The sequence below is a fragment of the Erythrolamprus reginae genome, chromosome 2 (genome assembly GCF_031021105.1).
Source record: "Erythrolamprus reginae isolate rEryReg1 chromosome 2, rEryReg1.hap1, whole genome shotgun sequence".
Classification (NCBI taxonomy): Eukaryota; Metazoa; Chordata; class Lepidosauria; order Squamata; family Dipsadidae; genus Erythrolamprus; species Erythrolamprus reginae.
The window spans coordinates 11,236,195-11,370,490 of record NC_091951.1 but is presented as its reverse complement, the minus strand read 5'-3'; the positions used below and the strand labels follow the sequence as shown (position 1 = coordinate 11,370,490).

The 134,296-nt window shown below is 44.1% G+C and overlaps 5 protein-coding genes and 2 pseudogenes across 6 annotated transcripts; all 7 read right to left on the bottom strand.

The window, feature by feature from the left end:
• Positions 1-2,802: 2,802 nt before the first annotated feature.
• LOC139159704 (zinc finger protein 678-like) lies at positions 2,803-11,526 on the bottom strand. Of its 2 annotated transcripts, none has more exons than XM_070737038.1 (4): positions 10,851-11,526; positions 9,976-10,080; positions 6,751-6,877; positions 2,803-5,301 (listed from the first exon to the last, which is right to left on the bottom strand). In XM_070737038.1, exons 1-4 carry the CDS (start codon positions 11,214-11,216, stop codon positions 3,944-3,946), a joined length of 1,956 nt encoding a protein of 651 aa, XP_070593139.1. In that variant the 5' UTR covers positions 11,217-11,526; the 3' UTR covers positions 2,803-3,943. The 2 variants fall into 2 exon arrangements, with proteins under 2 accessions (XP_070593139.1, XP_070593140.1); XM_070737039.1 differs by having other exon boundaries at positions 2,803-5,298.
• A 4,381-nt stretch (positions 11,527-15,907) lies between these two features.
• LOC139159140 (zinc finger protein 721-like) lies at positions 15,908-43,464 on the bottom strand (annotated as a pseudogene).
• A 5,154-nt stretch (positions 43,465-48,618) lies between these two features.
• On the bottom strand, positions 48,619-54,982 carry LOC139159701 (zinc finger protein 665-like). The gene is made up of 4 exons (XM_070737036.1): positions 54,404-54,982; positions 52,648-52,752; positions 50,957-51,083; positions 48,619-50,390 (listed from the first exon to the last, which is right to left on the bottom strand). Exons 1-4 carry the CDS (start codon positions 54,812-54,814, stop codon positions 48,865-48,867), a joined length of 2,169 nt encoding a protein of 722 aa, XP_070593137.1. The 5' UTR covers positions 54,815-54,982; the 3' UTR covers positions 48,619-48,864.
• Positions 54,983-58,328: 3,346 nt separating this feature from the next.
• LOC139159139 (zinc finger protein 420-like) lies at positions 58,329-104,301 on the bottom strand (annotated as a pseudogene).
• On the bottom strand, positions 74,137-82,274 carry LOC139159703 (zinc finger protein 431-like). Its single transcript, XM_070737037.1, has 4 exons — positions 81,827-82,274; positions 80,002-80,094; positions 76,380-76,506; positions 74,137-75,798 (listed from the first exon to the last, which is right to left on the bottom strand). Exons 1-4 carry the CDS (start codon positions 82,223-82,225, stop codon positions 74,423-74,425), a joined length of 1,995 nt encoding a protein of 664 aa, XP_070593138.1. The 5' UTR covers positions 82,226-82,274; the 3' UTR covers positions 74,137-74,422.
• An 8,448-nt stretch (positions 104,302-112,749) lies between the features above and the next one.
• LOC139159708 (zinc finger protein ZFP2-like) lies at positions 112,750-122,693 on the bottom strand. The gene is made up of 4 exons (XM_070737045.1): positions 121,987-122,693; positions 118,226-118,330; positions 115,824-115,950; positions 112,750-114,826 (listed from the first exon to the last, which is right to left on the bottom strand). Exons 1-4 carry the CDS (start codon positions 122,380-122,382, stop codon positions 113,739-113,741), a joined length of 1,716 nt encoding a protein of 571 aa, XP_070593146.1. The 5' UTR covers positions 122,383-122,693; the 3' UTR covers positions 112,750-113,738.
• A 1,595-nt stretch (positions 122,694-124,288) lies between these two features.
• Positions 124,289-130,893, bottom strand: LOC139159707 (zinc finger protein 436-like). Its single transcript, XM_070737044.1, has 4 exons — positions 130,157-130,893; positions 128,958-129,062; positions 126,448-126,574; positions 124,289-125,788 (listed from the first exon to the last, which is right to left on the bottom strand). Exons 1-4 carry the CDS (start codon positions 130,556-130,558, stop codon positions 124,701-124,703), a joined length of 1,722 nt encoding a protein of 573 aa, XP_070593145.1. The 5' UTR covers positions 130,559-130,893; the 3' UTR covers positions 124,289-124,700.
• Positions 130,894-134,296: the final 3,403 nt, after the last annotated feature.

Sequence of the window (134,296 nt, the reverse complement as noted above, 5' to 3'; positions counted from 1 at the left end):
AATGATTTCTTCCCTCTATGGACTCTTTCATGATTTAGACCACTTTTCTGAGTAAACTCTTTCCCACATTGTATGCTTATATGATCTCTCCCCAGTGTAGATTCTATCATGACAATATCAGTTCCAATGAATGCTTTTTCCACATGGTTTGCATTTACAGTATTGCCTTTCCTTTCTATGCATCCTTTGATGGAAAGTAAGGCACCATTTGCCAGCAAAGCTTTTTCCACACTCCAGGCATTTCTAGGGTCTATCCACTGTTTTCATCCTTTGATGGCAAGTAATATCACTACTCTCAGTGAATTTCCCAACTCCATGCAACATTTTTTCATGTGGATCCTCACTTGGTGAATCAGATTACGCCTTGTACAAAAATCACGTCCACACACTGGGCACTTACCGTATTTTTCAGTGTATAAGACACACCTAGATTTAAAGGAGGAAAACATGGAAAAAAAATATTCTGAACCAAATGGTGTAGCATTATATTGTTTAATAAAATACTAGTGTAGAATACTTTTTACAACCATGTATACTTTTTAAAACCATGTACAATTTTTATAAATTTCAAACTTGACAGCTTCAAGACATGTGGACCTCAACTCCCAGAACTCTTCTACCAGTCATGCTACCTTAGGAATGAGAGTTGAAGTCCACACGTGTTAAACCCTGCACTCCTAACCCCTAACTCAGGGGTCATCAAACTTGAAAGCTTTAAATCAGGGGTAGGGAACGTTGGCTCTTCTATGACTTGTGGACTTCAACTCCCAGAATTCCTGAGCCAATCATGCTAGCTCAGGAATTCTGGGAGTTGAAGTCCACAAGTCACAGAAGAGCCAACGTTCCCTACCCCTGCTTTAAATGTTCAAAACAAGTCCAAAATAAAGCAAACAAAAGGCGGCTCTACAATCAGCCTCTCCACAAGGTAGCCAGAAATTTATTAATTTCCTAAATTACAGGAGGGTGGGAGCCACGTCTTTCTTGGGGAAGGGGGTCATTCCAGAGGCTTATGTTGCACAGAGTAATTTGCCTATGTGAAAAGTTCAGTTGTAGATCTTTCAACAGCATAATATATCCAATCTTGTTTAAAGAAGTTGGATGGAGAGGTAGGATAATCATCAAAATGTTAAATGAATAAGAGCATTGTTTTATTATATTCTAAAGCTGCTCAGCTCTAGAATAACTCTATAATAAACATAGAAATCAAATTCCTGCAGTACAAAACTGACAGATTTTTTGAGAACGTGTTATAGGTTGTTGGTTGATGAAGTATCATTTCTCTCCTAGCATTTGTACATTAGTACAAATGTATTTTCAATCGTTTGTAAAATACAGCATAGAATAAAACTATAAACTCTTCAAGAGAATTGCAGTCTGCTGAAATATAAGCAAAAAGGCTTAAAAGTCAACCTTTGAAGCCAAGACTTCAATTATCGAAAGGTCTCCATCTCCGTTCCTCTATACTGTGAAGCATCTCTTTTAAGATTTGCACAGCTCTAATAAAAATTATTATATGTCCAATAAGGGATTGCAGTGAGAGTTTAAAGTCCATGCCTGTAGTTATCTCTATAAAAACACAAAACTTAAGAAATCTATTGGAACTGAACCTGTTCTTTTAACTAACCCAAGAGTACATTGAATGAACCTTTTCGTTCTTTAAACATAAGTAGAGAAACCAGGAATTCGAATCATCTTAGAAGGGAATCTCACTTCAACCTGTAGTTTACAAATATTCAGAAATGGAGGGGTTTCTTTTTCACACTTGCAATAAACAAGAGTGAGTAAAGTTGCTTTCCTGAATGGGTTCTGCGGCTGGATGAGGACCCTCTCTTCCATTCACAGGGCACAAGTGAAAGGAGAGCTACAAGAACAACGCATTAATTGCTCTGAAGCGCGTCATTAAACCTAAGGAAGGATCGGCAAAAATGGATCTCCAGTTAAGTCTGGCATCCCGAAATCACTGCCCGACATTCTGGAACTAAGCAACCCCCATTTATTCGAGGCAGGCTTGCCCTCTGCAGCATCCCTGGGCTGGCGGCTTCGGCCCTCTAGCCCTCTTTGCGGCTCTGCCCACACAGCCACGGGAAACTTTAGCTGAGTCGGGCGAGAGGCTGTGGCAGGGGCTGGTCAGGTGCTGCCTCTCCCCGGCTGAGACAGCTTCCCCTCAAGCACCGTTCGCGGCTGCCCACACAGCCATGGGAAAGTTTATGTATCAGGGCTGGCGGCGGGGGCACTCCAAAGTCCACGCTGCCATAATTGTGAGGCAGGGGTGGATAGGGGTGGGCAAAGGGAGGCGTCAGCTGCGCCGGCAGAACAGCCCAGGAGGCCCTTCTCTGCTGCAGCGGGCCCTCCAAGACCCTCCCCACAGCGCTTGCACTGCGCACATAAGGAGAATACTCACCCGGCTCAGCTAAGGCAGGGGTAGGCAGGTCCGAGGGTGCTTGGAGCAAAGCCGCCTCAGCCAAGCCGAGCGAGTGGCTGTGGCTTATCTGCCGCCACCTCCTCTTTCGCCCCTGGCCACGCCTGCTGCCGCTGCTCTCTCTTCAGAAGAAACTGAGGTCTTTGCTGCCTGGCTCGGCTGAGGCAGGGGCGAGCACGTCTGAGGGCGCTTGTCAGGTCCGAGCTGCCTCAGCTGAGGGAGCTTTTCTCCGAGCGCCCTTGGACCTGTCCACCCCTGCCTCAGCCAAGCAAGCATTCTCCTTATCTGCGCGGCCCAAGAGCTGTGGGGAAGGTCTTGGAGGGCCCGCTGCAGCAGAGAAGGGCCTCCTGGGCTGTTCTGCAAGCGTGGCTGGTGCCACCTCTTTTGCCCCTGGCTGCAGCTTCTGCCACTGCCCTCCCTCCAGAAAAAAGTCAGGGCTTTGTTGCCTTTGCTCGGTTGAAGCAGGAGTGGTCGGATCCAAGGGCGCTCGGAGCTAAGCCGCCTGAGCCGAGCCAGGCGAGAGGCTGTGGCAGGGGCCGGTCAGGTGCCACCTCTTCCTGGCTGAGACAGCTTCCCACCGAGCGTCCTTCACCGACCGCCGCACCCTCTCAAACATGGCGCCAGTGTGGACAACGGCTCTGCCCCTTCAGGGCTTGTTCACTGACCTCAGATTCAGTGGCAACAGCCTGGGGCGTGGAGGTGACATTCCTGGTGCTGCTGCTCCTTGAAGGGAAGCCGCTGGAGCTGCCTCAGTAGTTTCTGCCACCGACTCCCATCCTGCCTTGGCAGTATTTGATGTATAAGACGCACCCAATTTTTAAAGCACCTTTTTTGCGGTAGAAAGGTGCGTCTTATATACCGAAAAATACGGTATATGGTTTCTACCCTCTATGGATCCTTTCATGATCAGCAAGGCATTCTTTTTGAAAAAAAAAGCACTTTCCCCATTTCATTTCATTGGCTCCCCAATGTGGATCCTTTTATAACCAGTAAGACATTCTTTTTGAGCGAAACTCTCCACACTCCAAGCATTTATAGTATAAGGTCTCTCCCCAGTGTGAATCCTTTCATGATGAACAAAAGCTCCACTTAGAGCTTTTCCCACGCTCCATGCATTTATATGGCCTCTCCCCAACATGAATTCTGTCATGAAAATTAAGTTGTCCCCTCTGAGCAAAGCTCTTTCCACATTCTGTACATTAAAATAGTTTCTCCCCTGTATGGATTCTTTCATGATTTAGACCACATTTCTGAGTAAAGTTTTCCATATTAAATGCATTTATACAATCTTTCCCCAGTGTGGATCCTTTTCAAGACAAATAATATTGGTTCCAATGAAATATTTTTCCACACAGCGTGCATTTATACTGTCTTTTTCCTCTGTACATCCTTTGGTGAAAAGTAGGGCAACATTTGTCAATAAAGCTTTTTCCAAACTCCAGGCGTTTGTATGGTCTATCCATTGTGGTTCATTCTTTCATGGAAAGTAATACCACTACTTTCGGTGAATTTCCAAAAATGCAACTATGTTTTTTCATTTGTGTGGATCCTCTGATGACGAGTCAGATTACGCCTTGCACGGAAATCACATCCACACACTGTACATTTATATGGGCTCTCCCCTGTGTGGATCCTTTCATGATCAGTAAGACGCTCTTTTCGAGCAAAGCTCTTTCCACACTCCATGCATTTATATGGCGTCTCCCCAGTGTGGATCCTTTTATGAGATTTAAGATGAGATGTTTGAGCAAAGCTTTTTCCACACTCTGTGCATTTATATGGTCTCTCCCCCGTGTGGATCCTTTTATGAGAATTAAGATGAGCTGGTTGAGCAAAGCTTTTTTCACACTCCACACACTTGTATGGTTTCTCACCAGTGTGGGTCCTTTCATGATGTACTAAATCTCTGCTACAATTAAACCTTTTCCCACATTCTAAACATTGGTACGGTCTCTCCCCCATGTGGATCCTTTTATGAGAATTAAGATGAGCTGGTTGAGCAAAGCTTTTTTCACACTCCACACACTTGTATGGTTTCTCACCAGTGTGGGTCCTTTCATGATGTACTAAACCTCTGCTACAATTAAACCTTTTCCCACATTCTAAACATTGGTACGGTCTCTCCCCCATGTGGATCCTTTCGTGAGTATTAAGATGTACTGTTTCCCCAAAACTCTTTCCACACTTCAAACATTTATATGGTTTCTCTCCAGTGTGGATCCTTTCATGACGAATAAGATTATAGCGCCAGCAAAAGCTTTTCCCGCACTCCAAACATTTATATGGTCTTTCCCCCGTGTGCATTCTTTGGTGGAAAGTAAGGCGCCAGCTGTCAATAAAGCTCTTTCCACACTCCAGGCATTTATATGGTCTCTCCCCAATGTGGATTTTTTCATGAGAATTAAGTTTTTCTTTCTGACTGAAGCTCTTTCCACACTCCAGGCATTTATATGGTTTGTCCGCTGTGCGGATCCTTTGATGTTGAGTAAGATCACTGCTCTCTAAAAAGCGCTTTCCACTTTCCAGGCAATTATTTTTTCTGTATCCTATGTGGAACTTTTTAGGACAAATCATCTCTGTTTTTTGACAAAAGCTTTTTTCACATTCTGGACGTTTATACAGCCTCTCATCTATGTGGCTCCTCTGATGGCAACGAAGTTTACTCTTGCTACTGAAACTCTTTCCACAGTCCATGCATAATTCCATCTGTTTGCTTAGACTGAAATATTTTACAGACCTTTGCGATTTATGTTCTCTATTCAATATTTTAGGTGTAGTAAAAGAGAAGGAATGGCTCTCTGCAGATACTCTTCTTTGTTGTTCCAACAATTTCAGCTGCTTGTCCTGTTTATTCTCTAGATCATTACAATCACCATCATCTGCTTAGAAAAAAAAAACAAATTCCCATTAGAATTCACGCGGATAAAGTGGGGTGGGTGTCTCCCCAGTGAAAAATATGCATATATATTAGGTTTGGCAGGTGGTGGGTGCAAATTTTTATTCTAATGGTATTGCATTGGCAGTTCTGAGTTAGCAAAAGGATTTAGGGGTAGTGATTTCTGACAGTCTCAAAATGGGTGAACAGTGCAGTCAGGCGGTAGGAAAAGCAAGTAGGATGCTTGGCTGCGTAGCTAGAAGTATAACAAGCAGGAAGAGGGAGATTGTGATCCCCTTATATAGAGCGCTGGTGAAACCACATTTGGAATACTGTGTTCAGTTCTGGAGACCTCACTTACAAAAAGATATTGACAAAATTGAACGGGTCCAAAGACGGGCTACAAGAATGGTGGAAGGTCTTAAGCATAAAACGTATCAGGAAAGACTTAATGAACTCAATCTGTATAGTCTGGAGGACAGAAGGAAAAGGGGGGATATGATCGAAACATTTAAATATGTTAAAGGGTTAAATAAGGTTCAGGAGGGAAGTGTTTTTAATAGGAAAGTGAACACAAGAACAAGGGGACACAATCTGAAGTTAGTTGGGGGAAAGATCAAAAGCAACATGAGAAAATATTATTTTACTGAAAGAGTAGTAGATCCTTGGAACAAACTTCCAGCAGACGTGGTTGGTAAATCCACAGTAACTGAATGTAAACATGCCTGGGATAAACATATATCCATTGTAAGATAAAATACAGGAAATGGTATAAGGGCAGACTAGATGGACCATGAGGTCTTTTTCTGCCGTCAGACTTCTATGTTTCTATCCAAAGGATTTTTTAGCCGTGAATCAGATTAAGGTTTTCTGTTGATGACAAGCTGCCCAGGCATTTCCATGCAGCCTATAAGGCACTCCTGGTGAATTTTGGCACCAACTATCCAAACCGGAATGAATTTGTATGCATGCGCACCAGAGCACAGGAAACTCAAAGACCAGTGGTCTGGAGCATGCATGCACACTGGCCAGCTGTCTTTGAGTTTCTGACACCCTGTGCGCACAAAGACTAGCTGGGCGGCACGCATACGCACACAGGAAATCAGAAGAGCAACTGGGGATAATGCATGTTCCCACAGACATGGCTTTGTGTGCCACCTAGGTTCACCATCATGAATCTAAGACCTTTCACAAAGCTATGGTGAGTATTTCTGCATTACAGTAGTTGTATTCTAAAACAAAGGTCACCAGCCAGTTAAAGAGATAAGGAAATGTGTATGCGGACTATTCGGGACAGTCGCTCAACTGGATATTAGCATGACCATGATTTTCCTGAGGTTAGAAAGGTTTTACACGTGCAATTTACTTATGCAATTTAGTCCAGGTATTTTCCCCATTTACCTCCTATTAAAAACACTTTTCCCAATGAACGCCACAGGAGCAAAGGGGTCCTTACTTAGAGAAGCTATATTCCTAGAAACATCCAGCATGACTTCCCTGCACAAGGTTTTCTGGCCAGAATCCAGCAGTGCCCACTCTTCCTCTGTGAATTCCACAGCCACCTCCTCAAAGGGAACGCAGCTCTAGAAAGGAAACATTGTCTTCATTATTAGATGATCCTCTTACGTTTTCTTTTATACTTCCAAAAAAGAAAACAGAGCTTTACAAGAGATCAAATGGACATTTTCTTAGAGGACAGGCATAGGTCCTGCAGGTCACAATACAGTGTTCCCTCGATTTTCGCGGGGGATGCGTTCTAAGACTGCCCGCGAAAGTCGAATTTCTGCAAAGTAGAGATGCGGAAGTAAATACACTATTTTTGGCTATGAACAGTATCACAAGCTTTCCCTTAACACTTTAAACCCCTAAATTGCAATTTGCCATTCCCTTAGCAGCCATTTATATTATTACTCACCATGTTTATTTATTAAAGTTTATTTAAAAAAATATTTATTAAAGGCAGACTAAAGTTTGGCAATGACATATGACGTTATCGGGTGGGAAAAACCGTGGTATAGGGAAAAAACCCGCAAAGTATTTTTTAATTAGTATTTTTGAAAAACCATGGTATAGACATTTCGCGAAGTTCGAACCCGCATAAAATCGAGGGAACACTGTATTTTAAAGCTGGGAAATCTCCCTCTACCTCCTACATGCTGTTGTGGCTTAGATGTATCCAAATAATAGAATGACACCCTTTGGGAACATAACCCCCAGCTCAAGCCTGGAACAACTCACCAAGGAGGATGGATTGATTGATTGATTGTTTGGACTTCTAGGCCACCCTGGATCCAGCCTCATGTCACCTCCCTACTAGTAGAAACCAGGCAAGATGGACACGGGTCCAATAAGCAGGTGGCAGAGCTCACAGCTCCTGTGGCCTTGTCCACTTCCTCAGGTGTCACCAGGTCAAACTGTGCCCACACGACTAAAATGGGACCCAGTCATCTTGACTGACTCGTTGTCAGTCGACACTGCATTCCAGTCAGAGTCCATCCAGATCGACTTTATCTGCAACTTATTAAAATCCTCAGCATTACCATGCAAGTGTTGATTAACACCCTCCCCCCCATCCATATTAAGTGGGGAGAGAGTCACCCTAAACAGGGTGGCTTGGCGACATTCCACTGATGTAAACAAGGCAGAATGATACCTGTATCTTGCCACCTTGAGCGCCATTAAATAAGTCTTAACATAAGAACTTAATAGTGTTCGGTCAGATCCAGATTTACCAGTCCTCCAACGCCCCTCTAGACATCTCTTCTGGCATTTCATTCCCCTGAGTTCCTCGGTGAACCAAGGAGATCTCCTGGGTCTACTGCCACAGAGAGGCTGCAAAGGCGCAATCCAGTCCACAACCCCTGCTGTGGCCATATTCCAGGCCTTTATTGATTGATTGATTGATTGATTGATTGATTGATTAATTGTATTTATATGCTGTTCACTCCATACAGACTCAGAACGGCTAACATCAGAAATAAGAGCAACTAATAATAAAAGCAACAATACGATAAAATCAGTAATGTCATAGAAAAAAACATATATAGTTGTGGCTTGTGCCACACCTGAAACCCAGCTGAACACATCGCCGAGAGGATCTCCTCCCTCAGGATCCAGCCAAGTCTCAGTAAAGCATGCCAGGTTGGCCTCCTCACTCAAGAGTAAATCCCGGATGAGGGGAGCTTTATTCATCACCAACCTGGTGTTAAGTAGCAGCAGCCTAACCCCAGGGCCTGGATTTCACCTATTACCAGTACCAAAGTTTGAGCTGGGGGGGGGGGGGGGAGAGAGAGGAGGTAGCGAGTCCTTGTTCCCCAACTTTGGACATTTTCAAGAGGAGATTGGACTGCCATTTGGCTGGGGTGCTGTAGGATTTCCTGCTCAGGCAGGGGGTTGAACTTGATGACCTGTAAGGTCCCTTTCAACTCTAATAATAATAATAAGAGCAGTGTACCCCCCCCCCCCATCTGCCTCTCCCAGACACGACCAGTATATTCCAGCCCTCTCCCCCAGAGACAGCTTCCCCTCTCTTCCAGTCGCTCTCATTCTTGGGAGGCTGTGAGCTTCTCATTCATAATCATACACCCCTCAGAAATATCTCATCTAATCTAAAAGCCCTTCCCCCGTTAATAAACAATTGTGTAAAACTTAATCTTACTCAACCACATAATCTATTCGCACACCATATATTCCTTGATTATAAAAAAACCTTTAAAAAGATAAAAAACCCTTATAAAGCTACAAATAGTTAATTAAATACAAGGTCGAAGATATAAAACTTGTCTCTCCTGCCAGGGAGTATTCTCACTCCAATAAAAAGGAGGGCAGCAATGTTTTTAAAAAGTCACCTTGTTGTAAATAGTCCTGCTTGGGGAAAGAATTGTCTTTTCCAAGTGGCTAACTGGTTGGTAGATGGTAAACAATGTTCTGAGTTTGCTATAGTTCATGTACACTCCATTATTATGTTCCTAACAGAGTCTAAATCAACTATATAACCAAGATATAAAGGAGGAGGTCACTAACATGCTAGTAAACTCAAAACGCGACCCTGTTATCAATGATTAAGGTAGGTGGTTTAATTGTTGTGTCCTGTTTTGGGGTGGCTTTTGGGGAAGAGTCTCACCTCCCTGGCTTAGCAAAATAAAAAATTGTTAGAAAACATGGCATACCTACTAAGAATTTTTTGCATGGCATGTTTCAAAATGTAAATGATGCTGGAAATATCAGCTCAGCTTGACCAACAGTCTTACTGTCAGTTTATAGCTTTAGGGATTTTTATCTTAGAAATTTGCTCTTCCCATAATTTATTTTTAAGTGGATATATTGGCCTTTTTGTGGAATTGATACTGTTTTGCTTCACAGCTTCTACTTTTTAACTTTTTCCCCCAAAGTCTTTTGAAAAATATTAAGAAAGATCAAAATCTTTCAATATATTATTTATTTATTAGATTTGTATGCCGCCCCTCTCCGTAGACTCGCATACAAATTATACTTCCTAACACAAGACTCTTGAGAATTGTCCGTCAGTTTCATCCCCAGAACAATCTTGAAAATTAAATGAGACTCACCAGGTCATTCTGTGGGGACACCAGGTTCAAATGCACACAGACTCAGCATTTAGTTTTCAAAGTGGCTCATGAACTAAAGGAATTTGAACTTTTCATAACAAACCTACACTTACCTGGGAAACTGTCCCAGGTTGGATACTCTTGAACAAAAGCTCTACTGAATCACTTGATTGCTCTGCTCCCTGGTTCTCTGCTGAGATTTCTCCCATATATAGCTCCTGCAAATGAAAGAATACCCTGCTTTATGATCAACTTTCAAATGACTGACCATGTTAGCTTGCTTGCATTATTTTTTTCTTCTCCAATTGTATTTTTGCAACCAAGGTCAAAATGGGAGAACTTGCAACCTGCTCTGTGGGTTGCAGTTATTTCTGGAGAATTGCCTGCCATTTTTGTGAAATATTTCATTGCTTCTTTATTTCCTATTTTCCTTTCCCACATGCTATTTACATTACAGTATATACATTCCAACATTGTCTGGATGTCTTTTCTCTGGGATTTGTAAGGAATATATAGTGGGTTTGTTGATTGAATGGATATATCAGTATTTTAATTGGTTTTTTTAGTTTTTAGATTTAACTCTTAACTTTAATTAATTGGATTCTGGTGTATAGTGTCTTTTTATATGTTGTAAGCCACTCTGAGTCCTCGGAGCATATAAATCCAATAATATAAAATAAAATAAACTTCCAGGTAGTCACATTAATAGAATATTTAAATTGTCAAAATATTTTTTCCCATCCTCTTCCTTTATTTGCAGCAAAAATAGGAGGGTTTACAGTATTTATAATTTTCCCCACTCCTCCATCCCCATCAACATGTGGGATTACCTTTGAAATTATGACTGTCCATTCTATGACTTGTTCCCATCCTGCAAAGTTATTCCCACATACTATTTATACTATTCCAACACATTGTCTAGATGTCTTTTATCTGGGATTGTAAGGAAGAGACACAAGGGGCATAGAAGAGGATGCAAGTCCCTCACCTGCCACCCCTTTCCCGGCTCCTGGGCGGCTGCGGGGCCGAGCAGGTAGCCTTCGGCCAGGGCCACCGCCTGGGCGCAGCTCTCCGCCCCGCACTCCCTTAGCCAGCCCGACAGCTCCGGGGGCAGCAGGGTCAGCAGCTGCTCCAGCACCACCAGGTCCAGCATCTCGGCTTTGCTGCTCCGCTCGGGCCGCAGCCACCCTCGGCACAGCCGGTACAGGCGGCTGCAAAGCGCCCGGGGCCCCTCGTCCTCCAGGGAGCCGCAGCTCCTGAAGCACCAGCGCTCAGCCTCAAAGCTGTGGGGGCCCTTGGGGAGGCCGCTGGAACCGCTGCTCCCAAACTGAACGGGAGATCCCCGGGTCTCCATTCGGTCTCCGGCTTCAGCGCAATCTCGATGGGGGAAGCTCCCGCCGAAGCCGCCTTTGGTCACGGAAAACTCTCTGCCACGCACTTGCCCAGCCACTTTCCCGATTTCAGGGGACAGAAGTTCCGCTCCCTCAGAGCTTCTGAGGTGAAGAACAGCAGCTACAAATTCTTCCCGCCAAAACCTCACGGGCTCTTTTGATCTCCTTGACCGTCAGCCAATGAGTGTTGCTTCCTAGAGAGGCAAACCCTTATAAGCGCCCCCCACCCCACTGTCGTTAACTGCTCTTGGCTAAAGCGTCTCATAAGGCAACTGCTGTCTCGAGGGCTGACAAAGATTCTCTGCGCATGCACTGTTCCGTACCGACCGTTAAACGACGCCCTAGTTCGGCTCCTAATGGAACGTTTCGTCGAGAGTGACGGGGCATGGGAGTGTTGAGAAAGGGCTGTAGGGGCCGCGGATGATGGATGTGGTGAAAATTGAGCTGGGCTGAAAGGATAAAACCTGGTTTGATCGCGGTTTCTGGTCACTTGGGATTTCTTTTGCTCTCGCAATCCTCTTCGAAATGTGGATGCGTTGCTGGAACAGGTGGTTAAGAAGGGCAGGGAGACCAAGTGGATGAGGCTTCAAATGTGGGGAAAAGATAGCAGGGAAGCCATACAAGCACATTTATTTTGAAATAAACATGCAACCGATATATGATTTGGGGGTTCCTTCACAGCTGTTTATTTGTCCTTTGAACAACTATCCTTGTGGTGTGACCAGAACAATCTAGAACTGAACGCACAGAAAACCATAGAAATTGTGATAGACTTTAGGAGAAACTCTTCCACCTCTCACAATATTTGTATGCCGCCCTGAATCTTTGGAGAGGGGCGGCATACAAATCTAATAAGTTATTATTATTATTATTATTATTATTAGGGAAGTCACGAGGAGGTTGCCTCGTACAGCACATGACTGAGCGGCAGTTGGGGGATGGCTTAATGAATGTGGGGTTCACGGGTTGGTTATTTTGTATCACATGTCTTGAGAAGTAGAATGTAATAAAAGGAGCCATCCCAATTCGATCGGGATCATCTCACTCCGAAAAAAACTTTCTCCCTTGCCTTTTTTTTTGTCGCAGCAATTATGGCACCCCTGTGCCTTCCTGAGATCGACCCACTGGTAAATGGGCAGATCCCTTTAAAGGCTTCTTGCACAATCCCGGCAGCTGCAGGGGAAAGGGCAGGAGAGACAGCTGCCTCAAGCACACAGGACAGCATTTGCTGGCTGGGTGGTCAGCTACCTCACTGGCTTTTCCTGCCGCTGGGGAAGTGGCAGTGCAAGAACCTTTACCACCAGGGGCAAGGGGGTGGTGGCAGCAAGGACAGGCAGGCCAAGGCTTTCCTCCCTCCCCAAGGGAGATCTGGAGCTGCCCACTCAGCTGGGAGGGAGGGAGGCCCTGGCTCACGCATCCTGGTCAGCAGCTCTATTCCCCTTCCTCTTTCAGGTTGCGGCACACCCCCTCACCCTAACGGCAGAGGTTCTTGCACTATTTATTTATTTATTTATTTATTAGATTTGTATGCCGCCCCTCTCCTTAGACTCGGGGCGGCTAACAACAGTAATAAAAAACATCATGTAAATCCAATACTAAAAACAACTAAAAAAGCCTTATTATAAAACTAAGCATCCATACAAACAAACAAACATACCATAAAGGCCTAGGGGGAAAGAATGTCTCAATTCCCCCATGCCTGATGACAGAGGTGGGTTTTAAGGAGCTTACGGAAAGGCAAGGAGGGTGGGGGCAATTCTAATCTCTGGGGGGAGTTGGTTCCAGAGGGTCAGGGCTGCCACAGAGAAGGCTTTTCCCCTGGGCCCCGCCAAGCAACATTGTTTTGTTGACGGGACCGGACAAGGCTGGGATTCGTGCGGCAGAAGGCGGTCTTGTAGATCAGTGTTTCCCAACCTTTTTTGAGCCGCGGCACATTATTCATATTTTCAAAATCCTGGGGAACATTGAACGGGGGGGGGGGGGGGGCCCTAAAGAAAAGTTTGGACAAAAAAAAAATCTCTCCCTCACTTTCGCTCTATTTCTCCCTCCCTCATTCTCTTTCTTCCCTTCTTTCTCTCTCCATCCCTCTTTCTTTCTCTTTTTTGCTCCCTCTCCCTCCTTCCCTCCCTCTGTCTTTCTCTCTCCCTTGCTCTCTCTCTCTCTCTCTCGCTATCTCTTTCTTGCTTTTTTCTCTCTCATTCTCTTCCTCACTCATCTTTCTTTCTCTTGCCTTCTTCCTCTCTCACTCTCTTCCTTCCTCTCATCTCTCTTTCTTTCTTTCTCTCTTTATCTCTCCCCCTCTTTCTCTATCTCTCCCCCTCTTGCTCTTCTCTCTTTTTCTCACTTTCCCTCGTTTTCTTTCTCTCTCTTGATTTCTCTTTCTCTCTTGTTTTTTCTCTCGTTCTCTCTTGCTATCTCTCCCTCCTTCTCTCACTTTCTCTTGTTTTCTCTCACACTTTCTCTCATTCTCTCTCTCTTGCTATCTCTTTCTCTACCCCCTTTGTCTCTCTCTTTCTCACTTTCTATCTTGCTCTGTCGCTCTCACTCGCTCGTTCTCAGGAGGCTAGCAAAAGTGATTTTTCCAAGGGCGCACCTGAAGCCGCGGCCGCCCCCCTGCGCCTCTAGTCCCCTCGCGCCCCTGGCCACTCGCCGCTGCCTTCGCCGAAAGTGCTTTTGTCCCGGGCTCTCAGCGAGGTGGCTGCATGAGAGGAGGCAAAGGCGATCTCTCTCGTTCTTCGGTGGCTGGCGAAAGTGATCTTCAATGTCGGGGGCACGGGCCGGCATGCGCTCTCCCCCTCCCCCTGCCACATTCAAAGTAAGCTAGTTCAGGCAGGGAGGGAAGCCCTGGCCCACTCATCCTGGCCAACAACTCTGCTTCCCTAGGAATCAACTGCTGGGACTCCCCTGTGCATTTTTGGCACATCACGTCTGTTGCTCTTGCCATTGCTGGTCTTCACATGCACATGGCTGCCAGAAACCAGAAGGCCACATGGCCGATACTGTAGATACAAAAGATAAAAGAAGTTGAACATTTCTAAAACTAAAACATTATAAAATGAAAAACCCCATAAGGAATAAAAGACAGTCACAATCATACACATGCTTTGTGTATATGTTTGATTTTTAATAAGGGTTTTAGTTATTTTAAATATTAGATTTGTCATATGCTGTTTTATTATTGTTGTTAGCCGCCCCGAGTCTACGGAGAGGGGCGGCATACAAACCTAATAAATTAAAATAAAATAAACATGCACACCATTCATAAAATTGGCCATCTAGGGCAGCGTTTCCCAACCTTGGCAACTTGAAGATATCTGGACTTTAACTCCCAGAAGTCCCCAGCCAGCATTCGCTGGCTGGGGACCTCTGGGAATTGAAGTCCAGATATCTTCAAGTTGCCAAGGTTGGGAAACACTGATCTAGCATGTATGGCCATCTTTTCCCTGCCTGCAGGAAACAGGAAGATAATTTTCCTGGCACATTCATGCACACTAGGCAGCTGCTTTTCTGATTTCCGGCGTGCCCATGCATGTGAAAACCAGCTGGCCTTCACACTGGAACCCTTAAGAGCAATGGCCGATGGCTCTGCGTGCCACTTCCAGCACATATGCCGTAGGTTTGCCATCATGGCCCTAGATGGAATGAAATATGAGGCTCGTGGGCCATGAAAAATGTTTAGATGTATCAGGGAATTGTGCAGCAGGTGTCCAAATGAAGTCATAGATACTGACATATACTTATAGTATAAACACATTCCATATCAATATATACAACAAACTACAGTTAGGTAAATTGCCAGGTAAATTGCAGAATATAGGAGATACACAGAAGGGGGAAGAGAAGCTACCCCCTCAACACCCACAGCAACCACTTGAATGTAGATTGCCTCACATAGGAGTCAGCACTCTTCAAATAATACAACCACAACTGTGTGTTCTGACTCACTGCACAACCCCACTGCTCCAGTACTAAATTTCAATAGCTTAATGGTGGAAAAAAGAATAAAGGGAAAGAAACTGCAGGGGAATTACAACTAATAGCTTCCCCCGCAAATTTTTTATCATTTTTATTTTTATTATATGAAATACAAAGAAGAAAAAATAGGAAATTAAGGCGGGGAGCAGTGGGAAAAGTGATATACAGTGTTCCCTCGATTTTCGCGGGTTTGAACTTTGTGAAGTCTATACCAGAGTTTTTCAAAAATATTAATTAAAAAATACTTTGTGGGTTTTGTCCCTATACCACGGTTTTTCCCGCCCCACGACGTCATATGTCATTGCCAAATTTTCGTCTGCCTTTAATAAATATTTTTTTAATAAACTTTAATAAATAAACATGGCGAGTAATAATCTAAATGTTTGCTAAGGGAATGGGAAATTGCAATTTAGGGGTTTAAAGTGTTATGGGATGGCTTGTGATACTGTTCATAGCCAAAAATAGTGTATTTACTTCCGCATCTCTACTTCGCGGAAATTCAACTTTTGCGGGCGGTCTCGGAACGCATCCCCCATGAAAATTGAGGGAACACTGTACAAGGCAAAAGGGAAAAAGAAAAAAAAGGAGGCATTGACTTCCAACTCTTCTTAGCACAATACAAGAAAAACACGTTCCAAGCTCAACTTTTTGATTTTATGCATTAATATATAAGTAGCCATTCCTATAACAAATATTTTTAGTTAAGAAAGTCAAGGTCAAAATTTTATATTTTTTCTTCACATGCACAAATTCCAGAAGTGATATCCAAATAAGAACGTTTTCCCTCTTTGAATAAAATAATCAATTTAACCATTCCTGCTTTATCTTCCTTGCTATGGAAAGAATGTGTATCACTATTTGTCCATAGTAATCTTTGTGAACTGTCACCATTTTTATTTACAAAATTTATTGTATTCTTTCAAAGTCTTTAACCTTACTGAAAAAAAGGGAGGGAGGGAATCTTATTAATAAGTTTCTTAATAAGTTTCCAAGTCTATGAGTTTCCTCCCCAAAATATGTTGGGAAGCTCAAGTGGTGAGAAATAATTGTTTTGTGTACTGCTCAAAAACAGGCTACCTTTCTGACACGAAACTCACTCCTCTAACACAGTGATTTTCAACCTTTTTTGAGCCACAGCACATTTTTTAAATTTACAAAATCCTGGGCACACCACCAACCAAAATGACACAAAATGACACTCTAAGACAATACATATTATACATATTATCTCCCCCTTGTGTGTGTGTGTGTGTGCGTGTGTATACACACTCTTGAACCATTTCCAAAACCAGGTGAGGGCTGGGGGTTTTCCCCTCTTATTCTTTGGGTGCTTTTTATAATATGCTTTAAATCAAGAGTCACTTCTCTCTCTCTTTTGTTTCTCTTTCCTTTCATTCTCTGCCTCAGTCATTTTCTCATTTTTTTCTCCCTTTTCCTCATTTCTCTCTCTCCCTTCCTCTCCTTCTCTCTTTCTTTCTCTCTTGCTTTCTCTCTCCCTCTTTCTCTCTTGCTTCCTCTCCCTCTTGCTTTCTTTCTCTTTATCTCTCACACTCTCTCTCTTGCTTTCTTTCTCTCTCTTTCTCTCTCTCTTGCTTTCTTTCTCTTTCTCTCTCCCCTCTCGCGGCACACCTGACCATGTTCCGCGGCACACTAGTGTGCTGCGGCACACTGGTTGAAAAACACTGCTCTAACAAATAGGTTTAGCTAAACCTTAAGAGGAATGAAAAGAAAATGAGCACTAGATTTTGTAAATTAAAACAATTCTGCAGATTGAGCTTTGCAGCTTTCTGAACTTGAGAACTTTTTATACAATTTGTTTTACACAGAACAGGGTGTCAAACAGCTGTGTCACGTTTCCCCTACACTTCGCTCAACTGGGAAGGGGCAAGGCCAGCACCTGACACATCTGGGCCATGGACGTGACACCCCTGATATAGCGTCTTTAGGTAAATTAAGAGGGAAGTCAAGGAAGCCATTTGTCCTCCAATTGAAAAAGATAGTAAGATGGTGATAGGCAACAGGGAGAAAACTGAAGGGCTTAATTCCTGTTTTGCATCCCTCTTTCCACAGGGAGAAGGAAAATGTAGCTCAAACTAGGAAAGGGAACACTGGCTGTACTTGGGACCAGAAAGCTAACTTGCTTATTTATTTATTTATTTGATTTTTATGTTGCCCTTCTCCTTAGACTCAGGGCGGCTTACAACATGTTAGCAATAGCACTTTTTTAACAGAGCTTGCCCCCACAATCCGGGTCATTTTACCCACCTCGGAAGGATGGAAGGCTGAGTCAACCTTGAGCCGGTGATGAGATTTGAACCTCTGACCTTCAGATCTACAAGTCAACTTCAGCGGCCTGCAGTACAGCACTTTACCTGCTGCGCCACCCCAGCTTTATTCTGAAATGCCTTCCGTGTATTCTTATGGTTTCTTTTATGGGCATTCTTTTGTGACAATTATGGTGTTCTTCCAGAGTAAAACTGTTTCTACATTACTTACATTTACACGATTTCTCCCTTGTGGGTTTATTTATTTATTTATTTGATTTTTATGCCGCCCTTCTCCTTAGACTCAGGGTGGCTTACAACGTTAGCAATAGCACTTTTTAACAGAGCCAGCATATTGTCCCCACAATCCGGGTCCTCATTTCACCCACCTCGGAAGGATGGAAGGCTGAGTCAACCTTGAGCCGGTGATGAGATTTGAACCGCTGACCTACAGATCTACAGTCAGCTTCAGCGGCTTGCAGTACAGCACTCTTCCTGCTGCGCCACCCCGGCTCATCTAATGTTGTGCCAAAAAAGAGTTTCTACTGGAGGCCTTTCCACTTTGTTCATTTAGGCATCCTCCCTGAATGGATCCTTTCATAAGATGCTCTTTCCCAGTAAAATTATTTCCACACCATGGATTCTACGGAGAGGGGCGGCATACAAATCCAATAAATTATTATTATTATTATTTTCATGTGTTCATTCTTTCATGAGTAATGTATTGTTAAAACTGTCTACACACTACACACATTTATATGGTCTCTTCCCCATGTGAATCTTTTTATGAGAATTAAGTGGTCCTCTTTGAGTAAAGCTTTTCCCACATTCTGTACATTTATATGGTCTCTCGCCTGTATGGATTCTCTCGTGATTAATAAGGCCACTTTTCTGAGTAAACTGCTTTCCACACTCCATGCACCTGTATGGTCTCTCCCCAGTGTGGATTCTTTCATGACGAATAAGATCTCTGTTCCAGTTAAAGCTCTTTCCACACTCCAAGCATTTATATGGTCTTTCCCCCGTGTGTGTCCTTTTATGAGAATAAAGGTGTCCTGACCTAGCAAACATCTTTCCACACACTGTGCATTTATATGGTTTCTCCCCTGTGTGCATTCTTTGATGACCAGAGAGACATCCTTTCCGAACAAAAGTCTTACCACATTCTAAGCATTTATATGGTCTCTCCCCTGTGTGGATCCTTTTGTGAGTATTAAGATGCCCTTTCCAAGCAAACCTTTTTCCACACTCCGTGCATTTATATGGTCTCTCCCCAGTGTGGACCCTCTTATGATGAATAAATTCTGCATTCCGACAAAAGCTTTTTCCACACTCTATGCACTTATATGGTCTTTCCCCCGTGTGAATTCTTTGGTGGATAGTCAGGCGCCCCTTGTCAATAAAGCTCTTTCCACACTCCATGCATTTATACGGCTTGTCTGCTGTATGGATCATCTGATGTCGAGTAAGGTCACCGCTGTCAATAAAACTCTTTCCACATTCCAGGCATTTATAAGGTCTCTCCCCTGTGTGAATCCTTTTATGAGCATTAAGATATGCTGTTTGAGCAAAACTTTTTCCACACTCTGTGCATTTATACGGTCTCTCTCCAGTGTGGGTTCTTTCGTGAAGAATTAGACCTCTGCTCCAAGTAAAGCTTTTTCCACACTCCAAGCATTTAAATAGTCTCTCCCCCATGTGGATCCTTTTATGAGCATTAAGTTGTGCTCTTTGAACAAAGCTTTTTCCACACTCTGTGCATTTATATGGTTTCTCACCTGTATGGATTCTTTCATGATATATGAGATGACCTTTCTGTGTAAACTGCTTTGCACAATTCATGCAGTTGTATGGTTTCTCCCCAGTGTGGATCCTTTCATGAACAATAAGATGTCTTTTCTGAATAAAGTACTTTCCACACACTACGCATTTGTATGGTCTCTCCCCAGTGTGGATCTGCTTGTGACGAATAAATTCTGAGTTCCAATGGAAGCTTTTTCCACACTCCATGCATTTATACAATTTTTCCCCTGTGTGTATCCTTTGGTGGAAAGTAAGGTGGGAATTGTCAATAAACCTCTTTCCATACTCCATGAATTTATATGGACTCTCTCCTGTATGGATCTTTTTATGACAAATAATCTCTGTTTTCTGACAAAACCTTTTTCCATATTCTGGACATTTATATGGCCCCTCACATGTGTGGATCCTCCAATGGCAATGATTACTTTTTGTACTGAAGCTCTTTCCACATTGAACGCATAGTGTCTTCTTTTTACTCAGACGGAAACCCCTCTCATATTTTGCAAAAGTATGTGGTTTGTATTTTATATTCAGTATTTTAGATAAAGTAGAAGGAAAGGAATTACTCTTTGCAGACACTGCTCTTTGCAATGTCAGTAACCTCAGGTGTTTTTCTTTCTCACTGACCGGGCCATCACCTGTTTGGAAAAAAATAAAAAATAAAAATTAGGACTTACAATGATGGCAAGGGGGAGGTTGTCTCCCCAAATAAAAAAACTATGTCCATCTGATCATCTGGTTTGGCACCAGCTATGTGTCAAGCTAGGAAATTATTATCCAGGTGACTGTAACGGTATCCAAGGAATTTTACAGCCCTGAGCCAGATTAAGATTTTCCTGTTGAAATCTCAATCTAACAACGGAATTCCATGGTGTTGAGAGACCATGGTATTTTCTGCCAAGGCCTTTCATTCTAGAAGAGTGGCTATGGTGACAACCTGGAACAAAATTGCCCAAGACGTGCCATGGTTGATAAGAGCCAGCATGGGGCAGTGGTTAGAGTGAAGCACTGCAGGCGACTTCAGCTAACTGCTAGCTGTAGTTCATCAGGTCAAATCTCATCACCTGCTCAAGGTTGACTCAGCCTTCCATCCTTCCAAGGTGGGTAAAATGAGGACTTAGACTGTTAGAGGCAATAGGCCGATTCTCTAAACCGCTTAGAGTGGGCTGTAAAAGCACTATGAAGCAGTACAGTGTTCCCTTGATTTTTGTGGGTTCGAACTTTATGGAACGTCTATACCAGTGTTTTTCAACCAGTGTGCCGTGGCACACTAGTGTGCCGCGAGACATGGTCAGGTGTGCCGCGAAGCTCAGAGAAAGCAAACAAGAGAGAGAGAGAGAAAGAAAGAGAGAGGAGAAAGCAAACAAGAGAGAAAGCAAGCAAGAGAGAGAAAGCAAGAGAGAGAGAAAGCAAGAGAGAGTAAGAGAGAGAAAGAAAGAAAGCAAGAGAGAGAGAGAGAGAAAGAGAGGGAGGGAAGGTGGGAGAAAGACATAGAGGGAGGGAGGGAGGGAGAGAGAAAGAGAGCAAAAAAGAGGAAAGAAGGAAGAGAGAAAGAAAGAGGGATGAAGAGAGAGAAAAAAGAGGAAGGGAGAGAAAGAGGGAGAGAGAAATAGAGTGAAAGGGAGGAAGAGAGAGAATTTTTTTGTCCAATATTTTTTTAGCCGCCCCCCCCCCCCCCCAATGTGCCCCATGGTTTTGTAAATGTAAAAAATGTGCCGCGGCTCAAAAAAGGTTGAAAATCACTGGTCTATACCACGGTTTTTCAAAAATATTAATTAAAAAATACTTTGCGGTTTCCCCCCCTATACCATGGTTTTTCCCGCCCGATGACGTCATATGTCATTGCCAAACTTTCGTCTGTCTTTAAAAAACATTTTTAAAAATAAACTTTAATAAATAAACATGGTGAGTAATAATCTAAATGGTTGCTAAGGGAATGGGAAATTGTAATTTAGGGGTTTAAAGTGTTATGGGAAGGCTTGGGATTTATTTATTTGTTAGATTTGTATGCCGTCCCTTTCCGTAGACTCGGGGATACTGTTTATAGCCAAAAAAAAGTGTATTTACTTCCGCATCTCTACTTCGCGGAAATTCGACTTTTGCGGGCGGTCTCGGAATGCACCCCCCCCCGTGAAAATCGAGGGAACACTGTATAGAAGTCTAAATGCTATTGCTGTTTGTGTTACATGGGGGCCCCAGCAGTTGAAGCAGTGGTGAAATCCAAAATTTCTGCTACTAATTCTCCAGAACCTGCTGGATTGAAGGGAATCAAAGATACATGCATGAGGCTCTTTGCGGCCATGGCTCCTCCACTGGATATTAGATACACAGTAAACATTCTGACCCTGGCTTTCCTGAAATTAGGAAACGTTAGAAAGGTGGTGCCAGGTGGAGTTCAGATAGAGTTTTGAGCATCTTAAGTAATTGAATGCAGGTGTCATAGAAACATAGAAACATAGAAGACTGACAGCAGAAAAAGACCTCATGGTCCATCTAGTCTGCCCGTATACTATTTCCTGTATTTTATCTTAGGATGGATATATGTTTATCCCAGGCATGTTTACATTCAGTTACTGTGGATTTACCAATCACATCTGCTGGAAGTTTGTTCCAAGGATCTACTATTCTTTCAGTAAAATAATATTTTCTCACGTTGCTTTTGATCTTTCCCCCAACTAACTTCAGATTGTGTCTCCTTGTTCTTGTATTCACTTTCCTATTAAAAACACTTCCCTCCTGGACCTTATTTAACCCTTTAACATATTTAAATGTTTCGATCATGTCCCCCCTTTTCCTTCTGTCCTCCAGACTATACAGATTGAGTTCATTAAGTCTTTCCTGATATGTTTTGTGCTTAAGACCTTCCACCATTCTTGTAGCCCGGCTTTGGACTCGTTCAATTGTATCAATATCTTTTTGTAGGTGAGGTCTCCAGAACTGAACACAGTATTAAAAATGTGGTCTCACCAGCGCTCTATATAAGGGGATCACAATCTCCCTCTTCCTGCTTGTTATACCTCTAGCTATGCAGCCATAGTGTCTTTGTTTATCTCCCACATAAAACCCCTTCCCCAATGAATGGGACTCAGAATAAAGAGGATCCTTACACAGGGCAGCCATATTCCTGAAAAGCTCCAGCATTACTTCCCTGCATAAGGTCTTCTGGCCAGAATCCAGCATTGCCCACTCTTCTTCTGTAAAGTCCACAGCCACATCCTCGAAGGGATCAGAGTCCTAGAAAGAAAAAGGAAATCTTCTCCAGCAGACAATTCTTTTTTATGCTTTTTTCTTACTTCCAAAAGAGAAAGCAGAACTTTACAAGAGACCAATTGCATATTTCCAGTAGGACAGGCATAGGTTCTGCAGGTCCACAAAGGGCTGGGAAGCCTGTTGTAAAGGCAGAAAACATGCCTTAGTCTTAGATGGATCCAAGTTGTAGTAATTTATGGAATACACATACACACACTGGCCTGGAATAACTCAACAAGAAAGTTTTGGGGAGAGGAATCCCCTGCCCTCACCTCCTTGGCTCAGCAAAATAACATTTCTTAGAAAACAGGACAAACTTACTAGGAATTTCTTACATGGGTAATTTCAAAATGTTGGAAATGAACCTGGAAATCTCAGATCATTTGACCAACAGTCTTATTGTTGCAACCAGTTAGTGTTGACTTAGGGGTATTTACACAGGCAACTATCCTTCATATGAATCTTTTTAAAGTGGATATGCTAGACCAGTGTTTTCCAACCTTGGGAACTTGTAAGATATTTGGACTTCAACTCCCAGAATTCCCCAGCTAGCGAATGCTGGCTGGGGAATTCTGGGAGTTGAAGTCCAAATATCTTCAAGTTCCCAAGGTTGGGAAACACTGTGCTAGACTATTTCTGGAACATTTTTTTTACAATTGTTATTGTTTCACTTAATGGCCTTTATTTTTAAAACTTGTTCAAAGTCTTTTGAAAAATATTCTAACATATCAATTACATCTTCTTTTCTTCTCTATAAATGCTGTATGTATTTATCTATGTTCCGGCATAACTCTCGGATAGAACAAGCAATTTCAACCAAACTTGGTACACAGATAACTTACCATGTGGAAACTAATACTGTAGGGATAAGGCACCTTCATAGGGGTGGGTTCCATTTACCTCACTGATAGTTCGCTCCCTCCCAGACCGCATGGGCGCTTGAGCATGTGCAGTAACAATTCCCCTCAAAAAAAACCCAACCCCAAAGCCAAAAAAAAAGATGGTGACCGCATGTAAAGTGACGAAACTAGCCTTCTGTGCATGCTCAAAAGGCAAAATTATATATATATATATATATATATATATATATATATATATATATATATGGGTTAGGGTTCAAATCCCAGTAAGGGTGTGGCTAGCTGATGAGGCCAGAACAAGGCCGAAATGGTGCCATCCTAGTCTCCCTTAATTTTAAAATTTCAAAAAAAAGATGTGATACATACAGAATATAGTTGTCGGCTATGAATAAATTAACTGCCTTGTAATGACCCTGGGTTGGGCCTAGAGGCAAAAAGGAGCTGTGACGTTCCTTCAATAAACCAGGGTGATCCGACATAAAAAAAAAATATATAATAATAATAATAATAATAATAATAATAATAATAATAATAATTATTATTATTATTAAATTTGTATGCCGCCCCTCTCCGTAGATATATATATATATATATATAAAGATGGTGGCCATAGACCGGCGGGTCGCTACCAGTTCAGTCAAACTGGTCCCAACTGGGAGGAACCACCCCTAGTGATGTGTGTGTATTCCAGCATAACTCTGGAATGCCTCCAGCAATTTCAACCAAACTTGGTACACAGATGACTTACCCTCTGAAAAAAAAATACTGGGGAGGGGGAGCCCCTGGTGTGTGTGTGTGTGTGTATGTTCCAGCATATCTCTGGAATGCCTGGTCTGTTAAGGAGAGCAAGTGTGGCGTCCTAGACAGGAAATTGTTTGTGATGTCAGTTCCTTTGCAGCTGTGATGTTCGCCCTCTAGTGCAGTGTTTTTCAACCGGTGTGCCGCGGCACACTAGTGTGCCGCGAGACATGGTCAGGTGTGCCGCGAGGCGGTTCGCCCCCCCCGCTATTGCCCCCCGCCGCCGCCGCCGCTATTGGCACCCTCCCACGGGAGGCCGGCAAAGGTTGCTTTGAAAGTCGGCCCCCTCGCGCCCATGGCTTCTCGTCGCTTCCCCAAAGCACCGTCGCTTCCCCGAAAGCGCGCTCCTCATCTCCCTGCCAGCGCGCGGGGGGGGGGGGGCAGGGAGGCGCCGGCAGCAGAAGGGAAGGGAGCCGCGGCCGCCCCTGCCTCCCCACGGTGCCTCCGGCCCCCTCGGCCTTTCGGCACTGCCCCCCGCCCGCCCCCTCTCCTCCTCCGCTGTCTCCTGCCTTTCGGCGTGGCTCCTCCCGCACCCGGAACGCAGGAGACAAAAAATGGCCCAACTCTCGTTCTCTCTCCGTTCTCAGCGGAGGCCAGCGAAGGTAATATTCAATGTCGGGAGCGCGCGGGCAGTTGCGTGCGCTCCCTACCCCCCTGCTAGCCGCTCGGAATATTCAAAATAAGAAAAACCTTCGCCGGTGAAGGCTTTTCTTATTTTGAATATTCCGAGCGGCAAGCAGGGGGGTAGGGAGCACGCGCAACCGCCCGCGCGCTCCCGACATTGAATATCACCTTCGCTGGCCTCCGCTGAGAAGAACGGAGAGAGAACGAGAGTGAGTGACAGCAACAGACAGCAAGATAGAGAGAAAGTGAGAAAGAGAGAGAGAGAAAGGGGGGAGAGAAAGAAATAGCAAGAGAGAGAACAAGAGAGAGAAAGAGTGTGAGAAAGAAAACAAGAGAGAGAGAGAAAGCAAGAGAGAGAGAGAAAACAAGAGAGAAAGTGAGAAAGAGAAAGAGGGAGGGAGAGAGAAAGAGAGAGAGAGAAAGAACAAGAGAGAGAGAAAGAAAATAAGAGAGAACAAGAGAGAGAGAGAGAGAAAATAAGAGAAAAAGAGATAGCAAGAGAGAGAGAAAGCAAGAGAGACAGATAGGGAGAGGAAAGGAGAGAGAGAAATGAGAACAAAAAGGGGAGAAAAAAGGAGAAATGATTGAGGCAGAGAATGAGAGGAGAGAGAAACAAAAGAGAGAGAGAGGGGTGATTCTTGAAGCATATGGTAAAAAGCACCCAAATAATAAGAAATGCCCCCCAGCCCACACCTCTTTTTGAAAAGAATAAAAGAGAAAAAACCCCAGCCCTCAACTGGTTTTGGAAATGGTTCCAGTGTGTATACACACACACACATAAGGGGGGGAGAGAGACAGGGATGGAAAAAGAGGAGAAGTGAGAGGGAAAAGGAATGAGGGAAAAAGGGAGGAAGGGAGAGAAATGACAAACATGAGAGAGAAAAGGGGGAAAGACAGGAGAAGTACCCAGAAATGAGATACTGTATAAATTTGAGTAGGGATGATTGATGATTGACTGTATTTATAAGGGGATGTTACATGGGATTGTATATACGAGGGGGTTATGTATGTATGTATGTATGTATGTATGTATGTATGTATGTATGTATGTATGTACAGTGATCTCTCGATTAGCGCGGGGGTTACGTTCCAAGACCTCCCGCGCTAACCGATTTCCGCGTTATACTGGATGCGGAAGTAAAAAACCTTCTGCGCATGTGCGCCATTTTTTTTCATGGCCGCACATGCGCAGATGGTGGAGTTTGCGTGTGGGCGGCGGGGAAGACCAAGGGAAGATTCCTTCAGCCGCCCAACAGCTGATCTGCTCCGCAGCGCGGAAACAGCGAGGAGCCGAAGATGGGGTAAAGGCAAAGGGGAAACCCCATCTTCGGCTCCTCGCTGCTGCCGCGCTGCGGAGCGGATCAGGTGTTGGGCGGCTGAAGGAACCTTCCCTTGGTCTTCCCGCTTGCCGCTTGCCAGTCCACACACGCCCCCCTGGATGAGCCGGCCACAGGGGCGAGGGGTGGGGATGAAGGGGCAGGACTTCCCGGGCGGAAGGCATGCTCGGCTCTGCCGCTCCAGCCCCTTTCGGCCGAGCAGCCAGGGAAGTCGAGCCAGGCGTGGCGGCGGCCTGCGCCGATGTTCCCCGCTGCGACGGAAGGCAGTCGCTTGGCTAGGGAGGCTCGGCCGAAAGCGGCTGGAGCGGCAGAGCCGAGCACGCCTTCCGCCCGGGAAGTCCTGCCCCTTCATCCCCACCCCTCGCCCCTGTGGTCGGCGGGAATGAAAGGGCAGGACTCCCTGGGTGGAAGGCGTGCTCGGCTCTGCCGCTCCAGCCGCTTTCGGCCGAGCCTCCCTAGCCAAGCGACTGCCTTCCGTCGCAGCGGGGAACATCGGCGCAGGAGGCAGGAGAGGACCGGGCGACCGGAGAAGCAGCGCTGCCGCCGCCACGCCTGGCTCGACTTCCCTGGCTGCTTGGCCGGGGAGGCTCGGCCGAAAGCGGCTGGAGCGGCAGAGCCGAGCACGCCTTCCACCCAGCGATTGTTCCGCTGCCGCCAGCATGGCCTGGCTGGCAGCGGAAAATGTAACGGAGCCCACGGGGGATTCGCCTTCCTCCCACCCGCAGCCGAGACTGATTGTGGGCTCCTTCGCAACCTCGGAGAGCTTCCGGGGCATGAAAGCTCACGAAAACCAGGAAGCTCTCCGAGGTTGCGAAGGAGCCCACGATCAGTCGGCTGCCGGCGGGAGGAAAGCGAATGCCACGGGGCTGGGCTCGGCTCCCCCCTCGGCTCCCCCCCTTACCAGCCCCGCCGCGGAAGGCTCCATTCTGTTCCCTGCCGGCCCGATTGAGCGGCCGGCGGTCTCCATTCAGGGAACAGAATAAAAAAAAATTTTTTTTTAAAAAAAAAATTTTTTTTAAATAATATTTTAATATTTTATTTTTTAAATAATATTTTTTGAAAAACCGCGTTGCAGCGTTTCGCGCTAATCGAGAACGCGCAAGTCGAGGGACCACTGTATGTATTTATTTATTTATTTAATTTGTGTCATTTTGGTTGGTGGTGTGCCCCAGGATTTTGTAAATGTAAAAAATGTGCCGCGGCTCAAAAAAGGTTGAAAATCACTGCTCTAGTGGACCAATGAGGAAGCACCTGATAGATTGGGGGGAAATGTCAGGATCATAGACCGATGAAAGAGGAGTGCGTGGGAGGGGGAAGGGAGAGGGCAGAGATGATGGGCATGGGAGTAGGAAGAAGAAAGGCCCCTCCCAATGGCTTCCTGTCAGACAAACGCTCCCAAGTCTATAAATACCCGGGCAACATCAGGTTATCAGCTAGTTTCTTAATACAACATTTCTGAATTGTCCTTCCTATGCATCCACAGAACAGGTCTGAAGGTTGAATCAGTGACTCACTGAATATATGGGGAGACCAGGTTCAAATGCACATGGACTCAGCATTTGGTTTTTGAAGTAACTCATAAACAAAAGTTTAAATTTCTCACAGAAACCTACTTACCTGGCAAGTTGGCCCTACTTGGATCCTTGACAAAACAACCTCTTTAGAAGGACTGGGTGGATCCCTTCTTCCCTGAAGCTCCGCTGAGATCTCACCCACAAATGGCTCCTGCAACTGAAAGAACAGCCTGGTATTTCATCCACTTTCAGTTGATGATAAAGGTGTTAATTTCCTTGCCTTACATTTACCCTGTGTACTTATACTTCCCCAACCTGTCAAAGTTAGAGAACTTGGGAACTCATGTTCTGTGGGTGGCTGTTATTTTTTTATAAATGCCAGTCACTTATATGAAACACTTCATTGCTTCTTTTTTGGTTTTTTTATTCTGATCAGGAACTGAGTCTTAGTTTCAATCGTCTTCATTTGACAGCTGTGTCCTTTTCCTGTTTGTGGATGTACTGTTCTATTTTCTTTTTCAGGAGTATTTTCTTTTAGATTTGGGGATGTTTATTGAGGGATAGGATCCATCTATTAAACTACTGAAGTTTGCAGATGATACAACAGTGATCGGACTCATTCGAGACAATGATGAATCCACATACAGATGGGAAGTTGAACAACTATCCTTGTGGTGTGACCAGAATAATCTAGAACTGAACACACTCAAAACCGTAGAAATGGTGGTAGACTTTAGGAGAAACCCTTCCACCCCTCACAATACTAGACAACACAGTATCAACAGTAGAGACCTTCAAATTTCTAGGTTCTATCATATCTCAAGACCTAAAACGGTCACTAAAATCAAAAACATCATCAAAAAAGCACAACAAAGAATGTTCTTTCTGCGCCAGCTCAGGAAGCTCAAACTACCCAAGGAGCTGCTGATACAGTTCTACAGAGGAATCATTGAGTCTGTCATCTGCACCTCTATAACTGTCTGGTTTGGTGCTGCAACCCAACAGGACCGACACAGACTTCAGAGGATAATCAGAACTGCAGAAAAAGCAATTGCTGCCAACCTGCCTTCCATTGAGGACCTGTATACTGCACGAGTCAAAAAGAGGGCGGGGAAAATATTTACTGACCCCTCACATCCTGGACACAAACTGTTTCAACTCCTACCCTCAAAACGTCGCTACAGAGCACTGCACACCAAGACAACTAGACACAAGAACAGTTTTTTTCCGAACGCCATCACTCTACTAAACAAATAATTCCCTCAACACTGTCAGACTTTCTGCTAAATCTGCACTTCTATTCTACTAGTTTTTCTCATCATTCCTATCACCCATTTCCTCCCATGTTGACTGTATGACTGTAACTTGTTGCTTATATCCTAAGATTTTTATTAATATTGCTTCTTCATTGCTTATTTGACCCCTATGACAATCATTAAGTGTCGTACCACATGATTCTTGACAAATGTACATTTTATTTTATGTACGCTGTGAGCATGTGCACCAAGACAAATTCCTTGTGTGTCCACTTGGCCAATAAAATTCTATTCTATTCTATTCTCTCCTTTCTTTTTATGAAAGCTTCTCTGTACATCTTACAGTGCAGGACCACACCAGTCTGGCAGTTCAGGGAAAGATTTTGAAATGAACATAGGGGTGCTTTTGGGAGTAAAATATACTCCTTGAAAACATTATTGTCATTAAAAGGAAATTTTAGTGCTTCATTCTTTCCCACCTTAAATTCCCAATCAAGTTTAACTTATAGTTACAAATCTTTTAAGATAATTTTGAATATACAGAAAGGAAGAGCTGAACCAGCGACTTTCTATCGAAATGTGAGGGAAGAAAATCTCATCCACTCTTCACACATTCTGCCTTCTGCAAGTCAGAAACACAAATCAGAATAAGCTCTAGTCTAGACCAGTGTTTCCCAACCTTGGCAACTTGAAGATATCTGGACTTCAACTCCCAGAATTCCCCAAAATATCTTCAAGTTGCCAAGGATGGGAAACACTGGTCTAGACAAAGATCAATGGGAAACAACAGATGTAATATTGTGCAACATTCCTCCTAATCTGACCATAATCTGGGATCTCTTTCATCCTGAGATCTGTTTAGTGAAATAAGCAAATGGGATTTTCTTCCAAGATTATCACTCAGTGAAAAAAAAGGTAAAGATTTTAGCAGGATGCCTCAACTGCAGCCATTTCTGTCACGATGCCTAATCAGATATTTGCCCTAATCTCTTCTTCATGTCCTTGATTTCCTACAAAGTCCGCTACATATATCAGCATCCTATGTATTTTTGGCAGGTGGGTGGGTGGGTTAAAATTACCCTACGAAATTTTTACCACTGTGAAACAGAAGCATTTGGCTCAAGATGCAATAAATTGCCAAATATTCGGAATTGCTGAAAAATTTCCTATGACAATTTCTTCATCGCTGAGATTTCTTACAATGTCTGCGAAATACATCGGCTTCCCGTGGTGTTATTTGTCTCACCTGCCGCCCCTTTCCGGGCTGCGAGGCGGCTGAAGGGCCGAGGAGGAAACCTTCGGCCAGGGCCACCGCCTGGGCGCAGCTCTCCGCCCCACACTCCCTCAGCCAGCCCGACAGCTCCGGGGGCAGCAGGGCCAGCAGCTGCTCCAGCACCACCCGGTCCAGCATCTCCGCTTTGCTGCTCCGCTTGGGCCGCAGCCATTCCTGGCACAGTCGGTATAGGCGGCTGCAAAGCGCCCGAGGCCCCTCGGCCTCTCGGGAGCCGCAGCTGCGGAAACGCCAGCGCTCAGCCTCGGAAATGCGGAGCCCCTCGGGAAGGCCGCTTCCCTCGCCGGACTCTCCGTCGCTCCCCGCCTGAAGGGCCGCTGTTGCTCCCTTCCCTGGTGACTCTCGGGCTTCCATTCGGTCTCCGGCTTCAGCACAGGCTGAAACAGGTGAAACTCCCTCCGAGGCCGCGTTCGGTTACGACGGATCCTCCCCCACGCACTAGCCCCGCCCCTTTCCCGTTTTCAGGGGGAGGAAAAGCGCGGGCTCCGCTCCCTCAGGGATTCTGAGGTGGAGAAGACAGCTGCAATTCGGTCCCGCCAACACTTCCCGCGGTAGCCAGGCCTCCCAGAGACTCGGTGAAATACGATTGCTTCCTAGAGAGGCACAACGCTGTGATTCTTCATGATTTATTGCTCTTGACTAGAGCGTCTAATAAAGCAACTAGTTTCTCCTCTCCTCCATTCAACATCCGACCTGGCAAAGCTCTTCTGCGCATGCCCTGTTTGTAGACGCTCGAAAGTCGGCCGAAATTCTGTGGTGGCGGAGAATTTGTTAGTGGAGTGGGGGGGGGGGGATGTGCAGGTGTAGGGAATAGGCCCGGAGGTGGTAAAGCAGGGCTGGAGTAGAGCAAAGCCCCTTTGAATGGATTGTGGCAGGGACCTTGTATATTCTAGTCCAATTCTTGCCCAAGCAGGAGACCCTACACCATTTATGACAAATGGCTGTCCATTCTCTTCTTAAAACTTGAAGCTATTTGGACTTCAACTTCTGGGAATGGAAGTCCAGATAGCTTCAAGTTGCCAAGGTTGGGAAACACTGTCTTAAAAGCTTCCAATGATGAAGCTCCCACAACTTCCGAAGGCAAGCTGTTCCCTTACTTGATTGTTGGCAAGGTCAGAAAATTTCTCCTGATTTCTAGGTTGGATATCTCCTTGATCAGTTTAACACTGAGCTACCTGGGTCTCCACGTCGCGGTCGAGGCCAGGCCACCAAACGTAGCCCCTCGCCAGGGCTTTCATGCGAACCACCCCCGGGTGCCCTTTATGCAAGAGAAATAATAACTTGGCCCTTAAAGGTTGAGGAATGTAAACTCTACACCCTCGCAGAAGGCAACCCTGGATGATGGAAAGCTCATCTTTACAACGAAGAAATGGGGCAAAAGCTACAGAGGGTGCAACTGGGGGCCACCCCTGCAAGACCCACTGCATATCTCCAATAGGAAACAATGTAAAAGTGATTAATGCGTGCAAGGGGGGGAAAATTGCAAAATGGCGCTCCGCTGGGCGCCGCCACCCGGCTGCCACCTTTTAAAACAGCCGGGGAGGCTTCTCGGCGTTCTCCCGAACCCAAACTTTTGCCGAACTTTTCGGGTTCGGGAGGCCACTGAGAAGCGCTGCCGCCCGCCTGTCACCTTTTGAAACAGGCGGGGGGCTTCTCGGCGTTCAGGAACCCAGAAGTTCGGCAAAAGTTCAGGTTAGGGTTCAGGAGGCCGCCGAGAAGTGCCCGGCTGTTTCAGGTTACAGTTAGGTGGCGCCGCCCGGCGGAGCACCGTTTTTGCAATCGGCGGTGGTGTTTTCGGCCGATCTGGAGGCTGAAACGGAGATGGGGAATCCCAATAGGGAATTCCATGGGCGGAGCTTTGACGTCACGAAGACGTCCTTCCTGGAGGCCACGTTTCGGTTGACCAGGAAGGACGTCTTCGTGACGTCAAAGCTCCGCCCATGGAATTACCTATTAGGATTCCCCACCTCCGTTTCAGCCTCCAGATCGGCCGAAAACACTGCCGCCGATTGTAAAAAGTGCTCCACTGGGCAGCACCGCCCAGCTGTAATCTGAAACAGCCGGGTGCTTCTCGGCGGCCTCCGGAACCGAACCCGAACTTTTGCCAAACTTCTGGGTTCGGCATTCGGGAGAACGCCGAGAAGCCCCCCGGCAGTTTCAGAAGGTGACAGGCGGGCGGCGGTGCTTTTCGGCGGCCTCCCGAACCAGAAAAGTTCAGCAAAAGTTCGGTTTCAGGAGAACGCCGAGAATCCCCCGGCTGTTTCAAAAGGTGACAGCCGGGCGGCGGCGCCCAGCGGAGCGCCATTTTGCAATCTGCGGTGGGTTCTTAAGTTGAAATAAGTTCCGAAGAAGAGGCAAAAAATTTCCGAACCCTGGGTTCGTATCTCAAAATGTTCGTATCACGAAGGGTTCGTATCATGAGGTACCACTGTATTGAAAATAGATTGAAATGATTTTGAAAACACACAGAATAAATTGAGTAGGCAGAGATAAGGGGAATATTGAAAATAATAGAGTGGTAAATAGTTAATGCAAACTTGCTTAAATTATATTTTCTTGATACTTATTTAAAATTAATTTCTACTATTTGCTGACTTTCTGATCACAATAGTTATTTATAAATTGAGTGCTTTAAATTTAAGGGCATATTTAAAATTAGCTCTTCTATGAAATGAATGGATTTGTACTTTGTACTTTGATATTATATAAATTACATTCATATTTATAACAGCAATATATTTAAGTGTTTAGATAAATAAGTGATTGGATAAATAAGTGTTTATATAAATAAGTGTCTACTCATAAAGGTTTTTTCTTTTTAATTAAATACTGATTATAAGTAATACAAAAAATTAACATTGATCTAATTAATTAAATAAAAGTAAGTACATCACATTGAATTGATTAACAGAGAGAAATTGAAATAGAAAGATATATGAGAGTCTAGAATATTGGAGAATACAGATTAAGACTACAGTATAGATAACCGCAAGACATTAGACAGATAGCAGTTTATGTGTGGTTCGTTCAGGTAATATTTGAAACGTTTTCAGAACATCTAGTTATTACAACCCTTCAAACCAAAAGTGGGGAAAAGCCCACTGCGCTCCCCCTCCTCTCAACACCACAGTCAGCAAAGTGTAGAAGGTGCAACCGGTGAGAAAGTGGCAAACAGGCTGTTTAAAGCAATACTGTAGTCAACAGGATACTTCATGTTCTTGTTAATCTTTTTACTCATGCTTTGATATAGATTTGTACATATTTTGTCCATTTAGGTTTCCTCTATAAGTGAATACTCTGATGAGTACGATGTTCTTTGCCAATAAAATTACACCTAAACACCATACAATATACGGTCCTTCCCCTCACCCTAGAGTGGATCCTTACAGGAGTAAATGTATTATCATTACTCCATACTACATGCATTTATATGGTCTCCATTCTCTGTGGATCCTTTCATGAGAAGTTGCTCTCAAAACTTTTTCCACATTCTGTACATTTATGTATGCCCCCCCCCCTCCATGATTAAGAAGATAATTTTTCTGAATAAATTGCTTTTCGCATTCCATGCACTTGAATGGTCGCCTCCAGTGTGTGTCCTTTTATGGCAAATAAGATCTTTGCTCCAGTTAAAACTTTTCCCAAGCTCCGTGCATTTATATGGTCTTTCCCCGGTGTGCATTATTTCATCATGAATAATTTTCCCCCCCATAATCCAAGCATTTATATGATCTCAGCCCTGTGGATATTGACATGCAATTTAAGGTGTCCTTTCCGAGCAAAACACTTTCCACATTCTGTACACTGAAATGGTTTCTCCCCTGTATGGATTCTCTCATGATTAATAAGAGTACTTTTCTGAGTAAACGCTTTTCCACACTGTATGCATTTATATGGTCTTTCCCCAGTGTGGGTTCTCTTATGACGAATAAGTTCTGAGTTCTGATAAAAGCTTTTCCCACACTCTGTGCATTTATACGGTCTCTCCCCAGTGTGGGTTCTCTTATGACGAATAAGTTCTGAGTTGTGACAAAAGCTTTTTCCACACTCTATGCATTTATACGGTCTTTCCGCCATGTGCATCCTTAGGTGGAAAGTAAGGCGCCATTCGTCAATAAAACTCTTTTCACACTCCAGGCATTTATATGGTCCTTCCTCTGTGTCAATCCTTTGAGGGCCAGTAATGTCACTACTCTCACTGACAGTTTTTCCAAGCTCCAAACAACTATTTGTTTTTTCATTTGTGTGGATCCACTGATGGTAAATCAGATTACGCCTTGTATGAAAGTCGCTTCCACACTTTGTGCATTTATATGGCCTCTCCCCTGTGTGGATCCTTTCATGATCAGAAAGATATTCTTTTTGAGTGAAGCACTTTCCGCATTCCATGCATTTATAAGGTCTTTCTCCAGTGTGGGTCCTCTTATGGCTAATAAGTTCTGAGTTGTGACAAAAGCTTTTTCCACACTCCATGCATTGATATGGTCTCTCTCCTTTATGGATCCGTTTATGAGAATTAAATTTCCCTTTATGAAGAAATCTCTTTCCACATTCCAAGCATTTATAGGGTGTGTCCCCTGCGTGGATCTTGTGATGGGAAGTAATATCAGTACTCTCCGAGACTGTCTTTGCAGATACCTGGCAATTATACGGTTTTTCTCTTGTGTGTATCCTCTGATGTTGAGTCAGATTACACCTTGTACGGAAGTCGCTTCCACACTTTGTGCATTTATACGGCCTCTCCCCTGTGTGGATTCTTTCATGATCAGTGAGATATCCTTTTTGAGCAAAGCATTTTCCGCATTCCATGCATTTATAAGGTCTCTCCCCAGTGTGGGTCCTCTTATGACGAATAAGTTCTGTGTTCCAAAGAAATCTTTTTCCGCACTCCGTGCATTTATATGGTCTCTCCCCAGTGTGGGTCCTCTGATGGCGAGTCAGATTATAGTTTGTAGTAAAGGATTTTCCACACTCTATGCATTTGTATGAACTCTCACCAACGGGGATCCTTTGATTGCAATGATTACATTTTCTACTGAAGCTCTTTCCGCACTTCATGCATATTTTCATTTTTTTCTTTAGACTTAAATCTTTATCATAGTTTACAAAACTTTGTGGTTCATATTTCCTATCCTGTATTTTAGGTAAAGAGAAGGAATGGTTCTTTGAGGACACTGCCATTTGCACTTCAAACATCCCTGGATGCTTGTAATTCTCATTCTCCACTGTATCACCATCACCTGGTTGGGGGGGAAAACCCAGAAATTATCATTAGGATTTAAAAGGAAGAGGAGTATTTCCCAGTCAAAAGTATGCCCATTTAAATATCAGGTTTGGTATCACCAATTAGTCAAAGTAGGAAATGTAGTGTTGAAATTCTTATCAATGATACTGTCAGGCCGAAGCCATTGTGTGGGTTTAGAGGATTTGGCCTGCCATAGTAGCTTAGCATTAGGGGCCTTGGGAGGGGTAGTGAGTGAGTGGGAAAGTTTCCTTTCTTCAAGCCAAGGTCATCTTTTATTCTGCATCAATTGAAGAAAAGAGGAAGTTGGTGTATCCCTGCCCCGGATTGGGTCTCGTGATGTAGTTGCGGGTATGGGGATGTAGGATGAACCTTAACCTGTTGTAATTATAGGTTTATGGGCACTGAAATTTGGAATAAAATATTACTGGAGAGTGATGTTTTAAGCCTAATGGGTACTGTATAAAACCTTAATTCTTCCTCTATGGAAAGGCAGCAAAGTCCAGGCTGATTAAGCATCCTGCAGAATCTATGACTACAGGGGAAAGCATTTAACTTGGTATGCAATATGAAGAAAATCTATAGCTAACTTCCATATAAGGAAATATATGCTTCACTCTCATTCCAAACCAGGAAAAAGGCAAAGAATGGAGCTTCTGTTAATTATCTATAGGGAAGTCATGAGAAGCTTGCCTTATATGGTGCAAGAGTGAATAGTAGTTGGAGGATGGCTTAATGTATGTGGCGTTCGCGAATTGGTTATTCTGTACCACGTGTCAGGAGGAGTAAAATACAATAAAAGGAGCAATCCTGATTTAACAGAGGTCGTCTCATCGAGAAAACTTTCTGTCATTTCATTCTGATGTGGCAATCGTGGCATGCTGTGCCTCCCTAGAGGTCGACCCACCGGGGGAGGGCTGCATGCTTTCATTAACCTGGGTGGGAACTGGGAAGACGTTAGTATTGGAATGAAGATGGCGTGACCAGCATGGCTTTCTTAATAAATCGAACCTTGAGTGAAAAGAATTGGACTGGAACTTGATTTATTTCTCAGATGCTATCTGGGGTGCTGACATACAATTTTATACTAATGTCTTCCCAGTTCCCACCCAGATTAAGGTTCATCCTACATCCCCACACTCACAAGTCCATCACGAGACCCAATCCGGGGCAGGGATACACCAACTTCCTCTTTTTTCAGTTGATGCAGAACAAAAGATGTCCTTGTCTCGAAGAAAGGAATTTGTTGTGTCTAGTAACTTTCCCTCTCACTTGCTACTCCTCTAAAGGCCCCTAATGCTAAACAACTGTGGCAGGCCAAAGCCTCTGAATCTACATGATGACTTTGGCCTGACAAATACTCTTAATGATATCCAAGAGATTTTTCAGCCCTCGGCCCTATTGAGGCTTTGTGTTGTTAGACCAATCTGCTGAGGCATTTCTATCTAAGGCCTTTCATAATGCTATAGTGAGCATTTCGGCCAAGGCCCTAATTGTTTTCTAGAAAAGTGGCTGTGATGAGAACCTTGGACAAAATTGCCCATGAAGTGGTCAGCTGGTTTATGATATGGAGGTTGTGGCAGTTAAAGGGAACCAAAGGGATGTGTATGGTACTTCTACAAATGTGGATGTTCAGTGGATATTAACTACATAATATATATTGTGATGCTGCTTTTTCTGAGATTAGGAAAGGTTTTACAGGTGATAGTCATTAGAGTTCTCACTACTACATGTATAATTCCCACTTAAAACATCTTTCCTAATCAACAGAATCCACAGCAAAGAGGATCCTTACCCACAGCGGCCATATTCATAGCAACTTCCAGCATGACTTCCCTGCACAAGGCCTTCTGGCTAGAATCCAGCAGTGCCCACTCTTCCTTTGTGAAGTTCACAGCCACCTCCTCAAAGGGATCAGATGCCTAGAAACAAAAAAAAAATCATCGTATGACAGAACTCTCTTATATTTTCTTTCTTAAATCCAAAAGAGAAAAGAGAGCTTTGCAGGAGACCAAATGGACATTTTCTTCTAGCAAAGATACATACATCCTGCAGGTGCACATAGTCCTTAATGGTGGGAAGCAGAAGGCGTGGTCAAAAGCCGTGCTGTCTTGGCATTCCTTTCGCTCTTGCGGGGGGAATTGCTGAATCCCCGCAGTGCTGACATCCAAAGGATATTTCAAAATCTTCATTCCCACCCCACTCTGGAGCCAGCGAAAGGTGGTATTTGCCAGTTCTGTGAACTGCTTAAAATTTCCGCTATTGGTTCTCTGAACTACTCAAAATTTCTCCTACCAGTTCTCCAGAACCTCTCAGAACCTGTGCGGAAGCGAAAAACCTGATGATTTTTACCGGAATAGCGCTGGTTGTGTGAGCACGCCCGACGGTAATGGAGCTGCGCACGCAGCTTCATTTCCACTACTGGAGCAGCGTTCCCACCGTTCGGGGATGTCCCCATCCCTGCCGCTCGGATTTCTCTCTTGGTATATTATTATTTCAATGATTCATTACGAACTGGGGAATTCGGATCGTTATCTCTGGGCTTCCTAACAACTCAGAGTGAGTCAGTTAATGAGAGCTGTGTGATCAAAGGAAATATCTGTGAGATTCGGTTTTCTGTTTTGGACTGTATTTAGCAGCTGGCATCAAACAGACTTATTTCTTGCTATGTTGCTGAATTTCTAAAAGCAAATCTTCCTGCTCCTAAAATAATAGAATTACACGCTTCAATCTTGTACTTAAGAACATAAGAAGAGCCATGCTGAATCGAGCCAAAGCACATCGAATCCAGCATTCTGTGTCCCACAGTGGCTCACCAATTGTATATGGGGATCTTGAGCAGAAAGAGAAGGCAACACTCTCCGTTTCCCTTGACCCCCAACAAATGGTACTCAAGGGACTCCTGCCTGCCTCAACCAACATAGAGGCGGCACTTGGACATTTGTTTCAATAACCACCGATACACTTGGCATCCATGAATCTATCTAATCCTGTCTTGAAACTATCCGGGCTGACAGCTGTCACAATTGTGTATGGGCCTGTATCATGGGGAGCTTGTCGCTGGGACAGAACAGGTTTTTATATGACAAATTTGTCCACCCTTTATTTTTAAATGGATGTACTGGACTATCACTGAAGCAATCTATAGGGTAGGATAGGATGGGATAAGATAGAATAGAACAGAGTTGGAAGGGACATTGGAGGTCTTCTAGTCCAAATCCCTGCTTGCGCAGAAAATCCTACACCATTTCAGACAAATGGTTATCTTCTGAAAAATTCCAGTGTTGAAGCATTTACAACTTCTGGAGACAAGTTGTTCCACTGATTAATTGTTCTGGCTGTCAGAAAAGTTCTCCTTAATTCCAGGTTGTTTCTCTCCTTGATTAGTTTCCACCCATTGGTTTTTGACCTGCCCTCAGGTGCTTTGGAGAATAGCTTGACTCCCTCTTCTTTGTGGCACCCCCTGAGATATTAGAACACTTTTATCATGTTACCGCTAGTCCTTTCTTTTCATCAAGCTAGGCATACTGAATTCTAGCAGCCATTCTTTGTTTTAGCCTCCAGTCCCCTAATCATCTTTGTTGCTCTGCTCTGCACTCTTTCTAAAGCCTTAACATCTTTTTTACATTGTGCCGACCAAAACCAGATGCAGTATTCAAAAGATGTCTTAACCAAGGCATTATAAAGTGGTATTAACTTCACATGATCTTGATTCTATCTCTCCGTCTATTAGCCTAGAACTGCGTTGGCTTTTTTGGCAGCTGAAGCACACTGCAGCTGCCAAATTACTAAATATTGTTCAATTGGTATTGTTTCATTCCATAGCTTTAATTTTTTAATTGCTTTCCCCAAATCTTTTCAAAGACTAAAGATTAAACTGTTCCAACATATAAGTTACATTTCCTAACACAAGACTTTTGTGAATTGTCACTTGTTTGTATTCCTAGAACTATCTTCAAAGTTGAATCAGTAAGGAACACTGGGTCATTCTATGGGGATACCAGGTTCAAATTTACAGACCAAATTTGGTTTTCAAACCAGCTTATGAATGGAGTTTTTAAAACATTTTAGAAGAAATCTATACTAACCTGGCAAGGTGGTCCCAATTGGATCCTCCTGAAAAGAAGCTCTTCAGAACCATTGGATGTATCTCCTCTTCCCTGGTGCTCTGCTGAAATATCTATGAATGGCTCCTGCAGTTTAAAAAAAAAAGCCTGATCAATGATCCACTTTCAAATGACTTTAACCATGTTAGTTTGCTGGACTTAGGTTTTTCCTCTCCACGTGTATTTTTCCAATTCAAATCAAAATGAGAGAACTTGAGAATTCCTACTCTGTGGGTTGCTGTTATTTCTGAATAAACCCCTGCCACTTTTGTGAGCTGTTTCTTTTTTCTTTCCTATTTTCCTTCGAAACAGCAGGTGCTTATTTATCTTCTCCCCTTTACTTGATTATTTTGGCCTTTCCTTCTTTCCGAATGTATTTACATCTATTCCATCCATCAGAACACCAATCCGGAAGTTTAGAAGTAGATTTTGGAAACGTACCCCAAATAAAACAATTGGGATACTTCATTCTTTCTAAAGGAATATGAAAAAAAATTATACTTTGTTGTTTCTCTCTGCAAGATTTGTTTTTTTTCTTTATGGACCTTTCCCCCCCCAAACTCTATCCTATGCACAATGGAAAGTCTGCTTTGAACTGTCTGCAGTGAAAATTCTACAGTGGGGAACTTATCAAATTTGTAGATGACATTAATCTGGCAGGAATAGCCCACTCCCCAGAAGATAAGGTCAAGATACAAAATAGTCTTGTCAGACTTGAACAAGCCCTATCGAGAAATCAAAATTTAATGTAGGCAAAAGGAAGAAGGTTTGACACTTAGGCAGGAAAAACCATTAGATTAGGCAAATTTGGAATACACTTGGAATATTGTATTCAGATTTGGTCAGAATGTTGTAATGATGATGCTGAGAGGCTGTTCAGCTATTTGGAAAAGCATATAAGCTTGGGATCTGCATCTCTACTAATTTTACTGAAACTAAGCAATGTAAAAAATGGATAACTATATTCAAACTGCGATTTTGTAAAACATTACTGAATACTAATGCTTTTTAGAATGATAATATGGACTACATTCAAAAATCTTGAGGACAGGTGGGAAAGGTTTCTGTGTTCATAATACATAGATTTTGAAATATGCAACCTATTTCGTCCACCGAAACACAATTGTCATCTTTTATTTCATAATCTTTACTACCCTCTGTTCATTCTTTGTAGTAATTTAGAACTGTTTTAAATACCTGTGTGAAAATAATCCACATTTTCTGCTTCTTCCAAAAAATATTATCTAAGGGAAGAAATACAAGTTTCTATTTAGACTCTAAGCGATCCAGTTTATGGTTGTCCCTAAGGTACTTTTTCAAGAGACAACTGGTCTTTTTGGTTTTTCTTTGAAGATGTTTCACTTCTCATCCAATAACTTTCTCTGAAGAGCTGAAGGAGCTTCTTTGAGAAGTGAAATGTCTTCAAAGAAAAACTAGAAAGAAAAGTTGTCTCTTGCAAAAGCAGCTTTGGGACAAATAAAAATGTCCAACATCATTGTGGTTAACAAGTCCTCTTCATGAGAAAGGGAATTCATTTAAGACTTTCCATTCAAAGCTAATGGTACTGATCAAAATTTCTAAAAGGACTAGAGAACGTGGATGATCCAACTGAGATTTAGAAACATGTTTTTGTGGGTGGTGAAATTTTGGGCAATAGACATTACTAGATAGCAGAGACTTCTTGGATTCAGTCTGAGACCCTGGTTTAGGAATTCTGACCATAGGAAACATTTATCAGCGCTTCCAGATAGAAGAGACAAGAAGCACGGCTAAGAATATTAGCTCACAGGTAATATAAATGTCGTATTACCACATTAATATTACCTGTGAGCTAATATTCTTAGTTGTGCTTCTTGTCTCTTCTATCTGGAACCTGTGATTAGTGTTCCCTGTAAGCTGCGCGCGTGCGCCCCCCCCCCAAAATACCCCCCTCGCACCCTTTTCCACGGGCGCGCGCTCCCCATCCCCCTGCCAGCCCGCGGGGGGGTGGCAGGGAGGTGCTGGCAGTAGGAGGAAAGGGAGCCGTGGCCGCCCCTGCCTCCCCACGGTACCTCCAGCTCCCTTGCGCCCCTGGCCTCTCGCCCCTGCCTCCCGCCCGCCCGATCCGCCCCCTCTGCTCCTCCTCCGCCTCCTGCCTTGGGCCGCAACTTCTCTCACGGCAGTGGCGGCTGTGGCATCTCAGGATGAAAGCGCTCCCAGCCAGGGGGCTGCGAGAGACGGCTTTCTCCGTTCGCTTCGGGAATGCCCACCCCGCCCCTCTTGCAGCCCCTTCACTGGGAGTGCTTTCGTCCCGGACTTTCAGCAAGGAGGCTGCAGTAGAGGCAGGGCAGGCGTTCCCGAAGCGCTCGGAGAAAGCGCTCTCGCAGCCCCCTCGCTGACAGAGAGAGAGGGAGAAAGGGGGGAGAGAGATAGCAAGAGAGAGAAGAGAAAGAAAGCAAGAGAGATAGAAAGAGTGAGAGAGAAAGAAAGCAATAGAAAGAGAGAAAGAAAACAAGAGAGAGAGAGAGCAAGAGGGGGAGAGAGATAGAGAGGGAGATAGCAAGTGAGAAAAAGAGAGAGAGAGCAAGAGGGGGGGAGAGAGAGAGAAATGACTCTTGATTTAAAGCATATGGTAAAAAGCACCCAAATAATAAGGAAGAAGAAAAAACCCCAGCCGTTTGTGTGTGCGTGTGAACTCTTGAACCATTTCCAATAGCTCACCTGTTATTGGAAATGGTTCAAGAGTTCACACACACACAAGGGGGGAGGAGACAGGGATGGAAAAAGAGAAGATAGTAATAATAGTAATAGATTTTGGTTTTGTTTTATTATTAATTTATTTTAATTAAAAAAGGGAAATTTTTTTCTTATTTATTTATTTATACTTCTATGCCGCCCAGTCCCAAAGCGACTGTCACTCAGACACTATACGTTTCCGCCCACACCGGAAAAAAAATTAGAGGGATCATTGCCGCTGATGTATGTTTCCTATGGTCAGAATTCGTGAAAAAAACTGGAAAAAACTCTGAAATTCTAAGAAGGTTTTTTTATGACATTTCTCCGTCTCCACCTCGACTGAGAATTAAAATACATATTTTTATTATGGCTGCGGGAAAATAGAATGTGCCAATGCCGTCCCACGAAATTAGTCCCTTCTACATACCATCTCAAGACTTGCAGTCTGATGTTTTTGGCTTGCGATTATCTGTAAGGAACAGACAGATGAAGCAAAGAAGAGGATGAAAGCCCCTCACCTGCCACCCCTTCTGAAGATCCTGGGCGGCTGAAGGGTCGAGCAGGCAGCCTTCGGCCAGGGCCACCGCCTGGGCGCAGTTCTCCGCCCCGCACTCCCTCAGCCAGCCCGACAGTTCCGGGGGCAGCAGGGCCAGCAGCTGCTCCAGCACCACCAGGTCCAGCATCTCGGCTTTGCTGCTCCGCTCGGGCCGCAGCCACCCTCGGCACAGCCGGTACAGGCGGCTGCAAAGCGCCCGGGGCCCCTCGGCCTCCAGGGAGTCGCAGCTGCGGAAGCGCCAGCGCTCAGCCTCGGAGCTGCGGAGCCCCTCGGGGAGACCGCTCTGGCTGCCTATTCCTCCGTCGAGATCCCCGCCGCAGCCGCTCCCCGCCTGAAGGGCCGCTGCTGCTCCCTCCCTCGATGATCCCCGGGCCTCCATTCAATCTCCGGCTTCAGCACAGGCAGAACCAGGGGAAGCTCCCTCCGTTCGGTACGGGCCGGCGGACCCTCCCCCACGTACTCGCCCCGCCCCTCTCTCGGTTTCAGGGGCAGCAAAAGCGCGAGCTTCGCTCCCTCAGGGCTTCTGAGACTGAGAAGAGCAGCTGCAAGTCGTTCCCGCCCTCGCCAAACCTCTGAGACCCGACGAAATAGGATTGCTTCCTAGAGAGGCACAACACTATAATCCCTCCTGCTTTATTGCTCTTGACTAGAGCGTCTCATAAAGCCGCTATCACTTCTCCTGTCCTAACATCCGGGCCTGGCAACGGTCTTCTGCGCATGCTCTGTTCTTTGTGGACGCTCGAAAGTCGTTTGAAGTCCTGTGGTGGTGGTGGTGGATTGGGCGGGATGCGCGGGTGAAGGGAATAGGCTCGGAGGAGGTAGAGGAGGGCTGGAATAGAGCAAAGCGCCTTTGAATAGAATCTAGTTGGATTGCTGGTTCTGAGCACCTGGGATTTCTCTCGACTTCCCGCAAGAAGAGTTATTTCTATACTGGATAATTATGTAATGTTATGTATTGTCCTCTCTGTTGTCTGTATTCATGTGGTGACTTCTCAAAGAAGGAACCCTCCTTTCAGTTTCTATTTCTACTCCCCCACTTCTAGAGAATGAAATAATTTCTGGAATGTAAAAGAGGCAAAATATTGAGAAATGAAGAAAGACTGGGCCAGAAAGCAGTTCTTAATTGTTCTAGATATTTTAGAAAACATGAGGAAAAACAGAATCATGGTTTGTAATAAGAAAGCAACATTCTATACAAATTTCTCAGGGGTTATTCCCCACAGAATCAGTAATATATCCAAACGCATTGGACACAAGAAAATATTAACATACAATTGCTGGATGATCAAAACCAACTTATTTCAATGCAAAACTTAAAAGAAAAAGGAATTAACATAGACTGGCTGCACTACTTGCAGATTAAATCCAAATACAAGGAGGATAATAGTAAACAAGGATTTCAGACTTAGATAAAATATTTTTAGGCATGGAAGATAAAATAACCTCCAAATTATTTAAGTACCTGTTACAATATGGAATGTCTGAAGATGAAGTAAAAGGCACTATGATTCAGTGGGCACAGAATTTCGGTTACATCATAAATTTATCAGAATGACTAAGAGTATAAAGAGTTTTTTCTACAAAAATATGTTGGGAAGCTAAAGTAGTATGGAATAATTGCCTTGGCAACTACTCAAAAAAGAGGTTATCTTTCTGGAGCTGATCTCCCTTCTATTCTTCTTGACAGCAGATAACAATTTAGCTAAGATTTGATGGGGGGGAAAAGAATACAAGCAGTATTTTCTGGGAATTAAAAGAACTCTGCAGGTTGAAATATTTTCTAAATTTGATAAATGCATATAAATTGTTTTCTATAGTGGTTTTTAGGTATATTAAGAGAGAAGTAAAGGAAGCCATTACTCCTCTAGTTGGAAATGATAGTGAGATGGCAATGGACTAAAATCAAGAAACTGAAGGGTGTAATTCCTAATTTGCATCCCTTTTCCCACAACATTTGGAAGGAGGAGTGAAGCTGAAAATAGGCAAAGAAAAACCTAGCTGCTTTGAATGAATACAAATATTTTGGACCAGTATTGTTCAGAATCTCTTTCCATGAATTTATATAATTTCTTCTATGGGTATTATTTATTATTATTAATTAAATTTGTATGCCGCCCCTCTCCGTAGACTCGGGGCGGCTCAACAATAGTGGCAAAACAATGTAATACAAATCTAATAATTTAAACTAAAAACCCATAGTTTAAAAACATGCACACAACACATCATACATAAACAACATAGGCCTGGGGAAGTTATTTCAGTTTCCCCATGTCTGACGGCAGAGGTGGGTTTTAAGGAGTTTACGAAAGGCAAGGAGGGTGGGGGCAATTCTAATCTCAGGGGGGAGCTGATTCCAGAGGGTCAGGGCCGCCACAGAGAAGGCTCTTCCCCTGGGACCCGCCAGACGACATTGTTTAGTCGCCGGGACCCAGAGCAGGTCAACTCTGTGGGACCTAATCGGTCGCTGGGATTCATGCAGCAGAAGGCAGTCCCGGAGATATTCTGGTCCGATGCCATGAAGGGCTTTATAGGTCAAAACCAACACTTTGAATTGTGACCGGAAACTGATCGGCAACCAATGCAGACTGCGGAGTGTTGGTGTAACATGGGCATACTTTGGAAAGCCCATGATTGCTCTCGCAGCTGCATTCTGCACGATCTGAAGTTTCCGAACACTTTTCAAATTATTTTGTTTTTTTGTTTTTTAATTATTTTATTTAACATCCAAATATTTAAACATCATACAAAATGACATTAAACATTTATGATTTATATATATACAAGATTTATCTTTTACAATTCTATTTGCTATATCTTTTTTTAAATTTCCACCCAGTTGTATATTTTCTCCCACACTCTATAATAGTCCTTATTTTGTTGGTTTTGTATCTCGTATGTTAATTTGCTAAATTTGGCGCAGTCTAATATTTTTTTAATCACCATTTCTTCGTTTGGAGTCTTTTCTTGTTTCCATACTTGTGCATATGCTAATCTTGCAGCTGTGAGTAAGTGATTTATTAAGTAGTAGCTTTCTTTACTATGTTTGCCTCTGATTATGCCTAATAAATTTCCGGTTTCATCTCAAGTTTATAATCCAATATTTCTTCCATACATGTCTGAATTTGGGTCCAAAATTTTTTTGCTTCCTTACATTGCCACCAAATGTAGTAATATGTTCCTACCTCTTTTTTGCACTTCCAACATTTGTTGCTTACATTTACGTTTATTTTGGCTAAGCACGCTGGCGCATAATGCCATCGGAAGAACATTTTATAGAGATTTTCTTTGTATGGTGTTGATAGTGTCATCTTATAGTTTACTGACCATAGTTTTTTCCAGTCTTCTAGTTGAATCGCATAGCCAAAGTTGGTCATCCAAGCTATCATATTAGGTTTAACTATCTCTTCAATATTTTCGTAATTTAGTAATTATACATTTTGATTATGAATTATGTTTCAGATCCTGTCAATATTTTGTCTATTTCATTTTGTTTTCTACATATTCCGAATTTCACTAGGTCCATTTTGTATCTACTTTGAATTTGGTAATATGGCAGCCAGTCTATTACTATGCCTTCCTCTTTAAGTCTTTCTCTAGTTTTTAGACTTCCTTTGGTATTTAGGAGGGATTCATAGATTATTATTTGTTCTTGGCTAATTATATTTGCATGGATTTGGGCTTCTAATATAGATACGCATCTGGGTATTTCGTTATGTTTTTTCCTAACTTTTCGCCAGTATTTCAACAATGTTTTCCGAATTTGATGTTGTTTAAAATGTGAGTGTTTTGTATGTTCTTTTTCCCATAAATGTGCGTGCCAACCTTCATTTATATCGTGACCTTCTATTGTTAAAATTCTAGGATTTTCAAGGTTGACCCATTCTTTAATCCATAGTAATTTAGTGGCTTCATGGTATATTTCTAAGTTGGGCAAACAAAATCCTCCTCTTATTCGTAGATCTTGTAAGGCTTTCATGTTTATTCTTGGTTTTTTATTGCACCAGATAAATTTAGAAATTATTTTATTTATTTTACTAAAGAACGATTTGTTTAATTGTATTGGTGCTGTTTGGAAGAGGTAGAGCCACCTTGGAAGTATATTAGACTTTATGGTATTAATCCTTCCCATTAAGGATAAGTTTAAGTTTGTCCATTTTTCTAAGTCTTCTTTTGTTTTATTTAGTAGTTTCATATAATTTAGTTCTTTTAGTGAAGAGTACCTTGCCAGAAACCAAATTCCTAAATATTTAATTTTTTTTTCTATTTGAAAACCTGTTTCTTTTATTAATAGTTTATTTAGATCTTGATTACAATTCTTGGTTAATATCTTAGTTTTATTCCTATTTATTTTTAATCCGGCCACTTTTCCATAATTCTCTAATTCTTTTAGTAAATGCATCATAGAGCTGACTGGATTTTCTAAAAAGACCAAATCATCAGCGAAAGCCTGTGCTTTATATATTTGCTGTTTAATTTGGGTGCCTTGTATTAATGATTTCCCTCTGATTTGGTTTAATAGGATTTCTATAGACATTATGTATATTAAGGGAGATAATGGGCAGCCTTGTCTCACTCCTTTTTTAATATCGAATAGATTTGTTAGAACTCCGTTTATAATTATCCTTGCCTTTTGTTTAGAATATATTTTATTTATCATGTTTTCAAAATTCCCTCCTTTTCAAATTATTTTATGAGAATTATGGTGTCCTCCCCGAGTTTACCTTTTCCATACAACACCTTTCCTGTGTGGACCTTTACTGGAGAGTCAGATAAGAATTTCTACTTGGAGGCCTTTCTATTTTCTCCATTTATATTTCCGCCATAAATCAATCCTTTCATGAGTAAGATGTCCTTTGAGAATAAAATTATGCCTAGACACTGTACAATATACAGTGAACCCTCGATCATCGCGAGGGTTCCGTTCCAGGACCCCAAGCGATGATCGATTTTTCGTGAAGTAGCGGTGCGGAAGTAAAAACACCATCTGCGCATGCGCAGATGGTGTTTTTACTTCCACCGCCGCCCGCCCTTCGCCCGCCCACCCCGTTGCTCGCGCCTGGGGTTTCCTGGGGAGCGGAGCCGGGGTTTCCCCAAGCGCGCGCGCGTTGCTGGGGCCGCTCCCCAGCTGGGGAGCGGAGCCGGGGCTTCTCCAAGCGCGCGCGCGTTGCTGGGGCCGCTCCCCAGCTGGGGAGCGGATCTGGGGTTTCCCCAAGCGCGCGCGCGCGTTGCTGGGGCCGCTTCCCAGCTGGGGAGCGGCCCCAGCAACGCGCGCGCGCTTGGAGAAACCCCGGCTCCGCTCCCCAGCTGGGGAGCGGCCCCAGCAACGCGCGCGCGCTTGGGGAAACCCCAGCTCCGCTCCCCAGCTGGGCAGCGGAGCTGGGGTGTCCCCGCGCGTGCCGCCCGCCCGCCCACGCCGTTGCTCGCGCCGCCGCTGGGGTCTTACCGGGGCAAGAGGGGGAAGACCCAGGGAAGCCGCCCAGCTTCCCAGCTGGGGAACTCCACCATCTACGCATGCGTGGCCATAGAAAAAAAGGCACACATGCGCAGATGGTGGAGTTTACTTCCGGGTTGAAAACTCGCGAAATAGCCCTTTCGCGATGCTTGAGGACGCGAAACTCGAGGGTTCACTGTATAGGCCTTCCCGCCCCCTGCCTGGTGTGGATTTTTACATGAGTAAGTGCCTTTTCATTGTTTCTCCACACTACATGCATTTATATGGTCTCTATTCTGTGTGGATTCTTTCATAAGAATTAAATTGTACCCTTTGAGCAGAGGTTTTTCCATATTCTGTACATTTATATGGTCTCCTCCACCTCTTTCAAGATTAATAAGATAAATTGCTTTTCGTATTCCATGCACTTGAATGGTCGCCTCCAATGTGTGTCCTTTCATGACAAATAAGATCTTTGCTCCAGTTAAATCTTTTTCCACACTCCATGCAATTATATGGTCTTTCCCCTGTGTGCATCCTTTCATGATGGATAAGCTTTGTGCTCTGATAAATGTTTTTCATCCAAGCATTTATACCATCTCTGCCCTGTGTATTTTCTCATGCAATGTAAGGGCTCCTTTCTGAGCAAAACCCTTTCCACATTCTGTACATTGAAATGGTTTCTCTCGTGTATGGATTCTTTCATGACTAATAAGACCGCTTTTTTGAGAAAACGCTTTTCCACACTGCATGCAGTTATATGGTCTCTCCCCAGTGTGAGTCCTCTTATGACGGATAAGATTTGCATAAACAGTAAACCTTTTCCCACACTCTGTGCATTTACATGGTCTCTCCCCAGTGTGGGTTCTTTCATGATAAATAAGATATTGGTTTTCAGTGAAGGACTTTCCACATTCCATGCATTTATAAGGTTTCTCCCCAGTGTGGGTTCTTTTATGACGAGTAAGTTGTGAGTTCTGACAAAAGCTTTTCCCACATTCTATGCATTTATATGGTCTTTCAGCCATGTGCATCCTTAGGTGGCGACTTAGGTGCTCTTTTTCAAGAAAGCTCTTTCCACACTGTATGCATTTATGTGGTCTCTCCCCAGTGTGGGTTCTTTTATGACGAGTAAGTTTTGAGTTCCCGCAGAAGCTTTTTCCACACTCTATGCATTTATACGGTCTTTCCGTCATGTGCATGTTTAGGTGGAAATTTAGGTGCCATTCCTCCATAAAGCTCTTTCCACACTCCAGGCATTTATATGGTCCATCTTCTGTGTCAATTCTTTCAGGATAAGTAATATCACTACTCTCAGTGAATCTTTTTCCAAACTCCAAAGAACTATTAGTTTTTTCACTCGTGTAGATACATTGATGGGTATTCAGATTACTCGTTTGGAAGTCTTTTCTACAAGTTGTGCATTTATATGACCTCTTCTCTGTGTGGATTCTTTCATGATCAGTAAGGGATTGTTTTTCAGGAAAGCATTTTCCACATTCCGTACATTTATGTTGTCTCTCCCCAGTGTGGGTCTTCTTATGACGAATAAGATTTGTGTAACAACGAAATCTTTTTCCACACTCTGAGCATTTATATGGTCTCTCCCCAGTGTGGGTTCTTTCATGATAAGTAAGATATTGTTTTCGAGTGAAGGACTTTCCACATTCCATGCATTTATAAGGTTTTTCCCCAGTGTGGATTCTTTCATGGTCAGTAAGAAGGTTTTTTTGAGTGAAGGACTTTCCACACTCCATGCATTTATAAGGTCTCTCCCCAGTGTGGATTCTTTTATGCCGAGTAAGTTCTGAGTTCTGACAAAAGCTTTTTCCACACACTATGCATGTATATGGTCTTTCAGCCATGTGCATCTTTAGGTGGAAAGTTAGACGCCATTTTTCAATGAAGCTCTTTTCACACTCCAAGCATTTATATGGTCCATCCTCTGTGTCAATCATTTGAGGGCAAGTAATATCACTACTGTCAGTGAATATTTTTCCCAACTCCAAACAACGAGAAGTAAATGAGAAGGAATTGCTCTTTGAAGACACTGCCCTTTGCACTTTAAATATTCTTGGATGCTTGTAATTCTCATTCTGCATCGTATCACCATCACCTGGTTGGGGAAAAAAACCAAGAAATTCTCATTAGAATTTAAAAGGGGGGGGGGGGGGTTGTTATTTCCCAGTCAAAAATATGCCCATCTGCGTATCAGGTTTGGTATTACCAATTTGTCAAAGTAGGAGATGTTGGGTTGAAATTGTTATAAATGATACTCGTCATAATGATATCCAAGAGAGTTTTCAGTCCTCAACCATATTAAGGCTTTGTGCTGTTACATCAATCTGCTCAGACATTTCTATCTAACACCTTTCACAATGCTATAGTGAGTATTTCTGCCAAGGCCTAGTTGTTTTCTAGAAGAGTGGCTCTCATGAGAATCTTGGACAAAATTGCCCATGAAGTGGACAGCAGTTAACGGGAACCAAACGGATGTGTATCAGACTTTTGCACATGTGGGTTTTCAGTGATATTAACTACATATTATATGTTGTGATCCTGCTTTTCCTGAGATTAGGAAAGATTTTACAGGGCTAGTCATTAGGGTTCTCACCATCACGTTTAATTCCCACTTAAAAGATCGTTCCTAATCAACAGAACCCAGAGCAAGAGGATCCTTACCCAGAGCAGCCATATTCATAGCAACTTCCTGCATGACCTCCATGTACAAGGCCTTCTGGCTAGAATCCAGCAGTGCCCACTCCTCCTCTGTGAAGTTCACAGCCACATCCTCAAAGGAATCAGAATCCTAGAAACAAAACAAAAAATACCCTTAGATCAGCGTTTCCCAACCGGTGTGCTGCGGCACATTAGTGTGCCGCGAGGCACCGTCAGGTGTGCCGTAGCGAGAGGCGGCGGAGGAGAGTGGGCGGATCGGGCGGGCAATGGGGCAGGGCGGAGAAGCCAGGGGCGCGTTTGGCCGGAGGCACCTACTGCCGCACCTCCCTGCCTCCCCACGGTGCCTCCGGCCAAACGCGCCCCTGGCTTCTCCGCCCTGCCCCATTGCCCGCCCGATCCGCCCACTCTCCTCCGCCGCCGCCTCCTGCCTTGGGGCGAGCAATCCGGGAGTCCGGGACTGTGTGGCTTTGCGCCATGAAGAGAAAACGGCCGACTTTTCCCTGTTGCCATTTTCTCTTCATGGCGCAAAGCCACACAGTCCCGGACTCCCGGATCGCTCGCTTCTCCGGTCAGCAAAGCCATCTGCCCAGGAAAGCGCCGCGCTGGCCAGAGAAGCGAGCGATCCGGGAGTCCGGGACTGTGTGGCTTTCGGCCGGGCTAACGGAAGGCGGCGCGAGGCCGGGCGCTGGGGACGTCTGGGAGGGCGAGGAGGCTGATGGCTGCTGAGCACTCCACTCTCTCTCCGGCTCTCTCTCGCTCTTTCTTTTTCTCTCTGTTGCTGGCTTGGTGAACGAGAGAGAAAGAGAGAGAGAGAAAAAGGAGGGGAGAGAGAATGAGAGAAAGAAAGCAAGAAAAAGAGAGGGAAAGAAAGCAAGAGAGAGAGAGAAAGAAAGGGGGGAAGGAGGGAGAGGGAAAGACATAGAGGGAGGGAAGGAGGGAGAGAGAAAGAGAGCAAAAAGAGGAAGAAAGAAAGAAAGAGGGATGGAGAGAAAGAAGGGAAGGAAGGAAGAGAAAGAGGGAGGGAGAAATAGAGTGAAATAGAGGAAGAGATATTTTTTTTGTCCAAACTTTTCTTTAGCCCCCCGGCCCCTCCCTTCAGTGTTCCCCAGAATTTTGAAAAGATGAATAATGTGCCGCGGCTCAAAAAAGGTTGGGAAACACTGCCTTAGATGATGATGATGATGATTATTATTATTATTATTAATTAGATTTGTATGCCGCCCCTCTCCATAGATGACAGACCTCTCTTGCATTTTCTTTCTTAATTCCAAAAGAGAAAAGAACTTTGCAGCAGACCAAATGTACATTTTCTTCTAGAAAACATACATACACCCAGCAAGAGCACATATTCCTTAAATCCATAGTATTGAAATCCATTTTTTTTCCTACCGGTTCTGTGGGTGTGGCTTTGCGTGCATGGGAGAAGACTACAAAATTCCCATTCCTGCCCCACCCCCGGGGGGGGAAGGATATTTCAAAATCTTCATTCCCACCCTACTCTGGGGGCAGCTAGAGGTGCTATTTGCCAATTCCTCTGAACTACTTAAAAGTTCTGCTACCGATTCCCCAGAACCTCTCAGAACCTACTAGGTAAAACATTTGTAAATCTCTAGCCTTATCAAGTACAGTATCTTTGTCTGGTTAGTTTTGAAATGGTAGCATCAATCTCCTTGTCAGACATTGTAAATACTAACCTGGCAAGGTGGTCCCAGTTGGATCCTCATGAAAAGAAGCTCTTCAGAATCAGTGGATGGCTCTCCTCTTCCCTGGAATTCTGCTAAAGTCTCTATGAATGGCTCCTGCAGGGTTTTTTTTTAAAGAAAAAGCCTGATTAAAGATTCCACTTTCAAATGACTTTAACCATGTCAGTTCGCGTTTTCCAATTCAAATCAAAATGAGAGAATTTGAGAATTCCTGCTCTGGGGGTTGCTATAATTTTTGGATAAACGCCTGCCACTTTTGTGAGTTGTTTCCTTTTTCTTTCCTATTATCCAGCGGAACAGGAGGTGCTTATTTATCACACACCCCTTACTTGATGATTTTGGCCTTTTTTCTTTCTGAATGTATTTATGTCTATTCCATCTGTCAGACCACCAACCTGGAAGTTTAGAAGTAGATTTTGGAATGTACACTGAGGTGCTTTTGAGGGTATAATGCTAAAACTCTAAATAAAACAATTTGGATACTTCATTTTTTTCAAACTCTATCCCAGTGATGGCGAAGCTTTTTTTCCTTGAGTACTGAAAGAGCAGGCGTGCGCGCTATCGCACATGTGGAAGTGCTCACACCTATATTTCAATGCCTGGAGAGGGTGAAAACAGTTTCCCCTGCCCCTTCCCCCAGGCCCTCTGTAGGCCAGAAAAGGCTGTTTCTCAACTTCAGACTTCAAAGGCTTCCCTTGAGATGGAGAAGGGTAAAAACGGTCTCTCCCACTCCCTTGGAAGCTCTCTGGAAGCCAAAAATGCCCTCCTCTGTGAGAGCCAAAAATAAGATGGCCTGCACACACACGTACATGTTGGACCTGAGCTAGGGCAATGGCTCGCATGCCAACAGATATAGCTTCCTATGCTACATGTGGCGCCCTTGCCATAGATTCACCATCGCTGCTCTAACCTATGTACAATGGAAACAAATTTAGATTTCTTTATATATATTGTTGCATTTATAATGTTGCACTATGCCGCCCTGAGTCGCCTCGAGAAGGGTGGCATAGAAATCAAATAAATAAATAAATAAAGTAAATAAATAAATAAGTAAGTAAAGTTGCCTTATAATTGTCTGTAGTGATAAATCTACAGTGCGTTATGACAAAGATCTGTCTTCTCTTCAATATCTTCATAAACGATTTAGCAGTTTGGGACAAATAAAAAGCTCCAACATTGCCATGGTTAAGAAACCCTCTTCCTGAGAAAGGGAATTCATTTTAAGACATTACATTCACATTCCATTTGAAGCTAATGATTCTGATCAAAATTTCTAAAAGGACTAGAGAACTTGGATGATCCAACTGAAATATAGAAACATGGTTTTTTGTTGTGTGTGTGTGTGTGTGTCTGTCTGTGAGATTTTGGGCAATAGCTATTACTAAATAGCAGAGCTGCCTTAGATTCAGTCTGGGAATTCTGACCTGAGGAAACATTTATCAGCTCTTCCAGGCAGAACAGACAAGAAGCAGGAAGGAAGAATATTAGCTTTATCTACAAGACCACATTAATAAATTCTGAAATTCTAGGAAGGTTTTTTTTAATGACATCTCTGCACTTCCCAGTGAGAATTGAGATCTCTTCTGCATTATGGCTGTCCAGTCCGGGACAAACTGCGGGAAAATAGAATGTGCGAATTCCCACCTACTATTACACCATCTCAAGGCTGGTTGTTTGACGTTTTTTTCCTTGCGATTATCTGTAAGGAAAAGACAGAAGAAGGTAGAAAAGTATGAAAGTCCCTCACCTGCCGCCCTTTTCCGGGCTCCGGGGAGGCTGAGGGGCCGAGGAGGAAGCCTTCGGCCAGGGCCACCGCCTGGGCGCAGCTCTCCGCCCCGCACTCCCTCAGCCAGCCCGACAGCTCCGGGGGCAGCAGGGCCAGCAGTTGTTCCAGCACCACCAGGTCCAGCATCTCGGCTTTGCTGCTCCGCTCGGGCCGCAGCCATTCCTGGCACAGCCGGTGCAGGCGGCTGCAAAGCGCCCGAGGCCCCTCCGCCTCCCGGTTGCCGCAGCTGCGGAAGCGCCATCGTTCAGCCTCGGAGCTGTGGAGCCCCTCGGGAAGGCCGCTAGCACCGCCGCTTCCCCCGCCAGACTCCCCGTCGCTCCCCGCTTCCAGGGCTGCTGCTGCTCCCTCTCCCGGTGACTGCCGGGCCTCCATTCGGTCTCCGGCTTCAACACAGCCTGAACGAGGGAAATTCTTTCTGACACCGCCTTCGGTTATGACGGATCCTCCCCCACGTACTCGCCCCGCCCCTTTCCCGTTTTCAGGGGGAGAAAAAGCGCGGGCTCCGTTCCCTCAGGAATTCTGAGGTGGAGAAGATCAGCTGCAATTCGGTCCCGCCAACACTTCCCGCGGTAGCCAGGCCTCCCAGAGACTCGGTGAAATACGATTGCTTCCTAGAGAGGCACAACACTATGATTCTTCATGATTTATTGCTGACTAGAGCGTCTCATAAAGCAACTAGTTTTTCCTGTCCTCCATTCAACATCCGGCCTGGCAAAGCTCTTCTGCACATGCCGTTTGTAAACGCTCGAAAGTCGGCCGAAATTCTGTGGTGGCGGAGAGTTTGTTAGTGGAGTGGGAGGGGATGCGAAGGTGTAGGGAATAGGCACGGAGGTGGTAAAGCAGTGCTGGAGTAGAGCAAAGCCCCTTTGAAGGGACCTTGTATATCTAGTCAAATTCTTGCCAACGCAGGAGACCCTACACCATTTCTGACAAATGGCAGTCCATTCTCTACTTAAAACAGTGTTTCCCAACCTTGGCAAGTTGAAGTCCAGATATCTTCAAGTTGCCAAGGTTGGGAAACACTGTCTTAAAAGCTTCCAATGATGAAGCTCCCACAACTTCCGAAGGCAAGCTGTTCCCTTACTTGATTGTTCACAATGTCAGAAAATTTCTCCTTATTTCTAGGTTGGATATCTCTTTGATCAGTTTCCATCCATTATTCTTTTTCTGGCCTTCAGATGCCTTGGAAGATAGTTTGACACCCTCCTCTCTGTGTCAGCCCCTAAAATATTGAAACGCTGCTATCATGTCTCTGGTGCTCCTTCTCTTCACTAGACTAGTTTATGCATTTGTTCGTTGTATGTTTTAGCCTCCAACCCCTAATCAACCTGGTTGCTCTTCTCTGCACTGGTTCTGAGCACTAGGGATTTCTCTTAATTTCCTGCCAGTTAATTTATTTATTTACAGTAATACCTCATCTTATGAACCTAATTGGTTACCGGGGGAGGTTCGTAAGGCGAAAAGTTCGTAAGATGAAACATTGTTTCCCATAGGAAACAATGTAAAATGAATTAATGCATGCAACGAACCCCCCCCCCCAAAAAAAAAAACGCTGCCGCCCGGCTGTCACCTTTTGAAACAGCTGGGCGCTTCTCAGCATTCTCCCAATGCCAAAGCCGGAAGTTCGGCAAAAGTTCGGGTTCGGGTGGCTGCCGAGAAGTTCCGCCGCCCGACTGTCATCTTTTGAAACAGCCGGGGGACTTCTCGGCCGCCTCCTGAACACCGAACCCGGAAGTTCGGGTTTGGCGTTCGGGTTCAGGAGGACGCTGAGAAGCCCCCCCGGCTGTTTCAAAAGGTGACAGCCGGGCGGCGGGGCTTCTCGGCAGCCACCCGAACCCGAACCTTTGCCGAACTTCCGGGTTCGGCGTTCGGGAGGCCGCCGAGAAGCCCCGCCGCCTGGCTGTTGTCTTTTGAAACAGCCGGGGAGCTTCTCGGCGGCCTCTCGAATGCCCAACCTGGAAGTTTGGGTTCACCGTTTGGGTTCAGGAGGACGCCAAGAAGCCCCCCGGCTGTTTCAAAAAGCGACAGCCGGGCGGCGGGACTTCTCAGCAGCAGCGGCGGGTTCGTAAGACAGAAAAAGTTCGTAAGAGGCAAAAAAGGGAGGGAGGGAAAGGTGAGAAAAGGGAGAAAGCAAAAGAGAGAAGCAAGCCCCTTACCGTGGTGGTGTAAGCGAGGCTCTTCCTGCAGGAATGGGTGGCAGGGAGCCGCAAAGGGGCGCGCTTGAAGGCCGCCTGGCGCCATTGTTGTCGCGGCACAAAGCCACGCAGTCCCGGATCGCTTGCTTCTCCGGCCAACAAAGCCGGCTGCCCAGGAAAGCAGCGTGCTTTTTAAATGCGCGCTTTTCAAATGTGCTTTCCCGGACAGCCGGCTTTGTTGGCCGGAGAAGCGAGCGATCCGGAACTGCGTGACTTTGTGCAGCGACAACGGCGCCCTGGCGGCTTTCAAGCTTGGCCCTTCGCAGCGCCCCACCACCCGTTCCTGCAGGAAGAGCTTCGCTTACACCGCGCGCCTCTCGGCCCTGCGACTAGTTCACATGGGGAAAGTCTCTGTGGAGAGCCAAAATCCCAACGAAGCTTCTTTTTTCTTCAGTAGTCAGTAAGGAGGCGAAGAAGAGGTTGAACTGGTTTTGCTAATTTGGGCTTATGGCTTTTCCCCTCATTCGCGCCGCATCCACAACAAGCCCGGGTCACTCCTAAGCGGCAAAGAATGTTCAGAAAGGAGTGGTGGAGGGGGAGAAAAAAAAGCCCCAGAAAGGAGTAGCTGCCTTTTCACCAAGCAAACTTGCTGCGGCACGCTCGGTTCTCCCTTCTGCCAAGTTGGAGCTCTTTTTTTCCTTTCTTTTTTCCCTCACCCCCTCTTTGGAGGTGCAGGTTTGTTTCTTTTCCCTCTTCCCAGTCAGCAGGCGCGCGTGTAGATAAGTCCAACCACTTCCACCGCACCACCCGTTCCTGCAGGAAGAGGTCGGTCGCGCTACCGCAAGGCAGAGGCCGCTGGGCGCCGTGGAGGGCGAAGAGGTGGACGTGGCTGCTGCCTCTTAGCTGGAGAGCTGGATGGGGGCAGAGGCGATGGCAAAGTCCGGTGCTGGGGCCATGCGGGGCTGCTCATCCAGGGGGCCATGGACCGGGAAGCCGCCCTTGGCTCTCTCTCTTTCTCTCTCAGCGCAGCTTAGAGGTAACAGTGCCCGGGGACAGCAGCGGAGCTCGGAGACTGCAGCAACGCAGCACCGAGAAGGACCGGCTGTTGGTCCCTTGAAGCCGCTGCTGCCTCTGTTCGGGCGAATTCAGGGGGGGTCCTGAATCTCCCGTCCATTCACCGTGGAGGAGGTGGGCAGGAGACGCTGCAGAGGCAAGGGGCGGAGAGGAGAGCAGGGCTGCAATTGCCCCCTTTCTTTCTCGCTTTTAGGGAGAGGAACTGTTGCTGCTCTGCCATAGGGCAACAAGTTTCTCTCTCTAAAGGCGGCAAAGAAAGGGGCCAATTGCAGTCCCGCTTTCCTCCCCACTCCCTGCCTCTGTACTGCCTTCTTGCTCAGCAGCAGACCGCGGTGAGTGGACAGGAGATTCGGGAGCTTATTATATCTATTGATAAAATTTTGTGCGCTGCCGCGGGCCGGATAAATTGCCTCAGTGGGCCACATCCGTCCCGAGAGCCGTGGTTTGGGGACCGCTGGTATAAATACCCCGAAGTCATTAGACAGATAGCAGTTTATATATGGTTAGTTGAGGTAATATTTGAAATGTTTTCAGAACGTCGTTACTACAATCCTTCAACCCAAAACTGGGGAAAAGCCCACTGCACTCCCCCTACCCTCAAAACCAGTCAGCAAAGTGTAGAAGGTGCAGTGAGAAAGTGGCAAAAAGACTTTTTAAAGCAATAGTCAACAGCATAGTTGACGTTCTTGTTAATCTTTTTATTCATGCTTTGATATAGATGTGTACATATTTTGTCCACTTAGGTGGACATAAGTGAATCCTCTCATGAGTACCAGGTTCTTTGCCAATAAAATTACACCTAAATACCATACAATATACAATCCTTCCCCCCACCCTGGAGTGGATCCTTACAGGAGCAAATGTATTATTGTTTCTCCATAATACATGCATTTATATGGTCTCTATTCTCTGTAGATCCTTTCATGAGAAGTTGCTCCCTTTGAGCAAAACCTTTTCCACACTCTGTACATTTATGTGTGTGTCTCTCCTTCCATGATTAAGAAGACAATTTTTCTGAGTAAACTGCTTTTCACATTCCATACACTTGAATGGTCACCTCCAGTGTGTGTCCTTCTATGGCAAATGCGATCTTTGCTCCAGTTAAAGCTTTTTCCAAGCTTCATGCATTTATATGGTCTTTCCCACATGTGCATTCTTTCATTATGAATAAATCCCCCCCCCCCCCAATCCAAGCATTTATATGACCTCAGCCCTATGGATGTTGCATGTCAACATGCAATTTAAGCTGTCCGCTCCAAGCAAAACACTTTCCACATTCTGTACACTGAAATGGTTTCTCCCCTGTATGGATTCTCTCATGATTAATAAGAGTCTTTTTCTGAGTAAACGCTTTTCCACACTGTATGCATTTATATGGTCTTTCCCCAGTGTGGGTTCTCTTATGACAAACAAATTCTGAGTTGTGACGAAAGCTTCTACCACACTCCATGCATTTATACGGTCTTTCAGCCATGTGCATCCTTAGGTGGAAAGTTATGCGCCATTTTTCAATAAAGCTCTTTCCACACTCCAGGCATTTATATGGTCCTTCCTCTGTGTCAATCATTTGAGGGCAAGTAATGTCACTACTCTCACTGACAGTTTTTCCAAGCTCCAAACAACTATCTGTTTTTTCACTCGTGTGGATACATTGATGGGTGTACAGATTACCCCTTGTTTGGAAGTCTTTTCTACAAGTTGTGCATTTATATGACCTCTTCTCTGTGTGGATTCTTTTATGATCAGTAAGGGATTGTTTTTCAGGAAAGCACTTTCCGCATTCTGTGCATTTATAAGGTCTTTCTCCAGTGTGGGTCCTCTTATGACTAATAAGCTCTGAGTTCCAAAGAAATATTTTTCCACATTCCGTGCATTTATATGGTCTCTCCCCCGTGTGGGTACTCTGATGGCGAGTCAGATTATAGTTTGTAGTAAAGGATTTTCCACATTCTATGCATTTGTATGGACTCTCACCAACGGGGATCCTTTGATTGCAATGATTACATTTTCTACTGAAGCTCTTTCCGCACTTCATGCAGATTTTCATTCTTTTCTTTAGACTTAAATTCTCATCATAGTTTACAAAACTTTGTGGTTCATATTTCCTCTCCTGTATTTTAGGTAAAGAGAAGGAATGGTTCTTTGAAGACACTGCCATTTGCACTTCAAACATCCCTGGATGCTTATAATTCTCATTCTCCAATGTATCACTATCACCTGGTTGGGGGGGAAACCAGAAATTATCATTAGAATTTAAAAGGAAGAGGGGTATTACCCAGTCAAAAATATCCCCATTTAAATATCAGGTTTGGTATCACCAATTTGTCAAAGTAAAAAATGTTGGGTTGAAATTGTTATCAATGATCAGAACAATCTAGAACTGAACACACTCAAAACCGTAGAAATGGTGGTAGACTTTAGGAGAAACCCTTCCACCCTTCCACCTCTCACAATACTAGACAGCACAGTATCAACAGTAGAGACCTTCAAATTTCTAGGTTCTATCATATCTCAAGACCTAAAATGGTCACCTAACATCAAAAACATCATCAAAAAAGCACAACAAAGAATGTTCTTTCTGCGCCAGCTCAGGAAGCTCAAACTGCCCAAGGAGCTGCTGATACAGTTCTACAGAGGAATCATTGAGTCTGTCATCTGCACCTCTATAACTGTCTGGTTTGGTGCTGCAACCCAACAGGACCAACACAGACTTCAGAGGAGAATCAGAACTGCAGAAAAAACAATTGCTGCCAACCTGCCTTCCATTGAGGACCTGTAGACTGCACGAGTCAAAAAGAGGGCGGGGAAAATATTTACTGACCCCTCACATCCTGGACATAAATTGTTTCAACTCCTACCCTCAAAACGTTGCTACAGAGACTGAACACCAAGACAACTAGACACAAGAACAGTTTTTTTTCCGAATGCCATCACTCTGCTAAACAAATAATTCCCTCAACACTGTCAGACTTTATACTAAATCTGCACTTCTATTCTACTAGTTTTTCTCATCATTCCTATCACCCATTTCCTCCCATGTTGACTGTAACTTGTTGCTTATATCCTAAGATTTTTATTAATATTGCTTCTTCATTGCTTATTTGACCCCCATGACCATCATTAAGTGTCGTGCCACATGATTCTTGACAAATGTATATTTTATTTTATCTACGCTGAGAGCATATGCACCAAGACAAATTCCTTGTGTGTCCAATCACACTTGGCCAATAAAATTCTGTTCTATTCTATTCTATTCTATGATACTGTCAGGCCGAAACCATCGTGTGGATTCAGAGGCTTTGGCAACTGTAAACAGTAATTTACCATTAGGGGCCTTGGGAGGGGTAGTGAGTGAGAGGGAAAGTTACTAGACACAACAAATTCCTTTCTTCAAGCCAAGGTCGTCTTTTGTTCTGCATCAACTGAAGAAAAGAGGAAGTTGGTGCATCCATCCTGGATTGGGACTTGTGATGGACTTGTGGGTGTAGGGATGTAGGATGAACCTTAACCTGGGTGGGAACTGGGAAGATGCTAGTATCAGAATGAAGATGGCGTGACCAGGGAAGACGTTAATATTGGAATGAAGATGGTGTGATGGCATGAAATCAAACCTTGAGTGAAAATAATTGGACTAGAACTTGATTTATTTCTCTATCTGGGGTGCTGACGTACAATTCTGATACTAACATCTTCCCAATTTCCACCCAGGTTAAGGTGAAGGCAAACAGCCCTCCCTTGGTGGATCAACCTCTAGGAAGGCACAGGGTGCCGTGATTGCCACATCAGAATGAAGCGACAGAGAGAAAGTTTTCTCGATGAGACGACATCTGTTAAATCAAGATAGCTCCTTTTATTGTATTTCACTTTTCCTGACATGTGGTACAGAATAGCCAATTTGCGAACGCCACATACATTAAGCCATCCTACTACTACCATTCACTCATGCACTATATAAGGCAATCTCCTTGTGACTTCCCTATAGGTAATTAACGGAAGCTCCATTCTTTGCCTTTTCCTGGATTGTGTGTTTACTGGTGATTGAGAGTAAGGCATATATTTCCTTATATGGAAGTTAGATATAGGTTTTCCTCATGTTGTATATCAAGTTAATTATTTTCCGCATGGTCATGGATTCTGCAACTTGCTTATTCAGCCAGGATTTTGCTGCTTTTTATAGAGGAAGGATAAGGTTTTATTCAGCACCCAATTAGGCTAAAATATCACCCTCCAGCAATATTCCATCCCAAATTTCAGTGCCTATAAACCTATGATTACAACATTAAGGTTCATCCTACATCCCGACACCTACAAATGGAGACCCAATCCAGGACGGATGCACCAACTTCCTTTTTTCTTCAGTTGATGCAGAACAAAAGATGACCTTGGCTTGAAGAAATGAATTTGTTGTGTCTAGTAACTTTCCCTCTCACTTACTACCCCTCCCAAGGCCCCTAATGCTACTCACTACCCCTCCCAAGGCCCCTAATGCTAAACAACTGTGGCAGGCCAAAGCCTCTGAATCCACACGATGGTTTCGGCCTGACAGATACTCTTAACGATATCCAAGAGATTTTTCAGCCCTCAACCATATTAAGGGTTTGTGTTGTTAGATCACTCTGCTCCGGCATTTCTATCTAAGGCCTTTCATAATGCTATAGTGAGCATTTCTGCCAAGGCCCTAATTGTTTTCTAGAAGAGTGGATGTGATGAGAATCTTGTACAAAATTGAAGGGTTAGCTGGTTTATGATATGGAGGTTGTGGCAGTTAAAGGGAATCAAAGGGATGTGTTCAGTTGATATTAACTACATACTATACAGTAGTACCTCTAGATACGAGCTGCTCCACATGCGAGTATTCCAAGTTACGAGCCGAGACGCGAGCAAAATTTCTGTTCGACACCCGAGCTCAAATTCGGGATACGAGCCGAGCGTCCACTAGGTGGCGCAAGAATTTCATGTTTCCAGTTATCTCGGGGCGAAAAGCAAAGTCTAAAGGCATTCGTTGGAGATGCAAATTGATCGACATACGAGCTCAGGTCTGGCACGAATTAAATTCGTATGTCGAGGTACCACTGTACATTGTGATCTGCTTTTTCTGAGATTAGGAAAGGTTTTACAGGTGATAGTCATTAGAGATCTCACTACCACATGTTTAATTCCCACTTAAAACATCTTTCCTAATCTACAGAATCCACAGCAAAGAGGATCCTTACCCAGAGCAGCCATATTCATAGCAACTTCCAGCATGACTTCCCTGCACAAGGCCTTCTGGCTAGAATCCAGCAGTGCCCACTCCTCCTCTGTGAAGTTCACAGCCACCTCCTCAAAGGGATCAGATGCCTAGAAACAAAAAAAAAAGTATCATATGACAGAACTCTATTATATTTTCTTTTTTAATTCCAAAACAGAAAAGAGAGCTTTGCAGGAGACCAAATGGACATTTTCTTCTAACAAAGATACATATACCCTGCAGGTGCACATAGTCCTTAATGGTGGGAAGCAGAGGGCGTGGTCAACCACCATGGTACGATGGTGTTCCTTTCGCTCTTGTGGGAGAATTGCTGAAACCCCGCTGTTTTGGGGTGCTGGTTCTATTGAATCAGCCCAGAGACTCCCTGAAGGGGAGGGGAAGAAGGAGACCTAGTTTGGTGCCCATTTTGGGGTCAGCATACCCCACGGGTGTCTCCAGCAGCAGTGGAGCGGAAGCGGCTTGCCACTCTTAGCCACAGCAACTATGATCGGAAAGATTAAAAGGAAGAGATGGATGTCATCCAAAATGAAATAGGAAATTAAGCATTGTGCTGGAGGAGGAAGAGACAGAGAATTGTTTGCTGGGGTGAACACGCTTGCCAGAGAACAAACTTTGTTAAAGAACTGTGCTTTGATTAAGGAAAGTTTCAGAGAAATTGGAGGAAGCGGCTAAATAGACAGCGGAACTATTTAGCTTGCAAAGAACAAAGGGGAATAAGTAAGCGGTAGCTAAGACCCATTTGGAAAGAAAATTGGGTTGTTTAAGGACTTAAAATTTGATTTAAAAAAAAGAATTTTAAGATTTGAAAGATCTAAAATGGCTACCTTCTTTTTTGGCTTTAAAATGGCTTTTAAAGAATTTTCTTGAAAACGAAATGGTGGAGCTACCTGTAGGTGGTAACTTTGTGGATATGAGAATATTTGTTTGCTTAGAAAATTTGACTTCTCAGAATTGATCTTAGTGAAAAGAGAACTAGCCAGATTATTGATATTTTTTTCTAAAGGCGATTTAGAAGATACGAAAGGAAGTTCTGTAAACTTTGTATCTTAAGTCTGCAGCTGCCAAATTACTAAATTTTGTTCAATTGGTATTGCTTCATTCTATAGCTTTAATTTTTTAACTGCTTTCCCCAAATCTTTTCAAAGACTAAAGGTTAAACTAAAGATTAAACTGTTCCAACATATAAGTTACATTTCCTAACACAACTTATGAATTGTCATTTGTTTGTATTCCAGGTTCAAATTTACAGACCAAATTTGGTTTTCAAAGTAGCTTATGAATGGAGTTTTTTAAACATTTTAGAAGAAATCTATACCAACCTGGCAAGGTGGTCCCAGTTGGATCCTCCTGAAAAGAAGCTCTTCAGAAACATTGGATGTATCTCCTCTTCCCTGGAACTCTGCTGAAATATCTATGTATGGCTCCTGCAGTTAAAAAAAAAAAGCCTGATCAATGATCCACTTTCAAATGACTTTAACCATGTCAGTTTGCTGGACTTAGGTTTTTCCAATTCAAATCAAAATGAGAGAACTTGAGAATTCCTACTCTGTGGGTTGCTGTTATTTCTGGATAAACGCCTGTCATTTTTGTGAGCTGTTTCTTTTTTCTTTCCTATTTTCCTTCAAAACAGCAGGTGCTTATTTATCTTCTCCCCTTGATTATTTTGGCCTTTCCTTCTTTCCGAATGTATTTACATCTATTCCATCCATCAGAACACCAATCCGGAAGTTTAGACGTAGATTTTGGAAACATACACCAAGGTGCTTTTGAGGTACAACGCACACCATGAAACTTTGAAACTCTAATTAAAACAATTGGGATACTTCATTCTTTCTAAAGGAATATGAAAAAAAATTATATTTTGTTGTTTCTCTGTGCAAGATTTGTTTTTTCTTTAGTGTTGTGGTTAGCTCCGGTCCAGCTCCTGCCCCAAGGAATGTGGAGGTGGATGTGGGGGAAACATCCACATGCCACAGGCCTGTTTTGCTCCCGATGGAATCTGCCGACGAAGTCTCCTTTGATCAAGGAAGCGTGAGTGACAGGGAAGAGGGGAGTTTGGCAGACAGCCCAGGAGGAGATCAATTATCCCTATCATCCCTGGATTCAAAACAAGAAGTTATGACACATCCACGCATGCGTAGAGTGATGCATAGGAGACAACAATTGAAGGATTATTACAGGAGATAAATGAGGCCACCTGTGGTTGGGTGGGGCTGCTGTAATTAGTGCTACAGATAAAAGAGCAGACTGGTGTTTTAGCCTCATGGCAGTTTATCTGATTCATTGTTTCGTCAAGATCGTGGTTTTTGCTGTTCAAGATTATGTGTTCACTTTCTGGACTTTAGAATTGGACTCAATTTCCCAGTTATTGGGTGAGCAACTGGATTGCATTTAACCTGTGCCTTGTGTGTACCAGAAAATCCCTTTGACATTTAAAAAGGGAGCTGTTTCTGTTTTTCTGTTTATAAAGACTTTTGGGTTTTCATTTTATCGTGTGGTGTGTGTCTTCCTTGACTAATTACCCTGTAATTACGGGCGGTTGAGACACGCGGGCAGAACATTTAGGGACCTTTTCCCCCTCCCAAACTCTATCCTATGCACAATGGAAAGTCTTCTTTGAACTGTCTGCAGTGAAAATTCTACAGTGGGGAACTTATCAAATTTGTAGATGACATTAAGCTGGCAGGAATAGCCAACTCCCCAGAAGATAAGGTCAAGATACAAAATGGTCTTGTCAGACCTGAACAATGTGCCCTATCAAGAAATCAAAATTTAATGTAGGCAAAAGGAAGGTTTGACATTAGATTAGGCAAATTTGGAATACACTTGGAATACTGCATTCAGATTTGGTCAGAATGTTGTAATGATGATGCAGAGAGACTGTTCAGCTATTTGTCTGAAGTGATATCAGCTTACATCTGTTTGGAAAAGCATGTAGGCTTGGGATCTGCATCTCTACTAATTTTACTGAAACTAAGCAATGTAAAAAATGTAAAAAATGGATAACTATATTCAAACTGTGATTTTGTAAAACATTACTGAATACTAATGCTTTTTAGAATAATATGGACTACATTCAAAAATCTTGAGGACAGGTGGAAAAGGTTTCTGTGTTCATAATACATAGATTTTGAAATATGCAACCTATTTCGTCCACTTAAACACAATTGTCATCTTTTATTTCACAATCTTTACTACCCTCTGTTCATTCTTTGCAGTAATTTAGAACTGTTTTAAATACCTGTGTGAAAATAACCCACATTTTCTGCTTCTTCCAAAAAATATTATCTAAGGGAAGAAATACAAGTTTCTATTTAGACCCTAAGATATCCAGTTTATGGTTGTCCCTAAGGTACTTTTTCAAGAGACAACTGGTGTTTTTGGTTTTTCTTCGAAGATGTTTCACTTCTCATCCAATAACTTTCTCTGAAGAGCTGAAGGAGCTTCTTTGAGAAGTGAAATGTCTTCAGAGAAAAACTAGAAAGAAAAGTTGTGTCTTGCAAAAGCAGCTTTGGGACAAATAAAAATGGCCAACATCGTTGTGGTTAACAAGTCCTCTTCATGAGAAAGGGAATTCATTTAAGACTTTCCATTCAAAGCTAATGGTACGGATCCAAAGGTTATTTATGACATTTCTCCATCTCCACCTCGACTGAGAATTAAAATATCTTTTTTATTATGGCTGCGGGAAAATAGAATGTGCGAATGCCGTTCCACAGGGTTATCCCCACCTACATACCATCTCAAGACTTGCAGTCTGATGTTTTTGGCTTGCGATTACCTGCAAGGAAAAAACATAAGAAGCGTAGAAAAGGATGAAAGCCCCTCACCTGCCGCCCTTTTCCGGGCTCCGGGGAGGCTGCGGGGCCGAGGAGGAAGCTTTCGGCCAGGGCCACCGCCTGGGCGCAGCTCTCCGCCCCGCACTCCCTCACCCAGCCCGACAGCTCCGGGGGCAGCAGGGCCAGCAGCTGCTCCAGCACCACTAGGTCCAGTATCTCGGCTTTGCTGCTCCGCTCGGGCCGCAGCCACCCTCGGCACAGCCGGTACAGGCGGCTGCAAAGCGCCCGGGGCCCCTCGGCCTCCCGAGAGCCGCAGCTGCGGAAGCGCCAGCGCTCAGCCTCGGAGCGGCGGAGCCCCTCGGGGAGGCCGCTCGGGCCGCCTATTCCTCCGTCGAGATCCCCGCCGCAGCCGCAGCCGCTCCCCGCCTGAAGGGCCGCTGCTGCTTCCTCCCCCGATGATCCCCGGGCCTCCATTCAATCTCCGGCTTCAGCACAGGCAGAACCAGGGGAAGCTCCCTCCGTTCGGTACGGGCCGACGGACCCTCCCCCACGTACTCGCCCCGCCCCTCTCTCGGTTTCAGGGGCAGCAAAAGCGCGGGCTTCGCTCCCTCAGAGGTTCTGAGACTGAGAAGAGCAGCTGCAAGTCGTTCCCGCCTTCGCCAAACCTCTGAGACCCGACGAAATAGGATTGCTTCCTAGAGAGGCACAACACTAGAATCCCTCCTGCTTTATTGCTCTTGACTAGAGCGTCTCATAAAGCCGCTATCACTTCTCCTGTCCTAACATCCGGGCCTGGCAACGGTCTTCTGCGCATGCTCTGTTCTTTGTGGACGCTCGAAACTCGTTTGAAGTCCTGTGGTGGTGGTGGTGTTTGTTAGTGGATTGGGCGGGATGCGCGGGTGAAGGGAATAGGTTCAGAGGCGGCAAAGCAGGGCTGGAATAGAGAAAAGTGTTTTTGAATGGAATCTAGTTGGATTGCTGGTTCTGAGCACCTGGGATTTCTCTTGACTTCCCGCAAGATCTATACTGGATAATTATGTAATACTGTATGTTATGTATTGTCCTCTCTGTTTTTATGTATTCGTGTGGTGACTTCTCAAAGAAGGAACCCTCCTTTCAGTTTCTATTTCTCCTGTGGGGAGTCCGCCACTTCTAGAGAATGAAATAATTTCTGGAATGTAAAAGAGGCAAAATATTGTTTTTCCCCAAAGGAGAAATGAAGAAAGACTGGGGCAGAAAGCAGTTCTTAATTGCTTAATTGCTCTAGATTTTGTGCCCATTAAGAAAGGCTTCACAAACGAAACACCTTCACCTCCAAATTGTTTTGGTTTTGGTCTTTTAATGACTCTTAATTCTTTGCATTGGAGCAGAGTTGGGGCAACAGAATGAAGATGAATGGTTGCTGGTCAACAATTCCTGTCAACAATTCAGGATTCAAAATAATAATAATAATAATAATAACAACAACAACTTATTAGATTTGTATGCCGCCCCTCTCCGAAGACTCGGGGCGGCTCACAATAATAAAATAACAATATAACAGTGACACAAAGCAGATGCTCACTCATTGTGCCCAGAGACAAACCTATCTACTGGGGATGGTGAGGAGAGGAGCAAGAGATGAAAGCTACATCGCCGGTAATGATGGTGATCACCAAAATTACTAACTGGAAAGTACAAGAACCGCTTACCATCTTCAGGATATTATACAATTTGGAGGCTGGGCGAGTCACAGGCAGCAAAAGTAGAGTGTTGAAGAGTGCTGAAACAGAGACAGCAGATGGCAGCCGAGTGTTGGAGCACTGGAGCTAGATGAGGAGGATGGAGAGCTGAGATGCCGACTATGGCAGTTGTGATGGCAAAGGATACTTGCAGTGCAGTGGCAGGGAATATGACTGAGGCCAGGATGCTGAGTAGACGTGGGTGGACTTGGGAAATGGCGTGGTTCGCCCACATGACAATCGAAGACCGGGTGCATTGCGGAGGCTAGCGGTTGATTACGGAGGGCTTGGAGTGGCCCCGAGGATGCTGTCCAGACGTCAAGAACTGGACACTGAGACTGCCATCCAGGGGGTCGTTTGGGGGCAGGGGAAGAAACCCACTGCTGGAGTTTTACCACCTTGTTGGAATTTTGCCATCTTGCTGTAAATTTATCAACCCACTATGATAATAACTAGTATGTCAGTTTATAGAACCACAATTATTATGGACGCTGACGGGGGAGAGGATGAGGGGCTCTCTTTTAGAGATAAATTGAGAATGGTCAAGGGCATTGATTGGGGGACCTTGCTGTGGACTGCTTGGGCCAGTAGCCACTATTATTTTTTTTGCTGTTTCCCCCTTTGCATTTTTGGGGGAGGGGTAAATGTTTTTTCCTCCGCCCACAAACACTTATTATTATTATTATTATTATTATTATTATTATTATTTATTAGATTTGTATGCCGCCCCTCTCTGTAGACTCTGGGGGGGGGGTTTCACAACAGTGATAAAAACAATACATGGTAACAAATCTAATAATTAAAATCTAAAATAACAGTTTTACATTACAAAGTCTAAAAAAAACCCACAAACCCCCCCCCCCCCCAGTAGATAAAATACATACACACAGTCATATCATGCACAAAGTTACATAGGCAAGGGGGGGGGATGTCTGAGTTTCCCCAAGCCTGACGACAGAGGTGGGTTTTAAGGAGTTTACGAAAGGCAAGGAGGGTGGGGGCAGTCCTAATATCTGGGGGGAGTTGATTCCAGAGGGTCGAAGCCGCCAGAGAGAAGGCTCTTCCCCTGGGTCCCACCAGACAACATTGTTTAGTCGACGGGACCCGGAGAAGACCAACTCTGTGGGACCTAACCGGCAACTGGGATTCGTGTGGCAGAAGGCAGTCTCGCAGATATCCTGGTCCAGTGCCATGAAGGGCTTTATAGGTCATAACCAACACTTTGAATTGTGACCGGAAACTGATTGGCAACCAATGCAGTGTTGGTGTAACATGGGCATACTTAGGAAAGCCCATGATTGCTCTCGCAGCTGCATTCTGCACGATCTGAAGTTTCTGAACTTTTCAAAGGTAGCCCCATGTAGAGAGCATTACAATAGTCGAACCTCGAGGTGATGAAGGCATGAGTGACTGTGAGCAGTGACTCCCGGTCCAGATCGGGCCGCAACTGGTGCACCAGGCGAATCTGGGCAAACGCCCCCCTCGTCACAGCCAAAAAATGATGTTTTAAAGTTATCTGTGGATTGAGCAGGGTGTCCAAGTTGCGGTCCCTCTCTGAGGGGTCAAAAGTTTCCCCCCCCCCAGAGTAATGGAAGGACAGATGGAAGTGTCCTTGGAAGGCAAAACCCACAGCCACTCCATCTTGTCAGGGTTGAGTCTGAGCCTGTTAACTCCCATCCAGACTCTAAAAGCCTCCAGATACTGGTACATTACTTCCCCTGCTTCACTGAGTGGCCCGCAAGTATGAGCCAGCAATATGCAGCAGCAGCTAAATAAGCCAACACAATCTTAAACTGCATCAAGATGGGGATACACTCTAGGGAGATATTAATACTACTCTATAATGTCCTGGTCAGACCACACATGGAGTATTGCATTCAGTTCTGGTCACCAAACTTCGAAAGAGACATAGAGACTCTGGAAAGAGTACAGAAAAGAGCAACCAAAATGATACGGGTCTAGAAACCAAGACATACGAAGAGAGGTTGCTGGAACTGGACATGGATAGTCTAGTGAAAAGAAGGGCCTGGGGGGGGACATGGTAGCAGTATACAGGTACTTGAGTGGGGGTCACACTATTTCCCAGGGCACCATTGGGCCAGATGAGGAGCAACGGATGGAAGCTAACCAAGGAGATTCAACCTGGAAATAAGGAAGAACTTCCTGACAGTCAGAGTGATCAACCATTAGATCGGCCTGCCAGCGGAGGTTGTGAACACCCCAACTCTCGACATATTCAAGAGGAGATTGGACTACAATCTGGCTGGAGAGATGTAGGGTTGGACTTGATGACCTGCAAGGTCCCTTTCAACTAAGTAATAATGACAATCAAATAGAGAAACAAGTAGCATTTATTTTTATAGATGCCGAAAAAGCTTTTGATGAAATTAATTGGCAATATTTTATTATACAATTGAAAGCAATGAAATTTGGCAAAAAATTATAAGGTTAATTAGAGGAATTTATGATCAGCAGGCAGCAAGAGTAATAATAAAGATCTCACCAACAGAATAATAATAAAAAGGGGCTTTGGCAAGGCTGTCCATTAGCACCATTAATTTTTATTTTGGCTCTAGAAAGCCTATTATGGAATACAGTGATCCCTCGATTTTCGCGATCTCGTTCTTCGCGAAACGCTATATCGCGATTTTCCCCACCCGATGACGTCACTCTCTTCCTTCCTTTCTCATCTTTCTTTCTTTCTCTCTCTCTTTCTCTCTCTTGCTTCTTCCTCTCTCACACTCTCTTCCTCCCTCTCTCATCTCTTTCTTTCCTTCTCTCTCTTTCTCTATCTCTCCCCCTCTTGCTGGCGGGCGGCGGGCGGGCGGGGGCATCAGCGAGGAAGACCCAGGGAAGGTTCCTTCGGCCGCCCAGCAGCTGATCTGCTCGGCAGCGCACCGAGGAGCCGAATCGGGGTTTCCCCTTTGCGTGGGCGGCGGGGAAACCCCGATCTTCGTCTGCTCGCTGCTGCTGCTGCGCTACCGAGCAGATCAGCTGCTGGGTGGCCGAAGGAACCTTCCCTGGGTCTTCCCCGCCGCCCACGCAAACTCCACCATCTGCGCAGGCGCGGCCATGAAAAAAAGGGCGCGCATGCGCAGATGGTGTTTTCACTTCCGCAACCCTACATCGCGAAAAATCGATTATCGCGAGGGGTCTTGGAACGGAACCCTCGCGATAATCGAGGGATCACTGTATTAGAATTTAAAAAGAGATAAAAGGACTGAAAGTGAAAAAAGGAATAAAAACTCAAGGCCTGTGCTGATGGCACAGTATTAATTGTGGAAGACCCTTTAAACACAGACCCCTTTTTAATTGAAGAAGTCAAAAAAATTGGAAAAGTTGGGGGTTAAAAATTAATAAGGAAAAACCTAAGATAATAACAAAAAATATGACCTCTAATCAAAATACTGAACTAGGGACTATATTAGGTATAAACATAATTTAAAAAGTTAAATATTTAGGGTTAATACTAACAGCAAAATGTAGTCTGATAAAGAAAGACAATTATGACAGTGCAATCCAGAAAATAAGCAATGATTTTGAAAAATGGTCCAAGTTACAACTATCATTTATGGGCAAAATTACTTCAATTAAAATGAACGTGCTACCTAAAATATTATTTTTATTCCAGACCATTCCAATTAAACTAAACAAAACATTCTTTGCCAACCTAAACAAAACAGTACATACCTAAATTTATTTGGACTAAGAGAAAAGCAAGAATGAAACTCAAATACATGCAAGATCATAGGAGGAGGGGCGGACTGGGCCTACCAAACTGGGAGTTCTACCATCTAGCAGCGTCTTTAGTTGGATGAAGGAATGAATGGATAATATTAAGAAACAGAAGAACACTAACACTTGAAGGTTTCAATCTACAATCTGGATGGCACTCTTTTTTCTTTGGGGGAAAGAACAAAATACATATTTTAGAAAACATGAGGAAAAATAGAATCATGGTTTGTAATAAGAAAGCCACATTATATACAAATTCCTAAGGGGTTATTCCCCACAGAATCAGTAATATATCCAAACGCATTGGACACAAGAAAAATATTAACATACAATCAATTATTGGATGATCAAAACCAACTTATTTCAATGCAAAACTTAAAAGAAAAAGGAATTAACATAGACTGGCTGCATTACTTACAGATTAAATCCAAATACAATGAGGGTAAAAGTAAACAAGGATTTCAGAAAATAAGCAGCTTAGATAAAATATTTTTAGGCATGGAAGATAAAATAACCTCCAAATTATTTAAGTACCTGTTACAATATGGAATGTCTGAAGATGAAGTAAAAGGCACTATGATTCAGTGGGCACAGAATTTCGGTTACACCATAAATTTATCAGAATGACTAAGAGTATAAAGAGTTTTTTTCCACAAAAATATGTTGGGAAGCTAAAGTAATATGGAATAATTGCCTTGGCAACTACTCAAAAAAGGTTATCTTTCTGGAGCTGATCTCCCTCCTATTCTTCTTGACAGCAGATAACAATTTAGCTAAGACTTGATGGGGGGGGGGAAAGAATACAATCAGTATTTTCTGGGAATTAAAAGAACTCTGCAGGTTGAAATATTTTCTAAATTTGATAAAATGCATGTAAATTGTTTTCTGTAGTGGTTTTTAGGTATATTAAGAGGGAAGTAAAGGAAGCCATTACTCCTCTAGTTGGAAATGATAGTGAGATGGCAATGGACTAAAATCAAGAAAGCCCCGAGAAGCCCCGCGGCTGTTTCAAAAAGTGACAGCCGTGCGGCGGGGCTTCTCGGCGGCCACCCGAACCCGAACTTTTGCCGAACTTCCGGGTTCGGCATTGGGAGAAAGCAGAGAAGCGCCCGGCTGTTTCAATTGAAACAGACGGGCAGTGGCGTTTTTTTGCGGGGGGTTTTCCATTGCACACATTAATTCATTTTTCATTGTTTCCTATGGGAAACAATGTTTCGCCTTACGAACCTCCCCCTGGAACCAATTAGGTTCGTAAGACGAGGTATTATTGTATTTTGAACCAGTATTGTTCAGAATCTCTTTCCATGAATTTATATAATTTCTTCTATGGGTATTATTTTATGAGAATTATGGTGTCCTCCCCGGGTTTATCTTTTCCGCACAACACTTTTCCTGTGTGGACCTTTACTGGAGAGTCAGATAAGAATTTCATTTATATTTCTGCCATAAATCAATCCTTTCATGAGTAAGATGTTCTTTGAGAATAAAATTATACCTAGACACCATACAATATATAGTGGTACCTCGTGATACGAACCCCTCGCCATACGAACAATCCGAGATACGAACCCGAGATTCGGAAATTTTTTGCCTCTTCTTCCAAACTTTTTCCATCTTACGAACCCGCCGCCCGAATGCCGAACCTGGAAGTTTGGCAAAAGTTCGGGTTTGGGTGGCCGCTGAGAAGCCCCGCCGCTTGGCTGTCGCTTTTTGAAACAGCCGGGGGGCTTCTCGGCGTCCTCCCGAACCCGAACGCCAAACCCAAACATTTGCCGAACTTCCGGGCTTGGCGTTCGGGAGGCCGCCGAGAAACCCCCCGGCTGTTTCAAAAAGTCGGGAGGCTCCAAAGGAGGTGGGGAATCCCAATAGGCAATTCCATGGACGGAGCTTTGACGTCTCAAAGACGTCCTTCCTGGAATCCACGTTTCAGCCAGCCAGGAAGGACATCTTTGTGACGTCAAAGCTCTGTCCATGGAATTACCTATTGGGATTCCCCACCTCCTTTGGAGCCTCCCGACTGGCCCGGCAACTCCATATTCTGTACATTTATATGGTCTCCTCCCCCTCTTTCAAGATTAATAAGATAATTTTCCCAACTAAATTGCTTTTCGCATTCCATGCACTTGAATGGTCGCCTCCAATGTGTGTCCTTTCATGACAAATAAGATCTTTGCTCCAGTTAAAACTTTTTCCACACTCCATGTAATTATATTGTCTTTCCCCTGGGTGCATCCTTTCATGATGGATAAGCTTTGTGCTCTGATAAATGTTTTTCATCCAAGCATTTATACCATCTCTGCCCTGTGGATTTTCTCATGCAATGTAAGGGCTCCTTTCTGAGCAAAACCCTTTCCACATTCTGTACATTGAAATGGTTTCTCTCGGGTATGGATTCTTTCATGATTAATAAGACCGCTTTTTTGAGAAAACGCTTTTCCACACTGTATGCAGTTATATGGTCTCTCCCCCGTGTGAGTCCTCTTATGACGGATAAGATTGGCATAAACAGTAAACCTTTTCCCACACTCTGTGCATTTACATGGTCTCTCCCCAGTGTGGGTTCTTTCATGATAAATAAGATATTGGTTTTCAGTGAAGGACTTTCCACATTCCATGCATTTATAAGGTTTCTCCCCAGTGTGGGTTCTTTTATGACGAGTAAGTTGTGAGTTCTGACAAAAGCTTTTCCCACATTCTATGCATTTATATGGTCTTTCAGCCATGTGCATCCTTAGGTGGCAACTTAGGTGCTCTTTTTCAAGAAAGCTCTTTCCACAGTGTATGCATTTATATGGTCCATCCTCTGTGTCAATCCTTTCAGGATAAGTAATATCACTACTCTCAGTGAATCTTTTTCCAAACTCCAAACAACTATTTGTTTTTTCACTCGTGTGGATACATTGATGGGTATTCAGATTATCCCTTGTTTGGAAGTCTTTTCTACAAGTTGTGCATTTATATGATCTCTTCTCTGTGTGGATTCTTTCATGATCAGTAAGGGATTGTTTTTCAGGAAAGCAATTTCCGCATTCTGTGCATTTATGTTGTGGGTCCGCATTCTGTGCATTTATGTTGTGGGTCCTCATATGACGAATAAGATTTGCATAATAACGAATTCTTATTCCACACTCTGAGCATTTATATGGTCTCTCCCCAGTGTGGGTTCTTTCATGATAAGTAAGATGTTGTTTTCGAGTGAAAGACTTTCCACATTCCATGCATTTATAAGGTTTTTCCCCAGTGTGGATTCTTTCATGGTCAGTAAGAAGGTTTTTTTGAGTGAAGGACTTTCCACATTCCATGCATTTATAAGGTCTCTCCCCAGTGTGGGTTCTTTTATGCCGAGTAAGTTCTGAGTTCTGACAAAAGGTTTTTCCACAATCTATGCATGTATATGGTCTTTCAGCCATGTGCATCTTTAGGTGGAAAGTTAGGCGCCATTTTTCAATGAAGCTCTTTCCACACTCCAGGCATTTATATGGTCCTTCCTCTGTGTCAATCATTTGAGGGCAAGTAATATCACTACTCTCAGTGAATCTTTTTTCAGATTCCAAACAATGAGAACTAAACGAAAAGGAATGCCTCTTTGAAGACACTTCCCTTTGCCCTTTTAATATCCTTGGATGCTTGTAATTCTCATTCTCCATTGTATCACCATCACCTGGTTGGAAAAAAACCCCAAGAAATTCTCATTAGAATTTAAAAGGGGGAGGGGTATTTCCCAGTCAAAAATATGCCCATCTAAGAATCAGGTTGGTATTACCAATTTGTCAAAGTGGGAGATGTTGGGTTGAAATTGTTATCAATGATACTCTTAATGATATCCAAGAGAGTTTTAAGTCCTCAATCATATTAAAGCTTTGTGCTGTTAGATCAATCTGCTTAGACATTTCTATCTAACACCTTTCACAATGCTATAGTGATTATTTCTGCCAAGGCCTAGTTGTTTTCTAGAAGAGTGGCTCTGATGAGAATCTTGGAGAAAATTGCCCATGAAGTGGACAGCTGGTTTATGATAGAGAGGTCCGGGCAGTTAAAAGGAACCAAACGGATGTATATCAGACTTTTGCACATGTGGGTTTTCAGTGATATTAACTACATATTATAGGTTGTGATCCTGCTTTTCCTGAGATTAGGAAATATTTTACAGGGCTAGTCATTAGGGTTCTCACCACCACGTGTTTAATTCCCACTTAAAACATCATTCCTAATTAACAAAACCCAGAGCAAGAGGATCCTTACCCAGAGCAGCCATATTCATTGCAACTTCCTGAATGACCTCCCTGCACAAGGCCTTCTGACTATAATCCAGCAGTGCCCACTCCTCCTCTGTGAAGTTCACAGCCATATCCTCAAAGGGATCAGAATCCTAGAAACAAAACAAAAAATACCCTTATATGTCAGTGCTCTCTTGCATTTTCTTTCTTTTTTCTTTTTTTTAATAAATATACCTAGATACTTGGGATTTTTTAATGTTTAATGGGCAAGTTGTTCTTTTTTTCTAGCCAGCGATAAAAAGGATCCCAGCAATTGTTAAATAGGGATTGGTCATTGTTTCTGATTTCCACGGTTAATTTGGTCATTTCTGCGCAGTATTTGATTTTTTTCTATTATTAAATCATCATGGGGAATGTCTTCGTTTTTCCACCATTGAGCAAATACTAATCTAGCTGCTGTGGTGATATGGATAATTAAGTTTATTTGACTTTTAGGAACCTTCTGCCTAAGGATACCTAAGAGAAAGCATTCTGGTGTTATGTCTAATTTAAAATTTAAGATGTCGTCCAACCAGATTCCTATTTTCTTCCAGAAAGCCTGTGATTTTTCACATTGCCACCATATATGGAAGTACGTGCCTTGTTCTTTTTGACATTCCCAGCAGGTAGAGGACAATTTTTTATTCAGTTTAGCAAGTTTTATAGGGGTGATATGCCATCTGTAGAATGTATATTTTCTTCTAGAAAACATACATACACCCAGCAAGAGCACATACTCCTTAAATCCATAGTACTGAAATCCATTTTTTTCCCTACCGGTTCTGTGGGTGTGGCTTTGCGTGCATGGTAGGATACTACAAAATTCCCATTCCTGCCCCACTCCTGGGGGGGGAAGGATATTTCAAAATCTTCATTCCCACTCTACTCTGGGGGCAGCTAGAGGTGGTATTTGCCAATTCCTCTGAAATACTTAAAAGTTCTACTACCGATTTTCCAGAACCTCTCAGAACCTACTAGGTTTCGACCCTGGGGGTAAGCTGCTTTTTTAAGGGCACAAAATATAGCTTAGATGCATAGAAGTTGTAGAATGGCACTGGTTGGGGACCCCATCTCCTGGCCTGGAAGAATTCACCAAAAATATTTTGTTCAGACACATTCCCTGGGCTTATCCCTCTGTCTCAGTGAAACACAAATTTGTTAGAAAACAGGATATCACATCACTTGATAACAGTGTCTTAACATTAATACATCTCAGCTTTGACTTATAAGAAATTTGTCCATCCTTTAATTTATTTTTAAATGGATATATTGGGCTATTACTGAAATAATTGATAGGATACGATTAAGAACTTTTGATTACAACACCATAGGATAGGAAAGCAGAGTTGAAAGGGACCTTGAAGGTATTCTAGTCCAACTCCTTGCTTAGGCAGGAAACCCTGTACCTTTGATGGCGAACTATGGCATGCAGAGCCATATCGGAAGGCACATGTTTGCTGGTCAGCTGATTTTCGGCCTTGGGGAAGGCTGTTTCACCCTCCGGACACATTAGGGAAGCTATCGGTTTGCCTGTTGGGCTGTTTTTTGCATTCCGGGGCTTCAGGAAATTTCCCTGAACCCTCCGGAGCTCAAAAAACACTACAACGGGAACACCAGAGCCAATGTTCCCTCGAATATTTTTTCGGTGTGGGCGGAAAAGTATAGTGTCTGAGCGGGACTGGGCGGCATAGAAGTATAAATAAATAAATAAATAAATAAGAAAAAAATTCTTCTTTTTTTATTAAAAGAAATTAATAATAAAACAAAACCATTATTATTACTATCTTCTCCTCTTTTTCCATCCCTGTCTCCTTCCCCCTTGTGTGTGTGTGTGTGTGTGTGTGTGTGTGTGAACTCTTGAACCATTTCCAATAACAGGTGAGCTATTGGAAATGGTTCAAGAGTTCACACACACACACACACACACACACAAACGGATGGGTTTTTTTTTCTCTGTTATTATTTGTGAACACAAGAACAAGGGGACACAATCTGAAGTTAGTTGGGGGAAAGATCAAAAGCAACATGAGAAATTATTATTTTACTGAAAGAGTAGTAGATCCTTGGAACAAACTTCCAGCAGACGTGGTAGATAAATCCACAGTAACTGAATTTAAACATGCCTGGGATAAACATATATCCATCCTAAGATAAAATACAGAAAATAGTATAAGGGCAGACTAGATGGACCATGAGGTCTTTTTCTGCCATCAGACTTCTATGTTTCTATGGCTGCTTTTTACCATATGCTTTAAATCAAGAGTCATTTCTCTCTCTTGCTCTCTCCCCCTCTTGCTCTCTCTCTTTTTCTCACTTTCTCTCTCCCTCTCTTTCTATCTCTCTCCCCCTCTTGCTCTCTCTCTCTCTCTATTTTCTTTCTCTCTTTCTATTGCTTTCTTTCTCTCTCACTCTTTCTTTCTATCTGTCTTGCTTTCTTTCTCTTCTCTCTCTTGCTATCTCTCTCCCCCCCTTTCTCTCTCTCTCTCTTTCTCACTTACTTTCTCTCTCCCTCCCTGTCAGCGGGGGGGCTGCGAGAGCGCTTTCTCTGAGCCAGCCCCCTTGCTGAAAGTCCAGGACGAAAGCGCTCCCAGCAAAGGGGCTGCGAGAGGGGCGGGGCAGGCATTCCCGAAGCGCATGGAGAAAGCCCTCTCTCGCTGCCCCCTGGCTGGAAGCGGTTTCATCCCGAGGAGAAGCCGCAGCCGCCACCGCGGCGGGAGAAGTCGCGCCCCAAGGCAGGAGGCGGCGGAGGAGAGGGGGCGGATCGGGTGGGTGGGGGGCTGGGCCGAGAGGCCAGGGGCGCGAGGGGTCCGGATGCACCATGGGGAGGCAGGGGCGGCCGTGGCTCCCTTTCCTCCTACTGCCGGCACCTCCCCGCCCCCGTGGGCTGGCAGGGGGATGGGGAGCGCACGCCCGTGGAAAAGGGTGCACGCAGCTTACGGGGAACGCTGACCAGAACTGCATTTTCCGAACTTCCAGTATGCCCGTTGGGCTGTTTTTAGCACTCAGGAAGCTTCCCTAAACCCTCTGGAGTGCAAAAACCAGCACAACAGGCAAACTGGAAGTCCATTTTTCTGAAATTCCATTTTGCCTGTTTTTTCTGTGTCCTTGGCTTCAGTGAGCCCTTTGGACATGCGCAGGGATGGAGGGGGGATTGTGTGCATGCACACCTGCAGTTTGGTATGGGTGCATGCATTGGGGTGTGTGTGGGAAGGTTGTAGGAACGTTCACGCATGCTAGCCCATTCACACACACCCTTTTGGCACGTAACCAAAAAAGTTTGTTATTACTGCCCTATACCATTTCAGAGAAATGGTTATCTTCTGAAATACTGTACCCCAGCTTTAATTTTTTTAACTGCTTTCCCCAAGTCTTTTCAAAGATGTTAAGATTAAACTGTTAAACTGTTCCAACATGGAAGTTACATTTCCTAATACTCTTGTGAATTGTCGCTTCTTTGCATTCCTAGGACTATCTTCAGAAATGAATCAGTAAGGCTCACTGGGTCATTCTATGGGGACACCAGGTTCAAATTCACATAGACTTATTTGCTTTCCAAAGAAACTCATGAATGAAGATGTTTAAACTTTTCAGAAGAAATCTATACTAACCTGGCAAGGTGGTCCCAGTTGGATCCTCATGAAAAGAAGCTCTTCAGAATCATTGGATGGATCTCCTCTTCCCTGGAATTCTGCTAAAGTCTCCTGCAGGTTTTTTTTAAAAAAAGCCTGATTAAAGATTCCACTTTCAAATGACTTTAACCATGTCAGTTTGCTGGACTGACGTTTTTCCTCTACATGTGTATTTTTTCCAATTCAAATCAAAATGAGAGAATTTGAGAATTCCTGCTCTGGGGGTTGCTATTATTTCTGGATAAACACCTGCTACTTTTGTGAGTTGTTTCTTTTTTCTTTCCTATTACCTTAGGTGCTTATTTATCACCTCCCCTTTGCTTGACAATTTTGGCCTTTTTTCTTTCTGAATGTATTTATGTCTATTCCATCTGTCAGACCACAAATCTGGAAGTTTAGAAGTAGATTTTGGATTGTACACTGAGGTGCTTTTGAGGGTATTATGCTAAAACTCTAAATAAAACAATTTGGATACTTCATTTTTTTCAAACTCTATCCCAGTGATGGCGAACCTTTTTTCCCTCGAGTGCTGAAAGAGCATGCGTGCGCGCTATCGCACCTGTGGAAGTGCTCACACCTATATTTCAATGCCTGGAGAGGGTGAAAACAGTTTTCCCTGCCCCTTCCCCCAGGCCCTCTGTAGGCTAGAAATGGCTGTTTCCCAAGTTCAGACTTCAAAGGCTTCCCTTGAGCTGGAGAAGGGTAAAAACGGTCTCTCCCACTCCCATGGAAGTCAAAAATGCCCTCCTCTGTGAGAGCCAAAAATAAGCTGGCCTGCACACACACACATGCATGTTGGAGTTGAGCTAGGACAATGGCTCACATGCCAACAGATATAGCTTCCTATGCTACTTGTGGCGCCCTTGCCATAGGTTCACCATCACTGCTCTATCCTATGTACAATGGAAACAAATTTAGATTTCTTCATATATATTGTTGCATTTATAATGTTGTATTACGCCGCCCTGAGTCGCCTCAAGAAGGGGGGCATAGAAATCAAATAGATAAATAAATAAAGTAAGTAAGTACGTAAGTAAGTAAGTAATAAAGTTGCCTTATAATTGTCTGTAGTGATAAGTCTACAGTGCGTTATGACAAAGATCTGTCTTCTCTTCAATATCTTCATAAATGATTTAGCAGTTTGGGACAAATAAAAAGGTCCAACATTGCCATGGTTAAGAAGCCCTTTTCCTGAGAAAGGGAATTCATTTAAGACATTACATTCAAATTCCATTTGAAACTAATGATTCTGATCAAAATTTCTAAAAGGACTAGAAAACGTGGATGATCCAACTGAGATATAGAAACGTGATTTTTTGGTTTGCGTCTGTCTGTGAGATTTTGGGCAACAGCTATTACTAAATAGCAGAGCTGCCTTACATTCAGTCTGAGACCCTGGTTTGGGAATTCTGACCTGAAGAAACATTTATCAGCTCTTCCAGGTAGAACAGACAAGAAGCAGGAAGGAAGAATATTAGCATTATCTACAAGACCACATTAATAAACTCTGCAATTCTAGTAAGGTTTTTTTTTAATGACATGTCTCCACTTCCACCTGAGAAATGAGATCTCTTCTGCATTATGGCTGTCCAGTCCAAGACAAATTGTGGAGAGGGGCGGCATACAAATCTAATAAATAAATAATAAATAAACAAAATAAAATAAGAATTTGCGAATACCGCCCCACGAAGTTATTCCCACCTAGTATTACACCATCTCAAGACTTGCTGTCTGATATTTTTTGCTTGCGATTATCTGTAAGGAAGAGACAGAAGAAGCAAAGAAGAGGATGGAAGTCCCTCACCTGCCACCCCTTCCCGGGATCCTGGGCGGCTGCGGGGCCGAGCAGGCAGCCTTCGGCCAGGGCCACCGCTTGGGCGCAGCTCTCCGCCCCGCACTCCCTCAGCCAGCCCGACACCTCCGGGGGCAGCCGGGCCAGCAGCTGCTCCAGCACCACCAGGTCCAGCATCTCGGCTTTGCTGCTCCGCTCGGGCCGCAGCCATTCCTGGCAAAGCCGGTACAGGCGGCTGCAAAGCGCCCGGGGCCCCTCAGCCTCCTGGGAGCAGCAGCTGCGGAAGCGCCAGCGTTCAGCCTCGGAGCTGTGAGGCCCAACCGAGAGGCCGCTCCGACCACCAATTCCTCCGCTGGGCTCCCCGCCGCAGCCGCCGCCCCACGCCTGAAGGAGAGACCCCCGGGCCTCCATTCAGTCTCCGGCTTCGGCTGAGTCCCGACGGATAGGAAATCCCTCTGAGGCCTCCTTCGGTTACGTCGGATCCTCCCTCACGTAGTCGCCCCGCCCTTTTCTCGATTTCAGGGGGAGCAAAAGCGCGGGCTCCGCTCCCTCAGGGTTTCAGAGGCTGAGAGGAGAAGCTCCGGCCCTCAGCCGGCCTCCCACCGACTCGGTGAAAGAGGATTGCTTCCTAGAGAGGCACAACACTATAATCCCTCATGCTTTATTGCTCTTGACTAGAGCGTCTCATAAAGCAACGGCCGCCTGTCCTATCTTCCGTTCAGCATAACGGTCGGTCAAAAGTCTTCTGCGCATGCTCTGTTCTTTGTAGAAGCTCGAAAATCAGCCGAACTCCTGTGGTGGCGGACTGTTTTTTAGTGGGGTGTGTGGATGTTCGTGTGAAGGAAATAGTTAGTTAGTTAGTCCAATACACAATGAAGGTTATAGATGATATACTCATAGTAAACTATATCAGAGAAAGAATAGAGGAGATATAGTAAGAAAATATAGGTAGTCCCCGACTTACGATGGGGATCTGTTCCAACGGCCTGTCGTAAGCTGAGTTTGGTATAAGTCTGAATATTTCGATTTACATGAATACAGTGATCCCTCGATTAGCACGGTCTCGATTAGCGCGAAACGCTGCAACGCGGTTTTTCAAAAAATATTAATTAAAAAATAAGTCCGCGCTAGTTCTCTCTCTCTTTCTCTCCCTGTTGCCGGCGTGGTATATGAGAGAGAAAGAGAGAGGCAGAGGTCGGGCGCATTACCGGGAGGTGGAGGCGGCGTGGGGACGCTGGGTGCCGGGGACACCGAGGAGGGGGTGGACGTGGCCTCTCAGCTGCAGAGCCGAACAAGGGCGGAGGCAACGGCGGAGTCCGGCGCTGGGGCCATGCGGGGCCGCTCATCCAGGGGGGCGTGGACTGGCAAGTCGCCCTCCTTTCTCTTTCTTTCTCTCTCTTATACCACACCGGTAACAGGGAGAGAAAGAGAGAGAGCGGAGGGCACCTTGCCGGTCCACGCCCCCCTAGATGAGCGGCTCCGCATGGCCCCAGCGCCGCCCAGGCAAAGGGGAAACCCCAAGATCGCTTGCCGCTTGCCGTATTGCAGTGAAGGAGGCGAAGCAAGGCTCCAAGCTGCAATACGGCAAGCGGCAAGCGGCAAGCGGCAAGCGATCGTGGGGTTTCCCCTTTGCCTGGGCGGCGGGAAGACCAAGGGAAGGTTCCTTCAGCCGCCCAACACCTGATCCGCTCCGCAGCGCGGCGGCAGCGAGGAGCCGAAGATGGGGTTTCCCCTTTGCCTTTACCCCATCTTCGGCTCCTCGCTGCTTCCGCGCTGCGGAGCAGATCAGCTGTTGGGCGGCTGAAGGAACCTTCCCTTGGTCTTCCCCGCCGCCCACACGCAAACTCCACCATCTGCACATGTGCGGCCATGAAAAAAATGGCGCGCATGCGTAGATGGTGTTTTTTACTTCCGCACCACTATAACGCGGAAATCGATTAGCGCGGGAGGTCTTGGAACGTAACCCCCACGCTAATCGAGAGATCACTGGTATTCCGACTTACGCTGCAGCAGCAGCTTCTTCAAGGAACTAACAGCTGGTCCTTGGCGCTGCGTTGCTGCAGCCTCCAAGGCCGCCCACCATGGAGCAGTGTTCCCTCTAATTTTTTTGGGGGGGTGGGCCGAAAAGTATAGTGTCTGAGTGGCAGTCCCTTTGGGACTGGGCGGCACAGAAATAATAAATAAACAAACAAATAAAAAACCCACCCTGTTTTGCCTCAGAGAATTTCAAAATAAAATACTGTACTGTGTGTCTATAACAGTGAGCTCATAATAGGGCAACTCTATCAATATCAAAATGCCACTTAAATAGTTGAGCTAGTTTCAAACTAGATTTTGATTTTCTTTCTCTCTTCCTTACTCCCATTCTTTTTCTTTCTCTTTTCCTTCCTCTCTTTTTTCTATCTGTTTCTCTCTCTTCCTCTCTCTCTCCTTCCCTCTCACTCTTTCCCTCTCGGCTTCTGGGCAGGTTTGGAAAACTCTGAGTTGATGATGATTTTTAAGTGAGCAATTGCTCACTGCTCAGCTTAGAGGGAACTATGCCATGGAGATCCCCTCACACCAACGGAATCGTCGTTGTTGGCAGCGGCAGCCTCAGAGGCTATAGCAACGCAGCGCTGAAAAGGACCGGCTGTTGGTTCCTTGAAGAAGCCAGTCCTTCTCGGCTGCTGTGTTGCTGTAGCCTCCGAGGCCGCCCACCGCGGAGATCCCCTCACACGAACGGAGGAGGCGGTGTCAGCCTCAGAGGCTGCAGTAATGCAGCACCAAGAAGGACTGGCTGTTGGTCCCTTGAAGCTGCTGCTGCTGCTGCTGCTGCTGCCTCCATTTGGGCGAGGGGATTTCCGCGGGGTATCTGAAGCCGCCACCCACCACAGAGATCCGTTCGCCCAAATGGAGGCAGCAACGGTGGCTTCGAAGCTGTCCCCAGGTCGTTGTAACGATGAAACGTCGTACATCAGGGATGACGTAACCCAGGGACTACCTGTATAGGAATAAAGATGTAGGATATAGGAATAAGATATAGGAATTAACTACAGGGGGGGTGGACAAAAAAACGGAAACACCTTGAAAAATCATCAAAATATCTTTTAATATGGCGTTGGTCCACCTTTTGCGGCAAATACAGCCTTAAGTCTCCAAGGTATTGATTCATACAAATTGTGAATTGTTTCCAAAGGAATTTTAGCCCCCTCCAGTTCTTTTAGAGACGATGGTGGTGGAAATCAACTTCTTACTTGAATCTCTAAAATCGACCATAAATGCTCAATAATGTTGTGTCTTTTAATTACCATTATTCCTTTGCATTGAAGTAGAGTCTGGGCAACAGAATGGAGCTGAGTGGTTAGTGGCCTGATGCCCTTCTTGTCAACAATGCAGAGTTTGCAGCAGATGCAGCCTCGGAGTTGCAGGGAGCCTTGCTCGACTTCCCACTGCAGCCGCTCCCCTTCTGAAGAGGTGATACTACTCCTGCTGCTGGAAACCTGTGGGCCTCCACTCAATATCTGGCTTTAGTGCAGCTCGAAAAGGTGAAATAACCTCTGATTTTGCCTTTGGTAATGGCGGAACCTTCCCCAGACCCCCTCCTGCCTCTTTTCACAGTTTTGGAGGGGCTCAGAAGGGTGGGGGGCAGCGTTCCCCGTAAGCTGCGTACATGTGCACGCGCGTGCCCCAAAATACCCCTTTGCGCACCCTTTTCCATGGGCGTGCACTCCCCATCCCCCTGCCAACCCACGGGGGGGGGGGGGGAGGGGCAGGGAGGTGCCAGCAGTAGGAGGAAAGGGAGCCGCAGCCCCTGCCTCCCCACGGTGCCTCCGGCCCCCTCGCGCCCCTGGCCTCTCGGCCCTGGCCCCCGCCAGCCCGATCTGCCCCCTCTGCGTCCTCCTCCGCCGACTCCTGCCTTGGTTGCTGTCCATCCCACATTTCTCAACCTTTATCTAGTATACAGCAGTCCCTCGCTATATCGCGCTTCACCTACTGCGGCTTCACTTCATCGCGGGTTTTCAAGAAATATTAATGAGAAAAACCATTCATGGATCTTCGCTGGTTTGCGGGTTTCTGAGGAAGTCGATTGGCAGATTTAAACAGCCTGCGGAACTCGATCGGCAGATTTAAAAAAAAAATCTAAAATTGTAAATACTGTATTTAAATACTGTATCTAAAATAAATACTGTGTGGGAAGGGTTTATAAACACTTAAAACAATGAAAACTTACCATACAATTACAATATAAATACTTAAATAAGTACTATCAGTCGCTAAATTCCCCATCGCGGATTTCACCTATCGCGGCCGGGTTTGGAATGTAACACCCGCGGTAGGTGAGGTCTTACTGTACTGCTAAAAATAATAATAAAGGGAACACTCAAATAACACATCCTAGATCTGAATAAATGAAACATTCTCATTGAATACTTTGTTCTGTACAAAGTTGAATGTGCACAATGGCATGTGAAATTGATTGTCCATCAGTGTTGCTTCCTAAGTGGATAGTTTGATTTCACAGAAATTTGATTTACTTGGAATTATATTGTGTTGTTGAAGTGTTCCCTTTATGTTTTTGAGCAGTGTAGTAGGTTATGGTCTACTTTGTCAAAAGCCTTACTGAAGTCCAAGTAAACCACATCGACAGCCTTCCTCTGGTCCACTAATTTTGTCACTTTGTCAGAGAATGCAATAAGATTAGTCTGGCATGATCTGTTTTGAATTTATTCATCCTTAGCAAAATGACTTTCACCCTCACCGTCAAATTAAAAACAACAGTAGAATAATTCTAGACTCGGTTGCATATTATAACATTCACATAAAGAAACAAGTAGCATTTGGTATAAGTGGTTGAAGCAAAAAAATAAATAAAAAAAATACAAAATAGATTATTTCTCCACACGATTTGGAAGAAAGATGAACAGATATTCAGACAGGTAATTGTACAAATCCCAGAATCAAACTTTTGTTAAAAACTAAACTTTATTAATTTAAAAAAATTAAAGATCAAATAATCAACTACTACATAGTTAAAGCAAAGTATATAAGGATTTTGGACAGTAATATGATGTTATAAGTAGGCTATTTAAAGCAATAGTCAATAGGATAGTTGATGTTCTTGTTAATCTTTTTACTCATACTTTGATATAGATTTGTACCTACAGCGATACCTCATCTTACAAACGCCTCATCATACAAACGTTTTGAGATACAAATCCGAGGTTTAAGATTTTTTTGCCTCTTCTTACAAACTATTTTCACCTTACAAACCCACCACCGCCATTGGGATGCCCCGCCTCTGGACTTCCATTGCCAGTGAAGCACCCGTTTTTGCGCTACTGGGATTTCCCTGAGGCTCCCCTCCATGGGAAACCCCACCTCCGGACTTCTGTGTTTTTGTGATGCTGCAGGGGAATCCCAGCAGCGCAAAAAACGGGCGCTTTGCTGGCAACGGAGGTCCGGACATGGGGTTTCCCAGCGAGTGGAGCCTGTGAAATTGCAGCATCGCGAAAACACAGAGGTCTGGAGGTGGGAGGGGAGCCTCAGGGGAATTCCAGCAGCGCAAAAACAGGTGATTCGGCTGGCAAGAGGGGTGAATTTTGGGCTTGCACACATTAATCGCTTTTCCATTGATTCCTATGGGAAACATTGTTTCGTCTTACAAACTTTTCACCTTAAGAACCTCGTCCCGGAACCAATTAAGTTTGTAAAACAAGGTATCGCTGTATTTTATTTTCTATGTGTGTATTTCTTTTAGGGTTTGTAATGTGTTTGTCTTATATGTAAATATTTAACAAAGATTATTAAAAAATAATAATTCCAATTGTAACGTCGCAGCTCATGCAAGAGCCATCTTCCACAGGCAGCCAAGAGGCTGGTGCCAGCTTCCTGGTGGGTTTGCCAGCCCCCCTAAAGACAACCGACTGGTGCCTCTTCTTCAACTGTGCTCTAAGGTCGTATCTGACCTGGTTCCAATCCGGTTCCAGGTCTCCAAACAGCTGGGATTTGGGATTTCCTGCAGAATGCGGGTGACATCCGTAGCACTGGGACGTTGGCCATTCCTCCTCTTATGTTATCTGTATTCCTATGGTGACATTCAAGGAAAGACTTGCAAAGCTATTTATTCGAAAAAGAATTGGACTTTGTTTTTAGCTTTTCATCCAAGAAGTTTCCTCAATATACAACTTATTGGATAAGAAGTGAAACATCTTCAAGCAAAAACAAAGAAAATCAAGTTGTCTATTTCAGTTCTGTTGAAGTCTTTACTCTTTATCTTTTCTCCTTGTCTTTCCTGGCTGGGGTGATTCTTATTGTTGATCTGGTTTCAAGGGGCTGCGCTACCTAAATACCCACAGAAATTGACCTCAAAGTGGTTATATTCCCCTTAGTAGACTTAAATATAAGACTTGATATAGCTGATGATGATGAGATAATGAAAAACAAATGCATGAATGGAGTCTGTAGAATTACAGGTCATAAGAGTTTATTAGTAAAATTCTAAGAGTATAAAGATTTTTTTCCACCAAAATATGTTGGGAAAGTAAAGTAGTATGGAATAATTGCCTTGGCAACTACTCAAAAAGAGGTAATCTTTCTGGAGCTGATCTCCCTCCTATTCTTATCAGGAGATAACAAAGTGAAATGAGAAGATTTATTTAGCTAAGACTTAACGGGAAAGAAAAGAATACAAGCAGTATTTTCTGGGAATTAAAAGAATTCTGCAGGTTGAAATGTTTTCTAAATTTGATAAATGCATGTAAATTGTTTTATATACTGGTTTTAGGTATATTAAGAGAAGTCGAGGAAGCCATTACTTCTCAAGTTGGAAATGATAGTGAGATAACAGTGGACTAAAGTCAAGTAACTGAAGGGTTTAATTCCTATTTTGTATCCCTATTTCCACAGCATTGGGAAGGAAGAATAAAGCTGAAAATAGGCAAAGGAAAACCTAGCTGCTTTGAATGAATTCAAATATTTTGGACCAGTATTGTTCAGAATCTCCTTCCATGAATTTATATAGTTTCTTCTATTGGTATTATTTTATGAGAATTATGGTGTCCTCCCCGAGTTTACCTTTTCCACACACTTCTCCCATGTGGACCTTTACTGGAGAGTCACATAAGAGTTTCTACTTGGAGACCTTTCTACTCTTTCCATTTAGGTTTCCTCCACAAGTGAATCCTTTTATGAGTAAGATGTTTTTGCAAATAAAAATATACCTAGACACCATAAAATATCTAGTCCTCCCCGCCCCTTGCCTGGTGTGGATATTTACATGAGTAAGTGTCTTGGAATTGTTTCTCCACACTACATGCGTTTATATGGTCTCTATTCTGTGTGGATTCTTTCATGAGAATTAAGCTGTCCCCTTTGAGCAAAGTTTTTTGTTTGTATTCTGTACATTTATATGATCTCCCCCCCCCCATGAACTCTTTCAAGATTAATAAGATACTTCTTCTGAGTAAATTCGCATTCCATGCACTTGAATGGTAGCCTTCAATGTGTGTCCTTTCATGACAAATAAGATCTTTGCTCCAGTTCAAGCTTTTTCCACACTCCATGCAATTATATGGTCTTTCCCCTATGTGCATCCTTTTATGATGAATAAGCTTTGTGCTCCAATAAAAGCTTTTTTATCCAAGCATTTATACCATCTCTGCCTTGTGGATTTTCTCAAGCAATTTAGATCTTTTCGAGCAAAACCCTTTCCATATTCTGTACACTGAAATGGTTTCTCCCCTGTATGGATTCTTTCATGATTAATAAGAGTGCTTTTTACAGTTAAATGCTTTTCCACACTGTGTGCATTTATATGGTCTCTGCCCAGTGTGGGTCCTCTGATGGTGAGTAAGTTCCGAGTTCTGACAAAAGCTTTTTCAACACTATGAATTTATACAGTCTTTGAGCCATCTGTATCCTTGTGGCAAATTAGGTGCCCTTTTTCAATAAAGCTCTTTCCACACTGTATGCTTTTATGATGAGTAGGTTCTGAGTTCTGACAAAAGCTTTTTACACACTCTATGCATTTATATGGTCTTTCAACCATGTGCATCCTTAGGTGGAAAGTAAGGCACCATTTTTCAATGAAGCTCTTTCCATACTCCATGGATTTATATGGTCCATTCTCTGTGTCAATCCTTTGAGGGCAAGTAATATCACTACTCTCAGTGGATCATTTTCCAAACTCCAGACAATTATTTGTTTTTTCACTTCTGTGGATCCACTGATGGGTATTCATATTACCTCTTGTATGGAAGTCACTTCCACACTTTGTGCATTAATATGGCCTCTTCTCTGTGTGGATTCTTTCATGATCAGTAAGAGATTGTTTTTGAGGAAAGCACTTTCCACATTCCGTGCATTTATGTAGTCTCTCCCCAGTATGGGTCCTCTTATGACGAATAAGATTTGCATAATAACGAATTCTTATTCCACACTCTGGGCATTCAAATGGTCGCTCCCCAGTGTGGGTTCTTTCATGGTCGGAAAGATATTGTTTTCGAGTGAAGGATTTTCCACATTCCATGCATTTATAAGGTGTCTCCCCACTGTGGGTTCTTTCATGGTAAGTAAGATTTTGTTTTTGAGTGAAGGACTTTCCACATTCTTTGCATTTATAAGGACTCTCCCCAGTGTGGATTCTTTCATGATCAGTAAGATATTGTTTTCGAATGAAGCACTTTCCACAATCCATGCATTTATAAGGTCTCTCCCCAGTGTGGGTTCTTTTATGACGAGTAAGTTCTGAGTTCTGACAAAAGCTTTTTCCACAATCTATGCATTTATATGGTCTTTCAGCCATGTGCATCTTTAGGTGGAAAGTTAGGTACCATTTTTCAATAAAGCTCTTTCCACACTCCATGCATTTATAAGGTTTCTCCCCAGTGTGGGTTCTTTTATGACGAATAAGTTCTGAGTTGTGACAAAAGCTTTTTCCACAATCTATGCATTTATATGGTCTTTCAGCCACGTGCATCTTTAGGTGGAAAGTTAGGCGCCATTTTTCAATAAAGCTCTTTCCACACTCCAGGCAATTATATGGTCCTTCCTCTGTGTCAATCATTTGAGGGCAAGTAATATCACTACTCTCAGTGAATCTTCTTTCAGACTCCAAACAATGAGAACTAAACGAGAAGGAATGGCTCTTTGAAGACACTTCCCTTTGCACTTTAAATATCCTTGGATGCTTGTAATTCTCATTTTCCATTGTATCACCATCACCTGGTTGGGGAAAAAACCCAAGAAATTCTCATTAGAATTTAAAAGGGGGAGGGGTATTTCCCATTCAAAAATATGCCCATCTAAGTATCAGGTTTGGTATTACCAATTTGTCAAAGTAATAATAATAATTAATAATAATAATAATAATAATTTATTAGATTTGTATGCCGCCCCTCTCTGAGGACTCGGAGCGGCTCACAACAAAGTAGGAGATGTTGGGTTGAAATTGTTATCAATGATACTCTTAATGATATCCAAGAGAGTTTTCAGTCCTCAACCATATTAAGGCTTTGTGCTGTTAGATCAATCTGCTCAGACATTTCTATCTAACACTAACATCTAACAATGCTATAGTGAGTATTTCTGCCAAGGCCTAGTTGTTTTCTAGAAGAGTGGCTCTGATGAGCATCTTGGACAAAATTGCCCATGAAGTGGACAGCTGGTTTATGATAGGGAGGTCCTGGCAGTTAAAGGGAACCAAACCTACTAAAACATAAAATAAAGTTGATAGGACAAGAACAAATAGCTGAAAAAATAAAAAGAGCAAAACAAGAATATTTTGAGCATGCAAATAAACCAGGAAGATGGTTGGCTTATAAACTAAGAAAAGAAAGAGAATCTAAAATTATGAAAAAATTATTAGATATTAAAGGAATAATAAGACACAGAATTGATGAAAAGAAGGAAATAGTATTAGAATTTTATTTAAAAATGTATAAAAAAGTAGAAATAAAAGAAGAGATCTTTGATTATTTAAGTTCTATAGATTTACCTACATTAACTGAAGATCAACAACCAAAACTTAATAAACCTTTTACAATGCTCGAATTACAGCAATCTATTAAAAATCAGAAAAATAACAAAGCTACAGGTCCCGATGCAATATCCACAGAATTTCATAAATTAGATAGCAATATACTTTCTTCGAATATCTTAGAGATATTTAACAAGATAATAGCAGATGGTAAGTTACCTAGATCATGGTCAGAACCTTTATAACATTAAGACATAAAGTGGGAACAGAAAAGGAAAAAAATTGAAAATTATAGACCGATTTCATTATTAAATGTACACTATAAAATTTTTATATCAATATATGCATTTAGGCTTAAAAATATTATAAATGAAATAATACATGAAGATCAGAATGGATTTTTACCAGGTAGACAAATTAAAAATAATCTGAGGACAATTATAAATACTTTAGAATATTACGAACAACATCCAGAAAAACAAATGGCACTAATATTTCTTGATGCCAAAAAAGCATTCGATAACGTAGATTGGGTTTAAAGCTATGTCTTTAAAAAACGATAACTATATAAAACTCTTAGGCCAAATTAAAAAAACATTGGAAATATGGAATAATTTACAGTTATCCTTAGTAGGAAGAATCTCTACAATTAAAATGAATATTCTTCCCAAAGTATTATTTTTATTTCAGGTAATCCCAATAAACCCAGGAGGGAATTTTTTCAAAGAATTAACCAAGATTACCCAAAAATTTATATGGCAAGGTAAAAAACCAAGAATAAAACAAAGTTCACTAGAACAGTGGTCCCCAACGTTTTTTCCACCAGGGACCAGTTTCAGCAAGACAATTTTTCTATGGCCCAGTGGGGGCGGAAAGGGGCATGGTTGGGGGCGGGATTAAGCATGGGGGTGCTGGTCCTCCCCGCCCCTCTTTCCCGCCATCGTCCTGTGGCCGGCAGAACCTGCCTCCCAAGCCCTCTTGCCCAGCGGGAGCTAAGCGCTGGAGAGAGGGGGTCAGGCTGGCCCTCCTGCCTCCCCCCAGCCAAAAACGCAAAAGCGCCCCGCAGCAGAAGCCAAAAGAGGCTTGAGGCTCTCGGTCCTTCCTGCCCCTCTGTCCCATCCATCGTCCTGTGGCCGGCAGAACCTGCCTCCCGAGGCCTCTTGCCCGGCGGGAGGCGAAGCGCTGGAGGGAGGGGGTGGCGGCATGAGGGCCGGCAGCTGCTGACTCCACGGACCGGTGCAACATGCCCCGCGGCCCGGTACTGGTCCGCGGCCCGGTGGTTGGGGACCCCTGCACTAGAAGATCGGAAAGAGAGGGGAGGGCTCCCCCTCCCAAACTGGAAGTTATACTACCAAGCAGCAGCATTATCTTGGATAAAAGAATGGTTAACTTTATAGAAGATTATTAAAGTTAGAGGGCCATGATTTAATGTTAGGTTGGCACGCCTTTGTCTGGTATGAAAAGTTCAAAATTCACTCATACTTTAAAAGTAACATAATCAGAAAGGCATTACTAGATGTCTGGAATGAGATTTTAAAAAACCATTTTTTGATACTGCCAGAATGGATTTTGCCAATAGAAGCCATTTCTCACCCTAATCTAATAAAAGAAGGTAAAATATGGAAATATAGAGATTTACTCAATAACCAATTAAAACTGAAAACAAAACAAGAATTACAGGAGCTGTGTGTGGAAATAGACTGGTGGCAATACGCCCAGATTAATTCTAGATACCAAAAAGATACAAGAATATTTATATTTAAGAAAGATAATAATATATTAGGGAAATTATTAATCTAAAACCAAGGAAAATTGATAGGGAAGATATATAAATATTTAATAAACTACAAGACAATAGGTTGGATATTAAAAGATAATATGATTAGTTAGTGCAAACATTTAGGAAAAGAAATGGACCTAGATACATGGGAAAAGGTTTGGATATATAACTGGAAAATGATTAAATCAGTCTCTTTTAAAGAAAACCAAATTAAGATGTTTTATAGATGGCATTTGCCACCTAATAGGATTTCAAAGATGTTTCCAAGTGCTTCACCTATTTGTTGGAAATGTAAAAAAGAAATAGGCACATACTTTCATGCATGGTGGACATATCCAAAAACTAAGATCTATTGGAATAAGGTAGAAAAATGGTTAAAGGAAATTGCAAATAAGGAAATTAGGAAGACCCCAGAATTTTTTATATTAGGTATTACAGATATTAGATATAAAAAAGAAATATATTATTTAATAATTCATATATTAGTAGCAGCAAGGATAACATTTGCACAAAAATGGAAAGAAAAGGAAATTCCAAAAGACGAAGAGGTCTTTAGGAAGATTATGGAAAGTGCAGAATTAGATATGATGACGAGACGGCTAAATAATCAAGCTGATACAGAATTTTATAAAATTTGGCAGAAAGTTTACAAATGGTGGAACACAAAAAAAAGATTCTTAAAGATATTTAAATAGTTAAATTTACTAGATTGAATATATTATATAGTAATACTCGATAGATAAGCTTATTTCTTCAAATTGACTTTAATTATTTTAATTACAATTATATAATTGTTGGAAAGTATTGAAAAGTTAAGACTTTTATGTTATTATAGATTATATAGAGATATTTTATTAATAAGTTTACCTTTCTGTATTGATCTAAACTAGAATCAGTTTTTTTTCTGTATTAAGAAGACTTCTAGACTTAGCGGAGCAATTGTAGCTCCTTTAAATGTTAAATGTTGTATGTCTTGTCTTACATTTTAAAAAATCAATAAAAATATTAAAAAAAAAAAAGAATTTAAAAGGGGGAGGGGAGTCAAAAATATGCCCATCTAAGTATCAGGTTTAGTATTACCAATTTGTCAAAGTAAGAGATGTTTGGTTGAATTTTTTGGCATTGATACTCTTAATGATATCGAAGAGATTTAAAGTTTTGTGTTGTTAGATCAATCTGCTCAGGCTATAGTGAGTATTTCTGGTCAAGGGTTAATTGTTTTCTAGAAGACTGGCTGTGATGAGAAACTTGGACAAAAGTGCCCATGAAATAGTCAAATGGTTTATGATATGGAGGTCCTGATAGTTAAAGGAAAGTAAACGGGATGTGTGTGGGACTTTTGCACATGTAAGTTTTCAGTGGATATTAACTGCATACTATACATTGAGATCCTGCTTTTCCTGAGATTAGGAAGGATTTTACAGGTGATAGTCATTAGAGTTCTCACCACAGATTTAATTCCCACTTAAAACATCTTTCTTTATCAACAGAACTCACAGCAAGAGGATCCTTACCCAGAGCGGCCATATTCATAGCAACTTCCAGCATGACTTCCCTGCAAAAGGCCTTCTGGCTAGAATCCAGCAGTGCCCACTCCTCCTCTGTGAAGTTCACAGCCACCTCCTCAAAGGTATCAGAAGCCTAGAAACAAAACAAAATCCTCATATGACAGTCCTCTTATATTTTCTTTCTTAACTCCACAAGAGAAAAGAGAGCTTTGCAGGAGACATGACTTAACAACAGTGTCTTAATATTAAAACTTCTCGGCTTTGATTTATGGATATTTATATAAGAAATTTGCCCATCCTTTAATCTGTTTTTAAATAATAATAATAATAATAATTATGATTATTATTATTAATTAGATTTGGATGTTGCCCCTCTCAAAAGACTATATTGGGCTATCATTGAAGCAATTGCTAGAATCATAGAGTTGGAAGGGTCATCGGGTCCAACCCCCTGCTCAATGCCGGATTCATTAAACCATCCCAGAAAGATGACTGTCCAGTCTCTGTTTGAAGACCTCCAGTGAAGGCGAGCCCACCACCTCCTGTGGCAAACTGTTCCACTGGTTTATCACCCTTACTGTTAGAAAGTTTTTTCTGATATCTAATCTAAATCTACTCCCTTGCAGTTTCATTCCATTGTTTCTAGTCCTTCCATGTGCTAATGAAAACAATGCTGATCTCTCTGCTCTGTGGCAGCCCTTCAAATATTTGTAGACAGTTATGAAGTCTCCTCTCAGTCTTCTCCTTTGCAGATTAAGCATCCCTAGATCCTTTAAGCGTTCTTCATAGGACATGGTTTCCAGACCACTCACCATCCTTGTAAGTCTCCTTTGAACTTGCTCTAGTTCAGTGTTTCCCAACCTTTTTTGAGCCGCGGCACATTATTCATATTTTCAAAATCCTGGGGAACACTGAACCGGGGGGCGGGGGGGCGGGGGGGGGGCGCTAAAGAAAAGTTTTGACAAAAAAAATTCTTCCTCCATTTCGCTCTATTTCTCCTTCACTCTTTCTCTCTTCCTTCCTTCCCTTCTTTCTCTCTCTCCATCCCTCTTTCTTTCTTCCTTTCTTTTTTGCTCTCTTTCTCTCTCCCTCCTTCCCTCCCTATATGTCTTTCTCTCCCCCTTGCTCTCTCTGCCTCTCTTGCTATCTCTCTTTCATTCTCTCTCTTTCTCTGTCTCTCTTGCTATCTTTCTCTCTCTCTGTCTCTCTTTCTCTCTCTCTCTTTCTCTCTCTCTTGCTAACTCTTTCTTTCTCTCTCTTTCTCTGTCTCTCTCTCTCTCTCTCTCTTGCTAGCTCTCTTTCTCTCTCTCTCTTTGTCTCTCTTTCTCTCTCTCTTGCTAGCTCTTCCCTCTCTCCTCCCCCTCTCACTTTCTCTCTATCTTGCTCTGTCTGTTGCACTCTCTCTCTCTCTCTTTCTCTCTCTTCCTTTCTTCTCTGCGGAGGCCGGTGAAGGTTTTTCTTATTTTAAATGTTCCGGGTGGCAGGGGGATGCGGAGCCCGCACGCACACACACACGACATTCCAAATCCTGCCTCAGCTGTGAGAAGAACGCCTGCTGACAGCCTGGGACAAAAGCGCTCAGTGAAAGAACTGCAAGAGGGGCCGGGCGGGTGTTAGCAGCCAGATGAGGAGGACGAGAAGCTGCTGCAGCCACCCCCAATCCCCCCCCTTCCCTGGGTTCCTTCCAAAGGCCCCTGGAAAAAGGCAGGAGGTAGCAACAAGGCACGAGGAAAAGCAGGCAGCTTGGCGGAGGGGAAGCGCTGAGGGGCTCTCCTCCTTTCCCACCCCCGCGCTTCTCTCCCGCCCAGGACGACACTCAGGCAGGGGCGATGGGACTGCTCAGACAAGGAGCACAGCAGGACGGCGGCCGGAGGAGGAGAAGGAATAGGAGAAGTCGCAGGCTCCGCCGCAGCTGCAGCCACCTCCGCGGTAGGAGCCAAGCCTGGCTCCAATGTTTGTAAAAGTTTCCGTGCCTCCTCTGTGCCCTTGATGCTTGGCTGAGAAGGAGGCCATGTTTTGCCGCCTTCTGAGGTCGCAGGGGAGGTAGGCGCACGCGACTGCAGCCTACTAGAGCCGGAGAAGCCGGGGTTTTCTCCCCTGCCCACAGCTTGGGAGGGGCAGATCAGCTGTTGGGCGGGGAAGGCGGGCTACTGTGCGCTCGCTTGAAAAAGGGTGCGCCATGCTTGGAATTTGCCCGTGCCCCAGCTCACTGTGCAGCTTACAGGGATCTATGCCGGCAGCGCCCCGCGCAGCTGCAGCTTCCCTAGGAGCTTGCGGCACACCTGGCCCTGTCTCGCCGCACACTAGTGTGCCGCGGCACACCGGTTGGGAAACGCTGCTCTAGTTTATCAATGTCCTTTTTAAATTGGGCCCCCCAGAACTGAACACAGTATTCCAAGTGTTGTCGTACCAAAGTTTATCCCAGATTATCTCCGGGACCGCCTTCTGCCACACGAATCGCAGCAACCAGTTAGGTCCCAGAGAGTGGGCCTCCTCCGGGTCCCGTCAACTAAACAATGTCCTTTGGCGGGACCCAGGGGAAGAGCCTTCTCTGTGGCAGCCCCGGCACTCTGGAACCAATTCCCCGCGGAGATTAGAATAGCCCCCACCCTTCTTGCCTTTCGTAAGCTCCTTAAAACCCACCATGTATGGTATGTTTGTATGTATGATTGGTTTTTAAAATAAGGGTTTTTAGCTGTTTTAGTATTGGATTGTCGCATGTTGTTTTTACCACTGTTGTTAGCCGCCCTGAGTCTACGGAGAGGGACGGCATACAAATCCAATAAATAAAATAAATAAAGTACTGTGGAGAAGAATAATTACTTCACGTGAGCGAGATTCTATGCTCCTCTTGATGCATCCCATGCTATCTATGCTGTAGTATAGCATAGCATAGGATAGGATAACAGAGTTGGAAGGGACCTTGGAGGTCCTCTAGTCCAAATCCTTGCTTAGGTAGGAAACCCTATACCTGTGATGGTGAACCTATGGCATGTGGAGCCATATCGGAGGGCATGCCTGTGCCAGGTGATTTTCGGCCTTGGGGAAAGCCGTTTTGCCCTCTAGACACTTTAGGGAAGCTTCCGGTTTGCCCATTGGGCTGTTTTTTGCAGTCCGGGGATTCAGGAAGCTCTGGATGAAAAAAACAGCACAACAGGCAAAGTGGAAGTCCATTTTGAAATTCCGGTTTGCTTGTTGTTTCTCTGTCCCAGGCTTCAGTGAGCCCTTTAGGCATGAGCAGGGATGAAGGGGGGGATTGTGTGCAAGTTGTTCCACTGATTAATTGTTCTAACTGTCAGGAAAGTTCTCCTTAATTCCAGCTTGCTTCTATCCTTGATTAGTTTCCACCCATTGCTTCTTGACCTGCCCAAGAAACATCGAAGGCTGACGGCAGAAAAAGACCTCACGGTCCATCTAGTCTGCCCTTATACTATTTTCTGTATAGAAACATAGAAGACTGACGGCAGAAAAAGACCCCATGGTCCATCTAGTCTGCCCTTTTACTATTTCCAGACCCTTGTGGCACACCGCTTGTAACCTGTCTCTGCTCAGAATACTCGCCATTAACAATAACTCTCTGATGTCTATGCTTCAGCCAGCTTGAAATCCACTGAACTATCCAGGGATTAAGTCCAATCTTCACTAATTTATCTATCAGCTCTTTATGTGGAACCGTATCAAAGGCTTTGCTGAAGTCCAGATAGGCAATATCCACGGCACCACCTTGATCCAACACCTTTGTGACATAGTCAAAGAACTCAATGAGATTAGTCTGACACGATTTGCCTTCAGTAAAGCCATGCTGATTTGGGTCCAATAAGTTATTGTTTTTTAGATGCTGATTTATCCTCTTTTTGAGTAGAGTCTCCATCATTTTAACTACAACTGATGTCAAGCTAACTGGCCTGTAGTTTCCAGCTTCTTCTCTACTGCCCTTCTTGTGGATAGGCACAACACTGGCCATTCTCCAATCCTCAGGAACATCTCCTGTTAACAGGGATTGGTTAAACAAATCAGTCAGGGGGGTAGCAATGACAGATCTGAGTTCTTTAAGAACTCTGGGATGGATGCCATCTGGACCCATTGCCTTATTTATCTTTAATCTTTCAAGTTCTTCTAAGACATCGGCTTCTAAGATCACTGGAGCTGAATCCGTACAGCTGGAAGCAATGCTATATCCCTCTATAGTATTATTTTGTAAGGTGTCCTTTGAGAAAACTGAACAGAAGTAGCTATTGAAATGGTCAGCGATCTCCTTATTCCCATTAATGCATATATTATTCCCGGTACTAAGCTTTGTGATGCTGCAGTTTTTCTTCTTCCTATCACTAATATATCTGAAGAAGGTTTTATCCCCCTTCTTTACAGATTTTGCTATTTCTTCCTCTTTTGAGGCTTTAGCAGCATATATTATCTGTTTCGCCTCCTTCTGTCTCATTTTATACACCTCTCTATCAGCTATACTTCCAGACTCTTTATACCTCCTATAGGCAGCCTTTTTTTCATTGACTATAGCCCTTACATCATTGCTAAACCATAGCGGTTTCTTCTTCCTTTTACCTTTAGTTACTTGCTTTACATAAAGTCTTGTGGCTTTTAAGATGGCCTTTTTTAATACAGTCCACTGGGTGCTCGCTCCTGCCATTTTATCCCTCCCCTTTAATTCATTATTTAAATATTCCCCCATTGCATTAAAATTTGTTTTTCTGAAATCCAATACTTTGGTTGCAGTATAGGATTGCTCACAATCAGTTTTTACATCAAACCACAAACATAGATGGTCGCTGCAACCTAAATTTTCTCCCACCTTGACCTCTGAAACCCGATTCCCATTTGTAAAAACTAAATCTAGAATATTCTCCCCTCTAGTTGGTGTCTTAACTAGCTGTGCCATAGCTGCTCCTGTAAAGGCCTCTACTATATTCTTACTTTTGCATGTAAGGGCACTGGGGATATTCCAGTCAACATCAGGCATGTTGAAATCACCCATAACCACAATATCTCCCTTTACTGCCATTAGGGTAATCTCATCCACCATCTTGTTGCCATGTTCCTCAGATTGCCCTGGAGGCCTATAGATCACCCCAATTCTAATGACAGAACCGTCTTTATTTTGCATGCAAATCCAGAGGGTCTCCAGATCTTTACATGTATTTTGAATTAGTATTGTTTTTAGACTTTCTTTAACATAAATGGCTACTCCACCTCCCCTTCTCTCTATTCTATCCTTCCTATACAGTGTATATCCTGGTATGGATATTTCCCATTCATTGGAATCCTTAAACCATGTCTCAGTTATGGCAACCAGATCCAAATTATCTCTAGATATTATGGCCATTAACTCACAGAGCTTGTTGCTCAAGCTTCGAGCATTCGTGCACATTACCCGAAGAACATTATTTTCATTATTAGTTTGCCCCTTATCATCAACAACTACATCTATTTTATTTTCAGCTCCCTTTTCATAAGCTTCCAGAAACTGATGTATCCTCATTGGTCGGGGACAGAAATCCTCCACATCTGGTACATCTCTGTCCCCTTTACCTAGTTTAAATGCCTGTCCAAAAAAGCTCTGAATTCCTCACCGAGCACCTGGGTACCTCTGTATGATGGATGCAAACCATCCCTCTTAAACAACTCCCTATTAGACCATCTACTGACATCATGACTTACATAACCAAAACCTTCAGCTTTACACCACTGCCTTAACCACACATTAAACTCTCTGATACAACTTGTTTTACCCTCCTGGCCACAAACCGGTAACACCTCTGAGAAAGTCACTGAATCAGTTATTTTACCCAGCTCCACACTTAGACTTTGAAAATCTCTTTTTACTACATTAACATTTCTCTGGGACAGATCGTTTGTGCCAAGATGCACCACCACATCAACTTTATTACCTTTACTCACAGCCCTGACAATGTTTGTAATCCGCCTGCTGTCCCTGTGGGCAGTGGCTCCTGGAAGACACCTCATCACCTTCACCACATCCTTCCTCTGTCCCAAATCAACACCTCTGACAATCGAGTCACCCACAAGAACATGTGTCCTCTCTTTATTTCTACTAACTGGACTTGGTTTGGTGACACTATGTTCCTCATTTACAACAGGTATTTTATCTTAGGATGGATATATGTTTATCCCAGACCTGTTTAAATTCAGTTACTGTGGATTTACCAACCACGTCTGCTGGAAGTTTGTTCCAAGGATCTACTACTCTTTCAGTAAAATAGTATATTCTCATGTTGCTTTTGATCTTTCCCCCAATTAACTTCAGATTGTGTCCCCTTGTTCTTGTGTTCACTTTCCTATTAAAAACAGTTCCCTCCTGGACCTTATTTAACCTTTAATATATTCTTTGTGGCACCCCCTGAGATATTGGAACACTGTTATCATGTAACCCTCCTAGTCCTTTCTTTTCATCAAGGTAGGCATACTCAATTTTAGCAACCATTCTTTATGCTTTAGCCTCCAGTGCCCTAATCATCTTTGTTTCTCTTCCCTGCACTCCTTCTAAAGTCTCAACAGGTTTTTTATATGGTGGCCAGCAAAACAAGATGCGGTATTCAAAAGGTGTTCTTATCAAGGCATTATAAAGTGATCTTGTTCCTATCCCTCTGTTTATCAGCCTAGAACTGTGTTGGCTTTTTTCGCCCCTGAAGGACACTGCAGCTGCCAGAATACCAATTTTTGTTCAATTGGTATTGTTTCGCTTTACGGCTTTAATTTTTTAGCTGCTTTCCCCAAGGTTTTTCAAAGATGTTAAGATTAAACTGTTAAGCCTTTCCAACATGTAAATTACATTTCCTAATGTTCACAAGACTCTTGTGAATTGTCGCATTCCTAGGACTATCTTCAAAGTTGTATCAGTAAGGCTCACTGGGTCATTCTGTGGGGACACCAGGTTCAAATTCACATAGACTCAATATCTGGTTTCCAAAGAAGCTCATGAATGAAAATGTTTAAACTTTTCGGAAGAAATCTATACTAACCTGGCAAAGTGGTCCCAGTTGGATCTTCCTGAAAGGAAGCTCTTCAGAATCATTGGATGGATCTCCCCTTTCCTGCAGCTCTGCTGAAATCTCAATGAATGGCTCCTGCAGTTTTTAAAAGAAAGCCTGATTTATGATCCATTTTCAAATGAATTTACCCATGTCAGTTTGCTACACTGAAGTTTTTCCTCTCCACTTGTATTTTTCCAGTTCAAATCAAAACAAGAGAACTTGAGAATTCCTGCTCTGTGGGTTGCTGTTATTTCTGGATAAATCCCTGCCACTTTGTGAGTTGCTCCTTTTTTATTTCCGACTTTTCTTCAGAATAGGAGTTGCTTACTTATCTCCTCCCCTCTACTTGATGATCTTGACCTTTCCTTTTTTCTGTACATTCAGAATATTTTTAGGTTTGTTCCATCTGTAAGATCACTAGCCTGGAAGTTTAGAAATAGATTTTGGAACGTACACCAAGGTGCTTTTGAGGGCAAAACGCACTTTGTGAAACATTGAAACTCTAATTAAAACAATTTGGATACTTCATTCTTTCTAAAGGAATATGAATAAAGTATACTGTTGTTTTTCTCTGCAAGATTTGTTTTTTTTTTCATCAGGGAACTTTCCCCCCCAAACTCTATCCTATGTACTGTACAATGGAAAGTCTGCTTAGAACTGTCTTCAGTGAAAAGTCTACAGTGGGGTATCACTTGTCTTATTTATGAAGACATTGAAGAGTACTTGGCCTAAGTACTCTTCAATATCTTCATAAATGATTTAGATGAGGGAATAGAAGGGAAGCTCATCAAATTTGTAGATGACATTAAGCTGGCAGGAATAGGCAACTCCCCAGAAGATAAGCTCAGGATACAAAATGGTCTTGTCAGACTTGAACAATGGACCCTATCCAGAAAATGAAATTTAATGTAGAGAAAAACAAAATTTGACACAGGCCAGAAAAACCATTGATTCAAGCACAGATTAGGCAAAAATAGTACAGTAGTCCTTCACCTATCGCTGGTGTTACGTTCCAGACCTGGCCGCGATAGGTGAAATCCACGATGGGGAATTTATCGACTGATAGTACTTATTTAAGTATTTATATTGTAATTGTTTGGTAGTTTTCAGTTTTAAGTGTTTATAAACCCTTCCCACACAGTATTTATTTTAGATACAGTATTTAAATACAGTATTTACAATTTTAGATATATATTTTTTTTGAAAAACCTGCTGATCGAGTTCGGCGGGCTGTTTAAATCTGCCGATCGGCTTCCTCAGAAACCTGCGATGAAGTGAAGCCGCAGTAGGTGAAGCGCGGTATAGCGAGGGACTACTGTAACTGTCAGAGGGACTGCAGTGGACAATCACTTAAATATGAACTTTCGCATCATGGATGTCCAGTCCATGACAAACTGCGGGAATATAAATGTGCAAATACCGCCACCTACTATTACACAATCTCAAGACTGGTTGTCTGATGGTTTTTGCTTGCGATTATCTGTAAGGAAGAGACAGAAGAGGCGTAGAAGAGGATGGAAGTCCCTCACCTGCCCCCCCTTTCCGGGCTCCGGGGCGGCTGAGGGGCCGACCAGGCAGCCTTCGGCCAGGGCCACCGCCTGGGCACAGCTCTCTGCTCCGCACTCCCTCAGCCAGCTCGACACCTCCGGGGGCAGTCGGGCCAGCAGCTGCTCCAGCACCACCAGGTCCAGCATCTCGGCTTTGCTGCTCCACTCGGGCCGCAGCCACCCCCGGCACAGCCGGTATAGGCGGCTGCAAAACGCCCGCGGCCCCTCGGCCTCCAGGGAGCCGCAGCTGCGGAAGCGCCAGCGCTCAGCCTCGGAAATGCGGAGCCCCTCAGGGAGGCCGCTCGGGCCGCCACTTCCCTCGCCAGACTCGCCGTCGCTCCCCGCCTGAGGAGCCGCTGCTGCTCCCTTCCCCGGTGACTCTCGGGCCTCCATTCGGTCTCCGACTTCAGCAGAGGCCGAACCAGGTGAAACTCCCTCAGAGGCCGCGTTCGGTTACGACGGATCCTCCCCCACGCGCTAGCCCCGCCCCTTTGCCGTTTTCAGGGGGAGGAAAAGCGCGGGCTCCGCTCCCTCAGGGCTTCTGAGGCTGAGAAGAGAAGCTGCAAGTCCTTCCCGCCCTCGGCCGGCCTCTCACAGACTCGGCGAAACAGGGTTGCTTCTTAGAGAGGCACAACGCTATAATTCCTCATGCTTTATTGCTCTTGACTAGAGCGTCCCATAAAGCAACTACCGCCTCTCCTGCCTTCCGTTCAACCTCCGGGTCTGGCAAAGGTCTTGTGCGCATGCCCTGCTCTTTCTGGACTGTCGGCAGACGTCTTGTGATGGCGGAATGTTTGTTTGTGGGAGGGGGAAATGCGGGGGTGAAGGGAATAGGCTCGGAGGAGGCAGAGCAGGGCTGGAATAGAGCAAAGCTCCTTTGTATGGAATCTAGTTGGCTTGCTGGTTCTGAGCGCCTGGGTTTTAATAATAATAATAATAATAATAATAATAATAATAATAATAATAATAATAATAATAATAATATATTAGATTTGTATGCCGCCCCTCTCCGCAGACTTTTGATCTCCCGCCAGAAGAATTATTTCTACGCTGTCTAATTATGTGATACGTTATATATCATTAAATAAGCATGTAAGGAATAACTTTGGGGGATTCCTCCAAACCAGGTTGTCCTCTCTGTTGTCGGTATTCATGTGGTGATGCTGAAAGAAGGAACCCTCCTTTCCGTTTCTATTTCTCCTGTTGGAAGCTCCTCCTCCCTCGATTCTAGAGAATGTAATATTTTCTGGAATATTAAAAGAGGTAAAATATTGTATTTCCCAAAAGGATAAATGAAGAAACATATTCTTAGTTGCTTAACTGCTGTAGATTTTGTGCCCATTATGAAAGACTTCAGAAACAAAACAACTTCACCTCCAAATTGAGGGTTTTTTTGGAGTGGGGGGAGTGTCTTTTAATGACCATTATTCCTTTGCATTGGAGTAGTGGGGCAACAGAATGGAGCAGGAGATACAACTTTGGCCTCCGGAGTTGCGTGTGTGTGTGGGGGGGGGCTCAACAGACTCTCCACTGCAGTCACTTCCCTTCTGAAGAGGTGCTATTAAGTACAGTATTGGGTTCCTTCCTATTTATTTTTATTTTATTTATTTATTTATTTTGTCCAATACACTGTTGTGGTTAGCTCTGGCCCAGCTCCTGCCCCAAGCAATGTGAAGGTGGAGGTGGGGGAGACATCCACATGCCACAGGCCTGTTTGCTTCCAGTAGAATCTGTCTCCTCTGACCAAGGAAGCGTGAGTGACAGGGAAGAGGGGAGTTTGGCAGACAGCCCAGGAGATCAATCACCTGTATCATCCTTGGATTCTGAACAAGAATCAATGACACATCCACGCATAGAGTGATGCATAGGAGACAACTGAAGGATTATTACAAGAGAAAATGAGGCCACTTGTGGTTGGGTGGGGCTGCTGTAATTAGTGCTACAGATAAAAGTGCAGTATGGTGTATTAGCCTCATGGCAGTTTATCTGATTCATTGTTTCATCAAGATCGTGGGTTTTTGCTGTTCAGGATTGTGTGTGTGTACTCTCTGGACTTTAGAATTGGACTCAATTTCCCAGATTGGATGAGCAATTGGATTGCATTTAACCTGTGCCTTGCATGTACCAGAAAATCCCTTTGACATTTAAAAAGGAAGCTGTTTCTGTTTTTCTGTATAAAAACTTTTGGGTTTTCCTTTTATCGTGTGGTGTGTGTCTTCCTGGACTAATTACCCTGTAATTACGGGTGGTTGAAACACGCGAAGGTTATAGAGGATATACTCATAGTAAAATATATCTAAGAAAGAATAGAAAAGAAGATATAGTAATAGAACATATCAATGAAAGAATAGAAGAAGAAATATAGGAATAGAAGAAAAGTATAGGAGATATAGGAGAGCAATAGGACAGGGGATGGAACGCTCTCTAGTGCACTTGTACTCGCCCCTTACTGACCTCTTAGGAATCTGGATAGGTCAACCGTGGATAATCTAAGAGTAAAGTGTTGGGGGTTTGGGGATGACACTATGGAGTCCAGTAATGAGTACCACGCTTCAACAACTCGGTTACTGAAGTCATATTTTTTACAGTCAAGTTTGGAGCGGTTAATATTAAGTTTAAATCTGTTGTGTGCTCTTGTGTTGTTGTGGTTGAAGCTGAAGTAGTTGCCGACAGGCAGGACGTTGCAGCATATGATCTTGCGGGCAATCCTTAGATATTGTTTAAGGTGTCTATGTTCTAAGCTTTCTAGGCCCAGGATTGAAAGTCTAGTCTCGTAGGGTATTCTATTTTGAGTGGAGTAGTATGGGCCGCTCTGCGCACCGGTAGCATAGCTCCAGGCAACCAGCGGGTGTGTCCTGGCAATATTTTGCTTCTGTCCATGTGTGAGCTTTTAATGATTTTTGGTAATTTTTTTGCTTCCAGCATGCACGAAAGCAAAAAAGATACTGAAATCTCACGTGCCAACGTATCTTCTCATGAGATTTGCTTTCTGCACATGCGCAGAAGCAAAATCTCTCTCTACCTGCCTGGCCTCCGTGTGCACACACCAATCACCTGGAGTTGTACAGTATTACTCCCTCCCCCAGAGACCCGTGGGCCTCCATTCAATCTCTGGCTTCAGCACAGCCCGAAAGGCTGAAATTCCCTGCAATACTGCTTTCGGTCACAGTGGACCCTTTTCCATACTCCCCGCCCCTTTCCCAGTTTTTGGGGGGACAGAAGGGTGGGGTCTCTGCTCCCTCAGCATTTCTGAGGCAAATTCTTCCCGCCAAAAGGGGGAAGGGGACTGGAGTGTTGTAATCATTGTTTTTTAAGCACTGAAATTTGGAATGGAATATTACTGGAGAGTGATGTTTTAGCCCAAATGGGTGCTGTATAAAACCTTAATTCTTCCTCTATGACAGTGTTTCCCAACCAGTGTGCCGCGGCATGGTCAGGTGTGCCGTGAGACGGCTCCTGCAAGTGGGAGCTCCAGGGCTGAGGCTTCAGCCCTGGAGCTCCCACTTGCAGAAGCCGCCCCCCTGGCTGTCGGCGAAGGAGGCTCGCTCGAGCCTCAGAAAGGAGGCGGATTCAGGCAAAGAGCCCGGCGCAACGGGCGCAGCGTTTGAAAGCGAGCGGGCGGTGGGGGCGCCTTCCTGAGGCGCTTTTTTGGGGCTCTGCCCCCCCGGCTGCCGGCGAAGAAGGCTCGCTCGAGCCTCAAAAAGGAGGCAGATTCAGGCAAAGAGCCCGGCGCAACGGGCGCAGCATTTGAAAGCGAGCGGGCGGTGGGGGCGCTTCGCTTCTGCCTTCCTGAAGCGCTTTTTTTGGGCTCCGCATCTGGCGAGTTTCTGCCTTGCCTTGCCTACGTAACGCGGCGGGAGAGACGCTAATTCCCATCCCAATCAGTCCGTCTTTTCCCTCAGGACTGGGTGGGCGTTTTGTTCCTGGCACCACGTCAGCAGCATCAGAAGGACAACGGAAAGGCAGCTCCCCCGTTTCCTCCTGGTGGCTGCAGCGGCACTGGCGATGCGTCCGCTAGCCACTCCGAGCGCTATGGGAACGCCCACCCCTCTCCCGTCCCGGGCTGTCAGTAAAGGGGCTGCTTCCCATCCCCTGCCAGCTTGCTCAGAACATTCAAACTAAGGAAAACCTTCGCCGGCCTCCACAGAGAAGAAAGGAATAGAGAGAACGAGAGAGAGAGAGAACAAGAGAGAGAAAGCATGAGAGAGAGAGAAAGAACAACAGAGAGAAAGAAAATGAGAGAACAAGGGAGAGAGAGAGAGAAAATAAGAGAGAACGAGAGAGAAAGCAACAGAGAAAGAGAGAGAGAGAAAGAATACGAGAGAGAAAGCATGAGAGAGAAAGGACAAGAGAGAGAATGAGAGAGAGAGAGAAGGAAAGCAAGAGAGAAAAAGAGAGATAGCAAGAGAGAGAGAAAGCAAGAGAGACAGATAGGGAGAGGAAAGGAGAGAGAGAAATGAGAACAAAAAGGGGAGAAAAAAGGAGAAATGATAAAATGATTGAGGCAGAGAATGAGAGGAGAGAGAAACAAAAGAGAGAGAGAGGTGATTCTTGAAGCATATTGTAAAAAGCACCCAAATAATAAGAAACCCCCCCCCAGCCCACAACTGGTTTTGGAAATGGTTGGAGTGTGTATACATACACACGCATAAAGGGGGGAGAGAGACAGGGATGGAAAAAGAGGAGAAGTGAGAGGGAGAAGGAATGAGGGAAAAAGGGAAGAAGAGAGAGAAATGAGAAACATGAGAGAGAAAAGGGGGAAAGACAGGAGAAGTACCCAGAAATGAGACAGTGGTATAAATTTGAGGAGGGATGATTGATGATTGACTGTATTTATAAGGGGATGTTACATGGGATTGTATATATGAGGGGGTTATGTATGTATGTATGTATGTATGTATGTATGTATGTATGTATGTATGTATTTATGTATTTATTTATTAGATTTGTGTCATTTTGGTTGGTGGTGTACCCCAGGATTTTGTAAATGTAAAAAATGTGCCGCGGCTCAAAAAAGGTTGAAAATCACTGCTCTATGAAAGGAAGCAAGAGTCCAGGCTGAGTAAGCAAGCTGCAGAATCCATGACCATGTTGGGAAATAATTAACTTGATATACAGCACGAAGAAAACCTATAGCTAACTTCCATATAAGGAAATATATGCCTTTCATTCCTTTGCTAATCACCAGTAAACACACAATCCAGGAAAAGGCAAAGAATGGAGCTTCCGTTAATTATCTATAGGGAAGTCATGAGAAGCTTGCCTTATATGGTGCAAGAGTGAATAGTAGTTGGAGGATGGCTTAATGTATGTGGTGTTCGCGAATTGGTTATTCTGTACCACATGTCAGGAAAAGTGAAACACAATAAAAGGAGCGATCCTGATTTAACAGAGGTCGTCTCATCGAGAAAACTTTCTCTCTGTCGCTTCATTCTGATGTGGCAATCATGGCATGCTGTGCCTCCCTAGAGGTCGACCCACTGAAGGAGGGCTGCATGCCTTCACTGGAGGCTAAAAGATATGAATGCTTGCAGGAACTGGGTATGTCTAGTTTAATGAAAAGGACTAGGGGAGACATTAGTATTCCAATATTTTGGGTTGCTACAAAGAAAAGAGAATAAATTATTCTCCCAAACATCTGAGGGCAAAACAGCAATGGGTGGAAACTAAACAAGGAGGGAAGCAACTTAGAACTAAAATTTTCTAAAAGAACAATTAATCAGTGGAACGGCTTGACTCCAGAAGTTATGAATGCTCCAACACTGGAAGTTTTAAAGAAGGTATTTGTTCTGCCAGCTCTTGGCACGAGCCTCTAATTAAATGCAAAAGTAGCCAAAACAGACACACACACACAGGAAAAGTCAACAATACTTTCTTTATCTACAGAAAAATAGAAACAAAACCCTTTTTGTAGTCCAAGGGCTCACGTGTAAAACAAACAGGCTTGAAGGCAGTGAAATAACAAAAAAAAAAAAAAACAAACCTCAAAGCAATTAACAAGTAGCTGTGAAGTCGTTACAGGTACTCTCCTTCAGACTTTGTTTAACTCACACCGTTAACTATGATTTACGTTCAGAGTCCAGATATCAAAGCACAGGGTCCTTGGAGAATCTGAAGAGTCAAGACAAATCCACTATCACGAAGAGATAATCTTCCACACTGAGAGGCCGGCACGCTGCCCATTTAACAGCAGCCCTAATTACTTGAACCACACCCAACCACAGGTGAACTCTCTTATCTCTTGTAATACCTACGTAGCTGCTCTTTCCTATTCATGGCCCTTCGCCTGCGTACTTCAATAAATGATTCTTCATCAGAGTCCAGCAAAGATAAGGAGGATTAGGAATGGCTTCCTCCTGGCCTGCCAAGCCCCCCTCTGAGGGTCCTATTTCACAGTCACTCCCTGCTTCCGACGATACTTTGCTGCCCGAAGCAGTCGGCAGTAAAACAGGCCTCTGACACTGGGAGGATTCACCCACGTCTGTTGTAATCATAGGTTCATAGGCACTGAACTTTAGGAATGGAATATTGCTGAAGAGTGATGTTTTAGCCTAATGGGTGCTGTATAAATCTTATAAACCTCTATGAAGGGGCTGCAAAGTCCAGACTGAGTAAGCAAGCTGCAGAATCCATGACCACGTGGAAAATAATTAACTTGATATACAGCATGAAGAAAACCTATAGCTAACTTCCATATAAGGAAATATATGCCTTACTCTCATTCCTTTGCTAATCACCAGTAAACACACAATGCAGAAAAAGGCAAAGAATGGATCTCCCATTGATTATCTATAGGGAAGTCACGAGGAGGTTGCCTTATACAGTGCATGAGTGAATGGTAGTTGGGGGATGGCTTAATGTATGTGGCGTTCGCAAATTGGTTATTCTGTACCACATGTCAGGAAAAGTAAAATACAATAAAAGGAGAGATCTTGATTCAATCGAGGTCGTCTCATTGAGACAATTCTCTTGTTGCTTCATTTTGATGTGGCAATCTTGGCATTCTGTGCCTCCGTAGAGGTCGACCCACTGTGGGAGGGCAGTTTGCCTTTACACATCCACCCCCAGTCCTTGGGGCAGAAGCTGGCTCAGAGCCAACCACAAGAGTATTGGACAACCATTTGTCTGAAGTGGTGTAGGGTTTCCCGCCTAAACAATGAGTTGGACTAGAAGACCTCCAAGCAGTGTTCCCTCTAATTTTTTTGGGGGGTGGGCGGAAAAGTATAGTGTCTGAGCAGCAGTCCCTTTGGGACTGGGCGGCACAGGAATAATAAATAAACAAACAAACAAACAAATAAAAAACCCACCCTGTTTTGCCTCAGAGAATTTCAAAATAAAATACTGTACTGTGTGTCTATAAGAGTAAGCTCATAATAGGGCAACTCTATCAATATCAAAATGCCACTTAAATAGTTGAGCTAGTTTCAAACTAGATTTTGATTTTCTTTCTCTCTTCCTTACTCCCATTCTTTTTTTTTCTCTTTTCCTTCCTCTCTTTTTTCTATCTGTTTCTCTCTCTTCCTCTCTCTCTCCTTCCCTCTCACTCCTTCCCTCTCGGCTTCTGGGCAGGTTTGGAAAACTCTGAGTTGATGATGATTTTTAAGTGAGCAATTGCTCACTGCTCAGCTTAGAGGGAACTATGCCTCCAAGGTCCCTTCCACCTCTTCTTGTTATTACTATTATTCAACAGCCCTCCAGGTTGTATCTGATTCAAATCCTGCTCCAGGTCTTCAAACAGCTGGGATTTGGGGTTTTCTCCAGAACATGGGGGACACCTGTAGCACTGGGACGTGGGCCACAATCTCTCTCCTGTTGTCTGTATTTCTGCGGTGAGACTCAAGGAAAGACTTCCAAAGCTGGTTTTTCAAGAGAGAATTGGACTTTGTTTTTAGCTTTTCTTCCAAGAAGTTTCCTCAGTTTACAACTTATTGGATAAGAAGCTGAACATTTCCAATCAAAAACAAAGAAAATCAAGTTGTCTTTTGATAAAGCACTTTGGATGTAATCATGACTTGGGTTACTTAAAATCTCCATAGATTCAATGAAGGAATCCTTTTTCCACACAGCATAATCTGCCATGCGTCTTTTGTTTTATATCTATTTCAGTTCTGTTGAAGTCTTCACTCTTTGTTTATCTTTTAGAAACATAGAAGGCTGACGGCAGAAAAAGGTCCATCTAGTCTGCCCTTATACTATTTTCTGTATTTTATCTTAGGATGGATATACAGTATGTTTATCCCAGGCATGTTTAAATTCAGTTACTGTGGATTTATCTACCAGGTCTGCTGGAAGTTTGTTCCAAGGATCTACTACTCTTTCAGTAAAATAATATTTTCTCATGTTGCTTTTGATCTTTCCCCCAACTAACTTCAGATTGTGTCCCCTTGTTCTTGTGTTCACTTTCCTATTAAAAACACTTCCATCCTGGACCTTATTTAACCCTTTAACATATTTAAATGTTTCAATCATGTCCCCCCTTCTCCTTCTGTCCTCCAGACTATACAGGTTGAGTTCATTAAGTCTTTCCTGATACATTTTATGCTTAAGACCTTCCACCATTCTTGTAGCCTGTCTTTGGACCCGTTCAATTTTGTCAATATCTTTTTGTAGGTGAGGTCTCCAGAACTGAACACAGTATTCCAAATGTGGTCACACCAGCACTCTATATAGCGGGATCATAATCTCCCTCTTCCTGCTTGTTATACCTCTAGTTATGCAGCCAAGCATCCTATTTGCTTTCCCTACCGCCTGACTGCACTGTTCACCTATTTTGAGACTGTCAGAAATCACTACCCCTAAATCCTTTTCTTCTGAAGTTTTTGCTAACACAGAACTGCCAATACAATACTCAGATTGAGGATTCCTTTTCCCCAAGTGCATTATTTTACATATGGAAACATTAAACTGCATTAAACTTTTCTCTTTGTCTTTCCTGGCTGGGGGGATTCTTATTGTTGATCTGGTTTCAAGGGACTGCACTACCAAGAGGGGGCTTCAAGGGACTGCACTACCAAAAAACTGATAGAAATTGACCTGAAAGTGGCTATATTCCCCTTAGTAGACTTTTAAGGCTCAGAATAGCTGATGATGACAGGATGAGATAATGAAAAAAAAAATACATGAAAGGAGGCTGTAGAATTACAGGTCATAAGAGTTTATTAGTAAAGTTCTAAGACTAAAAGTATAAAGAGATTTTTTTCTCCAAACTATGTTGGGAAGCTAAAGTAGTATGGAATAATTGCCTTGGCAACTACACACACAAAAAAGAGGTTATCTTTCTGGAGCTGATTTCCCTCCTAACCTTACTTGTGAGGAGATAACAAAAAGAAATGAGAAGACTTATTTAGATAAGACTTAACAGGAAAGAATACAAGCAGTATTTTCGGGGAATTAACAGAACTCTGCAGATTGAAATCTTTTCTAAATTTGATTAATGCATGTTAATTCTATTTCATCTGGTGGTTTTTAGGTATATTAAAAAGGAAGCCAAGGAAGCCATTACTTGTCTAGTTGGAAATGATGAGATGGCAATGGGCTACAGCCAGGAAATTGAAGGGTTTAATTACTATTTTACACTTAGACGCCATACAATATATAGTTCTCCCTGCGCACCGCCAGGTGTGAATTTTTACATGAGTAAATGTCTTATAATTGTTTTTCCACACATGCATCTATATGGTTTCTATTGTGTGTGGATCCTTTCATGAGCCACCCCAGTCTTCGGAGAGGGGTGGCATATAAATCTAATAAATTATTATTATTATTATTATTATTATTATTTATTAAGTTGTCCCCTTTGACCAGAGGTTTTTCCATATTCTATACAATTATATGGTCTCCCCACGCCCATGCCATGATCTCTTTCACGATTAATAAGATAATTTTTCTGAGTAAACTGCTTTTCGTATTCCATGCATTTGAATGGTCACCTCCAGTGTGTGTCCTTTCATGACAATTAAGATCTTTGCTCCAATTAAGCTGTCAAGTTTGAAGACCCCTGGATTTGGGTTTAGGAGTGCAAGGATCTTCAAACCTTAGCTTTTTCCACACAACATGAATTTACCCCGTGTGCATCTTTTCGTGATGAATAAGCTTTGGGCTCCAATAAAAGCTTTTTATCCGAGCATTTATACCGTCTCTGCCCTGTGGATTCTCTCATGCAATTTAGCAGCTCCTTTCTGAGCAAAACCCTTTCCACATTCTGAACATTGAAATGGTTTCTCTCCTGTATGGATTCTTTCATGACTGATAAGATAGCTTTTCACAGTAAATGCTTTTCCACACTGTATGCATTTATATGGCCTCTCCCCAGTGTGGGTTCTCTTATGACAAGTAAGTTCGAAATTCCGATAAAAACTTTTCCCACACTCTATGCATTTATATGGTCTGTCTCCAGTGTGGGTTCTCTTATGACGAGTAAGTTCCGAGTTCTGGCAAAAGGTTTTCCCACACTCTATGCATTTATATGGTCTTTCAGCCATGTGCATCTTTAGGTGGAAAGTTAGGTGCCATTCGTCCATAAAGCTCTTTTCACACTCCAGGCATTTATATGATCCTTCCTCTATGTTAATCATTTCAGGGAAGGTAATATCACTACTCTCAGTGGATCTTTTTCCAAACTCCAAACAACTATCTGTTTTTTCATTTGTATGGATCAACTGATGGTAAATCATGTTACGCCTTGTACAGAAGTCGCTTCCACACTTTGTGCATTTATATGGCTTCTCCCCTGTGTGGGTTCTTTCATGATCAGTGAGATATTGTTTTCGAGTGAAGCACTTTCCACATTCCATGCATTTATAAGGTCTCTCCCCAGTGTGGGTCTTCTTATGACTAATAATTTCTCCCTTCCAAAAAAAGCTTTTTTCACACTCAGTGCAATTATAAGGTCTCTCCCCAGTGTGGGTCCTCTGATGGCGAGTTAGATTAGTGATTGTATTAAAGGCTTTTCCACACTCTATGCATTTGTATGGACTCTCACCAACGGGGATCTTCTGATTGCAATGATTACATTTTCTACTGAAGCTCTTTCCACACTTCATGCATAGTTTCATCTTTTTCTTTGGACTTAAATCCTTATCATAGTTTACAAAACTTTGCGGTTTATATTTACTATCCTGCATTTTAGGTAAAGTAAACGAGAAGGGATGGCTCTTTGGAAACACTGCCCTTTGCACTTTAAATACCCTTGCATTCTCCACTGTATCACCATTACCTAGTTGGGAAAAAGAACAAGAAATTCTCATTAGAATTTAAAAGGGGGAGGGGTATTTCCCAGTCAAAAATATGCCCATCTAAGTATCAGGTTTGGTATTACCAATTTGTCAAAGTAGGAGATGTTGGGTTGAAATTGTTATCAATGATACTCTTAATGATATCCAAGAGATTTTTCAGCCCTCAACCATATTAAGGCTTTGTGTTCTTAGATCAATTTGCTCAGGCATTTCTATCTAAGACCATTCACAATACTATAGTGAACATTTCTGCCAAGGCCCTAGTTGTTTTCTAGAAGGGTGGCTGTAATGAGAACCTTGGATAAAATTGCCCATCTGTGGTCAGATGGTTTATGGTATGGAGGTCCTGACAGTTAAAGGGAACCAAACAGATGTGTATGCGACTTTTGCACATGTGGGTTTTCAGTGGATATTAATTTCATACTAGACATTGGGATCCAGCTTTTCCTGAGATTAGGAAAGATTTTACAGGGGATTAATCATTAGTGTTCTCACCACTACATGTTTAATTCCCATTTAACCCTGCTGTTCTCTTCAAAAACACTATACACTTGTACTCTTCCCGGGTCTATTTGACCTGGACCAAAAAATGCTTATTTTAGGTACTTATATTTGGTCTTTTTGATCAATTTTTTCAGTTCAATTTTCATTGTGTGCAGAAATGTTCAGACTACCTTCCAAGTGAAAAAAGTTTTCAAATTGACCAAACATAAGCACCTCAAATGAAGAATTTTCGGTCCGGGTCAGGGTGACCCAGGAAGAGTACAAGTGTGACTTTTTTTTTCAGCAAGAAAGAAATTCTCATAGAGAGAACCTCTGAAATGATGCAAACTCATGAAATTTCAAGTTTCAGATATGCAGGGAAATCTTTTTACAGGGTCTCAAAGTTCAAAAACGGGTCTCACAGATCCGAAGTTAACAGCAGGGTTTTAAATATCGTTCCTAATCAACAGAACCCAGAGTACAGAGGATCCTTACCCAGAGCGGCCATATTCATAGCAACTTCCTGCATGACTTCCCTGCACAAGGCCTTCTGGCTAGAATCCAGCAGTGCCCACTCCTCCTCTGTGAAGTTCACAGCCACCTCCTCAAAGGGATCAGAAGCCTAGAGAGAAAAAAAATCCTCAGGTAACAGTCCTCTCTTATGGCAAAGATACATATACCCTGCAGGTGTACATAGTCCTTAACAGTGGAAAGCAGTACTGAAATCCTATTTTTTTAAATTACCAGTTCTGTTGGTGTGGCTTGGCAGGAAACTACAAAATTCCCAATCCCTCCCCAATCTTGGGGGGATGGATATTTCAAAATCTTCATTCCCACCCCACTTTGGGGCCAGCTGGAGGTGGTATTTGCCAGTTCTCTGAACTACTTAAAATTTCCACTACTGGTTATTCTGACTACACAAAATTTCCACTACCGGTTCTTCAGAATCTTTCAGAACCTACTACATGTCACCCCTGCTGGGAAGCCTCCTCCTCCAGGTTGCCTTTTTAAAGGCACAAAATATAGATTAGATGCATCCAAGTGGTCGAATGGCAATGCTCGGGGACCCCACCCCCTGGCCTGGAAGAATTCACCAAAAAGATTTTGCTCAGAGATATCCCCTGGGTTTATCTCTCTGTGCCAGTGAAACACAAATTTGTTAGAAAACAGGATACAGTGAACCCTCGAGTTTCGCGTCCTCAAGGATCGCGAAAGGGCTATTTCGCTAGTTTTCAACCCGGAAGTAAACTCCACCATCTGCACATGCGTGCCCTTCCACGCATGCGTAGATGGTGGAGTTTCCCCGCCGGGCAGAGGCTTCCCTGGGTCTTCCCCCTCTTGCCCCGGTAAGACCCCAGCGGCGGTGGGCTGGAGCGCGAGCTTGGGGCACCCTAGCTCCGCTTCCCAGCTGGGAAGCGGAGCCGGCAACAGCGTGGGCGGGCGGGCGGCGCGCGCGAGCTTGGGGCAGCCTAGCTCCGCTTCCCAGCTGGGAAGCGGAGCCGGCAACAGCGTGGGCGGGCGGGCGGCGCGCGCGAGCTTGGGGCAGCCTAGCTCCGCTTCCCAGCTGGGAAGCGGAGCCGGCAACAGCGTGGGCGGGCGGGCGGCGCGCGCGAGCTTGGGGCAGCCTAGCTCCGCTTCCCAGCTGGGAAGCGGAGCCGGCAACAGCGTGGGCGGGCGGGCGGCGCGCGAGCTTGGGGCAGCCTAGCTCCGCTTCCCAGCTGGGAAGCGGAGCCGGCAACAGCGTGGGCGGGCGGGCGGCGCGCGCGAGCTTGGGGCAGCCTAGCTCCGCTTCCCAGCTGGGAAGCGGAGCCGGCAACAGCGTGGGCGGGCGGGCGGCGCGCGCGAGCTTGGGGCAGCCTAGCTCCGCTTCCCAGCTGGGAAGCGGAGCCGGCAACAGCGTGGGCGGGCGGGCGGCGCGCGAGCTTGGGGCAGCCTAGCTCCGCTTCCCAGCTGGGAAGCGGAGCTAGGGTTTCCCCAAGCGCGCGCGCACCCCAGGCGCGAGCAACGGGGTGGGCGGGCGAAGGGCGGGCGGCAGTGGAAGTAAAAACACCATCTGCGCACGCGCAGATGGTGTTTTTACTTCCGCACCGCTACTTCGCGAAAAATCGATCATCGCTTGGGGTCCTGGAACGGAACCCTCGCGATGATCGAGGGTTCACTGTATACCGTATTTTTCGGTGTATAAGACGCACCTTTTTACCTCAAAAGGGTGGAGGCAGGACAAATTTCTGGGGGGAGCCGATTCCAGAGGGCTGGAGCCCCCACAGAGAACGCTCTTCCCCTAAGTCCCACCAGGCAACATTGTCTAGTTGATGAGACCTGGAGAAGGCCAACTCTGGGATTTATGCGGCAAAAGGTGGTCCTCACCTAATCTGGTCCGATGCCATGTAGGGCTTTATAGGTCATAACCAACTGTTTGCATTGTGTCCAGAAATCAATCGCCAGCCAATGCAGCAAATGGTTATCTTCTAAAAAACTCCAGTGTTGGGCATTTACAACTTCTGACACAAGCTGTTCCACTGATTAATTGTTCTAACTGTCAGGAAAGTTCTCCTTAATTCCAGGTTGCTTCTCTCCTTGATTAGTTTCCACCCATTGCTTATTGACCTGCTCTCAGGTGCTTTGGAGAGTAGGTTGACTCCCTCTTCTTTGTGGCACCCCCTGATATTGGAACACTGTTATCATATCACCATTCTATCACTCCTTATTTTCATCAAACTAGAGATACTCAATTCTAGCAACCATTCTTTATGCTTTAGCCTCCAGTCCCCTTATCATCTTTATTGCTCTTCTATGCACTCAACTTTCTCTGTAGAGTTCACATTGACTTGGTATTTGGTTTCCAAAGAAGCTCATGTATGAAGTTTTAAACTTTTTGAAAAAAAATCTATACTAACCTGGCAAGGTGGTCCCAGTTGGATCCTCCTGAAAGGAAGCTCTTCAGAATCATTGGACAGATCTCCCCTTCCCTGGAGCTCTGCTGAAATCTCAATGAATGGCTGCTGCAGTTTTTAAAAGAAAGTCAGATTTATGATCCATTTTCAAATTACTTTAACCATTTTAGTTCTCTGGACTTAAGTTTTTATTTTATGCTGTCTGAAGTGATATATATGAATGGTTTTCTGTCTAAACAAGAGAGTTAGACAAGAAGATTCCCCCAACTCCCTTCCAGCTCTATATTGATTGAAGAACCCAGGAAATACAAGACTTGTGTTAAGTATCTAATAATCATACAATCATTCAGCTTACATCAGTTCGGAAAAGCCTGAAGACTTGGGATCTGCATCTCTACTAATTACTGTATACTGAAACTGAGCAGGGTAAAAAATGGATAACTATACATTTTGTAAAGTTATTTACTGAATACTACTGCTTTTTAGAATGATAATATGGACTACATCCAAAAATCTTGAAGACAAGGAAAAAAAAGGTTTTGTGTTCATTACATCAAACATAGATTTTGAAATATGCAACCAAAGTAATATTTGGTCGGTAAGAGCATAGTAATAAAATCTGGAATTCTAGGAAGTGTTTTTATGACATTTCTCACTCTCCACTTCCACGAGAGAATTGAGATATTTTTTGCATTATGCCTGTCCAGTCCATGACAAACTGCGGGAAAACAGAATGTGCAAATGCCTTCTCACAAATAGTCATCTTTTATTTTGTAATATTTTACTATCCTGTTCATTGTTTGTACTACTTGCAACTACTTGCAAATAATTCACATTTTCTGCTTTGTCCCAAAAATATTATGTAAGAAATATAAGTTTCTGTGGAGACTCTAAGCCAGTGTTTTTCAACCAGTGTGCCGCGAAGAAGGAAGCTCAGCTTCCTGTCTCGCAACTTTTTGCTGAGGGCACGAAGAGAAAAAAATTGCAAGACCAGAAGCTGAGCTTCCTTCTTCGCGCTTTCCAAGTTTTCCGGCAGCTGCAGCTGGAGCTTCCATGGCGGCAGGGGCAGATGAGCTTTGGGGCCTGGTGGGAGGGCACCGGCAGTGGGAGCAGGAGGGCGCCGGCAGCAGCAGCACTGGGCAGTAGCTGGCTGGGCCAGGATGGAGGTGCCAGCCCCACGCCCTTGCCCAGTGCAAGTATGGCGCCCAGCAACATGTCCAGCTGCCGCCATCGGTGCCTCCGCCCTGGAGCTCCCGCTCACAGCTAACTGCCCTGCAACCGCCTTCCGGTTACTGCCCAATGCTGTTGTTGCAATTGTGGTGTACGAGAGATAGCAAGAGAGACAGCAAGAGAGAGAGAGAGAGACACACACACACACAGAGCAAGTGAGAGAGAGAAAAAGAGAGGGGGAGAGAGAGCAAGAGGGACACACACACACACACACACACACACAGAGCAAGAGAGAAAAAGAAAGCAAAAGAGAGAGAGAGAGAAAAAAAGAGAGAAAATGAGAGGAAAGGAGAGAGAGAAATGAGAAAAAAGGGGAGGAAAAAAAAGAGAAATGAGAAAATGATTGAGGCAGAGAATGAGGGGAAAGAGAGAGAAACTAAAGAGAGAGAGAGAGAACATATTTAAAGCATATGTTAAAAAGCACCCAAAGAATAAGAGAGAAACCCCCCCAGCCCTCACCTGTTTTTGGAAATAAGAGAAAAAAAACCCAGGCTTCACCTGTTTTTGGAAATGGTTCAAGAGTGTATACACACACACACAAAAGGGGGAAGGAGACAGGGATGGAAAAAGAGAGGAGTGTCTTAGAGTGTCATTTTGGTTGGTGGTGTGCCCCAGGATTTTGTAAATGTAAAAAATGTGCCGCGGCTCAAAAAAGGTTGAAAATCACTGCTCTAAGCCAGAGGTCCCCAACCGCCGGTCCGCGGACCAGGACCAGGCCGTTGGGGTTTTTCAGCCGGTCCGCGGCGCCGCTGACTGGCGCTGGAATTTGAAATGAGAAGTGTTGCTGCTCTACAAACATAGGGCAGCAACAGTTCCTTAAGGAAAGGCAGGAAACAAAGGGGCCAATTGCAGGCCCGCTTTCTTCCCTGCCCCTTAAATCCCAGATTTTCTTCTCCCCGCCCCCTGGCAGCCAAACGTTGTTTAGCAGCCGGCGAGTAAGGTAAGAAAATCGTCCGGGGGGGGGGGGCTGGGCCTGGCAGTGCAGCTCGCTGCCGGGCCTCTCCTCTAACCATCCGTGGGGTGGGGCACTGGGGTTGGGGGCCACGACCGGTGGCCGTGGAAAGTTAACAGGCCTAGTGGCGCAGCCGGCGCTAGGCCTCTAAGCGTCCGTGGGGGGGGCGACCACGGGCTTCCAAAAGGCAAGCGGCCTAGCCTCTTGCTGCCCGTGGAGGGGGGGCGCCGATGCCAAAAGGCTCAGCAAGGTTTGACTGCCGGGGGGGGCGGGGAGGATTAAATCCTCCCCCCCCCTCCAGGAGCAGCAAAAGCCTAAGCGGCGGGGTGCGCCCTTTGCATTTCGGCATTGGCGCTCTCCCCTCCAGGAGCAGCAAAAGCCTCAGCGACGGATCGCGTCGTTTGCCTTTCGGCTCCATCGCTGAGGCTTTTGCTGCTCGTGGAGGGGAGAGCGCCAATGCCGAAATGCAAAGGGCGCACCCCGCCGCTTAGGCTTTTGCTGCTCGTGGAGGGGGGGTTGGCGGTGCCGATACCAAATGCTTTCCCTCCGCGGTGGGGGGTGCAGGGCAGGCGCAGGCTGCCCCAGGAGACAAAGAGTGAATGAGAGAAAGGAAAGAGAGAGAGAGGGAGGGAGAGAAAGAAGGAGTGAGAGATAGAAAGGATAGAGAGAAAGAGGGAATGAGAGAAAGGAAAGAGAGAGAAAGGGAGGGAGGGAGAGAAAGAAAGAGTGAGAGATAGAAAGGATAGAAAGAGGGAATGAGAGAAAGAGGAAATGAAGGAAATGAACCCCACCCCCATATGACCAAAGCCCCCCACACACACACCGGGCCATGGAAACCTGGTCTAGCTTAAAGCCGGTCCCTGGTGCAAAAAAGGTTGGGGACCTCTGCTCTAAGCGATCCAGTTCATAGTTGTCCCTAAGGTCTTTTTCAAGAGGCAATTAGAGTTTTTAGTTTTTCTTTGAAGACCTTTCACTTCTCATCCAAGAAATTTCTTCAACTCTGGTCTTTTCATCAAGCTAGGAATACTCATGGAATTCATTTAAGACTTTACATTCACATTCCATTTAAAGCTAATGGTACTGATCGAAATTTCTAAAAGGATTAGAGAACTTGGATAATCCAACTGAGATATAGAAACATGGTTTTTTGGATCTGTGTTAGAGATTTTGGGCAATAGCTATTGCTAAATAGCAGAGCCTTCTTAGATTCAGTCTGAGACCCTGGTTTGGGAATTCTGACAGGAGGAAACATTTATCAGCGTTTCCAGCTAGAACAGACAAGCAGGAGGAATGAAGAATATTAGCCCTATCTGTCAGACCATATTAATAAAATCTGGAATTCTAGAAGGGTTTTTATGACATTTCTCACTCTCCATTTCCCCTGAGAATTAAGATCTTTTTTGCATTATGGCTGTCCAGTCCATGACAAACTGCGGGAAAATACAATGTGCAAATACCATCCCACAAAGTTATTCCCACCTACTATTACACCATCTCAACACTGGTTGTCTGATGTTTTTTGCTTGTGATTATGGGTAAGAAAGAGATAGAAGAGGCGTAGAAGAGAATGAAAGCCCCTCACCTGCCGCCGCTTTCCGGGCTCCGGGGCGGCTGAGGGGCCGACCAGGCAGCCTTCGGCCAGGGCCACCGCCTGGGCGCAGCTCTCCGCCCTGCACTCCCTCAGCCAGCCCGACAGCTCCGGGGGCAGTCGGGCCAGCAGCTGATCCAGCACCACCAGGTCCAGCATCTCGGCTTTGCTGCTCAGTTTAGGCTGCAGCCACGCCCGGCACAGTCGGTATAGGCGGCTGCAAAGCGCCCGGGGTCCCTCGGCCTCCAGGAAGCCGCAGCGCTCAGCCTGAGAAATGCGGAGCCACTCGGGAAGGCCACTCCGGCCGCCGCTTCCCTCGCCAGATTCCCCGTCGCTCCCCTCCTGAAGGGCCGCTGCTGCTCCCTCCCCCGGTGACTCTCGAGCCTCCATTCGTTCTCCGACTTCTGCACAGACCGAACCAGGTGAAACTCCCTCAGAGGCCGCGTTCGGTTACGACGGCTCCTCCCCCACGTACTCGCCCCGCCACTTTCCCGTTTTCAGGGGGAGGAAAAGCGCGGGCTCCGCTCCCTCAGGGCTTCTGGGGCTGAGAAGAACAGCTACAAGTCGTTCCCGCCCTCGGCTGGCCTCTCACAGACTCGGTGAAACAGGATTGCTTCCTAGAGAGGCACAACGCTATAATTCCTCATGCTTTATTGCTCTTGACTAGAGCGTCTCATAAAGCAACTAGCACCTCTCCTGTCTTCCGTTCAATCTCCGGATCTGGCGAAGGTCTTGTGCGCATGCCCTGCTCATTCTGGATGGTCAAAAGTAGGCAGACGGCGTGTGATGGCCGAATGTTTGTTAGTGGGAGGGGGAATGCGCGGGCTAAGGGAACAGGCTCGGAGGAGGTAGAGCAGGCCTGGAATAGAGCAAAGCGCCTTTGAATGGAATCTAGTTGGCTTACTGGTTCTGAGCGCCTGGGATTTCTTTTGATCTCCCGCCAGAATTATTTCTATGCTGTATAATGTGATACGTTATATATCATTAAGTATGTAAGGAATAACTGGGGGAGTCCTCCAAACCCAGGTTGTCCTCTGTTGTCTGTATTCATGGTGGTGGTGGAGCTCACTTGACTCCCCGCCGCAGCCACTGTCCTTCTGAAGAGGTGCTACTCTCCTGCTGCCAGAGACCCGTGAATTTCTATTCTGTTTCTTGCTTTAGCACAGCCACCTTTCCAGTTTTGTGGGGGGGGGGACAGAAGGGCGGGGGCTCTGCTTCTTCAGCACTTCTGAGGCTGAGAAGAGCAGCTGCAAATTCTTCCTGCTAAAAGGGGGAAGGAGACTGGAGGCTAAAACATATGAGGAATGGTTGCAAGAACTGGGCATGTCTAGTTTAATGAAAGGAAGGACCAGGGGAGACTTGTTCCAATATCTTATGGGTTGCCACAAAGAAGGGGGAATCAAACTATTCTCCAAAGCACCTGAGGGTAGAACAAGGAGCAATGGGTGGAAACTAAACAAGGAGAGAAGCAACTTAGAACCTAACAGAAATTTCCTGACTGAATAATTAATCAGTGGAACTGCTTGACTCTAGAAATTGTGAATGCTCCAACATTGGAAGTTTTTAAGAAGATATTGGACAACCATTTGTCTGAAATTATATATATTACATAAGTGCACTGGCGTGCCTTTCATCCCGTCCAATTGTCTTTCCTTTCTATCACTTATCATATATATTTTCTTTCTTTCATATATCCTCTCCTCTAAGTTCACTTTACATATTACTACGTCTATTTTTCTTCCTAGGTATTTGTGTATTCGACAAATGAATAAATAAATAAATAAAATAAATAAATAAACAGTGTAGGGTTTCCAGCTTAAACAACTCGTTGGACTGGAAGACCTCCAAGGTCCCTTCCACTTCTTGTTATTGTTACTTTTATTATTCTTTAAAATTCCTATGCTCACCACTCCTCTCAGTTTATTAGTAAAGTTCTAAGACTAAAACTATAAAGAGTTTTTTTCTCCAAAATATGTTGGGAAGCTAAAGTAGTATGAAATAATTGCCTTGGCAACTACTCAAAAAAAAGAGGTTGTCTTTCTGGAGCTGATCTCCCTCCTATTCTTGACAGCAGATAACAAAGGGGAATGAGAAGATTTATTTAGATAAGACTTAACAAAAATGTATACAAGCAGTATTTTCTAGGAATGAACAGAACACTGCAAGTTGAAATCTTTTCTAAATTTGATTAATGCATGTACATTCTATTTTATCTGGTTGTTTTACGTATATTAAATAAGAAGGGAAAGGAAGCCATTAATTGTCTAGTTGGAAATGTTATGAGATGGCAATGGGATAAAGTCAGGAAACTGAAAGGTTTAATTGCTATTTTACACTTAGACACCATACAATATATAGTCCTGTCTTATAATTGTTTCTCCACATTACATGCATTTATGTGTGGTCTCCATTCTGTGTGGATCCTTTCATGAAAATTTCGTTGTCCACTTTGAGCAAAGGTTTTTCTATATTCTGTATCCCCATGTACCCCCACCCCCATGAATTCTTTCAAGATTAATAAGTTAATTTTTGAGTAAATTGCTTTCTGCATTCAATGCACTTGAATGGTTTCCTCCAGTATGTGTCCTTTTATGACAAATAAGATTCCCGGTTTAAGCTTTTTCCACATACCATCAATTTTCCCCTTGTGTGCATCCTTTCATGATGGATAAGCTTTGTGCTCTGATAAATGTTTTTTATCCAAGCATTTATACTGTCTCTGCCCTGTGGATTTTCTCATGCAATTTAAGGGATCCTTTCTGAGCAAAACCCTTTCCACATTCTGAACATTGAAATGGTTTCTCTCCTGTATGGATTCTTTCATGATTAATGAGAGTACTTTTCTGAGTAAACGCTCTTCCACAATGTATGCAGTTATATGGTCTCTCCCCAGTGTGGGTTCTCTTATGACAAATAAGTGCTGAATTCCGATAAAAGCTTTTTCCACACTCTGTGCATTTATATGGCCTGTCTCCAGTATGGGTTCTTTTATGACGCATAAGTTCCGAGTTCTGGCAAAAGGTTTTTCCACACTCTATGCATTTATACGGTCTTTCAGCCACGTGCATCTTTAGGTGGAAAGTTAAGTGCCATTCGTCCATAAAGCTCTTTTCACACTCCAGGCATTTATATTGTCCTTCTTCTGTGTCAACCCTTTCAGGGAAGGTAATATCACTACTCTCAGTGAATCTTTTTCCAAACTCCAAACAACCATCTGTTTTTTCATTTGTATGGATCAACTGATGATAAATCAGATTACGCCTTGTACGAAAGTCGCTTCCACACTTTGTGCATTTATATGGCTTCTCCCCTGTGTGGGTTCTTTCATGATCCGTAAGAGATTGTTTTTGAATGAAGGACTTTCCACATTCCATGCATTTATAAGGTCTCTCCCCAGTATGGGTCCTTTTATGACTAATAATTTCTCCCTTCCAAAAAAAGCTTTTTTCACACTCGGTGCATTTATAAGGTATCTCCCCAGTGTGGGTCCTCTGATGGCGAGTCAGATTAGTGTTTGTGGTAAAGGCTTTTCCACACTCTATGCATTTGTATGGACTCTCACCAATGAGTATCTTCTGATTGCAATGATTACATTTTCTACTGAAGTTCTTTCCACACTTCATGCATATCTTCATCTTTTTCTTTAGACTTAAATCCTTATCATAGTTTACAAAACTTTGTGATTTATGTTTACTATCCTGTATTTTAGGTAAAGTAAACGAGAAAGGGTGGCTCTTTGAAAACACTGCCCTTTGCACTTTAAATATCCTTCCATTCGCCACTGTATCACCATCAACTGGTTGGGGAAAAAAACAAGAAATTCTCATTAGAATTTAAAAGGGGGAGGGGTATTTCCCAGTCAAAAATATGCCTATCTAAGTATCAGGTTTGGTATTACCAATTTATCAAAGTAATAATAATAATAATAATAATAATAATAATAATAATAATAATAATTATTATTATTATTATTATTAATTAGATTTGTATGCCGCCCCTCTCCGGAGATGTTTGGTTGATATCAATGATACTCTTAATGATATCCAAGAGATTTTTCAGTCCTCAACCATATTAAGGCTTTGTGTTCTTAGATCACTTTGGTCAGACATTTCTATCTAAGGCCTTTCATAATGCTATAATGAACATTTCTGCCCCCAGTTTCTAGAAGGGTGGCTGTGATGAGAACTTTAGACAAAATTGCCCATGAAGCGGTCAGCCGCTTTATGATATGGAGGTCCCGACAGTTAAACGGAACCAAACAGACGTGTATGGGACTTTTGCACATGTGGGTTTTCAGTGATATTAACTACATACTACACATTGTGATCCAGCTTTTCCTGAGATTAGGAAAGATTTTACAGGTGATAGTCATTAGAGCTTTCACCACCATATACTTAATTTCCACTTAAAACATATTTCCTAATAAATAGAATCCAGAGCAAAGAGGATCCTTACCCAGAGTGGCCATACTCATAGCAACTTCCTGCATGACTTCCCTGCACAAAGCCTTCTGGCTAGAATCCAGCAGAGCCCACTCCTCCTCTGTGAAGTTCACAGCCACATCCTCAAAGGGATCAGAAGCCTAGAAACAAACAAACAAAATTCCCAGATGACAGTCCACTGTTATATTTTCTTTAATTCCACAAACGAAAAGAAAACTTTGCAGGAGCTTCTAGCAAAGATACATACACCCTGAGGATGCATATAGTCCTTAATAGTGGGAAGAAGTGCTGAAATCCATTTTTTTTACTGCTGGTTCTGTGGGTGTGGCTTGGCCCGCTTGGCAGGATACTACAAAATTTCCATTCCCTCCCCACTCTTGGCAGGGGAAGGGTATTTCAAAATCTTCATTCCCACCCCACTTTGGGGCCAACCAGAGGTGGTATTTGCCAGTTCTCTGAAGTACTTAAATTTTCCGCTACCGGTTATCCTGACTACACAAAATTTCCACTACCGGTTCTTCAGAATCTTTCACAACCTACTAGATTTCACCCCTGCTGAGAAGCCTCCTCCTCCCGGCTGCCTTTTTAAAGACACAAAATATAGCTTAAATGCATCCAAGTTGTAGAATGGCAATGCTCAGGGACCCCGTCCCCTGGCCTGGAAGAATTCACCAAAAAGATTTTGCTCAGAGATATCCCCTGGGTTTATCTCTCTGTGCCAGTGAAACACAAATTTGTTAGAAAACAGGATATACCTATTAAGAATTTTTAATCTGTCCTATTTCAAAATGTTGTACATTATCCTGAAAAATATCACATCACTGGTGATGGGATGGGATAGGATAAAAGAGTTGGAAGGGACGTTGGAGATGTTCTAGTCCAACTATCTGCTTAGGTAGGAAACCCTATACCTGTGATGGCGAACCTATGGCATGAGGAGCCATATCGGAGGACACACATGCGTGTGCTGGACAGTTGATTCTCAGCCTTAAGGAAGGCTGTTTTGCCCTCTGGACCCTTTAGGAAAGCTTCTGGTTTGCCTGTTGGGCTGTTTTTTCGCACTCCAGGGCTTCAGGAAGCTTCCCTGAACCTTCTAGAGTTTAAAAAACAGCACAATGGGCAAACTGGAAATCTGTTTTTCTGAAGTTCTGTTTTCCCATTTTTTCACCATCCAAGTTGAGGCCTTTGGGTATGTGCAGGGATGAAGGGAGGCTTGTGGGGAGGGAAGGGAAGGGGTGTGGGGACGTCACGCATGCTAGCACAGCCACACACACCCTTTTTGAACGCAAATCCAAAAATGTTTGCCATCACCGCCATTTCAGACAAATTTATTCATTTATTTATTTGATTTTTATGCCGCCCCTCTCCAAGGACTCAGGACGGCTTAAAACATAAGAAAACAATATACAATATAAATATCTAAAATCCAATTAATTTAACGAATTACTCTTAAAACCCTAATAACATTTAAAAATCACTCATTCCCATTTGAAAAACAGACATATTTTACACTTGTCGGCCAGGGGGCTAGAGTCTAATGGCCCCAGGCCTGATGGCATAGATGATTCTTCAGAGTCCTACAGAACGCGAAGAGGGTGAGGGCAGTATGAATCTCTGGGGGGAGCTGATTCCTGAGGGCCGGGGTCCCCACAGAGAACGCCCTTCCCCTAGGTCCCGCCAAGCGACATTGTCTAGTTGCTGAGACCTGGTTATGGATGACTCAGTACAACCTAACCGATCACTGGGACTTATGCGGCAAAAGGCAGTCCCGCAACTAATCTGGTCCAATGCCATATAGGACTTTATAGGTCATAACCAACACTTTGAATTGTGTCCAGAAATCAATCACCAGGTAAAGCACCAAATGGTTATCTTCTGAAAAACTCCAGTGTTGGGCATTTATAACTTCTGGAGCAAGCTGTTCCACTGATTAATTGTTCTAATTGTCAAGAAAGTTCTCCTTAATTCCATGTTGCTTCTCTCATTCATTAGTTTCCATCCACTGCTTCTTGACCTGCTCTCAGGTGCTTTAGAGAATAGCTTGCCTTCCTCTTCTTTGTGGCACCCCCTGATATTGGAACACTGTTATCATGTCACCCCTAGTCCTTTCTTTTAATCAAGCTAGGCATACTCAATTTGAGCAACCATTTTTATGTTTAAGCCTCTAGTCCTCTAATCATCTTTATTGCATTTCTCTGCACTCAACTTTGTTGGTAGAGTCTCAACATCCTTTTTACATTGTGGCTACCAAAACTAGATGCAGTACTCGAAAGCATTATTAATGGTATTAACTTCACATGATCTTGTTTCTATCCATCTGTTTATCAGCCTGGAACTGTGTTGGCTTTTTTGGCACCTGAAGGACACTGCAGCTGCCAAAATACCAATTTTTGTTCAATTGGTATTTTTTCGCTTTACGGCTTTAATTTTTTAACACCAGATTCAAAGTCACATAAACTTGGTGTTCTCAAGGAAGCTCATGTATGAAGATTTTTAAACTTTTCAAAAGAAATCTATACTAACCTGGCAAGGTGGTCCCAGTTGGATCCTCCTGAAAGGAAGCTCTTCAGAATAATTGGATGGCTCTCCCCTTCCCTGGAGCTCTGCTGAAATCTCAATGAATGGCTCCTGCAGTTTTTAAAAGAAAGCCTGATTTATGATCCATTTTCAAATGAATTTAACCATTTTAGTTCTCTGGACTTAGGTTTTTCCTCTTCATGCAAATTTTTCCTATTCAAATCAAAACAAGAGAACTTGCTGCTCTGTGGGTTGCTGTTATTTCTGCATAAACCCCTGCCACTTTTGTGAGTTGCTTCTTTTTTATTTCCCATATTCCTTCGGAACAGGAGGTGCTTACTTATCTCTCTCCTTTACTTGATTATTTTGGCCTTTCCTTCTTTCTGAATGTATTTAGGTCTGTTCCATCTGTGAGACCACCAATCTGGAAGTTTAGAAATATATTTGGAATGTACACTGAAGTGCTTTTGAGGGTAAAACGCACTCTGTGAAACACTGGAACACTAATGAAAACAATTTGGATACTTCTAAATACAGATTTGGTCACAATGCAATATATATATGAATGGTTTTCTGCCTGAACAAGTGAATTAGACAAGAAGATAGCCCCCCACCCCAGTCCATTCCAGCTCTAGATTGAAGAATCCAGGAAATATAAGACTTATTTTAAGTATCTAATAATCATACAATCTTTCAGTTTACATCAGTTGGGAAAAGCATGTAGGCTTGGGATCTGCATCTCTACTAATTTTACTGAAACTAAGCAATGCAAAAAATGGATAACTATATTCATTTATGATTTTGTAAAGTATTTTACTGAATACTACTGCTTTCTAGAATGATAATATGGACTACATCTAAAAATCTTGAGGACAACCGTTTCTGTGTTCATAACATCAAACACAGATTTTGAAATATGTAATCTAAGTACTATTTGGTCCATAAGACCACATTAATAAAATCTGGAATTCTAGGATTGGGTTTTATGACATTTCTCACTTTCCACTTCCACAAGACAATTGACATCTCTTCTGCATTATGGCTGTCCGGTTCATAACAAACTGCGGGAAAATACAATGGGCAAATACCATCCCACAAAGTTATTCCCACCTACTATTACACCAGCTGGTTGTCTGATGTTTTTTGCTTGAGATTATCTGTAAGGAAGAGACAGAAGAAGGTAGAAGAGGATGGAAGTCCCTCACCTGCTGCCCCTTTCCGTGCTCCGGGGCGCCTGCGGGGCCGAGCAGGCAGCCTTCGGCCAGGGCCACCGCCTGGGCGCAGCTCTCCGCCCCGCACTCCCTCAGCCACCCCGACAGCTCCGGGGGCAGCCGGGCCAGCAGCTGCTGCAACACCACCAAGTCCATCATCTCCGCTTTGCTGCTCAGTTCGGGCCGCAGCCATGCCCGGCACAGCCGGTATAGGCGGCTGCAAAGCGCCCGGGGCCCCTCGGCCTCCAGGGAGCCGCAGCTGCGGAAGCGCCAGCGCTCAGCCTGAGAAATGCGGAGCTCCTCGGGGAGGCCGCCGCTTCCCTCACCAGACTCTCCGTCGCTCCCCGCCTGAGGAGCCGCTGCTGCTCCCTTCCCCGGTGACTCTCGGGCCTCCATTCAGTCTCCCGCTTCAACGCAGGCCGAACCAGGTGAAACTTCCTCCGAGGCCGCGTTCGGTTACGATGGATCCGGCCCCGCCCCTTTTCCGTTTTCAGGGGGAGGAAAAACGCGGGCTCCGCTCCCTCAGGGTTTCTGAGGCTGAGAAGAGAAGCTGCAAGTCCTTCCCGCCCTCGGCCGGCCTCTCACAGGCTCGGTGAAACAGGATTGCTTCCTAGAGAGGCACAACGCTATAATCCCTCATGCTTTATTGCTCTTGACTAGAGTGCCTCATAAAGCAACTACCGCCTCTCCTGCCTTCCGTTCAACCTCCGGGTCTGGCAAAGGTCTTCTGCGCATGCCCTGCTCCTTGTGGACGCTCAAAAGTCGGCCGAAGTCCTGTTGTGAGGAGCGGGGGGGGATGCGCGGGTGAAGGGAATAGGCTCGGAGGACGGAGGTAGAGCAGGGCTGGAATAGAGCAAAGCTCCTTTGAATGAAATGTACTTGGATTGCTGGTTCTAAGCACCTGGGATTTCTCTTGACCTCCCGCCAGAAGAATTATTTCTATGCTGTCTAATTATGTAGTACGCTATATATTATTAAATAAATACATAATTGCTTGGGGAATTCCTCCAAACCAGGTTGTCTTCTCTGTTGTCTATTCATGTGGTGACTCAAAGAAGGAACCCTCCTTTCAGTTTCTATTTCTCTTGTGGGAAGCCCCACACCCCTGGAAAATGAAATATTTTCTGGAATATTAAATGAGGTAAAATGTTGTATTTCCCCAAAGGAGAGATGAAGAAACATTTTCTTAGAGGCAGAAAGCAGCCCCAGTCTTGATTAACTGCTGTCGATTTTGTGCCCATTAAGAAAAACCTTCCCCTCTATTTTATTTATTTATTTATTTATTTAGTCCAATGCACAATGAGGGTTTTAGTGGGTATATATCTATACTGTATACACATAGTAAAATACATGATGAAGGTTATAGAGGAGATACTCAGTAAAATATATCTAAGAAATAATAGAAAAGATATATTAATAGAACATATCATTTAAAGAATAGAAGAAGAGATATAGGAATAGAAGAAAGGTATAGGAGATATAGGTGAGCAATAGGACAGGGGACGGAAGGCCCTCTAGTGCAGAGGTCCCCAACCTTTTTTGCACCAGGGACCGGCTTTCAGCTAGACCAGTTTTCCATGGCCCGGTGGGGGGGGGGAGCTAGCTGTCAGCGGCGCCGTAAAAGGGGCGATCAAGAGAGGAATGGGTGAATGAATGGACGGAGGGTGGGAAGGAAGGAAGGAAAGAGGGAAGGTACAGGAACAGAAGAAGGGTGCAAAGAAGCAAAGAAAGGTGTGAAAGGGGAGAGTAAGAGAGGAAGGAGTGAAAGAAGGGAATGAGGGAGGAAAGAAGGGAGGAAGGAAAAGGAAAGCAAGAAATGGAGGGAGGAAAGGAAGGGAGGAAAGGAAAGAAGGAAGAAAGAAGGAAAGAGGGAAGGGACAGGAACAGAGGAAGGAAGCAAGGAAACTTATGAAAGGGGAGAGTAAGAGAGGAAGGACTGGAGGGAGGGAGGGAAGAAGGTAGGAAGGAGAAAGAAAAGAAATAGAGGAAGGAAAGGTAAAAGAGAGAAAGAAAAAGAGCAAGAAAGAAAGAAAAAGAAAGAAAGAAAGAAAGAAAGAAAGAAAGAAAGGCAACTTCAAAGAAAGGCTCACTGAGCATCTCTCACTCTCTCTCTCTTTCTATCCCTCTTTCTTTCTTTCTCTTCCTTTCTCTCTCTCCTCTTCCTTTATCTCCTCTTTCTCTCCCCCCTCTCTCCCCCTTTCCCTCTCTCTTTCTCTCTCCCTCTCTTGCTATCTCTCCCCCCTTTCCCTCTCTTTCTCCCTCTCTTTCTCTCTCTCCCCCCCCTCTCTCTCTCTCTCCCCCTCTTTCTCTCTCTTCTTCTCACTTTCTCTCTCTTGTTTTCTTTCTGTCTCTTTTGCTTTCTCTCTCTCTCACTCTTTCTCTCTTGTTTTGTTTCTCACGCTCTTTCTCTCTCTTGTTCTCTCTCTCTTGCTATCTCTTTCTCTCCCCCCTTCTCTCACTCTCTCTTTCTCACTTTCTCTCTATCTTGCTGTCTGTTGCTTTCACTCACTCTCGTTCTCTCTCCGTTCTTCTCAGCGGTGACGCGCGCACGCCCTGCCCGCCTCACATTTGCCGAGAGGACTTTCGCCCCGGGCTCTCAGCAAGGGGGTTTGCATGAGAGGCGGGGCCGGCGGAAGGTGATATTCAATGTCGGGGGCGCACGGGCGGTTTTGCGCGCGCTCCCTATCTCCCTGCTAGCCCACTCGGAATACGTATTCAAAATAAGAAAAGCCTTTGCCGGCGAAGGCTTTTCTTATTTTGAATACAGTATTCCGAGTGGGCTAGCAGGGAGATAGGGAGCGCGCGCAAAACCGCCCGTGCGCCCCCGACATTGAATATCACCTTCCGCCGGCCCCGCCTCTCATGCAGCCCCCTTGCTGAGAGCCCGGGGCGAAAGTCCTCTCGGCAAATGTGAGGCGGGCAGGGCGTGCGTTCCGGGTGCGGGAGGAGCTGCGGTGAAAGGCAGGAGGTGGCAGAGGAGCAGAGGGGGCAAATCGGGCGGGCGGTGGGCAGCGCGGAAAGGCCGAGGGGGCCCTGGCGCCGCGGACCGGCTGAAAACCCCCAACGGCCCGGTCCCGGTCCGCGGACCGGCGGTTGGAGACCCCTGCTCTAGTGCACTTGTACTCGCCCCTTACTGACCTCTTAGGAATCTGGATAGGTCCACCGTAGATAATCTAAGGGTAAAGTATTAGGGGTTTGGGGATGACACTGGAGTCCGGTAATGAGTTCCACGCTTCGACAACTCGGTTACTGAAGTCATATTTTTTACAGTCAAGTTTGTTTTGGTTTTTTTTTTGGTCTTTTAATTACCCTTAATCCCCCAGACCCAGAGTACAGTCTGGGCAACAGAATGGAGCTGAGTGGTTAGTGGCCTGATGCCATTCTGGTCAATAATGCAGTGTTTGCAGCAGATACAGCCTTGGAGTTGCAGGGGGCTTCCGGGCCTCATTACTGCAGCCACTCCCCTTCTGAAGAGGTGCTACTTCTACTGCTGCCGGAGACCCATGGGCTTCCATTCAGTCTCTGGCTTCAGCACAGCCCAAAAGGCTGAAATTAACTCTTATGCTGCCTTTGGTAATGGAAGACCCTTCCCCGCACCCTCTCCCTGCCCCTTTCCCAGTTTTTTGGGGGGGGGGGCAGAAAATGGGGCTCTGCTTCCTCAGGATTTCTGAGCCTCAGAAGAACAGCTGCAAATTTTTCCTGCCAACTCTTCTTGTTCTTATTAAAAATACCCAAACTTGCCTGTCCTCTCAGATGGTGGGTTACTGCATCCTATTGTGGCAAAACTCTGTAACAGTCTTTTACTATTCTTGGATAGAGTGTCTCGTAAGGCAACTAGTGCCTCTGCTGAACTCTACATCCCTGGCTTGTCTTCTGCAAATGCCCTGCTTCTGCTGCCTGAGGAACTTTTGGTGTAGTGTGACATGGGATACGAGGGTGGAGAACTGTAGGTGGTAGAGAAAATGAATGAATGAATAAGCAAGCAAGCAAGTACAGTGGTGCTGGGTGAATGTCCTTCCTGTCAACAATGCAGAGTTTGCAGCCGCTACTTATTGTTCCCAAAGAGAGTACTATATGAAGCGGGAACTCCACCTCTAGGGCACTACACCATTCAACTTCATGTAGAATTGATGG

What these genes read in the sequence shown, in the direction of transcription:
- LOC139159704 (XM_070737038.1), bottom strand. Translation starts at nt 11,216, where the DNA reads ATGGAGACCCGGGGATCTCCCGTTCAGTTTGGGAGCAGCGGTTCCAGC. An exon ending in AGCCGGGAAAGGGGTGGCAG is followed by an intron (nt 10,081 to 10,850) that starts GTGAGGGACTTG and finishes TTTCATTTGCAG; the next exon opens with GAGCTATATATGGGAGAAAT. An exon ending in TAGGAATATAGCTTCTCTAA is followed by an intron (nt 5,302 to 6,750) that starts GTAAGGACCCCT and finishes TTTTTTTCTAAG; the next exon opens with CAGATGATGGTGATTGTAAT.
- LOC139159701 (XM_070737036.1), bottom strand. Translation starts at nt 54,814, where the DNA reads ATGGAGGCCCGGCAGTCACCGGGAGAGGGAGCAGCAGCAGCCCTGGAA. An exon ending in AACTGGGACCACCTTGCCAG is followed by an intron (nt 51,084 to 52,647) that starts GTTAGTATTTAC and finishes TTTTGTTTCTAG; the next exon opens with GATTCTGATTCCTTTGAGGA. An exon ending in TATGAATATGGCTGCTCTGG is followed by an intron (nt 50,391 to 50,956) that starts GTAAGGATCCTC and finishes TTCCCCAACCAG; the next exon opens with GTGATGGTGATACGATGCAG.
- LOC139159703 (XM_070737037.1), bottom strand. Translation starts at nt 82,225, where the DNA reads ATGGAGGCCCGGGGGTCTCTCCTTCAGGCGTGGGGCGGCGGCTGCGGC. An exon ending in ATCCCGGGAAGGGGTGGCAG is followed by an intron (nt 80,095 to 81,826) that starts GTGAGGGACTTC and finishes AAAAACCTGCAG; the next exon opens with GAGACTTTAGCAGAATTCCA. An exon ending in AACTGGGACCACCTTGCCAG is followed by an intron (nt 76,507 to 80,001) that starts GTTAGTATAGAT and finishes TTTTGTTTCTAG; the next exon opens with GATTCTGATCCCTTTGAGGA.
- LOC139159708 (XM_070737045.1), bottom strand. Translation starts at nt 122,382, where the DNA reads ATGGAGGCTCGAGAGTCACCGGGGGAGGGAGCAGCAGCGGCCCTTCAG. An exon ending in AGCCCGGAAAGCGGCGGCAG is followed by an intron (nt 118,331 to 121,986) that starts GTGAGGGGCTTT and finishes TAAAAACTGCAG; the next exon opens with CAGCCATTCATTGAGATTTC. An exon ending in AACTGGGACCACCTTGCCAG is followed by an intron (nt 115,951 to 118,225) that starts GTTAGTATAGAT and finishes TTTTCTCTCTAG; the next exon opens with GCTTCTGATCCCTTTGAGGA.
- LOC139159707 (XM_070737044.1), bottom strand. Translation starts at nt 130,558, where the DNA reads ATGGAGGCCCGAGAGTCACCGGGGAAGGGAGCAGCAGCGGCTCCTCAG. An exon ending in AACTGGGACCACCTTGCCAG is followed by an intron (nt 126,575 to 128,957) that starts GTTAGTATAGAT and finishes GTTTGTTTCTAG; the next exon opens with GCTTCTGATCCCTTTGAGGA. An exon ending in TATGAGTATGGCCACTCTGG is followed by an intron (nt 125,789 to 126,447) that starts GTAAGGATCCTC and finishes TTCCCCAACCAG; the next exon opens with TTGATGGTGATACAGTGGCG.